Here is a 144,179-nt window from a genome sequence, read left to right as displayed (position 1 = left end):
ATCTTTATTCTTAGCTTATTAAGCATTGCGTGTAACCTTTATTGCTCAAATGTCAAATTATTGAAATTTTATAGAAAACAGTCTATTACCCGCGTTATCTATCTTATACTCGTATTTGACAATTCGGTACTCAATCGATAAAGGATAACTGCAAGTAATATTAATGATTATTTTTTTCTAAACAAAGTCGGTAAATATGGATATTAGTTTTAAATAAGTACACATATGGACCTATTCTAGTTCACTTTCTATGTTGCGCTCGACTTTAAATACTCAGCACGAGAGTTTTAAGATTGTAAAGGCTGTTTATGACTTTTGTAAACAATAAATGGCAGAATCACTTGGACAACAAAATAAGTATTGCATAGGTCAAATATTATATAGAGCAAAATCTGTAATCAAATCTCATTGTTTTGCCACAATCTTAGCTTGATTTATTACAAAATCCCTGTTTTCTAATAAATTGCACGACATCAACTTTAATTGTTTTTTTGGTATTTGCACAATGGCACGTCTCCATTCAGTATCTTTGTGGTTTTCGTGTTATTGCCTTTTTGCAAAGTTCGGGCCAACAGAAAGGGATTATATCCTTAAGACGATCTGCGATAGCGAAACATTCCTTTGCCGCATTTCTGTCACCTATCTTTGAATGTGCTATTGCTAGCAAATTGTACGAGCTTACTTTTTGATATGTACATACAAAATACCCATTTTCAATAGTCAGTTGTATATTTTGCAGGGACTTCCGACAATTTTCATTCTCACATAGTTTGTAAAAACACAAAAATTGAAGATAATGTGCATACACAACAGGTGGTAATAAGGAATTTGTTAAGATATGTTGGTTATTCAATTCGTCTATTACGTCAAATGGAAGGATATGATTTTCACTGAAGAAAACATATCTAACTACATGTCTTCTATAAATACTACTGATATCAAGACAGCCATATTTCAATGCTTGCTGCTCTGAGTAATCCAGTTGTTCATAATGTAGACTTTCCAAAGTGCAGTACACTTTGTCGGGAGTACATTTTGATAAGGCATAATCCACAATTCTCAGAGATACCGAGAAGTGATGAAGAGAAAAGAAGTATGTTGCAAGATATAGCCATCCAAATGCTGCATCTGTATTTAAACCAATTATTAAATATGGATAACGTTGTTTGTGGTTTTTGTAAATATCCTTGTTCGATGGTAAATTGATTGTTGGATGGTCGCGAGACATTCCTGCTTTCTGACAAGAATTGAAAATATAAACATTCAAATTCAATGGATTGCGCCTTTTGATTGACAGTTTTAAAAGCTTTTTGAACAAATCATTGCAATATTGTTGACAAAAAAAAACATACATTTTCATTTATGCTATTCCCTTTACTATCACGATGAAAAGTATTAAAGAGGTTTATCATACTAAACGCAGAACGATGATGCACTTCAAACGTTGCAAATGTTTTTGAAGGCGTTAAAAATTTTGGGCCTATTCTAAAAAAACTCGTTCAACATTTGTTTTAGCTCAATCACATTATTGCAATCTAATTTATCTTCTTATAAATTTATTTCTGGTAAAAAATAATGAGGAAGATATGAATTATCGACACAATATACAAGTCTCGCTAGGCACGCCATAAAACACGGGATAATCATATCAGGTCGCCATTTGTCTCCATTGAATTCTTCTGAAACCCAAAAGACAACAGTTTTTAAGAAATAAGAACATAAAATTCCCTTTGAATTACTATACGTTTCAATTATTTCTTTTAACATGATTTTTAATAAGGCATAACAGAGCATTTGCGTATGACTGAAAGAATATATAAGCAGCTTTTCAGCGATAGAAAAGGAAATCCGCCATTCCAAATCTTCTGTTGTAGATGTTTTGCAACCAATAGGAACAAACAATGTCCCACACCTTTCTATGTTTTCAACCACGATTGGACAGGGCCATAATCGACTTTTTCCTCTTAGTTTTCTGGCTTGTTTAATCCAAGTTGGACATCTTAAGCAAAATGCTAGATCACCTGAGATCGCCCCCAGTTTTCGATGGGGTTCTTATTACTTAGTTTGTAATTTTTTTATTTCGTGTACTATTGTTTGTCTTTTTCATTTTTATACATGGCATTGTCATTTTTTATCTATGAGTTTGATTGTCCCTCTGGTAACTTTCGTCAACCCCATCTACCCCCTTTTTTTAGATTTAAGTACGTTTTTTGTAGTCAGCATTTTGTTATTTATATAATATTTATTTTTTCAATTCGTAATACACATGCCTACAGAAAGAGATTTTCCCATGAATTACACATAAACCAAAGGGAACCAAAGAAAAAGCGTTAGCAATATTATTTACTGCTTTATTGCATCTATTAGAAAATATTAGTTGTGTAGAAAATCATAAAGATTTTTTACAAAACATTTACAGATTTTATTACAGAGAATTTTGTTTTTACATTTTGATTATATATTATTTGCGTGTTTTGTAAATGTTGTGCTTGCATTTATGCTTTGCAAATACTCCTATACAACCTTTATCATAAAAAAAATCCTCCTGCTTCGTCATTTTGTAGAGCGCACTCTAAGCTATTCCATAAATAGGTCTAAATGTGTACTTGTTTTGACTAATACATGTATAACCATTTAAAATCGTGTTTTAGTGAAATCATTGCTAACACTCCATGTAGTTGTTCTCAATCTGCCTTGATAGACTTGTCAAATCTAAAAGTACACGGGATAAAGACAGTAAATTTATATAAAGTTTCCTTATGTTTAGCATTTAAACAACTAAAGGGTACAAAATTCTGAAGACGATCTGCGACAGCTAAACATTTGTTTTGACGAAACTCTGGCACCTATCTTTAAATGTGCTATGGCTAGCAAATTGTACGACCTCACTTTTTGATATTCACATACAAAGTACTCCTTTTCAATTGTCAGCTGTACATCTTGTAGGGACTCTGGACAATTTGCAAGATCATTTAGTCTGTAAAAACACAAAAATCGTAAATAATGTGCGTACACAACAGGCAGAAATGCAGAATTTGTTAAGATATGTCTATTTTTCAAATAGAAGAGTCGAATTTAAATAAGTTAAACATGTCTTCTATAAATACTACTGATATCAAGACAGCTATATTTCAAAGATTGCTGCTCTATGGAATCCAGTTGTTCATTATGTGTGTAGTTCATAAGGCAGTACAGTTTGTCGGTAGAACATTTAGATTAGACATAAACCACAATTCTCAGAGATACCAAGAAGTGATGGAAAGAAAAGAAGTACGTTGCAAGACATAGCCATCCAGTGGCAGCATCTGTATTTAAGCCAAGTATTATAAATGAAAAACGTTGTTTGTGGGTTTTGTAAATATCCTTGTTCGATATTAAATTAATTCTTTGATGGTCGCGAGAAATTCCGGCTAAGACAGGGTTGAAATATAAAAATTCAAATTCAATGGATTTCGTCTTTGTCTTAAATTTTGAATCGATCAATTATCTTTCTCGACCCAGTTTTGGAACTGCTTTAATTCCCAAATCATGTGGAATATTTGTGAATGAACTTGTCACGTCTAAGGTAGTTAAAATGGTACCCGTGTGTACAGTCTGACTCCATAATGTAGTTTCACATTTACGATATCATTAAATTTGATACAATCAGTTCAGAATACCAGATTTAGATAGTGACAACGACATTTTATCAGATATTTAATTTGAAGAGTAGCATGTTTCTGAATCAGATGGCGTCCAATCGTCAAATTTCAATGTTTTCATTGATCAATCGGGGGAAAAGAAAGGAAGATGACGATGATGATAAAGGAAATACTAGACCAAATAAGTTAAATAAAATTAATAGTTATGTTAAAGTTGTGGAAATTGAACAAAAATCAACCAAACAACGGAAAAGACACGCAAGTGAAGACAAATATGAGCAAGACTTCAAATGACTTATAGTCACAGAGGAAGGATACTACTGTTCTGTGTGCCAAAAATACGGCACAAAAGCAAGAAACAGAACAGAAACCTGGATCGAAAGGCCTTAAATCCATGCTGATGCATAAAATTGTAAATGAAAGAAGAGATAAAAGAGATAAATTTTTGAAAAAATAAAATCAAAAAATATTTGACAATTAATATGACTACTTCTATTTATGTTTGTTCAACTCCATAAAATGTGAATATTATACTAATCTTTATTTCTGTGACCCCCACGTGCACCCACAGTAAATTAAAAAAAGGTTGGACATTTAAAAAAAAAAACCACCCGGTTGCAAGTAATTTTTTTAAAACACCCACCTTACCTTAGTGAAAAAAGGAAAACACTGTGATGTTTAAATTTCGGTAGATAATCGGTAAACTATCGTACCATAAACATACCTTAAGTACCTGGACAAATAAGCAATTAGTAACAATTGGGTACTTTGTGCTAGACAAACATCTTTTGTGAACTGATGTGTTTACTTTAATTGTATGTTCTTTTTCTTCACTCATAAAAAGCTATTTTATATTAAAAACATATTTCATAGACCTGATGATACATAAAGAGGTAACCTGATGTGGTTGAATCAGAGTGGTTTCCTATAGACTGAACATTTTGCTTCATCAAACCTACAGTCTTGGTATACCTGTCTCTTGTGGACCCTGCTTTAATTCTTTTTGAAGTTTCTTTTACTTCTTTTTTTAATACCTTTTTATTCAGTCCTTGAGGACAGTTCATCGAATTAAGCATTGTTCAACATTCTGTTGCATAATTACCATACATATAAGTAATTTATGGCAATTCAATAGCCTATCACATTGAACCCATACATTTGACAATTCGGTACAATGACACATGACTGACGCATGCAGTGCTGTCAATAGTTTGTCAGAAAAAAGATTTTAAATAAACATCTATTTCAAAACAAGTACAACTATGGATCTATTCAAGTCCATCGTCTATTATTTGGTGTTAAATGTAATAACGAAAATCTGTGTAATAAAAGTGTGTGAATGTTCTAAGTTTTAATCAATAAACACAATAGCTGTAAAAGATGTTTTCATTTGTATAAAATAAAACGTCTATTTTATTTAGGATCTTTTCTGTTGTGATATGATAGTATTTTGTAATCCACAAGTCTTAAAACAAGAATGTATATTCTCAAGAAGATTTGCGAAAGCCAAACAGTTGTTTGCTGCATTTCTGTCACCAATTTTTAAGTGTGCTATTGATAGCAATTTATATGAGTTCACTTTTTGATGATCACATAAAAAGTACTCATTTTCAATTGTTAGTTGTATATCTTGCAGGGACTCTCGGCAATTTGCACGGTCATTTAGTCTGTAGAAACACAAAAATCGTAGATAATGTGCATACACAACAGGTGGTAATGACGAATTTGTAAACATATGTCTGTTTTTCAATTCGTCTGTTATATCAAATGGGTGAATAAAACCTTCCTTGAAGCGAACAGATTTAACAACATGTCTTTTATAAATACTACTTATATCAAGATAGCCGTATTTCAAAGCTTGCTGCTCTGTTGAATCCAGTTGTTCATATTGTAGACTTTCCGATTTGCAATACACTTTGTCTGGAGTACACTTTGATAAAGCATAATTCACAATTCTCAGAGACACCGAAAAGTGATTGAGAGTAAAGAAGTACGTTGCAAGATAAAGCCATCCAGCAGCAGAATCTGCATTCAAGCCAAGTATTATATATGGCAAACGTTGTTTGTGGATTTTGTAAAAGTACTTGTTTGGTAATAATTTGAATCTGGTATGTCCACGCGAATTTCCAGCTAACTGACAGGTTCGAAAAATAAAAACGTTCAAATTCAATGGATTACACCTTTTGAATGAGAGTTCTGCAATCTTACTTTGCAAATAGTCACAACAGTTTTGACAACAAAATCCTATATTTGGTGCTCCACTAATACATAGTTTATCGTAACGGTATAACGCATTGAAGATGTTTATAATATATAGCGAAGAAAGATTAAGCACTGCACTTTTGGAAAGTGTTTTTGAATACTTTAGAAATTGTGGACCTTTTCGATAAAACTCGTTTAACAAGTGCCTTAGCTCAGTCGCATTATTTAAAACTAATTTATCTTCCAATAAATTTATCTCTGGTATAAAATAATGAGGGAGATATGAATGATCGACACAATATACAAGTCTAGCTAGGCATGCCATAAAACATTGGATAATCATTTCAGGTTGCCATTCGTCACTATGGTATTCTTCAGAAACCCAAAAGACAACAGTTTTTAAAAAATAGGAACATAAAATTCCCTTTGAGTTAGGATATTTGTCAATTATTTCCTTCAACATGATTTTTAACAACGCATAACAGAGTATTTGCGTATGACTGAACGTATATATGAGCAGCTTTTCAGCGATAGAAAATGAAATCCGCCATTCAAACTCTTCAGTTGCAGATGTTTTGCCACCAATAGGAACAAACAATATACCACATTTTTCTATATTTTCAATCACGCTAGGGCATGGCCAAAATCGACCTATTCCTCTAAGTTTTCGTGCTTGTCCAATCCAAGTTGGACATCTTACGCACATTGCTAAATCACTTGTGCATCCCTCATCAGAAATACATGGTCCATGTATAAAAGTATCATTACCCACACCCAATGACAGCCATTGCTTTGCTTTCCAATTCGACAATACAATGTCGTTCCCCCATATATCACAACAATTAACTATTTTACTACCATTAGGTATAAATGACGTTTTACTTAATTTTAACATCGTAAATCCTGGTTTTATATCTTCTGTGTACATTATAAAAACGTTAGGCTCATTCATTTTGCATTGAGCATCGTTTTCGTTTTCAAGAACTGTGATATTCCGCAGTAGTATCATTATATCTATATCACTTCCTTCAAGATCTAATCCCTCTGATTTACTACCACTATTAATAACAACTTGTTTTTTACTTTTTTGTAGAAAATCAAAAAGCAAATAAAATTTCTGGCGTAGTCGAACTAACTCTTTCGTGCCAATTTTTTCGCAAAGATAATTGTAAAACTGCAAACAGAGACTTTTTTCTTTGCTTTCATCCATGCCTACAAAAATGCAGAAAACAATAAGATTAAAACTCTATGATTATTAGATTGGGGTCCTCATGGTTGTATATTTCGATATACATTACCTTTCAATATAAATGATTTAATATCACTTAAGTTTTATATTTTGTGATCTTTAAGATCCTGAAAGCTATAGTTTAAGTGCTTTGTGAACTTTATCGTTGTATATCTATCTCGACATGAGTTTTTAATGTCCGCTTTGTCTTTTTATTTTTGAGTTGTTATTTATTTGTCTCGTTCTTCGATATTTTCATTCTTAATGCAGATGGGTTTGTATCATCTGTTATTGTGATTTCTTTCTTAAAGTTAAAAATCGATGAATATCAGTAATGTGATTGAAAAATTTCCACCGGTTTTAGGAATTTGTCGGTCTAAATTGCAGTTTTACTACAGATTCTATGCGAAGCAGACAAATGAACAGGAAAATTCAAAATGAAATCAGTTACCACAAGAATGCACGAATTGTTGTGTAAGTCATACCCCAAACTCTTCTTCACAAAGTATTGAAACCCAAAAACAAATTCAGTAGCGGATAAAGAATTAAAAAAAAAACAATGGAAGGGGACCAACAAGGCAACGTTAGAAGTGGAAATTCGCAATACCCATATATAGTAAGCTCAAGCATGAGGTCATTCCCACCCTAAATACAGAGTTACAATAATTTGAACAACCGGATGGTTTTGTTGGCACTTATTTTTAAAAATAGTGTTCCGTTGTCCTCACTCTAAAGAATTGACAAAGCATGTAACAAAGTTGATTTACGGGACAGGAAAGGCTTTTAAAAGAAAAATCTCCTCAAAAACATAACCTGTGATGAAATCATGGTAGAAACGTAAGTCAAATGTGAAAAGTCGTTATAAGCTTTTTTTTTTGAAGTAATGGTGAATTAAATGTATTTTCTAACCATGTCGGTTTTTCTTCTAAATCAAACTGTAAAAATATTAAATCTTGTGCATATGGTTGCTTTAAAGTTCGACAATAAGATAATTTACCAACAAAACTTTCACTAAGGGTATTATTTTTTCTAGATAAAATGTTATGAATTCATAATAAATGTCAAAACATGTACATATAAGACTAAGTTTAGTATCTTTTAAATAATAATTTCCTTTCCATTTTGATTTCCAGAAATTCGTTTCATATGATTAAACATATGTTTCATTTGAATGTACCATTCCTTTCTATTCTGACGGTCATGCTCTAGATATTCAAATGAAAACAGTTTTTCCTAAAGTTGCAAGAGGTTATTAACTTTTTAATTAATGGCATTGGAAGTGAAATCTCGATTGACGCAACTAAAAGAAAAATGTCCATGTAAGTTTTGCAACTATGCCAAGCCTATTATTAGACTGTAATAGATGTCTAAACATTTGTAGCAAAAAGAAGAAATTTAATTTATTAGGTAAGATGTATGGTACTAATTTTCCACTTGTTTCATAACACTGTGGTGTTTTTTTGTTTGTTTATTAATGTCACCACGGCCGACACTCGGCTAACCGAGAGATTGGTCGGTTAATCTATATTGAGTATGCGGCTATATGGGCGATTGGTCTGTTACTCGGGTTGGTTATACGTCTGTTAAGAGTAAAACGCTTAATTTAATGTTAAACTCTATTAAATATACAGATTTTTGACATGTTATAAGAACCAAATCAAAAAAAGAAAAGTGTCTGACAAAATAATATCTATCATAGAACATTTTGCACTTGTAAAAACATTTCTTAGTCTGCGCAGTTTTCAGTAAAACTAAAAGGCGTCGCGCAGGTATGCTTATACGCATAGCAATATTTTTGATAAAAAGCGAAACAAACAAATGTAGATATCATTTAAAGGACAAAAAATAGTACTGTGGTTCTAAAAAATAAATTGACATTAGTAAATATTTCATAATTGTAAAATAACGTGAATAATACCACGTTTTAGTGAAAATTATGGGAATAAAGTCTGTTAATGGGTTGGACAATTGAAATTGTGTCAGTTAAGAGTTATTTAGCCACGACAATAATTTTGCTACCTTTATATTTTCCCCTTGAAAAATTTAAGAATGAGATGTTCCTGAGTAAACAAAAATGACAATACGTTGCCACAGTATCCTAGAAAGAGCATTTTTATTTTGACTTTCTTTGCATTTTATTGAAGGGTGTGTCACTTCAATACAGCGTGATATGAATTGGCCTCTGGAATATGCATGGATTTTTTATTGACGTTTTCAATCAGCCTTAATTTTTGTCTGTTCGAAGTAGCACGTTCTCAATTCCGACTGAAAGTGTCTTTCTAATACAACACAGGGTACATATTACGTGTTCTCGTTCACATATGAACATGATATTTGTCACTGGACGTTAAATCCTAATTCGTCAGCATCATCCAATTGGTTTTTTTCTTCTAGTACTTAATCATATGTTGTTTACAAATCACTCTAAAGAAGTAAACGGAAAGGAGCGAATGCAGCTACATTTGGTTATTTTAAGTTTCAATTCATTTTTGTCGAGCCTTCGACTTTAGTCGGCGTCGGCGTCGGCGGCGTCCACAAATATTCACTCTGTGGTTAAAGTTTTTGAAATTTCAATAACTTTCTTAAACTATCCTTGAATTGTACGAAACTTGGACAGAAGCTTGTTTATGTTCATAAGATAGTATCCAGAAGTAAATTTTGTAAAAATAAAATTCCATTTTTTCCGTATTTTACTTATAAATGGACTTAGTTTTTTCTGCCAGGAAACATTACATTCACTCTGTGGTTAAAGTTTTTAAAATTTTAATATCTTTCTAAAACTATCCTGGAAATGTACAAAACTTGACCAGAAGCTTGTTTATGATCAGGAGATAGTATCTAGAAGTCAATTTTGTAAAAATAAAATTCCATTTTTTCCGTATTTTACTTATAAATGGACTTAGTTTTTTCTGCCAGGAAACATTACATTCACTCTGTGGTTAAAGTTTTTAAAATTTTAATAACTTTCTTAAACTATCCTGGAATTGTAAGAAACTTGGCCAGAAGCTTGTTTCTGATCAGAAGATAGTATCCAGAAGTAAATTTTGTAAAAATAAAATTCCATTTTCCCCGTATTTTACTTATAAATGGACTTAGTTTTTCTTCCAGTTAACATTACATACAGTCTGCAGTTAAAGTATTTAAAACATTTTTAAGATTCTTAAACTAGCCTGGATTTTTACCAAACTTGGACAGAAGCTTCTGACAATCAAAAGATAGTATCGAGAGGAATAATTTTATTGGTTTTTTTTCATCATTTTTGATGAGTGTGTGATTAACAGCAAAAGTAGGCGAGCCACTGGGTTCCGCGGAACCCTTACAAATTTTATTCCGTTTAGTTCCTTTCTACATAAGTGCAGAGGAGAACTTCAGTTGTCTATGGTGGCCGGTGGAGTCCATTTCGCGTTTTCGCGATTTCGCCTTTCATATTCTATAGGGCGAAAACGCGAAAACGCGAAGTCGAAAATGAGAAATCGGTTTCGCGTTTTCGACTTCGCAATTTTGCGTTTTTCGCCATATAGAATATGTAAGGCGAAAATGCTAAAGCGCTAAAAAGCAAAATGGCATTAACCTACCACCATAGTTGTCCGCATGTAAACTTCTAGAATTTGTCACCAATATAAGTACATCGCAATCCATTACTGTTTCAACAGCCATCGGTGTTTCATGAGTGTATTTTTAGACAAGTATTATTTTTCTCTCATTTTAAGCAATGTATCACTCTCTACTGTCCTTATATATTATTCTATATTCTGCGTTTCCATCCAGATTATCGTTTATATCATGAGGGTCCGGATTGGGGGTATTGTTTATTTCTGTATTCTTTAAATTGTTATGTCATTGTTTTCTACATTTTATATATCTTACTCATTATTCTTTCTTTATTTTTCATATTTTGTCATCCCAATATATTTTACTTACTGATGTTTAGTTACATTGCGACGTTTATCTCTTATTTATATACTGGTTACAAATGTAGATGACAAATTTGTGTCATTCATGACAATTAAACAGAATCAACATAATATATATTCGATCATTCTTGGATGAAATTAATATTACTTTAATATTACACTTTTTGAAACCAGTTTTATCAATTTTCAATTGCATGTGTTGTGTCCGTATATGTTATGTTTCTTTGCTCATGTGTTGCTTTTGTATATTTTAGCCGCTCGTCTTGAGCCTACTCATTTGATCCGATAACACCCCATATAGCAATAAAATTATACTTTTATTGCCATTCATAACTCTTAACAGACAATTTAACAGACGGGTTTTATACATCCGACCCATTAACAGACCAGGTTTTAAATAAAGATTGATTAATGTCACCAAAATACAGATTTTCGTGTAGATTTTTCATACAATGATATCAATATGGTTAACAAACATAATGCCTTTCTTTTATCGATGTTCAAAATACTGAATGCAAGTAAATTTAACCAATGTGTCATTTTGTGTACATTGTATGTGTGTAAAATGTGTATAAATTTATTGATGAGTAACCCGCCTTTTCATTTTATAGATCGTACATCGAAACTAGAAAAACAATAATTACACCACTGAATTCAGTGCATTGAATTGTTTTGTTAGACATGAATACTTTTAATGATGAAAATATATTTAGAAAGTTATACAATGAAACATGCTGAACTTTCAATGATTTTCTCGATAACACCTGATTAACAGACTTTAGCCAACCCGATTAACAGACCAACCGCCGATATAGCCGCATACTCAATATAGATTAACCGACCAATCTCTCGGTTAGCCGAGTGTCGGCCGTGGTCACGTTCGGAGGCAAAATATTCAATTAAGAAGTTTATTTTGTCAATTATATATCTTGGTATCGTAAGAAATGCAAAACAAATGTACAAAGAGGATTTGATTGGTATGTATACATGCATCCGTTCAATAATTTCCCTGCTATTATACTTTAAACAAAATGTTTCGTATGATTAAAATTATATTTCATTTGAATGTACCATTCTTTTCTACCATAATAGTAACACCCAAACTCTTTAAATGAAGACTGTTTTCAATAAATTTTTCAGTTTTGCTATTTAAATCTTCCGCATTAATTATTAAATGAGACCGTGTTTATTTACGCCAGACATCTGTCATTTGAAACTAAAAAATAGATTTCTTTATTCCCCATGTGTGACCAACATTAGATAATAAGAGGCAAAACAAAAAAAGAATAGAGAAGAATGATCTAAAAAAATTAGAGAATAAAGAAATGAGGGACTCAACACAGACTCACTTTGTAGTTATAATCCAAATTTTCAATGTAGTAATACATTATTCGATTAAGAATATTGTCTATGTTTCTTAAGATTTTCAGATAAAATTGTATAGCATAACTTATTTTACTTTTAATCAGTGCACTTCATTCCAGTTAATAATTCCTGACATTTTATCTAGTGATTATGCATAATTCTTGAAAATTTTAGTAATTATACATAATCATTAAGGGTACTATGTAACATATACATGCATCGGTTCAAATATTTCCTAACCATAAGTATTTCAAGAAATTCGTCTCCTATGACCTAAAAATATTTTGAATGTACCATTTCATTTTATTTTGACGGAATTACCCCCAACATTAAAATGAAGACAGATTATTCTAAAGTTGAAAGCAGTTAACTTTCTTTTTGTTTTATTTAATTAACTCTTTCTCTTTGTCTGTTTTATTTGTTATTTTAACATTCCGTTTTGATTGTTGGGTGAGTTATAAATCACATCAGCAAATAAAACAGGAATATGTTATTGTTGTAATTTTGTTTTCCCTAACCCTGTATAAAATCTATCAAATAGTCTAAATTTCTCCCAATTTGTGATTGAAAATAAACAAAAAAGATTTAAAAACCTGATCACCAAGAAAATAACTTGAATTTCATTTAATGATTTAAATACATAAAATTTTGTTAAAGTAAACATTATTGAATTAGTGTGTTGCTTTTTAGTGCAACAGTTACTCTTGACTAGTCTTACTTAAAAAGTGTAAACCATCTCAAAGAAGAATGACGGCTGAAAATATGCATTTTTACATTTCCTTTTTTAACTAGCGGGTCTGAGATATATATCCTGAATGACTTTTAAAAAATTTTGTGATTAATTTTCAGCTTTAACTTTCAGTGGTGAAGCTAAATTTCATTCATTTTTGCATCACCTAAAAATATTTTCAATTGCAGTTCGGAAGTCTTTGATTACGTACGTTTATTGTTGAAATCATGTGGAAAGCACTTTTCATCATTGTCGGGGCCTTAACGGTATGTTTTTTTTAACACCCGTACAGTTACCCAAAATTGCTTACACCACTTCATTTGAACTTTGATGGTAAGTTGTCTCATTGACAATCGTACAACATCTCCTTATTTTTATACTAAAAACACTCTCAAAAATAATGACTGCCTGTGACCAACACTTAAATGTTTGACAGTCGACTAGTTCTTTGGGGGATATTTTTAGTTCATTTTTGTCCTTGTTGGTTATGTTTCTGCTACTCCAATTGCAGTTGGTTTGGGGCAATTGTGAGGTTTTAGCTCTAAACCTTCGATAGGCTTTCACATGGGAACAAATTGTGCCCTCTTCTTTCAGACTAGTTCCTTTATTCTTATTCTGAATTCATACAGGAACTTCTTGGGAAGGGAGAAAAGAGGTAAGCAATATCCATTAATTTATCTTTATGGGGTGGTCCTTTACGGACCCATCTGATTGTAACGTAGTTGTAGGAATCAAAGGGGGATTGGAACGTGAAATTATCTACCAACTGCACGTGAATTATTCCTGTGACAGATTATGCTTGTTGAGATCACAGTGACATACAACAAATACGTGCCAAATCAAGTACTAAACCATATCTATTTATTGCCATAGTTCCTGGTGACTAATTTGATATTATGTTTAAATCAAAAGAACATTTTAATTTATTTAGACGGTTTTCATAGATTTTATTTTATTTTTCAAAATACGTTTGGTTTAAATCTTTGGTTCTCAAACATTTTTTATTGAGCGACAACATCAAACAAACAAAAATCCAATACATAAGACGATATTCAAGAATTCAAATCAAGCGCACTGATGTTGTTCATGTTTGCTTCAATTATAATTTTTAGTATCGTCTTCAATCATAAAACATATTATACATCATAACAAATTGATTTTAAAGCATGAAAAACTTACTTTGCAATATTCTTTAAACCACCAAACGTCTTAGCGAATGTTTCCGTTGGTTATTCGTTATATGATAAGTGCAAGAGAATTTTATACTTTTTAAACCTTTAATTTTCCAGGAAATATGAGATGAGGAAATATTTGACAGTTAACAAATTTTTTTATCTGACTGTGTGCTCAAATTTCTTCAATTATTCATTCAAGTTAATATTTTGTTATTTGATACACGTAAAATGATGACAACCCTTATATTCAAAAGAAGACAAAATTTCCCTTAAGTTGTTATCTTTTTTAGTTTTTGCATTTGCTATTTAAATCTTCCGCACTAACTGTTGAATGCATTAGAAAATCACATTAGAAAATAAAATGGGAATATATTATGAACCTTTCTCAGATCTTCCATATTTTATTTGTAATTTCCCCAGTTGTTTACAACTTTACATTTTGTAGAAGAAAAAAAGAAACATTTCATTTATAAAATATAATACAGTTATGAAAAGTTAGAAAAGAAGGGCATATGGTGTGTCCATCCATAATACAAAATACTATATGCACAGCAAATTAAAAAAAAAACACACAAAATACACAGCAACCACGCTTTTATGGCTGTTCTTTACAGTCACAGTGAGGCCTTAAACACTGAGTTTAAAAAAAAACTCACTTCACTGTTAGTTTAAGACGGCCCCAACCACCGGTTTGAGCGGAATATTTTGCAAATATAATTTGGATAGACTTTGTAAGATGCACTAATACCTAATATGACTGGTCAAAAAAGAAGATACTTGAAAGTAGTATATATTTAAACCAAAATAGTTTTAAATTTAAAACTATGTAGAATATATGTTTTAGTAAAAACGATATCAGATGAAACTTGAAGGACTGGTTATCCATGTAGATAACGTAATGACTGATACTTTTGAATGATAAAAAAATATATGAATGAATTCTTAAACTGAAGGCATATATTGCCTGTTTCTCAGATATGAAGTACATGGTTTGATGTATTCAACATTCTGGTAGCCAGTACGGTCTAATGTATTAATAACGGTACGTAGATCTCGCCGCCCAATTAAAATTTGGGAGTGAAATAGATATAAAGGAATATATGAAGGCCAAAAATAGGTGGTGAACTTGCAACAACTGGCCTAAAAATAAGAGAAATATTTAGCACCCATAAGAGAAGTCATCTCACGAACTGTAAAAAAAAGAAAACAAAAGTTGTATATATATATTAGCTGATCTGTAACAATAACATCTTCATGCCTTATAATGTACTGTAGTACGCCGCTAGATTAAAACTGACGAGGAAAGGTAACACATGGCCAGCGAAAGCTCTTTAATGAGAGCCCAGGTGGTCGTGTGGTCTAGCGGGACGGCTGCAGTGCAGGCGATTTGGTGTCACGATATCACAGTAGCATGGGTTCGAATCCCGGCGAGGGAAGAACCAAAAATTTGCAAAAGCAAATTTACAGATCTAACATTGTTGGGTTGATGTTTAGACGAGTTGTATATACATTATGTACACAGCCATGTATCACCATCATTTAATGGCGATCCAATGGATACATCTGTTGTAGAGTTGTCACTGACTCAGACGTACTTATAAATATAATTATTTTCTGTGACTGTATATTACATTAATTTGTAGGATCCTTTACTATAGATAATTTAGATGATCTGTATCAATAACATCTTCATGCCTTATATATCATGTACTGTAGTACGCCGCTAGATTAAAACTGACGAGGAAAGGTAACACATGGCCAGCGAAAGCTCTTTAATGAGAGCCCAGGTGGTCGTGTGGTCTAGCGGGACGGCTGCAGTGCAGGCGATTTGGTGTCACGATATCACAGTTGCATGGGTTCGAATCCCGGCGAGGGAAGAACCAAAAATTTGCAAAAGCAAATTTACAGATCTAACATTGTTGGGTTGATATTTAGACGAGTTGTATTTATATATATATGCGTTAAAGTAATACAAATCCTTATCTCATCAAAATCATCAGAGATATACTGCTGAATTGTTTTAATCCTGTACTCTAGTTGGCCGTTAGCTTTTCCGTATGCAGTTAATTTAACCTAGGCACTTTTGTTAATACTTCAGCAACAACATAATGTATTTAAGTGCGACGGAAACCCCGTGATAAAAGTAAAGGTAAAGAAACGTGGAAGATAATGATAATTGACTGTGAGAAATGTTAAATCATTTAACAACTGTTAAGACGAAGATTCTATGACAAATTAGACGACCTTAATTTAGAAATTATCAACTTCCCCCACCTAAGTAGCAATATAACAACTTCACCTGCATATAGAATATACATTTCCTAACTTATTCGGTATTCAAGAGCTTGCAGCTTCTACTCAGACTCTATAAAACGTAACTAGTGTCTGAGTAGAAAGTTGATGAACTAGGGGTATGTCAAAAAAAAGACTCGTCCTTTTTCTAAAATCATTCATCGGAAGATACCAAGTCCTTGTTGATAAATATTTGGTATCAACTTAACAAATGATACATGATGGTCTTGAAGAATTGATTCTCGGGACATTGTTTATCATCTTAATAACGTGTTACAGTATTCTTTCATTTTTCTTTGTGATTATTACTTTTACTGGTTATAGTCTATTTTTTGTAATATCCATTTCACGTGGCTCGGTACTTTTACATCCAATCATTGTGTTATTGAGAGCTATGGTATTTTTTTGTATTTCTTGTTTTTCATTTTTGCTAATGTGCTTTGTCTATATGCCTCTTTTGTGTTTCTTTGTTCACATATTTTTTTGTTTTTATAGTGCTTATGATAATAAGACAATGTTGACTGCTGTGCCCCTATTTTTGACATTTTTACCAATCATTTCTGTTTGTGTTGTCAATATAATGGAATTGTATGCGATTGTCATACGAGAGAGGAGAGGATTAGCTAGCTTTTACACCAGATTTACTTTACTATTTTCTACATAAGAAAATGCCTATGACCAAGTCAAATGTTATCCATTCGTTTGATGTGTTTGAACTTTTTAACTAGGAACTTTCCGTTTTGAATTTTCCTCTTAGTTCGGTATTATTATTATTTTAGTTTTAAATCGGAGTTCGGTATTATTATTATTTTACTTTTAAATTTACAAACAGATACGCATTCAAACACACACAAAAAACCGTTGATCTATTGTATATTCTGACTTATTTTCCACTTTCTCTAAGGTACTGTGTTGATTGTTTATCAAGGTCACACTCGGTAAACTTCGTCAATAAAACGCGGAAAATGATAAAAATACAAAGTTTTCACTGACTGAAATATATTTTTGTCGATTTAACGTTATGGATTGGTAATAAATGTAAAAACAAAAGTGTATAGTTAAACTCATCATAGATACTAGGATTAAATTTTGTATTTACGCCAGGCGCGTGTTTCGTCTACAAAAGACTTATCAGTGACGCTGATTTTAGGGAACTTTGTTTAGTATTATACACATACATCGGTTCAATAATTTCCAAGCAATAGTAATTTCAAGAAACTTGTCGCAACGATTTTAAAATATTTTCATTTGAATGTACTATTCCTATCTATTCTGACGGTGGTACCCCTATAATTCAAATGAAGACAGTTTTCTCTATAAAGTTGAAAGCGGTTACTTCTTTGGTTTATTAAATTTTCTATTTTTTGTTTGTCTGTTTTATTTGTTTAATATATAAATCTTCTGCAATTATGTTAAATGCATTATTAAATCACATCAGGTAACTAAACAGGAATATATTATTCATCTTTCTCAGATCTTTTTTTATTTGTGTTTTCCATAGGCCTGTTTAAAATCTATCAAAAAGTCGAAATACTTCCCCATGTGTAACCAACATTTTTTTTTGTTTGATTTAAAATTTGGGCATCTATAAATTCAACTAAAATTAATAATAGCAGTAGAATATAATTATAGTAGCTAGTATATAATATTCACTACTTTACATTTTGTAGAGGAAATAAAAACGTTTCACTGTATATGCAATATAGTCAAAGATTTTTTTATCAAAATTCTTAACTTTAATTATTATATTTATTAAATATAATCATTAAAGTTAATAATTTTCATAAAAAAAATCTTTGACTATGTTGCATATACAAGAAGTGGTATGAGTGTCAATGAGACAACTCTCCATCCATGTATGTATTATGTACATTGTATTTATAAAAATACAAATATACAAAAGATACTAAAAATTAATTACTTGCTCTAACATAACGCGCATTATGATACATTATTCATCAACTTGAGACAGATTTAAGACTTCGAGCAAAGTAAGCTAACAGACTTAGCGGAATCATATCATGTAACATCTGAACAATAGCTGATTTATCGAAAACAAGAATTCAAAAACCTGATCACAGCGAACAAAATCAATTTGATTTGCATTTAAGAATTTCAATAGTTTTGTAAAATTTAACATTATCAATTTATTATGTTGTTTCTTTTGAGTGCAACAGTTATTTATTTGTAAAAACGGGGCCTTTACGGTATGTTTTTCCCGTTTGGATGCCCAAAATTGCTTACATCTACTTCATTTAAACTATAGTGGATACTTGTTTCATTGGCATTAAACCTTTGTGGTGACATCAGCCTATTCATTTACCGTGGATTCTTTTTCTAGAATCAACGCTTCCTAAATCTGTCGCTGAAATGGACTTACCATTTTATATTCTTTTGTTTCCTTTGTGTGCCTAATTACATTAAGTTTGAATTGACTAAATTACTGATTTCTGTTCACTAATGGAATTGTTTTAAAAATTTTCCTGTATTTTTTGTAATTCATTATATGCCTTCTCTGGGAATCGAACCCGTCCATGAATTCTGTGTAATAAAAGCGAGTTTGGTCGTTTATTATCGAATTATTGTTGGCTATTGCACATGTTTGAAACAAAAATGACTACATTCTATATTTGTCCATTTTTGTTTGATAAATTAATATAATATGGATCATCTGTTTTGCTGCATAATTTTACAACTATTAATTCGCAAATTTCTATGCTAGAAAATCCTGATGTTCCTAAAATTAGGCTTTTTGTTAGAAATTTCGGATCATACTTATTATATGCACTATATATATGTTCTGTGTCGGATTGTTTTCCCTTTGACGATTTCGCCATTTCCATTTTCAATTTTAATAGAAATTATATATCTTATTTTGTAAAAACAGATAACATTCAGACGTCTTAGTATGAAGATCTTTAAGGGTAGACGAGATGTGTTATAATATATTTGTATTTTTTAATCATTTGATTGTGATATTTAATTTTTTTAATGGATCGTTTGACACGATTACGTGGTTATTTAAACTCACAATACCTTCTCATTAAGGGCATGCGATACAGTTTTGATCCTGTATTTACAGTTTGATGAAAATTTCCATATAGGCTAATTTTTGCCTGATTAAATCAAATATGTAATAAAAAATATACCTCCATGTGCTACTTTTTGAGTTAAATGAGGTCGAAATTTTGTATATTTGCTCAAAATTCGGATTTGTGGCCGTATTTTTCCTTTCGAAAGAAAGACATAACTTTTTGGTTTTAAAAGATAAACACAAATTGTTTTTTGTTAAATAATTTGTAATTTCTGTATTTTATAAGTATTCTAAAAATTTATGAATTTTTTATTCAGCAATAACTCATATTTATTAAATGGTCATGAATTGAAAAAAAAACGTCATTTTTTGCTGTACATTTTTAAAATTAAAAAAATTGCACTATTTACGTTTTCGTGAAAATTGGCACAGATAATCTTCTCGCGCAATCAAACCAAATGGCATTTTAAAAAAGAGGGGTCCATGAACACGTTTTCAAGTTAGATAAGTTTGAATGATAAAAAGCAGTTGAAAACTTAATCGTTTCCCGATAAATCGTAGTTTGACGTCGCGAAAATAACAATTTACGTTAGCAACGTCATTACCTCCCCTGTAACTGTATCGTATGCCCTTAAGAATAGGCGTTAATTTTTAAAAGGCATTAACACAATAGTTTAAGTTATAGATACAATGGATAAGCGATGATTCATAAAAAAAACAATGTTTGCAGTAGGTTCGGGCAATTATGAGGTTTAAACTATAAATAAAGGAAACAGTAGTATACCGCTGTTTAATAGTCATGAATCGATTAATGAAAACAAATCCGGGACACCACTTATGTATTGTTTTTGTTATGATAAATTCCGTTTAAGGTCAATTGTGAACTGTGTAACAAATTTGTCCTTTTTTTTTTACATCACTTTTTTATCTATTTATTTTCCATAGTCAGGTTCTAAAATATATCCAACATATCTCATGCTTTTATATATATATTTTTTGGATTTTTTTTTTATTAAGTCAAAGCAAGGAATTGCAATTCCTTGATAATTGGTATAAGGGATAAATCGAATTGACTTAATAAAAATATGCATTTAAAATTGCGGAAGGAATTAATACTGTTGTCATCGCAATTTTTGTTCTGTTCACAAGGAAAAGGTTGTTTAAATGCAATAGGTGTGCTAGAATGACCACAGTATAACTTCTACATGTGCGCCTGATAAATTCTTGTTTTAAACGAACCATTTGAGCACAACCAACCAAAGCAACAGCAAAGTATGAAGCTGATGTAATGTGTACAATAGATAAGTTCACAACTTAGCAAAATTGTTTGATATAAAAAGAAAAATATCTTCTATGTTTGTAAACGTTTGAGTCGGTTGTTATAGCAAAATACTCAAATTGAGACTGCTACGAGCATTAAATTAGGAGCCCATTGTAAAATGGATAATCAAATTAGTGATCGAATTGACCCAACCATCAGATCAATAGTAGGTAAACATAACTGATAAATAATAAATTTCGGCAAGATATTAACTTAACCATCACATCAACAGGCTTACTTAAGATAAATAAGATAGCAATGTGGATAAGATATGCACATGAACATGTATTTGATACACGAGGGTTAGAATGGGGCTTTCAGCTAGAATAGAAAATAAGATACTACAAATTTGAATAATGAGAAAAATGGACCAAAAACATAAAGAATAGAAAATAATGGGGTACTATGTTATAAAGAATAAAGAATATAGGGCAAATCAATTAAAGAACAGAGAAATGAATTATCCTCCATCCATACCCTCATACAAAATGGCGGAAAGTTGTCAGCGGTATAAAGACAAAGTAACGTTGATTACTGGAGGGTCGAGTGGGATCGGCAAAGGTTTATTAGAAGTATTCGGTAAGTCTACGTCGGGGGTAAACAAATCAATTATACATAGATCATGTGATACAGTAAAACAATAATTATACATGAATCATATGATATGTGTAAGATATAATTAGATGCACAAGTACCACATATATTTACTTACGTGTCAAACTTATCTTAAATACAATGTACATTTATTCAAAAAAATTCAAATTAATATTTTGTTTTTGGTAAACGAGAGATTTTCATTTAAATGCAGTCGATATTATACATTATACGTCTGATATATGTGAAGTATTATTTATGTAACAGTTATGTCGCTTTTCCTAGTGTATCTAACCAGTATAAAATTTCATATAATCTCATAGAATAAAATGTTGCACATTTACGAAATTCATTTGCGATAAATAAACTATAATAAAGCATAAAAACAGGAACATAAAATTCATTTTTCATTCAAAGTTAAGAACATTTAAAAAATGTAGTAAAACGCTTAAATAAGTTTTATGTTGTTTTAATCTTATTTATTTCGAATCTGATTCCTTGTCAGAATTTGGCTTTTCTTTATGTTCTCTTTAATTTGGTTTTGATTTTTAAATATCGCTTTATGTTTTGAGAAGAAAGACTTTTTGCACGTGCAATGTTTATAAGCATGTTCTTCATTTACACGTTATCGTCTAGAAGGCTTTTTTTTAGATTGGATGCCGCCAGTTACAACTACGACTAACGGAACTCATTACATGGTGGATCCAAAAGTCTATCTTAATTCGCTAAGGGTGGGGAGGTGGGGACTTTGATTGTTCCCTTGGCAAGCAAAGGTGCTCTTTATCCTACATTAAAAAATGAAACAAACGAATACTGTTCCTTGTCATGCAGTACAAGCTAATGTTGAATTTTTCACAAAATGTATTGATTTACGAGTTTGAGTTAATTTCATGTATCTAAGTGAACGAATATCGAAGGTACAATACAGAAATTGGACAAATATGCCATTGAAACATATTCCTGTGATAAAACAACACTAGCTTGTACATGTACTTCATTACATTTTAATCAAATTTAGTCGTCTCGTAGGCCTCCAGGTTTTTTGGAAAATTTAGTGTTCACCCCAAGAACCGGTTTGGCCACAACATAACACTTTCAAATGTATTTAAAATTTACACAGTGTGATTATGTTAAAATGAAGATAATTATGTTCATATAGTTTAGGACTTTATTCATTAGAGGTTGAAAAATACGCGCAAATTTTAGCTGTTTATGAAGTGTCCTTTATTTTAACTTTAGTGGAACCTTAATTAAGGATGATTAAGGATGATATGAATAATGTGCTGAAATTGGATGAAGGTGTAGTAAATATCAATGAGACTATAACAGGCATACCCAAGTCAAGTTCCCTGTAGTCCCAAACAATTTCCCTACTATAAACTCTAGATCCACTACTGATGCAATATCAGTTTTATTTTTCAATAATAATAGAAATAGAAATGTTATGTCTGCATGTATTTTTGTTATAAAGAACGAAAGTATTGAGAAATGTAAAATCATCCTATTAAATATTTAGCAGTTCAACCTTTAGAAGTAGTAAATAAGCAGCCTGGTGATTCTCATTCAAAGTTTGTGAAATGGATAAAACGGGAAAAAGCTGACAAAAAATCTTTGGACTCTTTTTTTAATTCAGTAACGAACATAGTTGATATACGTATTCAACATTTTAAAGAACATTTTACTATTAACAATAACCACAATAAACCTATTTCTCGTATCAAACATAATCTAAAAGAACTAGCCAAGGAATTTGTGTTTGTCCCGGCCGATAAAAGCTTCTAATAATATTATTATTGTTTGACGTAAATTTTACATTGAGGTTCTGAAAAAAAGAAAATACCAATTCACCAACATTTCAACTGACTCCATTTTCAGAAAAAGACATCTGTAACAAACATAAACTTTTAGCTACCGCTTTACAAGCAGAACCAAATACAATGAAAGTCCCAACTATGTATTGGCTTACGAAGCTACACAAAACACCTTACAAATATAGATTTATTTCGTCTTCAAGTCATTGTTCCACTTCTAAATTGTCTATTCTTCTTACTAGTACACTTGGTACAATCAAAAACCTGATAATAAATTGTTCAAATAAGGCCTTCGAAAATAGTGGAATTAATTACTTTTGGAGTGTCAAGAACTCGTTGGAAGTACTTGATAAATTGCATGCTTATATTGGTGATTTTGAATCTGTTCAAAGTTTTGATTTTTCTACCCTGTATACCACATTGCCTCACATTTTAATTAAGAAAAAATTCACACACCTAATTAAATGGGCATTTAAAAAGTCAGAATGTGAATATATATGTTCAAACTCTTTTAGGTCATTTTTTAGTAGCAATAAACAAAAAACTATGTCAATTGGACATGCTTTGATACTATATATGCCCTTGAATTTTTACTAGCTAACATTTGTGTTCGCTTTGGAGATTCCGTATATCGTCAGGTTATCGGAATTCCAATGGGGACTAACTGTGCACCACTTATTGCGGACCTGTTTTTGTATTGCTATGAGTTACAATTTATGACAAAAATCAGCAAAGACCCATCGAAACAACATCTGATAAACAAATTTAACAATACTTTTAGATATTTGGATGATATTTTGGCTCTCAATAATGACGACTTCAGTATGTATACTAAAGAAATTTATCCTGTTGAACTCACTTTAAATAAAGCTAATACTAACAATGACCACTGCCCTTTCCTCGATCTTGATATCTATATCACTAACGGAAAGCTTAATACTTATAGTCGCTTGAGCCGGGACGGCGAAAGCGAGAAAGGCAATCGAGTTGAGATGAACAATGATAATCTTTTTATCGCTATTTTACCTATGACGACGTTATCAATTTCATGTCAATTTCGCTAGCAACGCCACGTGCATGCTTAGTTTCTAGCGATAATTTTCCATCTCAAGCGAGTAGCATGATATGAAAATTATCACAAAAAAAGATCAAAGGAAAAATGCACAAAATAGCGATAATAAAATTTATGATAAAAGAGATGATTTTTCATTTCCTATCGTTAATTGTCCATTTTTAGATGGTGACGTTCCCTTGTCACCATCTTACGGTGTTTATATATCTCAACTTGTACGATTCGCTCGTGTATGTAACAACGTTTTAGATTTTAACGAGAGAAATTTATGTATTACTGAAAAATTATTACACCAGGGTCTTCGATATCACAAACTAGTCAAAACATTTACTAAATTTTATTATCGGTATATAAGGACATCATTCGTAAATATAGCTCAACATGCAGACTTCTTATACGTTCGATTATTTCACATCCAATTTTTTATGGAAATATTCTTTATGAAGCACAAAAATGTCAGCATTTACCTCAGAAACTAACAAAACCTTTAAATAGACTTATTAAGAAGGGATATAGTTACGATACTGTTGTCAGGTCATTAAAGTTTGCATATTTTGGCGTTAATATTGATTCACTTATAGGGTCTTTGCATCGGAACTAAACACATTTATTCAAAAACCAGTTGTTGGCATGACACGGGTTATGTTCTTCTCATATATGTTATGATGGTATGATACTAAACCCCTAACGGGAAGGATTGTGCCTGATATTCATATGATGAAATCATAATCTTTCAATCAGTTTAATTGAAGTCTGGAGCTGGCATGTCAGTTAACTGCTAGTAGTCTGTTGTTATTTATGTATTATTGTCATTTTATTTATTCTATTTGGTTTCATCTTCTGACATCAGACTCGGACTTCTCTTGAACTGAATTTTAAATGTGCGTATTGTTATGCGTTTACTTTTCAACATTGTCTAGAGGTATAGGGGGAGGGTTGAGATCTCATAAACATGATTAACCCCGCCGCATTTTCGCGCCTGTCCCAAGTCAGGAGCATCTGGCCTTTGTTAGTCTTGTATTATTTTAATTTTAGTTTCTTGTGTACAATTTGGAAATTAGTATGGCGTTCATTATCACTAAACTAGTCTATATTTGTTTAGGGGCCAGCTGAAGGACGTCTCCGGGTGCGGGAATTTCTCGCTACATTGAAGACCTGTTGGTGACTTCTGCTGTTGTTTTTTCTATGGTCGGGTTGTTGTCTCTTTGACACATTCCCCATTTCCATTCTCAATTTTATTTGAAATTTTTGTGCCTTGGTCAATGGGTCTTTAATTTATTTTCCTTCGTGCAGTTGGTGACTTGAAAAGGATAATTTTGAAAAATACCGCTGTATCTCCTAATGTCCAACGGGGGAAAATGACCACTCTAAGGTCATATTTAAGTTGAAGTAAATTTACATGTTTGTTATTGATGTGTCTTGTTGAATCTTTGTTTTAATTAGATATTTTGATATTTTTCTGAGATCTTGGATTTTATTGCTCTTATTGTGTTAGTGTCCATCCATAGCCTACTGCCTGTTGTTGGGTAGTTCTTGTTCCGATGAAGATCATGTGGATGTCTTTTTGTGCGTGGCGTGTTTGTGGTTAGGTTATATGCATTCGTGTCATTGTCCCATATCTGGGTTTTTTAAATATCCAGTTAATATGCATTTTTCTCATCATTACATCATAGATACCTCTTACGCTACATAGGGTCATTGGATATTATTTTTCACATGCAGTAAAGTATTTCTAAACAAATGATGAATTAAACCAAGAATGAATATGCAATCGGAGTTTCAAAGAGAGGTATACATGTAGTTATCATCAAATATAAATAGTCATTGATATCTGCAATAATGGTTAAATATTAAAATAACTGAAAATCAAAACATTATTTTTTTTATTCATATACCACAATAATTAGTATTGACTGCTTACTAGATTTTTTTTCTTTTACAGTTCGACATGGATCTAAAGTAGTATTTTGTTCTAATGACGGTAAGTCAAATAAATGTAAGCAATAGGTAACGAAAAATATTAATTCTGTTCATTTGTTGAAAACGTTTATCTAAATTCATTATGATATTTTGTTGTCGTAATATCATGTGTTTTGTATTTTCAAATATTGTCTAGTGCACATGCATTTATACATTTGTCGTCATTGACGTATAACACACATCCCCTTTTATTAAGATAAAAACTATACAATAATATATTGACGGTTTTACAAGTATATACTTTAAGCAGATAATATATATGTAGACTTCACATTGTTTCATTAAAATATAGTGTTTTATTGAGCCCATAATTTTATTAGAAAAACAAGGTAAAGCTGTTGAGAAGAAAATAAACGAGGCAGGTTATGGCGGCGAAGCAACATTTGTCTTTGCAGATGTTACTAAGGAATCAGACGTGAAGGTAGGTTCAACGGTTAATTTTATATTTTGAAATTGAATACACCAACGTCACTGGTTATTGTAAAAAGTAAAAAGACAAAAATAGAAAATGGAAAAATCAAAAGCTCAAACACATCTAACGAATGGAAAACAAAAGTCGTATTTCTTACTTGGTACGGGTATTTCCGTAACACTTTTTATCTGAGCAAAGTATTTAGACAGACGCAAAATTGATCACTGTTGAATTACACAATATACTTCAACTGTGCTCTTGTAAAATGTATTTATCCCATGATAATTTGTATTCTAAAGGCTTTGTTTATTTACTTTTTCAGCATTTGGTACAAGAAACAATAAACAAATATGGTTTACTGAACTGCGTCATCAACAATGCCGGATATCGTGAGTAACTTGTATATGCGTCTGTCTTAGTGGTTTTGTGGGGATTTCATGTTTTGTCTAGATGGGAGTGGTGTGTGGTTGATCTAGACCTTTCAAAATATTTGCTACCTTCATAAAAAAGTTTATTCGTCGTTAAATATAAGCTGAATTTCTATATTAAATGTGCGTACCGAGTCTTGGAAATTATCATCGATTGACAATTTGAAAGCGAAAATACAGGTTAAGTTCGATATAAAACCGGGTTTTTTTTATCATAAATATTTACATCTTTGTACTTGACAAGCATACGACATCTTATAATGATCTTATCAATTTAAAAACCCTTGTGCAAATATTGCTTTTTTTATATGTTAGTTTTATGATAAACACAAATAGAACAAATTGTGATACAAGTAAATAAATGTAGTATAGCATTGTTGTTAGTACTCTTGCTTTTCTTTCATTTTTTATGAAATATTTGCCACTGGACGTTAAGCAACCAACAATCAACATATTTCAGGTTGCTCCTTTAGAAATGAAATGAAAAAGTCTAATAATGTCACAGAATTCAAAATAAACAATTTCTACCTTTTTTTTAAAGACTGTGGTCAATCTGCAAAGAGCTTTGTCTTACGATACTTCATACACCAGAAATTAACCAAATTGCAAAAGAATTATTTTTTTATTCATCATCCATTAGATTAGAAAAAAAGATTTTGGGTAGAAATTTTGTCATTTATTCGTTTCGATGTATTAAAATATTATGTTCGCCAAACTTTCTCTACTTGTTTATTCGAAGAAGAATTCTATGGAAATATTATGTTCGCCTAACTTTCTCTTTTGGTTTATTCGAAGAAAAAGACGAATATGGATATGCTGCAATCAAAATTTGAGAATTCCGTTTTCGACTTAAGCATTTTAATTTTTTTTGTTGCAGATCCGCCATATCAAACAATAGATGATATAACCAAGGATGATTTTACCAAACTATTTGATTTAAATGTTGTTGGATATTTTCTGATCTCTAAGGTAAGTTTTGTGATTTTGCCTGCTTTATGATACAAACCAAAACAGATTGGGTTTTTTCCGGAGTAGCATTTTACTGCCGTCTTTTTCTAAATCTATACAATCTTACAACTAAAAACAAGCACAACCAGCTTGTTATCACAGTCTAAAGATGCTTCAACAATTAGTTTCTTATCAAATTAATATTTTTAATATAAATGAAGGATAACTTTAAGAGCATACAAACCAAACTCCATACAGCGTTATCGTTCGGGTTATACTTCTCTTTCTCTACAAAGAATCGTAGCCAGATATCACCAGTTTCGGAGTTTGTATACAAACATTACGACCTTAAAAGTCGCTCTTCACCAAAGGGCCCAGTGAGCTTTTCTCATCACTTTGCGTCCGTCGTCCGTTGTCCGTTGTCCGTCGTCGTCGTCGTCTGTTAACTTTTACAAAAATCTTCTTCTCTGAAACTACTGGCCAAATTTAACCAAATTTGGCCACAATCATCATTAGGGTATCTAGTTTAAAAATGTGTCCGGTGACCCGGCCAACCAACCAAGATGGCCGCCATGGCTTAAAATAGAACATAGGGGTAAAATGTAGATTTTGGATTATATCTCTGAAACCAAAGCATTTAGAGCAAATCTGACATGGGAGTAAAAATGTTTATCAGGTCAAGATCCTTTGAAACTATAAAGACAAATTTAACCAAACTTGTCCACAATCATCATTAGGGTATTTTGTTTTAAAAATGTGTCCGATGACCCTGCCCACAAACCAAGATGGCCGACATGGCTTAAAATAGTACATAGGGTAAAATGCAGTTTTTGGCTGATATTTCTGAAACCAAATCTTATAGGATAAAATTGTTTATTAGGTCAAGATCTATCTGCCGTGAAATTTTCAGACCAATCAGGCAACCCGTTGTTGGGTTGCTGCCCCTGAATTGGTAATTTAAAGAAAATTTGGCAGCTTTTGGTTATTATCTTGAATATTATTATAGATAGAGATAAACTGTAAACAGCAATAATGTACAGCAAAGTAAGACCTACAAATAAGTCAACATGGTCAAAATGGTCAATTGACCCATTAAGGAGTTATTGCCCTTTATAGTCAACATTTAACAATTTTCATAAATTTTACAAAATATTTTCCACTGTAACTACTGGGCCGAGTTCATTATAGATAGAGATAATTATGAGCAGCAAGAATGTTCAGTAAAATAAGATCTAAAAACACATCATCATCACCAAAACACAATTTAGTCATTAATCCATCTGTGTCCTTTGTTTAATATGCACAATGACCAAGGTGAGCGACACAGGCTCTTTAGAGCCTCCAGTTTCTTTATCTTTTGTTTTATGATAGGTTAACAGTCACGTGTACCCCTCTGTGTTATTATGCTAGTGACATAGTTAGCATCTAACAAACTTACATTGGATAATTTTAAGCTGTGTAACTCATTGTAGTATGCGTTACCACATCTACGTAAAACAGAAGGCAATATTATAAACATTGCAAGTATGGACGGTCATCATGCTGCTGGAGGATCAACTATTTATGTTGCCACGAAAGTGAGTAGATTTGAGGATTCTGGAGTAGTGACACGATAGAACATCTTAAAACTGAATACTTGTTGTTGTAATTTCATGGTGAGGTACAAGTGTTGACGGATTGCAGAGCAATCTCAGACTATAAGAAGACTTACTAAAGATTGCACAAAAGAAATTCCGTAATTCGAGTCATACAGGTTGAATTTGGAATCTTGCACGATATACACCGAAAGCTTTAGTTTCATAGATATTTATTTTTTTATTTTTCCTTTTCGAATTACTGTTAATCTTAAATTGTATCGTTTCCTATATATATATATATATATATCTTATAAGCCAAAATCATTCAATAAATAAATAATTTGAAAGATGCATTTGAATGGTTTTAAACTATTAATTTTTGAGGCCTTTTATAGATAGCATGCTGTTCGGTGTGAGCTTCGTGACTCCGTGTTTAAGATCGTATCTTTACCTATAATGGTTTACTTTTATAAATTTTGACTTGGATGGAGAGTTGTATCATTGGCACTTAAACCACTTCTTCCTTTATCTATATACGTATTTTTCTTATTCGTTTTTGTTTTGTTTATCTCTTGCTGTCGTGTTTTTGTGATGTCAATAGCATTTGCCATTGTGTTCCTGAAAGTGTATAAATAGTGGTATTGTATTTTCTTTGTGAAATATCGATAAAAGTGAATATTTGTTAACTCTTAAATCTTTTTTGTTGAAAGGGTGCTGTCCTAGCCATGACAAGAGCACTAGCCATTGACGAAGCGAAGTACAATGTAAGAGTAAACTCGTAAGTTATTATTTATGTCAGATAATTATTTGTTCGTTTTCTTGTACAAGTGTTCCCTTATCAAGACAACTTTCCCATTTATCAAGTTGGAAAAAAATGTACATATATCGGTATAGTATCTCTGCGTAACAGTATGATACAAAAACTCGAGTTTCTTTCTGTGCAATTTTCAAAATCAGCGATATTTAAGGTGTCATACCACCAATTAAAAGTCCCTATCTGTTCAACCAAATTTTGCAATTTTCACAGCTTTCTAAATATTTTACCTTAAGTTTAACTTCATAGAAACTAGGTATATCCTGAATTGTACAGGTGTCACCTTTCTGCATGCCAATTTTCAACATACATTCAAAATCATATAAGAAAGCAGAGAGCTTCAGAAAGGAGGTACCACTAAAAATAACCCCTGGTTTTCTGGAAATCTTAAATTAGTATACTATGGAGCGCATTAATCCTCAATTTTTCATGCAAACTCATAGACAGGTAAATTTTGGCTCAAAATGGTCTTAATATATTTCTCTTTCAACAAAACCTTCAATTCTGCAAATTTGTTAGTTAGTTTAGGTGAACAATGACATCAAATGCACTTTTTTTTGTCCGAGTAGGCCTACTTTCACATACGTTCTAAATTTGAGGGAGTAATTGGTGGTATGACACCTAAAGAGACAAAAAAGTTGATTAGAAATCTTTTATTTTGCTTTATTCTTAATCCTTAGTCAATTTGTAGTTAAAAACAGCCTATCTGAGCATTATGCGACTTATAATAAAAATTTCACAGCTCAATTTAAACTGACTGTAATGTATGACTTTGATAGAAAATACTTGAAAATTTCATTTTGGGCTACAGGAACATAAACTTTCAATATCAAGATCATTGTTTTACTGATTTTTTCTTGTTTGTTCTACTTCTCTAAAGACTTCCAACAATTTTTGCAATGAATTTAGTAAAAAATCCAAGGTATTGAAGTGTCAAGGAATATTGACCCCCCTTTTTTTCACTGGTGTCAGTAAAGTACTACAAATTGATCAACAGTGCAGTCATGGTCATTTAACTGTGTTTATTTACATCAGTTAATAAAATTTAAGATATAAACATTTCATTTGGAATAATAAATGGTGCTTTTGTGAGTTTCTGCAGTGCTTACATTAGGCTATGCTATCTGCCAAGTACATAGTATGACGCAATGCTATAAGGGGTAAAAATCAAATAATTTCATTAAATCTGCATGACAAAATTTTTTTGGGGGTAGTAAACAACTTATGTTTCAATGTTTAACACCGCAGAATAACTTTCTGTGCATTTATAATATTATTTAGGACATTTTTTATATAAAAGCATATTGTCAGGATGGGAAAAGCTAAAAATAGGACAAACTCAAGATTTAGGCTCTAAATTTGCAATATGTGACATTTTGCCCCCAAAAAGATTGAAATGTGGCTACTATTATCTCAAATGATCAGTTAAGACAAAAAAAAACAATTGTTTTCTGATTTTGATGTTTCACCGCATTTTGCTTAAAGGTGTCATACCACCAATTAAAAGTCCCTATCTGTTCAACCAAATTTTGCAATTTTCACAGCTTTCTAAATATTTTACCTTAAGTTTATTTTCATAGAAACTAGGTATATCCTGAATTGTACAGGTGTCACCTTTCTGCATGCCAATTTTCAACATACATTCAAAATCATATAAGAAAGCAGAGAGCTTCAGAAAGGAGGTACCACTAAAAATAACCCCTGGTTTTCTGGAAATCTTAAATTAGTATACTATGGAGCGCATTAATCCTCAATTTTTCATGCAAACTCATAGACAGGTAAATTTTGGCTCAAAATGGTCTTAATATATTTCTCTTTCAACAAAACCTTCAATTCTGCAAATTTGTTAGTTAGTTTAGGTGAACAATGACATCAAATGCACTTTTTTTTGTCCGAGTAGGCCTACTTTCACATACGTTCTAAATTTGAGGGAGTAATTGGTGGTATGACACCTAAAGAGACAAAAAAGTTGATTAGAAATCTTTTATTTTGCTTTATTCTTAATCCTTAGTCAATTTGTAGTTAAAAACAGCCTATCTGAGCATTATGCGACTTATAATAAAAATTTCACAGCTCAATTTAAACTGACTGTAATGTATGACTTTGATAGAAAATACTTGAAAATTTCATTTTGGGCTACAGGAACATAAACTTTCAATATCAAGATCATTGTTTTACTGATTTTTTCTTGTTTGTTCTACTTCTCTAAAGACTTCCAACAATTTTTGCAATGAATTTAGTAAAAAATCCAAGGTATTGAAGTGTCAAGGAATATTGACCCCCCTTTTTTTCACTGGTGTCAGTAAAGTACTACAAATTGATCAACAGTGCAGTCATGGTCATTTAACTGTGTTTATTTACATCAGTTAATAAAATTTAAGATATAAACATTTCATTTGGAATAATAAATGGTGCTTTTGTGAGTTTCTGCAGTGCTTACATTAGGCTATGCTATCTGCCAAGTACATAGTATGACGCAATGCTATAAGGGGTAAAAATCAAATAATTTCATTAAATCTGCATGACAAAATTTTTTTGGGGGTAGTAAACAACTTATGTTTCAATGTTTAACACCGCAGAATAACTTTCTGTGCATTTATAATATTATTTAGGACATTTTTTATATAAAAGCATATTGTCAGGATGGGAAAAGCTAAAAATAGGACAAACTCAAGATTTAGGCTCTAAATTTGCAATATGTGACATTTTGCCCCCAAAAAGATTGAAATGTGGCTACTATTATCTCAAATGATCAGTTAAGACAAAAAAAAACAATTGTTTTCTGATTTTGATGTTTCACCGCATTTTGCTTAAAGGTGTCATACCACCAATTAAAAGTCCCTATCTGTTCAACCAAATTTTGCAATTTTCACAGCTTTCTAAATATTTTACCTTAAGTTTATTTTCATAGAAACTAGGTATATCCTGAATTGTACAGGTGTCACCTTTCTGCATGCCAATTTTCAACATACATTCAAAATCATATAAGAAAGCAGAGAGCTTCCGAAAGGAGGTACCACTAAAAATAACCCCTGGTTTTCTGGAAATCTTAAATTAGTATACTATGGAGCGCATTAATCCTCAATTTTTCATGCAAACTCATAGACAGGTAAATTTTGGCTCAAAATGGTCTTAATATATTTCTCTTTCAACAAAACTTTCATTTCTGCAAATTTGTTAGTTAGTTTAGGTGAACAATGACATCAAATGCACTTTTTTTTGTCCGAGTAGGCCTACTTTCACATACGTTCTAAATTTGAGGGAGTAATTGGTGGTATGACACCTTAACATCGAAAAATTCATGCTGATTTGATAAACTAAACCTCCGTCAGTTTTTGAAGCAAACATCAATTAGAGGAATAGCAATGCCAAGAATATACACTCATTTTTTTCAAGTTTTTATTCAATGCAATTCTGATATCATGACTCAGTTCAAACTACTACATTTATGTTATTATTTCATAACTTATAAATTTCCATGGTTTCATTTTGTTTTTCAATGTTTGTTGTAGAATTTCACCAGGAGCAACAAGTTCTCCTCTCCTCTTAAAAATGGTCGATATATCTCCAGATCCTGAACAACAAATGCAGCGATACAAGGATGTTTCTGTATATATATTTTATACATTCTATATTTAATAAAATTGGAAAAGAAAATTTTAAATTCATGTAACACAAAAAGTGAAGTTCCAAAAGTTCACTTCGTCTTTCGGTTTTTTCTTATACATCAATTCAAAGCACAAATTGTATTTTCCTTGACTACATTGGATGACTTTTACAAATGAATCATCAATACCAAATTTTAAAATAATTTACTTGGAACAAGGTCAACTATACGATTTTGCATCAAATTATGAATCTGAAAACGGATAAGACGATAAATAAAGTTCATAAAAAATGAAAATAATGAACAACAAGAAAAAACATGAAAAAAATAATAAAAAGGTCATTGAAATGTTTTGGTAGATATAATAAAATTTGGTTCGTAAAATGTTTCCTCCTTCAAATTATTTTTCTTTATATGAAATAGGTCTTATGAAAACACCTCATATTTTTTGTCAGACTGTGTAGCCATTTATCTTGCAACTTGCAATGATATATTTTAAAGGTGCTTGGAAGGATTGGACAGCCTGAAGAGATGGGAATGACAGCTTTATATTTGTCTGCTGATGCCACTTTTTGTACTGGAATTGACATTCAAGTGTCCGGAGGAACACCATTGAACTATGCTGATAAAAATATGAGGAAGGATAAGACACTGTTTATTTAATTGTTTTGTTAGACAAACGATTAACGATTGATTGATAAGTCTAACGAGTTTTGCACTTTTAAGATAATGTAAAAGAAAAAAAAATATGAATGAATATATGATAAAATCATACGTTTTCTTCTACTTCATTTGAATTCGTACTATTTATAGTTGTATAATGTACTTGGTGTCAAGTATATAGTATAAGATTACAAATTCAATTTTTATCAAACGTGGACATATAACACTATAAGAAGTACAAAGGAATAAAAAGGAAAACAAATGTCTCTATTTATTTTATTTAAGGGACGACATCAAAAGTTCAATGAAGGATAAAAAAAACTTTTTTTATATAGTTTTTTTCACTGACCCCCTTACCCCCCTCTTAACTTAATTTGGGAAAAATTGATTGACCAATAAGGATATATATAAATTCGATGTCAATTAAACAAAACTTTCAGCAATTTTGACCCCCACCCCCAAACTATTTGAATTAAATTCTTTATCCTTCATTTATTTCAATTTTCTTGTTTTGTTTGTATTTTCTCATAATTCGTAGTAAACTATCTTGAATTTGAGTATTCAAAAATAAAAAAATCATCAGAAAAAACATACTTACATCAAATCAAAATGCTACTGCATTTTTTCTTTTCTTTCGGAAAACAATAATTATATAAAGTTTGAGTTATTTTGGGTTCGGGTTATACATACATAACTTTCCATTTGAGGACTTCTTTTAACCGTACTCTATTATTGTGTATCTGAAAGTTAACAAATCGAATTACTTCAAATAAAACTTTGTTTATGTTTAATAATATTCCTACACCTCTTTTCAAATGCATAATCAAACTTTCAAAAAATCAATTTGCTGTTTTGGGCAAAATGAATCTCTATGTATTATGATTTGATAAATTATTCTGATATACGCCAAATATATTGGTAAAGCGTTTTGATGTCGATATATTAATATATCGTGATGTGATGTGAATTTTAGCAAAGATTGATATGATGCACTTTTCGAAAATGTACCTACTGTGAAATAAATCAAGGGGAAATAACCCTACCTGTTTCTGCCATTTATTTATTTACTGATGCATTCTTTAAAGAAGTCATCATTTATTCTGTGTTTTCTCTAAAAACAACAACAGATGTATATGATGATCAATTCATTTCCGAGTCAATGAATATTCCCGCTTTTTTTCACATGTTAATATATGGAATCGCCTGTGGTCAAATTGTGTATTACTTCATTGATGAGATCAATCATGGTTTATTGACATATATTACACTGTTTATAGTCCTTTCAAAACATACATAACGAAATACTTGTGAAATGACAACGATTGTTGTTCTCAGGTGTCCACTCTGTGAAGAAAAAATAAAGGAAAATAAATGATGATAATGCTTAAAAGTAAATTTAATGTTGTTAATCACCTACTTAATCAATTTCTAATCGATCACTAATCGCTCGAATAAGGATCTGGTTTTACAGTGCACAGTTTGAGATAAATAAACATTATGAATTGCAACATAAATAAAAAATGAATAAGGTATCTAAAGTTGAATACAGTTCTTATAGATATAACCTATAATTTTCGTTTATTTTGTCAATAACATATGAATATATTTATAGCCTCTGTCACAAAACGATCTGTCTTATCAATAACTATTTAGAAAAATGTAAAAAATACAAATGATAGAGGATCGAAATGCCGTTTAATGATATAACATTTAGCATAGTATTTTCGTTTTCATGATGACTGTAGCATTCTCTTTAGAGAAGGGAGAAAAAGAGATAAAAATAAGGAATAAGGAATAGAGAAAATGTCCTTTAAATGTCAAGAATACATATTTAAGCCAGTGTAAAATGTTGTTTGGAAAATACTTCTTTAATGAAAGACGCCAGGGTAGATAACCGGGTAAAAGCCGGGTAAAACGAAGGTGGACGGTATACCAAATATTTTGATAAAAAAATATACATTTTATTTTCCACATACGTTACATTATTTAAAAAAAGATTTTTTTAAATAGAATTTCGTTTCACATTACTTAAAAGATTTTTTAATTGATACATTAATTGCCACACAGAATCAAAATACGCTGGATTCAATCAAGTTCAATGATAACCATCATGTTCTGATGAATAAATCTTGTAGGTGGTACTAAGAACATCGCAATTTCCCATAAAATCTGCGTCAAGAAGTCTAGTGACTAAACTGTCAAAATGATATCTATCCTGTTACTAACAAGGTAAACAAATGACAGTCATCATTCGGCCGTTATATAACGTGACACCTTCATTATATCAGCCAATCAAATGTCTTGTAATGAAATGACGCGTGCAAAATATAGTAAAAACGTAGTTTTAGCGTGCGTAATTGAGAAAAAAAATGTATATATAAAAAGGAAATTTCTTTGAGAATAAGACAACTGATAAAAGATTTTGGAACGATAACAGCAATGAAGACAAGAACTCTTTCATTCGTATTTGGAATTTTATTTCTATATTGCGCAAATGGTAAGTTAATATTTAAAGTTAATTCATATCACGTTAGTTATAAATTAATCATTAGAACTCTAAAAATAATTTTAATAAGTAATTTAAGGTACTAAAATAACATTAATTTTATGTATTTGTTGCGCTTTTCTGGATATGCCTTCAACAGGAACGTTCATGCCTTCAAAATAGACAAGCAAGTTCATTATGATATATATTCACTCTAAAATACAGATGCGCTGTCATGTTTTGTAATTGTGACCTCGTAGCTCTTAATTGGTACGATAAAAGTCAATTTTATAATACAACAAAATGCAACATCTTGAAAAGGGAACGTACTGCTGTACTTGTTAACTTGTTTTAATTTGTTGACCAATTTGACCCTTTAATGTTGATCTCCATATATCTCTCTTTATTCACATGAAATATAAAATTTTATATCAAAAACTTTTATTTCATTTATTTTTCATTTCAATTTTAGGTCATAGATATCACAGCTACCGCAGATATGGGAGGCACCACGTGAAACATCGACCTATTAAACCGGAAGGGTCGTTACTTCCGGTAAATCCTCCTGTAAATATATGTCCACCGCTTGTTTGTCCATTGATTGATATTCCAAATGAATGTCGAAAGGAAATATATACTAATGTGTATGGAGTACTTTGCAGAGGATGTGACAAAAATATATGCGTAAATAATAAAATAGTTCCAGACATTACAAAAATTCAACCGGACAATGGACCAAGTAGAGGTGACATTCCAAAAGTTCCAAAGTTTGTAAATCAAATGACTGGTACACTTACCGGAAATTGGCTCGATGCAAATCTTAATCCAAAGCCTGTTTATATACCAAATAATCAATTCCAAAACAATAACAACATTCCATTGCAAAACAATGTTCCAGTCTGGCAAAATAATTTGAACACGCAGTGGACAAATAATGGGCCCCTCAATCCACAATGGCAAAATAATGTTCCAACAAATATCCAATGGCAAGACAATGTACCAATCAACTCTCAATGGCAAAATTCTATACCAATGAACAACCAGTGGCAAAACAATGGCGCTGTTAATGGTTTATGGCAAAATAATGGAGCTGGCAACAACCTATTGCAAAATAATGGAGCTGGCAACAGTCTACTTCAAAATAATGCAGCTGACAACAGTCTATGGCAAAACACTGGAGCAGTAAATACACAATGGCAAAATACTCTGCCGATTGGTCAATTGCAGAACACACTGCCGATCAATCAAAACAACATGCAATTTCCTGTTAATAATCAATGGCAAAGTGCCCCTGTTTTTAGACAGCAACCTAACACACTTACTGTACTGGGAACTTTAGCACAAGGTGGGCCGTCTCAAAACACTCCATTTGTACGTGGATCTTTCCAATCACCAAATCAAGCTATCCCACAATTCAATCAGAACCCGTCAGGTAGTTCTTTGCCGGTTTTCAGAAACAATCAACAGATAGGGACACCGATATCTGGTCTACCTATTCAACTTACAGGAAAAGACGTGAAATCGGTCCCGATTCGAAAAGAAAGTGATCAAAATGGGAAAATAGTTGAATCAGCTCCTGTTCTCATAAAAACTAGCGAAAATCTTGGATTCACCAATCCACTATATAATGAATTACCGTTCGTTCAAACTATCGACAGTCTAAATAGTAAAGTATATGATGCGAATGCACCCGAAGCTTTAAACGCCAATGCTGTAAATTCAGTTCTCGGCGTGTAACCTATGAATCTTACCAAAAATGTTAAAGTAGTGCTTAGTTCTTACAGAAATCCAGAATTTTCAAAATATCGACAGTGAGCCATATTTAATGTAAATATTTTCTATTGTTTTATAATAAAATTAATTAAAATTTGAATGTCTATGTTTTCTTTTTGTTGTTGTTTCCAATATACATTTTTTGTGGGGGTGTGGTTCGTATTTAAAAAAAAGTTTACAGGAAAAGTCGCATTTCATTCTTTTGACACCTCCCCACCCTTTTTCCCCAAAGCAAAAAAAAAACCATTCGTACGGACCTGTGTAGGAAGATTTTAAAGGATTCAACCTTTCACAATTTGTTTTTACCAATGAATGTATGATAATGTATTAGTTAAAAATGAAGACTGGCGACAGATTTTCTCATTGACTAATGTCAACTTTTATAACTTGATATTTATGAAGCCGGTCAAGCACATGATTTATACTTTTCATGCATACTATATTAAGAACATTGAATATCATACATATATACACTGCTGTCACATTCCATGATATGCCACACACATTTCACTGAACAAAATATGTTTTTTCTAAAAAAACAATAACTTCAATTAGGCCCAATATGTATCTATTAACTTGTGGGGTCATGTGTTTTTATAAAGTGGAGCAGTCGTAGAGATTACTCTAAGAACATGCATTTTGAATACAAGAATATTTAAAAAACACAATTTCACTTTCGGTAAAATATGTCCTTGAATTTCAACCTTATAAAAAATTATTTAAATGTAAAACATTACATACAAAAACTATAGACCGTGCAACAAGACCACCCACCAAATTTTCGTGAGTCATATCATGTGCTCTGGAAGGGTAGGCATATCATGCTTCACACGAGCACCCGTCTAAATAAAAGACTAAGCAACGAAGAACCCCCACAAAAAATTCTTGAGTTATATCATGTGTTCTGGAAGGGTAGGCATATCATGCTTCACACGAGCACCCGTCTAAATAAAAGACTAAGCAACGAAGAACCCCCACAAAAAATTCTTGAGTTATATCATGTGTTCTGGAAGGGTAGGCATATCATGCTTCACACGAGCACCCGTCTAAATAAAAGACTAAGCAACGAAGAACCCCCACAAAAAATTCTTGAGTTATATCATGTGTTCTGGAAGGGTAAGCATATCCTGCTTCACACGAGCACCCGTCTAAATAAAAGACTAAGCAACAAGAAGCCCTACCAAATATTCGTTAGTTATATCAGGTGCTCTGGAAAGGTAAAAATATCCTGCTTCACACGTAGCACCCGTCGTGGTACGTGTGTTCAGTACAAACTCGTCGTCAAGTTTCATTCGGTGATGTCACTAATTATGTTATGTACTAGCATACAGAACAGTTTCAGCCGATTGCATTTAGTGTGTAGGCAAAGGTTATATCTTTGGTTAGCTTTCTTGCTAGCTAAACCGTGAAGTCATTATTATGTTAAGTAAACTACCCTCCTTTCGAAGTAGCCTAGTCCTACAGACAGATAGATAGGTTATCTGTCGGACTAGTCTACTCTTAAGGGAGGGTAGTTTACCTAACCTAATAATGACTTCACGTTTTAGCTAGAGCATGCAAGCTAAACAAAGATATAATAACCTTAACCTACACCCACAATGCAATCGGCTGTAATACTCTTAAACACATCTGACAAGGTCACATTTACTTTCAGTTGTTCTCAATGTTAATGTCTTGTTAATTTGGGACTATGCATACAACTATTATACAGTTTTTCTCTTCTTTTCGATACTTTATTGATGAATACCAATCATCCATTTATAAGTTATTATTTGTATGTTTTGCTTATTAGGCAAACGTAACACCTTGTCGTTACATACACAGGTCAATGTATTACATGTATGAATCACAATGAAGATTGAAAAGTAACATCGGCTTGTAGTTATCTGCAACAATACAATTAATTATTGATAAAAAAAACATATTATTGCAAAAGATAATCTTATCTGCATCAATGTTTTTTTAGTTTACATTTATTTATTTTTCTATTTCGCTGTAACCGTTGCATACATTTTTTTCTGTTTTTGTTAAAGGCGTTTTACAATTCTTGGAATTGCTAAACAACACATTACATGAATAAGCCCGGGTGCTGAAGTATAGCATGGACGAGAATGAGTGGTGACCCCATAAGGACGCATTTCAGGCGCAGACGGATTTCTCCAAAGGGCTGATCGTTTAAATACATAATTTGCCTTTGCTAGGATATAACTAAAGGAACCGATCGTTCAAATAAAGAGTGTGTCTATGCTATGATATAATATATGTCTCGTGCTTAATTACCAGCAGAATATTTATTTAATTGTCAGTGGTTGCTTCCTTATAGTATACCAGCAATGAGTTTGTCCCTTCTTTCAATCAAATACGAGACGCAAACAAAAGATTCATGCTTACTTTTGATTATGAAAAGTTCCTTATTGTATTTTATAAGATTCCTAGAATTGCATAGTGCTCATATGAAAACAGTTTAATCCCCAATATTTTGTTTGAATGTGAGTTAACTTGGTCTCCAATTTTAATTTTGATATTGCAAGGCAAGTGATACTTCTGTTACCTTCACCAGATACGCTCCGACATGAAATAACTTACATGTGCAAAAAGGAAGGGGGGGGGGGGGGTAAACAAACGTGACAAATAATAATAAAAAGGAAAGCCAAATTGTCTATGCTCATTGACGTTTGAGGAAATCCTGTCCATAGTTTTTATCGTTGATGGTCAGCGCACATATTATTCACTTAGTAAATTATACCCAATTAGTATTTTTAAAAACTATAAAGTATCGAACAATAAAAAAGACTAATAGATACTAATGGCTGAGTCAATCGTTCTGATCAAATTCAATATTTACTTATTCTTGTTATTCAAATTACTTTGGAGACATATGTTATACATAACACAAAATCAATTCATAAAGTGAAAAATTATTTATATTTTTCTGACGTGTTGCATTTCATACTTAACTTTAAAGTGGAAATAAATAAATGACATCCGATTGGCAATATTTATGCATTTCGTGTTCTCTTAGACCTTTAACATGCTAAACAGGTCAAGACTCCAACCTCTTGATAGTGGAAAGTACCTAATTTAAACGGAAGCCGCTTTATAGTTTCGTACTTATTATACAAACAAGGATTTTAGTAAACTAATTACACCAATTATGCTTCAATGATGTAAGGTGTATAAATCGTAAATGAAACAATGGAAATAAAAAGGAAAAAATAATCAAAAAAGGAGATGAAAAGTCTAGTGCTTGTTGTGAACCTTTTACTTTTGATATTTAAAAATGACGGTAAGAATTTTGTTTATTATCAAAATTTTAATATTTTTTGGGGTTTTGGTGTCTAGTTATAAATGCTTATTTATGTTATTACGGTCTAACAGAAATACGCTGATTAGGAACGTCTCTGGAACAAACAGTCATCAAGAACTATAATCTATTGTGTAATGTGACAAGACAAGACAATCTTTTATTCAAGTCTCAGTCACCTATTCTTTAATAAAACATACACATATTTGACAAAACAACATCATAAAACATACAAGAGCCACTTTAAAAAAGAGATAAAGAGACTATCTTATATGAACAGTTATTAGCTTGTTATATCAACCCTTGACATAAGTCAAGATTCCTAACAGAACCCATCTAATTTTAGAGGAATATTAATTGGTGATAATATTGGTAAATTTGAATAATAGGCTGTCAAAGATTATTGTAAAAGATATATAAAAAAAAAATGAGCAAACTGTGCACTTAGAAGGTTGTAGAAATTTTCACCAATGTTTGTGCTGAGGGCATTAATCAATGCAGAAGCATGTGTAAAACAGGTTTCAGTCATTAGGCCATTTGTTTTCTCGTTTGAACTATTTTACATTTGTCATTTCGAGGCCTTTTATAGCTTACTATGCAATGTGGTCTTTGCTCGTTGTTGAAGGCCGTACGGTGACCTATAGTTGTTTATTTCTCTGTCATTTGGTTTCTTGGGGAGAGTTGTCTCATTGGCAATCATACCACATCCTCTTTTTAATATTCAGCCACTTTATTGCTATTTTGCACATATAAAGCTAGCTTTTGACTCCATTGCATTAATACATTTATTTCACAAAGTGCGAATTTGAAATACATGTATAACAACTTTTACAGAAAGAGAAGTTCATTGAAAATCGTTCTCAGATATTATATGATGAGGCACAATAAGACAAGCAAACACACATATCTGGGGAAATTATAATGGAACCAGATGCACTCATCTTATTTTACATCGATGATGGTAATGATAATGATTATGGAACGTCCAGTGGCAAATATGACATGCATATAACAATGATAGCCCGATCATGTAATATTAATATGAACACATGTGCTCTGATAGCTACACACCGTACCCGTGCACTTGATTCTGGTGACTCCGAATCTAACAATCTTTACTCTTATATATAATGCTGTATAGTTAGAGGAGTAGGAGCAAATACATATTGTCAAGTGTTTGATTTGATTCGGCCGACAACAATCTCTATAATTATGAACCTTAACAGCCGATTGCATTGAGTGTATAGGTAAAGGTGATATCTTTGGTAAGCTTACTTACAAGCTTAACCATGAAGTCATTATTAGTTAAGGTAAATTACCCTCCTTTAAGATTATACTAGTTCGACAGATAACCAACCTTTGCCTACACACTCAATACAATCTGCTGTAAATAAAATAAAATGATCAAGTAACAATCTAAACTAGTTTGGTCAAATGTCCTCGATTTATAGACGTACAAATGTAATAAATAACATAAGAACGATCTATAAGTCTGTATTTTTTTTTGGTAAGAATTGAGACAAGCCAGCATTAAAAATAAAATGCGTTAGATCTACAAAAATATAGGACATTTGCCAAAATTGCTAAAAAAAAAAGTAAGACACTTATGTGTCTTTCTAATTTAAGCCAAGATTGATTTTTCTAATAAAAAGAAAAGACAGACGATAAGTGCATGTGACGCATGATATACAATGTATTATCATTCAGAAATCCATTTTATAATGCAAAAATATAATTTATGTCTGTCTGGGCATAGCATTCAAGGTTGTGTGTCTGAGTAGATATAAATATCTGGCAAAAATGCTGTCCTTAAAAGTTCAGAAATATGATGTCTCCAATTATGGCAATTTTCACGTGTTTTTTTTAATGTTGTTATCTTTTCGGCATTACCCAAACTTCAACTCAATTATGAATGAACTTGAAAACATTGGTTAAATGCTTAAAATAATTATTCGGTGAATTTTTTTATTAGATACATATCCGACCACTTTGGTTGGAAAACGTTTCATTCCTTAACTAATTCGCTTCACATTTGCAATCTATCTTTTCATAGCGGAAGGAGTGCTCTCTGAGTGCAATCAGGTCTAAAAATGCTTTTTCAAACCCAGAATAATTTAATTATCCTCCAAGACTTTTAAAATCACATGTTATGCAGAACATAAAATGCTTTAATGAATTTGGTACACACAAAAACCCACATTTTTACATATGACCCAAAGCCTGAACAATATATTTAGAAAATATTTAGATCAGAAATTTATAAAAAAAAAAATTAAGATGAAAAGAATGTGTTCGGTGAATGTTTTGCCTTTGTTATAGAAGTAATGATACGTTCCGTTTGCTCGCCCTTATTTAAGTAAGGTTCACAAACTAAGTAACATTTAATATGTATGTAACTCGATATACGATATATATGTTAAATGCATAGAACGGAATAGTTTGATCACGTTTGTTAGTACAGAAATATCAATGATGATGTCACTGTTGCAAACTGTGACACATTTTTTTTTAATATAGTTTACGTACATTAGTGTTGTATTTTCTTGATATGGAAAACTTACATAAAAGAGGGACGAAAGATACCAAAGGGACAGTCAAACTCATAAATCTAAAACAAACTGACAACGCCATGGCTAAAAATGAAAAAGACAAACAGAAAAACAACAGCACACATGACACAACATAGAAAACTAAAGAATAAACAACACGAACCCCACCAAAAACTAGGGGTGATCTCAGGTGCTCCGGAAGGGTAAGCAGATCCTGCTCCACATGTGGCACCCGTCGTGTTGCTTATGTGATTACAAATCTGGTAAATAGTCTAATTCGGTAGGTCACATTCATGAAAGGGAAGGGGATTGTAGTTACGACGTAAGGAACATATCCGATATCATTTGTGAAACGGTTATTCCATAACGGTCAACCAACTCGTGATGGCGTCCGTAAAATTTACGAAGGGATGATTTCAACTTCACCATTTGGAACTCTTGGTTTAATAGCTTCCTTGTGAGCAGTAACCCTCTATCAAGAAAATCATGATAGCAAATGCAAGCACGGGAATATCGTATCAATTGGGAGATATATACCCCGTATGCAGGTGCTGCTGGAATGTTGCTACTTAGAAATGGAAAGTTCACAATTGGAAAGCTGAAATCATCTCTTTTGTCGTAAAGTTTAGTTTTCAATCGACCCTCATTGTCAATTTCTAGATGTAAGTCAAGATATGAAGCCGACTTAACTGTATCTGTAGTATCCTTTATCTCCAATTCGATGGGATAGATGCGTTCCACATAGTCACCAAATTTTGAATTGTTTAGTGAAAGAACGTCATCTATATAGCGGAAAGTAGAGTTAAAGGATATTGCTTACTTCTTATCTTTCTTCCTAAGAAGTTCCTGCATGAAGTCAGCTTCATAATAATAAAGAAACAAGTCGGCAAGTAGAGGGGCACAGTTTGTTCCCATTGGGATGCCGACACTCTGTTGAAAAACACGTCCTCCGAACGTTACAAATATGTTGTCAATCAAGAAATCAAGCATCTTGATAATATCGGTTTCAGAGAATTTTTTGTTTGAATCAGAGTGATTCTTTACAAAGTATGATTTATCCCTCCCTAAGACAAGATACTTGTATCTACGTTGGCCATTCTTTTTTATGAAGCAAAGTAATACCAACTCTTTCAATTTGTCTTTTAGCTTGGAATGTGGAATACTTGTATAAAGAGTAGAAAAGTCAAATGTTTTAATACTGTTACAAGATGAAAGAGAGTTAGATTGTATGTACTCTAAAAGATCTTTGGAATTTTTAAGTATCCACATCTGATTCACGCCACCTCTAGAATAGGCAGTTTCACAATAACTTTGAAGCCCGTCTTTGATTGCTGATAAAATAGATGTTAATAATTTAGAAAGAGGTTTCGTGGAGCACTTGGAAGACCCAGCAATATACCGTTGTTTGTAAGGACACTTATGTAGTTTAGGTATCCAATACAGTGATGGAAGATCCAGTTCTTCATCTTTGGTTGAAATACCAAAGGAACAAAGAACAGACCTATGATTATCTAGGATTTCCTCTTTGGTAAGTGTCGTGAGGGTATATGTTGAGTTTCCAAGTGAATTGTCTATACCTAATTCGTTTATCAAGCAATTAATGTAGTGACTTTTACAGACAAAAACGATGTTATTTGGGGCTTTGTCTGCGGGGACAACAACATATTTATCATGGAGGTCGGATAAGTGTTTAGCAACATTTGGGTCTTTAAAGATTGACGTAGCATGGGCATTGATGGACCCATTCAGTTTCTTGATTCTGATTTGTATTAACGACCTCACTGCCTTAATCCATTCGGATAGAGTGTCTACGTCTTCCTTTTCACGTTTAGCCCATTGCCTGGCATAATCCTCGACTGAGTCCATCAAAATTTTAAAGTTGTATTTCCAATTGATGGATTTAGGCTCACGATATTTCGGACCTTTCAATAACATATTTCGTAGAGAAGTGTTATTAACAATGTTAAGGTCACCGGTAATAACGTGGCCAGCAGGATTATATATGAATTGGGAACTAGCACAAGTGCAATCAGGAGGTTTAGACTTGAAGTCGTCAATATCGAGATTCTGCAAAACGCGTTTGTAATTGAAAATTTTAGTTGCAATAGGTTTGGTATAGGTATAAGAAATTATTGGTACAGACTGGTCTTTGAAATAAGGAGGTATTTTCGATTGAACTAATTTATGATGAAGGATATTGCCTAGGTTGACGCCATCGAGACCTTTATTGGCAAAGGAAAGATTTAGAAAAGATCTTTTCTCTTTTTCATCTTTTCCAATGCGAACTGGCTTGAAAAGTCTGTGACTTGCAATATCCGAAATTATAGCTTGAAGTTTGTATTGGTTTGAATGAGGGTTTGTAACAGTGGATTCCAAACATAAATTGAACAGAGAATGAAGTTTTGAAAGGGGTAATGAATAAAGTTTCGTGCGAATGTGATGAATACCTAACGGCTTTTGTATGAATGACAACAAGTCATTAATAGAGACATCATGCAGAGAAGGTGATGTATAATGACGATGACCATGACTGCGTCTACGTCGAGGAGTCGAGTTGAAAATATTCATCACATTCACCGAGTTACACGAAGGACTAGATAGAATACCTATACCATCAATTATGTCATTGCAGCCATACGGTGTTGCAGTTCCCAATTGTCTAATCCAGTAGTCTTCTTTTTGTCTACGGAGAGTCGTTGAAAGATTAGGATTGTTAGAGCTATGGTATATCTTTTCGATAATGCGAACTGTCATAGAAACGATGGAATGATCGGGCTGATTGAAATGCTGGTATAGAATGTCGTTAGCATTGAGGTTAATGTCTGATCTATGACCGCACATACGTTTGTTTAGCCTTCCTTTCGTTTCACCGACGTATACCAATCCGCAAAGGTTGCACTCTAATCCGTAGACGACATTTATCGATTTACAATTCAGATCATCGTAACTTCTGGTAAAATATGACTTCTTGGTCAAATTGCTAGTGAATTCAGCATCTGTAATTAAAATAGCACATGTTTTGCAGCCTTTGGTCTCACATTTTGAAATGCGACAGTGTTGTACTGTGTCATCAAAAACCAAAATGTCTTTAAGGAGAACTGAACAAGGCTTTATATGTGTAATATTGCTATTGTCACTAGGACGATGATCTGAATGAGTCGTGTTTGAGATATTTGTCATGTCTGGTGATAAGGGGACACCTGCCATATCAGACGACACCGTGTCCATGGTGACGTCTGTTTCGGACCTTTTTATACTGGGCGACGTCCGAGCCAGTTTCCTATTTGATCTTCGTAAGTTCATGCAATTGTAGTTTTGCTACTGGGCGGATGATGTCCTCGGGGACAAAATGTCCACCAGCAGAGACATCAACCCAGTGGTAATAAAAGATGGACGAAAGATACCAAAGGGACAGTCAAACTCATAAATCTAAAACAAACTGACAACGCCATGGCTAAAAATGAAAAAGACAAACAGAAAAACAACAGCACACATGACACAACATAGAAAACTAAAGAATAAACAACACGAACCCCACCAAAAACTAGGGGTGATCTCAGGTGCTCCGGAAGGGTAAGCATATCCTGCTCCACATGTGGCACCCGTCGTGTTGCTTATGTGATTACAAATCTGGTAAATAGTCTAATTCGGTAGGTCACATTCATGAAAGGGAAGGGGATTGTAGTTACGACGTAAGGAACATATCCGATATCATTTGTGAAACGGTTATTCCATAACGGTCAACCAACTCGTGATGGCGTCCGTAAAATTTACGAAGGGATGATTTCAACTTCACCATTTGGAACTCTTGGTTTAATAGCTTCCTTGTGAGCAGTAACCCTCTATCAAGAAAATCATGATAGGAAATGCAAGCACGGGAATATCGTATCAATTGGGAGATATATACCCCGTATGCAGGTGCTGCTGGAATGTTGCTACTTAGAAATGGAAAGTTCACAATTGGAAAGCTGAAATCATCTTTACATAAATTGGGCCGTTAGTTTTCTCGTTTAAATTGTTTTACAATTGTCATTTCGGAGCCTTTTATAGCTGACTATGCGGTATGGACTTTGTTCATTGTTGAAGGCCGTAGGGGGACCTATAGTTGTTAATTTCTGTCATTTTGGTCTCTTGTGGAAAGTTGTCTCATTGATTGGTAATCATACCAAATCTTCTTTTTTCTAAATTTGATGCCAAAAATGAAATTTGGCCCACCATCGTCGTTGTTAAAGCAACTTACTATTGTATTCAAGGTGGAATATCTCCAAGCACCAAAAAGATCTCAATTTACAAATTTAAAGTCCGTTTTGATATCCGAATTCAAGAGATCAAAACGTTGGCTCTATCGAGGCTTTTCAATTAAACTGCACAGCACGTAATACATGCTTTTCAAATAAGCTTTAAACACCAAAACATTAGAGCTCTTGAATTAAGCATTTTCAACCGTGTCTGTAATTTTGTCTCTACATTAGTCTTCCATTGAAAGCTTTAACTTCGGTATGGGCTTTGCTTACTCTTGACGGTTGTGTTGTGGCATTTAGTTTTAATTGTTTGCCTCCTCGTTATTTATTCTATGGCGAATAATTGCCTGGGTTATTTATTCTATGGCGAATAATGGATAATTGCCTGGGTTATTTATTCTATGGCGAATAATTGATAATTGCCTAGGTTATTTATTCTATGGAGAATAAATTAATGCCTGGATTATTTATTCTATGGCAAATAATTGCCTTATTTCCTTATTTCTATATCATCTACTCATCTACAGTTACTCATCATGAACGTTAACTGAGCAACAATCGATCAATCAGTCTACGTATAACAATACAAAATCTCGGGACTAAGTTATGTTATAGACTTTTTTTTAACGTTCAATAAATAATGACGGGGGATATAAAAGTACCGAAAAAGGAGACATCAACATTTCTGTTTGTGTTGGGGTGGGGGGTACGGGGTGGATGACTATATTATTGATTTGAAATACACGTACCACTAACAAAACCAGTTCTCCTAGCCATTCTCAATTTAATAAGAAACATGAAAAATAAACAGAACTATGATATTATGTTTTCTTTATTGATCATACTTAAATTTCAAACAGTGATTCATATATACTGAGCCAAAAAAGTTTAGCAACAAAAATGTGAAATTTTATTTTATCACAAAATCATAACAACATATAATTTTAATAATAACAAAATAGAATTACATGTATGACATGTCAGAAGCAACATAAATGTTTATCACTCACATTCATAAGGATTTTCTTTGTATGGAGCGCGGGAAGGTCAATCTGCGGGAAAAAGTATAGTGTTATTTAAGAATTGAATGCTCTTTTTTGTAAATTTATTGGGGTGTAAAAGCGTTAACCGAAGTACATTTTGTATGAAGCGCGGAAGCGCTTCATACTTAAAATGTGCGCACGGTCAACGCTTTTACAACCCTATAAAGTTACAAAAAAAAAGCATTCAATACTTATAATTACATTTTTACCTATAGGATCATGAAAACACGCCTTTTATCAAGTTTTTATTTCATTTACCTGTGCACTTTATTGTCATCATGAATGAGAAGTTTTAATGAGTGATACAACTGCTTAAGGAATGTAATTATTCAAAATTAAATTTTTCAGCCATGTCCTAATTGCATAAATGAAGGATTGGCAGGCACACCAGCAGCTGCCCATAGTCATGCACTACTTTTGTGGCCGGAAAAAACTTGTCACGTGTTGACTTAAAACGAAGGTAGCGCTCCTCCCCTGACGATAGTTTTTTTTTTTGGTCTACGAGATATCGACCTATCCTGTGCAGTTGCAATTTGTCGATATCTGTTTGTTAGTCTCTAAACTGTTGCCTTATGCACAATAAATCGAGCCACGATGTCATCAACACTCATTCCGGCATCAACCATTTCAAGAGATGTCTGACGGTCATTTTCAGGGAGGCCTGGTTGACGCCACATGCAATTTTTTCAAAAGTGTATGTGTTTTTCCTACCAATAGTGTGTTTCTGAACGTTAGTGAAAAAGAAATTTTTACTATCGTTTTAAAAGTACAGGTACAGAAGGTAAAACATCAATTACACGTGCAATGCTGAAATGGCGCGAAATCAATCACCAGGGAAAAAGTGCGATTGTTTTAGATTACAGGTAAAACTAAGGACTGTATCAACGATGTCTTATATTTTTTTTCCAGAAACACCAAAACATTTTTGGCTCAGTATATATACACATGTATTGTCTTTATATGATTTACTAGGGATATGGAGAAACTGCAGTCATGGATGCCATTGTAATTATACATATATATCCCAACGCAACATCTTTACATAAATATCAAAAATGCTTATAAAACATTTTACTAAATCAGTTAGGGGAAATAATATGAATATATATCTTATAACGAATATATTTATGTCTTTACTTAGAAAAAAAGATAGGACTAAATCTCTATACATTCAAGAACTTCGTCGTGTTTATAACTGTGACTATTATGTTACTACATGATACTGAAGCCATTTGTGGGCTAGTGACCTAAATACGGTATATATGGGATGAGAGCGAAGCACGAATTCCCATATGGAATTTACTGACCCCATATATACCGTATTACGTCACTAACACACTATGTAACGAATGTGTCTTTAATACCGACTATCTTAACGTGTGAAGTAAATTTAGACTAGTGACTTATCAAAATGAGCAAGTCTTCAATACTGGTAGCATTAAGAAACTTCTTCCATTGATCCTACATAAACAGATGCCAACAATAACAATTTGTTAGGTTTAAATGTGTTTTGTGAATTTATTTCAATCTTAATCATCAATTTCTTCGTCTGATTTTTTCTCAGTACCGTTTTATTTGTATAAAGGGAAGTAACACCACTACTTACCGTGTATAAAATAAGCCCCACCTCTCTTCTAACCTAATATGGAATGTAAAGGGACGTAACACCACTACTAACCATGTATGAAATCAGCCCCGCCTCCCTTCTAACCTAATATGAAATATACACAGTCTCCACGCCGACTCATTTAACCAATCGTATTCCTAAAAATGTATAGGAGGGAAGATAAAAGAGTTTAGGGAGCTACCATTTGATTTTTATGGGAGGCTAGGATGAAAAATTTTGTCCTGCTTTTTTTTTTAGTTGTAATCTCTGTCCTGACTTTTTATGTTTTACTCTATTCGGTCCTGCCTTTTTTTTTACTAGTTATCCTGACTTTTTTTACACAAATTGTCATCCTGCCTTTTTTTTTACCAAGTTGCTCATCCTGCCTTTTTTTTTTACTCAAAACTCCTGTCCTGCCTATTTTTTTTCAAATTTCATCCTAGCCTCCCCCCCCCCCCCCCCCCCGCCCCCCATAAAAATCAAATAGCAGCTCCCTTATCGCACCGCCCAGTGATTGTTTCTCGAATTATATGCACCACTTTTAAAAATTCGGGAACATTAATTGTTTTATTATACATAATCTTCATCTAGCATCACAATTGAAACATGGAAGTACAATTTGGTATCTTTCGAAGCAAAGTTGGCGGCCCGCCAAACATTTACCTCAAAATTATGCGTTCAACGATTGTCGTGTGTACGAGCTTCGATCCATGTTTCTGAGTTTGTGTTGTGAGTGTGATTATGTTTATATCTTAGTGCATATTGTTTTTTTAGTGTAATCCATCTCTTTTCATAAATGTTATTGATATGCAGACGCCTGTCATATTTCGTGGCAATTGATTAAAAAAAAAGACCTAATAAATGAGATAATGTCTAACTTAATTCTTCACGTAGACATAATAATTGATTTTAATGTACTTTAACCGACATGTGTATCATTGTTTTAAGAACACATTGCATGTATGGTTATATGAAAGCTAGCTTGGTATTAATCTCCAAGTTTTACATTTTTATGTGGAGATTGTTTTTACTTAATGTTGTGCTGTTTGGAAATCTGTATTAGTGAAATTATATTTATTATTCAAAATTTATCTTTAAAATACTTCAATCATTTAATACGTAAAAGGCATAGAAATTGCAGAAATGTTCTGATTCGATGACAACTTTCTAAAACATCGTGTGGGCTTTTGTTTGTCGTCGTTTGATTTGTTAAGTTTCTCATTGTTTTTTTTTGTTGTTGGTGGAGAATGTTTGTGTTGGGGTTTTGTGTGTGTGTATGTGTGTGTGCGTGGTTGGTAAAATCTTAATTGAATCTTAATTGGTTTATGTTAGTAGATAGCTTTAAGAAGTTGTTGTATGAGTGTCAATGAGACAACTCTCTCATCCAAGTCAAAATTTGTAAAAGCAAACCATTAAAGGTCAAGGTACGGCCTTCAACACGGAGCCTTGGCTCACACCGAGCAACAAGCTATAAAAGTCCGCAAAATAACTAGTGAAAAACCATTCAAACAGAAAAAAACACCGGCCTAATCTGTATCAAAAACGAAAAACGAGACACACTTTTGAACCACAACAACAAACGACAACTACTGAACATCAAGTTTTGACATATGTTGTGTACACATCTTTTTGTAGTTTTTTTGTTGTAATATCATCATTTGGTTTTTGATGGTTGTTGTTGGTGAGAAATGAGTTTGTCGAGTTTTTGTTTTTGGTAAATGTTTTGTTGGGTTTTATTGTTAATAACATTGTGAATGGAAATGGTGAATGTGTCAAATATCATTGACATTTGTTGGTTGTTGTTGGTGGAATAAGGTTTTTTGGGTTTCTTTTATTGAAGGTAAATGCTTCATAATTGTTAAATGTTTTTATTGGTTTTTATATATTGTAACTGTTCTCGAAATGTTGTGCATGTAATTAGTTTTATGTAGTTGTAGGTAAATGTGTGTATTGGGTTTTGTTGCTGATAAGTGTAATATTTGTTATGCCCCACCTACGATAGTAGAGGGGCATTATGTTTTCTGGCCTATGGGCCCTTTCGTTCATCCGCCCGTTCGTCCGTCCGTTCGTCCCGCTTCAGGTTAAAAAAATTTGTCAAGGTAGTTTTCAATCAACTTGAAACTTATTGCACATGTTCCATATGATATGATCTTTCTAATTTAAATGCCAAATTAGAGTTTTTATCCCAATTTCACGGTCCACTGAACAAAAAAAATGATAGTGCGAGTGGGACATCCGTGTACTTGGGACACATTCTTGTTTTTAACTTGTGTGGTTTTGTTTTGTTGTTGTTGTTGCAGGTATGATGCTTTCATTGGTTTTGGTTGTTGTTAAATAATATTATTTGTTTTTGCCTTACCTCTGAACATATTTATAGCGATATTTGAAAACGTCAGATTTTTAATTGATGGATGATCCTGTTTGTTTCTTAACATGAAATTGCAATTGCTGTTTTCATTCATATTATGTCGCTTACTATATTATATATGTTGTTGATGCTATAGCATTATGTTATATGCTGATTTGCAATAAACTTATTACAAATTAATTTATCAAGATAAAGCTACATGCTATAAAAACAGCACAAATTAATCATTTTTTTTTAAATGCTTACAAGTACCAAGTCGGTAGTTTAACAGCAACTGTTGGGTTTTTTTTCGTTGTTAGGGCATTTGATTTTATCTGGTTTTATTAACTTTCCCCTTTCGTCCTGCAGTTCGGTATATGTGTTCAGGTATCATTTTCAAATGCGTAGTAACCCTGCAATGTAGTTTATAGTGAAAATGTACAAGTTGTGTCGATATTACAATAAAAACATTCTGTTCAAAAGTCGTCAGATCAGTCTCAATTTAAAGCATTCTATTAGTGGAGATATAATAAAAATGATAAAAGAGATTCGAAAGATACCATATGGACATTCCAACTCATAAGTCGAAAATAAACTGACATCGCCATGGATAAAAAAAAGAAAAAGACAAACAGACAAACATAGGTACATAAAACAAAACACAAAAAAATAAAGACTAAGCTACACGAACCCCACCAAAATCTGGGGTGATTTTAGATGCTCCGGGTGGGTAAACAGATCCCGCTTCACATGCGTCAACCTTCGTGTTACTCATGTTAGTACAAACCTTGTGATAAGTCTAATTTGGTAGGTCACATTCACGAAAAGGGGACGGGAGTGCAGTTACGACATTAGAATTCACAAATCACACAAGCATTGATTAAATAGCAATTGTACTCATGTTGTAATTTTCTTTAACAGATGGTGTTGAGATGATTATGGGCAAACATAACATTTATCAAGTACGACGTTTTGCATGTTGTGCAAACTAGTAAAAGTCAGTCAAAAATAAATGCATGTCCTAAAAACAGTCTACGCACCAATAAGCTTCTGTAAAAGAAGATTTTAATCTTTACATATGATTCTTTTAGTTTAGTTTCTTAGCAACGGTAGATCGTAAATACTTTACATATTTATGAAATGTGAACTACGTTCATTCAAACTTCCGATCATGCAGTTTGAAATGTGTAAGAAAATGGTTTGAAATGTGTAAGAAAATAGTTTGAAATGTGTAAGAAAATAGTTTGAAATGTGTAAGAAAATAGCACAATGAAAACGATCTATCGAACAATAATCGGTCAGAATAAATCTGTACTGCATGGATGCGCTAGCAGTAATCACACATAGTTAGAGTTTCTAATTATGTTAATGATATAAGAATAATAATACATACATATACACTCTCATTTTATCCTCTGCACATAAGAGAATTTATTTGCCAAAATAGGAAGGGGGGGGGGGGGGTTCTGGAAGATAATGGCAAATGTTCTTTTGATAAAAATCCATCATTTGATTACTAAGTAGTTCATTCACATGTACCTGTTGTCCTTTTATATAGTATACATTGTATATTAAGAGGGTGAAGAAATTAAGGTACACAACATCATCGCCAAAAGTAAAAGCGACAAAAAGACAAACAGTAAAACCTGTGGTGAATGCATTTGCTCCGGAAGGGAATGCAGTTATTGATCCAAATCTGGCATAAGTTAATATAATTTTCAAAATTGTAAGTGTTTTACATATAAAAAAAAAAACCACACACAGTCTAATTTATGTTATACACATAAATATACTACTCTTTGTGAGGATATCTATAAATATACTGTTCTTTGCGGTCGGCCCATTGCATCAACCTGGTTGATAAATAACAGTTCGGTCAGAATCAAAATCTTGAACTACTGGCCTCAACTACGCTTTATCTAATAAGCTCAATTATCTTTTTCCAGAACTTTTCATCGTTGGAGAAGTTTTTTCTGAGCAGGGCCTATTGGTATCCAATTCGTCATCTGTCGACATAAATTTACCATCAGAAAAGGAAATTTCAGGGACAACATTACAATCAAGACAGCTATTTTCAACATTTGCAAGCTCAGAAAACTTTGTTTCAATATCAGTGGACGGCAGTTATGGGTCCCATTCTTTGGCTATTGAGAAGACCACTGAAATCAAACACACAGATATATTATTATCATCTATTACTGACAGCGTGGTTACAGTAGAAAATAATAGCCTAGTTCTTAAAAGTGGAAATTCTACACAGTCACCAGGTACATTTTTTTCTAGATTTAAGAGCTAAATTTCCTAATGCATGCAGGATTACAACTTTGGTTGACTTGCTTAATTTGTTTGTATTTGTCGTTACAAAAGCTTTGAATTTTTTTTATTAAGATTGACATTCGCAAACAATATATATATATTCGGCTGTTGTCTGTTCCATGGTCGGGTTGTTGTGATCTTTGACACATTGCCCATTTCAATTCTCAATTTTATAGTTGAACCTGTATTAATTATATTTAAATTTTATTGGACATTATCCTAATTACAATTGTACCATATAAAACAAAGCAAATAATTTACCCAAAGTTTTGCTCTACATACATTAGGAAATTGGCTCTAAGTGCTCGAGACTAAATGGTAGAACTAAACACAAAAAAAACACTTTTACAGCTTATAAAGATAAGAAAACATTATGCAAATTATATTGATACAAACAACCCAAGGTTGTACAACCTTTGAAGACCTTGACATCTGTTGCCTATAAGTATATAAAAAATAGTTGCTTTATCCCATATATTTTTTTTCTTCACTTAAACAGTAGTGTTATCATTACAATACAAAATATGTAGGATTTGGTAAGGCAGCAACCATTTGATTTTCTGGGGGGGGGGGGGGGGGGGGCTATGGTTTTTTTTGGAAAAAAAGTTTGTTTCTAGTTTTTGCAGAAAAAATTATTTTGTTTTTGATTCTGAGAAAAAAAAATTGTTTGTTTCACCCTCAGCTGCCACTATATGTAATGCTAAAATTGAAAGAAAAAAATTGTTTTCGACTTGTCGCGAAAAAAATAGATTGTTTTTCGCCGCAGTCGAAAAAAATAATTTGTTCAGAAAAAAAAAACCATAGCCCCCCCAGAAAATCAAATGGTTGCTGCCTAAAGGAACCAGATACACCAAAGTTCATAACAGTCAACAATGATATGTTTCTGTTGTAGTGACAGCATAAACGCTATCATAATATAGCTAAAACTTCCTGTTGTCTAAATATAGTTTCGTCTAATGTCGATCTTCGCTTCACAATCAGAGTTTCCTTTGAGGATGGACAATTGGTTTATTTTTGATATTTTTATAAAAATTGTAGCATCTATAGGTGTAGCCATTTTAAATGGGCGTACGAAGCCAATATAAGATCAATGTCAGAAAAAATAGACTTTTTTGTATTCGACACGAAACTGTTCAAGTGATCGGAAACCCGTCACCTCCTTAAATTTCTTAGCTTCTTACAAAAAGTATTTTCTGACATTGACCTAATGTTGTTTATAAGTACATCTTTCAATAATATATACATATGTAAAAATCAATACAGAAAAAAAACTTCTGATAACAATGCGTTGTTGTGTAGCTTTTATTGTCTCCTTGAATAACTTTTCTGTTAATTTTAACAAAATGAACTGTTAGAAACTATCTGATTATTGTGTTTAATGCTCAAGTGTGTCATCTCTTTAATCTAGAAATAGAAGAAGGATAATGTTGATTAGTTTAACAAATCGTTACTACTATTTCGATTTTGAAAGGAAATCTGTAGTCGAAGTCCTTGTCAATTGATACATCATACAATGATACGTCATTGCAGAGACTCATTTTTTAACCATTCGGCACACCTCGCTAAATTAAAAATCTAGGGTAGCGGAATCTGCTGAAGTGTGCCGATTCCACTTAAACCCCTTTAATAGAAGAAGAAAAATGAGAAACGAAAATGAATAACAAATAAATCAGTCAATCAATTTATCAATCAAAACAACAGAATAAGGAATGATGACAAATGCATTGCTGACAATGAATTTATTTTCGTCGGGACCATTTTTTCGGAAAGTAAGGAAAAGTAACATGTTTGTGGATATTTGATTTTGTAGTTTTGTCAAGCCTAAAGAAAATTTGTTATTCGTTGAAAATTTCATTTCGTGGAATCCACAAAAATTGATATCCAACAAATAATAACGAATCAACAGTACTTCATATTTAATAGCATGTTAAACTATTCACTTGAACTCTTTTTTTAGTCCATACATATTTCAAAATACTGGGTTTGTTTTACATTTTTCGCACAAATTATTTGAATAGTTCATATCCATCCATCAGCAATCACAGACATGATTATCCAGCATATTTTTGTGTTTGTTATTCAATGTTGCACTTTGTATAAAATACATCTGTTTCTCAAACACGCCTATTTGCGGGAGATATATAATATTCATACACTGCTACTTTTGAATAGATACTATTTCTGTACTTAAAATCTATAGTACTTGAAATTTACTTTTAATATATAGTACAATTTTCTTTACTTTAAAATTATTGTAATATTTAGGTACCTGTATTTTACAGTACTTGATTTGTACTTTAAAATATTGGTACAGAAATAATGCCACCAATGATCACAGTATTCCGTGTTTGAACATCATAACTTTAAGAGATTTGAAATAGACGAACTTGTAACGGTGTAACCAAAAATCTGTAGTACTTAAATTTCAAGTACAAATCAAGTACTGTAGCTGTGTAGATATGTTAATTTGTTAACGTACTGGCTCCCAGATATGATCTCTATGTTTCATCTCATACAGACATAACTTGGGACTGTAACACACCCCCCTCCTAAAACATACTATTGCGGTGAAAATTTAATTCTTAATTAGGCAAAAAGTAAAAGTAGGGGTAGAACATAATTCTAGTATATAATATAAAAAAGAAGATGTGATATGATTGCCAATGAGACAACTGTCCACAAGAGATCAAAATGACACACACATTAACAACTATAGGTCACCGTACGGCCTTCAACAATGAGCAAAGCCCATACCGCATAGTCAGTTATAAAAGGCCCCGATAAGAGAATGTAAAACAATTCAAACGTGAAAACTAACGGCCTTATTTATATAAAAAATGAACGAAAAACAAATATGTATCACATAAACAAACGACAACCACTGAATTACAGGCTCCTGACTTGGGACAGGCACATACATAAGTAATGTGGCGGGTTTCAACTTGTTAGCGGGATCCCAACCCTCCCCCTAACCTGGGACAGCGGTATAACAGAACAACATAAGAACGAACTATAAAAATCAGTTGAAAAAGGCTTAACTCATCAGATGGACAAAAATACAAGTGGACGTTGCCGGGAACTTATACATCCCGACACAAAAAGACACAATGAACAGATCTGAGAGTACTGCAGTTATCTAACAGCTAGTTCAAAGCCACTAACAACTAATAAAAAAATCATGCATCTAAGACTAAACTATCAATCCGTACACATCCAACATCCAATGGATTTAGTGTAAAGACGTCATAAACAGCCAGAGAAAAACATGACCTTGTGCAATGCCAAGTTACAGGTATCGACAGATTGTAGATCCATGAATATGTATATGTATATAACATACTAGTAATATTTAGTTAGCATGGGGAACTGCATTGTCTATGTTTACAGAATTGTAACCTCAAACACTTGTTTATAAGAAAGGATGGATTCTGTCTATATTTTACAATTATGATGTATTATGCGTTCTCAGTAAAAGATAGATAAAGTATAACTGTTTTCAATTCATGGAACGAATAAGTTCAACGTATAAAAATCTAGATGAACTATTTCATTTAGTATTTAATTTTATCATCGAAATTGAATAAAGAACTGCGGACATGTATTAATTGTCGTTTTATCGCAGTAGCTAGACCTTGAAATTTGATAATATAGAATTTTGAAAGAAAGAATAAAGAATTCTCAGTAATTAAAAATTATTTTCTAATTTGTTACTTGTTTTAATTACAACTGAGTTTTTACACAAACATTTAAATAACTACTTAATAAAACGATTGCTTTCGAATCAGACACTTCAAGCAGAAGTTTATCATACGAAAGTAGTTGAAAAGCTGAGTATATATATGCAACTACTGGTGCACCACCTTAAGTAATCTGACTCATTGTATAAACAAATGATTATATGAACAATATAATGACATTATACCTTAATATATCAGTAAAAAGATAATTATATTACCCTTTTATTGCTATATATCAATGAAAAATGTCACATCTCTTACGTATTTTGTTATAATTATATATCGAAATATCGTTATATCTATACATCATAATAAATTATTGACTGTCAATTAATGATCATACATTTGTTACACGATAACATTAGGAACACCCACAGTGAACAGCTGGGTAAATTTGTTAAATGGGGGAAATTAAATTTTCCTTTATTTTCAAACGATAGTTTTTCGCTTGGCTGACATAATTTGATTCTTATATAAAATCAATAAAGGCGTATATTTATTAAATACATTTATCGTTTATGGTAATATGATCAGGTTTAACATATGTATTGCATCGATTAAAATATTGAGCATTGTAACCAAACAAGTTTCAACTAAAGGTGTGTAAATCGATATTTGTCTAAATCAACTTAATGCTGACAAAGCATTAAGAGATATAAGAAGCTGTGGTATGAGTGCCAATGAGACAACACTCCAACCAAGTCACAATTTGTATAAGTAAACCATTATGGGTCAAAGTATGGTCTTCAACACGGAGCGTTGGCTCATACCAAACAGCAAGCTATAAAAGTCTCCCAAAATTATTTAGTGTAAAACCATACAAACAGGAAAGCCAAAGGTCTAATCTAAATAAAAAAACGAGAAACGGGAAACACTAATGAACTACATCAATAAAAGACAACCACTGAACATCAGATTCTGAACTTAGGACAGGTGCAAACAATTGCAGCGGGATTAAACATTTTAATGACACTAAACCTTCACCCTTATATGAAACAATAGTGTAACATCACAACATAGAAAGACAAACTATAAAATATCTGTTGTAATGGCGTAACTCAATAAAAAGACATAATAACACAAGTAAACATTCAGTGAACGAATAAATTTTATCTATGACACAATGTAAATACAAAATCAATAAAATAAAATAAGGGGTTAGATGTTAAACAATTTCATACCCTAGTTCAGTATGCGTGACTTTGCCAATGGACGTTAAGGCACTACAAATAAATCAAACAACCGTCGTTCCACTGCTAATTCAAATCTTCAAAATTGTATCATTGTTCATATTCCTAGTCCCCGTTTTACAAGTGTTTAGCGTCCCTAACATAATAAGTAATGTAGGGCAATCCAGATTTTTAGAATTTAGATTATATGGTACTCCGTCTAACGATAAGAACGATTTTGTATAACGCCATTTTCAAACAAACACATCAGTTTAATTAAGAACTGTCTCTTTGACAAGTGCACATTCATTTCTCTTTTTATTAGAACGGTTTGGAGCAACCGAAATCACCCTAGTTGTAGGTGGGGTTCGTGTTGCTTAATCTTTGGTGTTCTATGTTGTGATTTGTGTACTTTTGTTTGTCTTTTGGACTTTTTTTTTTAGCTATGACGTTGTCTGTTTATTTTTGACATATGAATTTGAATGTCCCTCTGGATTCATTTGCCTCTCTTTGGAAATATTTTGGGTTGGTTTTAAGTTTTAGCTGTGAAACAGGACATAGCTTCTTATAAAAAAAAAACACCAAAAAATGATAAGTTATATTGAAATGTTAATAGATATCAGTTTTTGTCATGATTTTCTTCAAAACGAGTATATGGGTTGTAATTACAAGATGAACATCAGTTATCATATAAAACAGTCGATTTATTTACTGATTTGTTTATTTCAGTGGCAGCATCAACATCAGAACTTGACGGAAAGAATGAGAGCATATCTGCATCAAGACCAATGTCTCTACAACAGGAACAACAGGAACAACATACATCAGCATCACAAGAAAGATATTCCTCATCTTTTTCTGCATCACAGTCAGATACAAATACACATTCACTACTTTCCACACCCAGTTCAATTCATTTGCTACCTTCCCCTACAGTAAACTCAATTTTCACTTACAATAGCTTAATGCTTTACTCTCATTCATTCAATACGATATCAGAAAATAAGACATCTACATTTAGAAAAACACCGTTTACAATTAATAATACCTTAAGTAAAATATTAACATCCTCGATTACAACTATAAATCATTCATCTTTACCCAATGAAGCATTTCCATCATTACATACATCGCAATTACATAACACGGATACATCGCCAACTATAACAACAGATAAGTCACATTTTGTAAAATCAGTTTCTATTGACACATTCTTACCGACACCACTCATTACTGACACATTAACATCAACACTTGTTTTAATTGACACACCAATTCTAGATGACACATTGCGATTCACCTCATTACAAACTGTTATACAAATATCGCAACAAGTATCTAAATCCACATTAACATCTACCTCATTATCTAATGACAATTTATCATCCATCTCATTGCTGAATATCACAATTACATCACAACATGTCATACCATTAAACACATTAACCTCAATGCCGTCCATCACTTCTATATCTACACTGATATCAGAAAATACATTTTTATCATCACAAGACATGCATATGGATTTTACCCCAGCACTTACAACTGGTACTGCAATGGTCGTAAATGCCACAAAAGAGGCTTCATCCGCCATGCATGTCCCTAATATCATTCCATCAGTGTTACTTTCAACGAACAAAACTTCAACTGACATTAATAACCAGATAGAGAATTCAATGATAACTTCCACAGCGATGAGTACCCTAATAGAGTCTCCACTACCATTGAATGAAACAATAAATTCTTTACCAATGCTGAGTTCAAACATAGAGTCTTCACAAGAAATGAATGATATAATACCGACTTCATCAGAGATGAGTTCAACGATTGAGTATCCATTAGTTATGAATGATGAAATACAGAGTTCAACAGTGACGAGTTCTATGAAAGAGTCACCATCAATGAAAAATGAATCGAGACATACTTTACCAGTGATGAGTTCCATGATTAAGTCATTATTATTGAACAGTAACACAATACAGGTTTTACCAGTGTTGAATCCAACAATAGGGTCGTTTTCAATGATGAATGTCACAATACAGACTTCACCAGGCATGAGTACCACGATAGAGTCTTTTCCATTGATGCAGGATACAATACAGACTTCACCAGTGATGAATTCCGTCATAAAGTCTTCATCATTGACAAATGCTACAATACAGACTTTACCAGTGATGAGTTCAACGATACTGTCATCATTATTATTGAGTTCCATGATACAGTCATCCCAAGTGCTGAGTTCCGCAATAGAGTATTCGCAATTAATACACGATACAAAACAGATTTCACAAGTGATGAGTTCCAATATACAGTCTTCATCTGAGATGACTAATACAGTACAGACTTCACCATTGATGGGTTCAACAAATCAATCATCCTCAGTACCAAATACTACAATACAGATTTTACCAGGAATGGGTTCCGAGATAGAGTCGTCATCAGTGATGAATGATAAAATACAGACTTCATCAGTGCTGGGTTCCACGAAAGAGTCATCATCAGTGATGAATGATTCAATACAAACTTCAACAGTGATGAGTTCAACGATAGAGTCATCATCAGTAATAAGTGATACAATACAGACTTCATCAGGAATGAGTTCAACGATAGGGTCATCATCAATCATAAATGATACAATGCAGACTTCGCCAGTGATGGGTTCTACGACAGACTCTTCAGCGATGAATGATTCAATACAGACTTCACCAGTGATGAGTTCAACGATAGAGTCATCATCAGTAATAAGTGATACAATACAGACTTCAACAGGAATGAGTTCAACGATAGAGTCATCATCAATCATAAATGATACAATACAGACTTCGCCAGTGATAAGCTTTGCAATAGAGTCTTCGCAACAGATGAACGATACAAAACAGATTTCACTAGTGAAGAGTTCATCAGGGATGAGTTCAAAGATAAAGTCATTAACAGTGATGAGTGATACAATAAAAACTTCACCAGTAATGGATTCATCAAAAAAGTCATCATCAGTTATGAGTGATACAATATTGACTTCAATAGCAACGATAGATACATCATCAGTTATCAGTGATACAATATATACTTCAACAGTGATGAGTTCAACGATAGAGTCATCATCAGTGATGAGTGAAACACTACAGTCTTCACCAGTGATGGATTCAACAATTGAGTCATTATTAGTTATGAGTGATATAATACAGACCTCATTAGCGCTGGGGTCCACGATAGGGTCATCATCAAAGATGAGGGATACAATACAGACCTTACCAAAGCTTGGGTCCACTATAGAGTCATCATCAGTAATGAGTGATACACTACAAACTTCTCCAGTGCTGGAATCCACGATAGAGTCATCATCAAAGATGAGTGATACAATAAAAACTTCACTAGTAATGGATTCATCTATAAAGTCATCATCAGTTATAAGTTATACAATACAGTCTTCCCCAGTGATTGGTTCAACATTAGAGTCATCATCGGTTATGATTGATACAATACAAACTTCACCAGAGATTGGTTCGACGATAGAGTCATTATCGTCGATGAGTGATACAATACAGACTCCAACAGAAATGAGTTCCTCGATAGAGTCATCATCAATAATGAGTTATACAATACAAGTTTCAATAGCAATGGATTCATCGCTAGTGTCATCATCAGTGATGAATGATACAATACAAACTTCACCATTGATGAGTTCAAAAATAAATTCATCATCAGTTTTGAGTGATACAATTCAGACTCGAACAGCAATGAGTTCCTCGACAGAGTCATCATCAGTAATGAGTGATACAATACAAACTTCAATAGCAACGGATTCATCGCTAATGTCATTATCAGTGATGAGTAATACAATACAGACTTTACCATTAATGAGTTCAACAATAGAATCATCATCAGTTATGAGTGATACAATACAGTCTTCCCCAGTGATGGGTTCAACGAAGGAGTCATCATCAGTTATGAGTGATAAAATGCAGATTCCAACAGCAATGAGTTCCTCGATAGAGTCATCATCAGTAATGAGTGATCCAATACTAACTTCAATAGCAATGGACTCATCGCTAACGTCATCATCAGTGATGAGTGATACAATACAAACTTCACCATTGGTGAGTTCAACAAAAGAGTCATCATCAGTTATGAGTGATACAATACAATCTTTATCACTGATAGATTTCTCTATCAAGTCATCATCAGTGATAAGTGATACAATACAGGCATCAACAGCAATAAGTTCCACGATACATTCATCATCAGTAATTAGTGATATATCACAAACTTCAATAGCAATGGATTCATCACTAACGTCATTATCACTGATGAAAGATACAATTCAGTCTTCAACAACAATTAGTTCCACGATTGAATCGGCATCAGTGATGAGTGATTCAATACAGTCTCCACTAGTGAGTGGTTCACCAAGAGAGTCATCATCAGTTATAAGTGATACACTTTTAACTGCAACAGCGTTGGGCTCCATGATAGATTCATCATCAGTTATGAGTGATACAAAACAATCTTTATCAATGATGGATTTCTCTATCAAGTCATCATCAGTGATAAGTGATACAATACAGGCATCAACGGCAATAAGTTCTACGATAGATTCATCATCAGTAATGAGTGTTACATCACAAACTTCAATAACAATGGATTCATCACTAACGTCATTATCAGTCATGAGTGATATAATACAGACTTTACCATTAATGAGTTCACCGTTAGAGCCATCATCAGTTATGAGTGATACAATACAAACTTTACCATCGATGAGTTCAACAATAGAGTCATCATCAGTTATGAGTGATACGATACAGACTTCACCAGAGATTGGTTCGACGATAGAGTCATCATCGTTGATGACTGATACAATACAGACTCCCACAGCAATGAGTTCCTCTATAGAGTCATCATCAGTAATGCGTGATACAATAAATACTTCAATAGCAATTGATTCATCGCTAACGTCATCATCAGTGATCAGTGATTCAATACAGACTTCAACAGCGATGAGTTCCAGGATAGAGTCATTATCAGTTATGAGTGATTCAATACAAACTTCACCATTGATGAGTTCAAAAATAGAGTCATCATCAGTTATGAGTGAAACAATACAAACTGCAATAGCAATGGATTCATCTATACAGTCACCATCAGTGATGAGTGATACAATACAAACTTCACCATTGATGAGTTCAAAAATAGAGTCATCATCAGTTATGAGTGAAACAATACAAACTTCAATAGCAATGGATTCATCTATACAGTCATCATCAGTTATGAGTGATACAATAAAGTCTTCACCAGTGATGGGTTCAACGATGGAGTCATCATCATTGATGAGTGAAACAATACAAACATTAATAGAAATGACTTCAAAGATGGAGTCATCATCAGTTATGAGTAATACAATACTACAGACTTCAACAGCAATGAGTTCCATAATAGAGACATCAGTTATGAGTGATACAATACAGACTCCAACAGCAATGAGTTCCATGATGGAGTCATCGGTTATGAGTGATACAACAAAGTCTTCATCAGTAATGGGTTCAACGATCATGTCATCATTAGTGATGAATGATACAATACAGTCTTCACCACTGATGGGTTCAATGATGGAGTTATCATCAGTGATGAGTGATACAATAAAGACTTCAACAGAAATGACTTCAACAATGGAGTCATCATCAGCTATGAATGATTCTATACAGTCTTCAACAACAATGAGTTCCACGATAAAGTCGTCATCAGTGATGAGTGATACAATAAAGTCTTCACCAGTGATCGGTTCAACGATGGAGTCATCATCAGCTTTGAGTAATACAATACAGACTTCAACAGCAATGAGGTCCACGTTGAAGTCATCATCAGTGATGAGTGATACAATACAGTCTTCATCACTGATGGGTTCAACGAAGGAGTCATCATCAGCTATGAATGATTCAATACAGTCTTCAACAACAATGAGTTCTACTGTTAAGTCGTCATCAGTGATGAATGATACAATAAAGTCTTCACCAGTGATTGGTTCAACAATCGAGTCATTATCAGTTATGAGTGATACAATACAGACTTCACCAGAGATGGGTTCGACGATAGTGTCATCATCATCGATGAGTGATACAATACAGGCTTCAACAGCAATGAGTATCCCTATAGAGTCATCATCAGTAATGAGTGAAACAATACAAACTTCAATAGCAATGGATTCATCTATACAGTCACCTTTAGTGATGAGTTCAACAATACAAACTTCACCATCGATGAGTTCAACAAAAGGGGCATCATCAGTTATGAATGATACAATAAAATCTTCACCAGTGATGGGTCCAACGATGGAGTCATCATCAGCTTTGAGTGATACAACAAAGTCTTCATCAGTAATGGGTTCAACGATCAAGTCATCATCAGTGATGAATGGTACAATACAGTCTTCACCACTGATGGGTTCAATGATGGAGTCATTATCAGTCATGAGTGATACAATAAAGACTTCAACAGAAATGACTTCAACAATGGAGTCATCATCAGCTATGAATGATTCAATACAGTCTTCAACAACAATAAGTTCCACGGTAAAGTCGTCATCAGTGATGAATGATACAATAAAGTCTTCACCAGTGATGGGTTCAACGATGGAGTCATCATCAATAATGAGTGATACAATAAAGACTTCAACAACAACGAGTTCAACGATCGAGTCATTATCAGTTATGAGTGATACAATACAGACTTCACCCGACATTGGTTCGACGATAGTGTCATCATCATTGATGAGTGATACAATACAGGTTCCAACAGCAATGAATATCTCTATAGAGTCATCTTCAGTAATGAGTGAAACAATACAAACTTCAATAGCAATTGATTCATCTATACAGTCACCATCAGTGATGAGTTCAACAATACAAACTTCACCATCGATGAGTTCAACAATAGGGTCATCATCAGTTATGAATGATACAATACAGACGTCATCAGTGATGGGTTCCACGACAGAGTCTTCAGCGATGAATAATTCAATACAGACTTCATCAGTGATGAGTTCAACGATAGAGTCTTCATCAGTAATAAGTGATACAGTACAAACTTCAACAGGAATGAGTTCAACGATAGAGTCATCATCAATCATAAATGATACAATGCAGACTTCGCCAGTGATAAGCTTGGCAATAGAGTCTTCGCAACAGATGAACAATACAAAACAGATTTCACTAGTGAAGAGTTCATCAGGGATTAGTTCAAAGATAAAGTCATTAACAGTGATGAGTGATACAATAAAAACTTCACCAGTAATGGATTCATCTATAAAGTCATCATCAGTTATAAGTTATACAATACAGTCTTCCCTAGTAATTGGTTCAACATTAGAGTCATCATCAGTTATGAGTGATACAATACAAACTTCACCAGAGATTGGTTCGACGATAGAGTCATTATCGTCGATGAGTGATACAATACAGACTCCAACTGAAATGAGTTCCTCGATAGAGTCATCATCAATAATGAGTTATACGATACAAGTTTCAATAGCAATGGATTCATCGCTAGTGTCATCATCAGTGATGAATGATACAATACAAACTTCACCATTGATGAGTTCAAAAATAAATTCATCATCAGTTTTGAGTGATACAATTCAGACTCAAACAGCAATGAGTTCCTCGATAGAGTCATTATCAGTAATGAGTGATACAGTACAAACTTCAATAGCAACGGATTCATCGCTAATGTCGTTTTCAGTGATTAGTAATACAATACAGACTTTACCATTAATGAGTTCACCGATAGAATCATCATCAGTTATGAGTGATACAATACAGTCTTCCCCAGTGATAGGTTCAACGAAGGAGTCATCATCAGTTATGAGTGATAAAATGCAGACTCCAACAGCAATGAGTTCCTCGATAGAATCGTCATCAGTAATGAGTGATCCAATGCTAACTTCAAGAGCAATGGATTCATCGCTAACGTCATCATCAGTGATGAGTGATACAATACAAACTTCACCATTGGTGAGTTCAACAAGAGAGTCATCATCAGTTATGAGTGATACAATACAAACTCCAACAGCAATGAGTTCCTCTATAGAGTCATCATCAGTAATGCGTGATACAATAAATACTTCAATAGCAATGGATTCATCGCTAACGTCATCATCAGTGATGAGTGATTCAATACAGACTTCAACAGCGATGAGTTCCACGATAGAGTCATTATCAGTTATGACTGATAAATTACTAACTTCACCATTGATGAGTTCAACAATAGAGTCATCATCAGTTATGAGTGATACGATACAGACTTCACCAGAGATTGGTTCGACGATTGGGTCATCATCATTGATAAGTGATACAATACAGACTCCCACAGCAATGAGTTCCTCTATAGAGTCATCATCAGTAATGAGTGAAACAATACAAACTTCAATAGCAATGGATTCATCTGTACAGTCACCATCAGTGATAAGTGATACAATACAAACTTCACCATTGATGAGTTCAACAATAGAGTCATCATCAGTTATGAGTGATACAATAAAGTCTTCACCAGTGATGGGTTCAACGATGGAGTCATCATCATTGATGAGTGAAACAATACAGACATTGACAGAAATGACTTCAAAGATGGAGTCATCATCAGTTATGAGTGATACAATACAGGGTTCACCAGTGATGGGTTCAACGATAGATTCACCATCAGTTATGAGTGTTACAATACGAACTTCAACAGCAATTGCTTCAACGATGGAGGCATCATCAGTTAAGAGTGATACAATACTACAGACTTCAACAGTAATAAGTTCAACAATAGAGTCGTCATCAGTGACTAGTGATAGGAGAAAGACTTCAGCAGTGCTGGGTTCCGCGATAGAGTCATCATCAGTTATGAGTGATACAAAACAAACTTCACCAGTAATGGATTCATCAATAATGGCATCAGTTATGAGTGATACAATACAAACTTTAATTGCAATGAGTTCCATGATAGAGTCATCAGTTATGAGTGATACAACAAGGTCTTCACCAGTGATGGGTTCAACGATGAAGTCATCATCAGTGATGAATAATACAATACCGTCTTCACCACTGATGGGTTCAATGATGGAGTCATCATCAGTGATGAGTGATACAATAAAGACTTCAACAGAATTGACTTCAACAATGGATTCATCATCAGCTATTAATGATTCTATACAGTCTTCAACAACAATGAGTTCCACGATAAAGTCGTCATCAGTGATAAGTGATACAATAAAGTCTTCACCAGTGATCGGTTCAACGATGGAGTCAACATCAGTGATGAGTGATACAATACGGACTTCAACAGCAACGAGTTCAACGATCGAGTCATTATCAGTTATGAGTGATACAATACAGACTTTACCAGAGATTGGTTCGACGATAGTGTCATCATCATTGATGAGTGATACAATACAGGTTCCAACAGCAATGAGTATCTCTATAGAGTCATCTTCTGTAATGAGTGAAACAATACAAACTTCAATAGCAATGGATTCATCTATACAGTCACCATCAGTGATGAGTTCAACAATACAAACTTCACCATCGATGAGTTCAACAATAGAGTCATCATCAGTTATGAGTAATACAATAAAGTCTTCACCAGTGATGGGTTCTACAATGGAGTCATCATCAGCTTTGAATGATTCAATACAGTCTTCAACAACAATGAGTTCCACAATAAAGTCATCATCAGTGATAAGTGATACCATAAAGTCGTCATCAGTGATAAGTGATACCATAAAGTCGTCACCAGTGATGGGTTCAACGATGGAATCATCATCAGTGATGAGTGATACAATACAGACTTCAAAGGCAATGAGATCAACGATCGAGTCATCATCAGTGATGAGTGAAACAATACAGACTTTAACAGAAATGACTTCAAATATGGAGTCATCATCAGTTATGAGTGATACAATACAGACTTCAACAGCAATGAGTTCGACAATAGAGTCGTCATCAGTGATGAGTAATACAATAACGTCGTCATCAGTGATGGGTTCAACGATAAAGTCGTCATCAGTAATGAGTGATACAATACAGACTTCATCAGTGATGAGTTCAACGATGGAGTCATTATCAGTGATGAGTGATACAATACAGACTTCAATAGCAATGAGTTCAACGATCGAGTCATTATCAGTTATGAGTGATACAATACAGACTTCAACAGCAATGGCTTCAACGATGGATTTATCATCAGTTATGAGTGATACAACACAGACTTCAACAGCAATGGGTTCCATGATAGAGTCATCAGTTTTGAGTGATACAATACAAACTTCACCAGTAATGGTTTCATCGATAACGTCATCAACAGCGACGAATAATGCAATACAGACTTTACCAGTGATGGGTTCAACGATAGAGTCATCATCAGTAATGAGTGATGCAGTTCAGACTTCACCAGTGATGGGTTCAACATTTAAGTCATCATCAATGACGGATTATACAATGCACACTTCACCAGTTATAAGTTCTAAGATACAATCCTTATCTGTAACGAATAATACAATACAGACGAAACCAGTGGTCAATGAAACAAAAGAGACTTCATCTGTGATGAATAACACAATGCAGACTAAACAAGTGACGAACGATACAATCCATACGACACATGTGATGAATGATACGATACAGACTACAACAGTGGTGAATGATACAATTTATACTACAGCTGCGATGAAAGATATCATACAGACCACGCCTGTAAAGAATAATACAATGCAGACTTCACCTGTAAGGAATGATACAATACAGACTTCACCTGTCATGCATGATACCATAAAAAGTTCAATTATGATGAATGATACAATTAAAGATTTAATTTCTTCTACAGATGTTGGATCATCTAAAATGAATTTATTTTCCTCTGTTTTACCTTCAACTTCCATGACACAACCAACTTCAAGTGTTGTGGTTCAAGACAATCAACTTTCAGTAGTACTGAACGTGAAAGAAAGTGTGGATATCAATAGTCAGGAATTCAAAGACAAGATAGAGAAAGGTATGGGCTATATCCAATAGATTTAAGTATTAACCAACAATGATAAAATATAAAGATTATTTTTGGAAATAATTACAATACAATTTCATTTTTACATAGTTGCATGTACAGTTAAAAAAAAACAATTGTAGTTCATCTATTGAAGTTGTGCTTTAAAGATAAAACTATCATTTTGAAATTTGATTTAATGATGAAAGGGTATATACGGATATATCACAGAAATAAGCAACCAAACAACAGTTACATGTATATTTAGATATGCAAAAAAGTGTAACATTTGTATTTTTTCTATTGCTCTAGATCTAGGCAAGTAAATGAAATCAACAGGTACGACGATGATCCGAAAACCCTTTCCAAATGTTTACTACTTGTTGTTTTAGTATGTACACAAGAGACATGCGTATTCTGAAGACGATACTAAATGAGAACGGTGGAAGATATCAAAGGGATAGTCAAACTCATCAGTCGAAAAAGAACTGACAATGCCATGGCAATATAAAAAAAAAACCGAAAAACGAAGAAAACGTAAAGTCTACAAAACACAACATAGAAAAACTAAACCACACCAAAGTTCAGATGTATCTCCGGTGCTTCGGACATGTAAGGAGATCATGTTACACATATGGCACCCGTGTATGTACTGAATACTAGTATTACAAATTATTTCTCAATTTTGTAGACTCGCATAGTTTTTTCATGGTTTTAAATACGTATTGTAAATTTATATTTAGGCCTTGAGGAGAGTTTTCTTGCAGCGACCGGTTCACGGCGGAAACGGTCGATCAGAGATAAAAGACAAGCAAACCAAGGCGTTGATGTCAAGGTATGTTTAACATAATAAAGCATTGACATATATTATGTGAGCTGTGTTTAAAATGAAGTCGTAGGCTAATGTATATAAATCAAGAGTTTGTTCCTAGTACACGGATGCCCCATCTGCACTATCGTTTCTATGTTCAGTGGACCGTGAATATATGGTAAAAACTCTCATTTGACATTACAATTAGAAAGATCATATCATAGGGATCATGTGTGCTAAGTTTCAAGTTGATTGGACTTAAACTTCATCAAAAACTACCTAGACCAAAATATTTAACCTGAAGCGGGACAGACGGAGGAACAGATAAACGGATGGACGAGCGAACGGACGCACAAGCCAGAAAATATAATGCCCATACATTGAATATAAAAAGTGTATGTGGGGTGATCGAAAATAATACAACAATTTAACAAAACATTGTCATATGTTAATCTCTTAATCGCATCGAGTGTCGATAAAACAATGCCGAGACAACCAAGTAGCTGTCGTCGACACGAAATTCCTTTATAAACAAAAAAAGAAAATTACTGTAAATAGCATTGCACTAACTCTGTTTGAAATTAATGTCATGTTTATAAGTCCCATCCAAATCACTGTAAGTTGCATTTTCGTATTCAGGTAACAGACACTCAAAGAACTAATGGTTCAGCAGTTGATGTAAAATTTGAGGTTCACCAAGATGGTGCCGTTGTTCCAGCAACAGAAGCCGTAAATACATTCAAGAAATTGTCTGATGTTGAATTGAGCGCTACAATTGGATATCCTGTACGTTTATCATTCAAATCTCTTTTTATTATATTTTTCTCTGTTATTTTTCTCTTTTTCAAGTTCATACAGATATTTAAATAATGTTATTCAAATCATATATTTGTTTCAAATGGTAAATCGAAATTTATTATAAGTAGTGTGTCAATTCGACGCACCTTTTCTCATCCGGTTTAAAACATAAACTATCCGCCTCTGTTTGTCTAGATCTGTTTTATATCTATATCTTTATGACACGTTCACTAAAGATAGGTATACAATCTATATAAATGAATTGTAAACAGTTCAGTTGCAAAACGTATGCAAATTTAAATAAGTTTATTTTGATATTTTACAGGTAGCACAACCAATCGTTGCTTTGACATCAGACAAAACAATACAGAGTACACCAGTGATGAATAATACAATACAGACTATATCAGTGATGAGTTCCACGACACAGTCTTTATCAGTAATAAATGATACAATACAGACTACACTATTGATGAATTATGCAAATCAGACTTCACCTGTAATGAATGATACAATACAGAGTACACCAGTGATGAATGATACAATACAGACTACATCAGGACTACATACTACACCAGTAACGAATGATAAAGTACAGACTTCATTAGTAATTAACGATACAATACACACTACACCAGTGATGAATGACACAATACAGACGACACCAGTGATGAATAATACAATACAGATTACACCAGTAATGTATGATATAATACAGACATCACCAGTGATGAATGACACAATACAGACGACAACAGTAATGAATGATACAATACAGACTACACCTGTGATGAACGATACAATGGTGTCTTCACTAATTACGAATGATACAATACTGACTACACCGGTGATGAACGATACAATGGTGTCTTCACTAATTACGAATGATACAATACAAACTACACCAGTGATGAACGATACAATGGTGTCTTCACTAATTACGAATGATACAATACTGACTACACCGGTGATGAACGATACAATGGTGTCTTCACTAGTTACGAATGATACAATACAGACTACTCGAATGATGAACGATTCAATGATGTCTTCACTAGTAACGAATGATACAATACAGACTACACCAGTGATGAACGATTCAATTATGTCTTCACTAGTTACGAATGATACAATACTGACTACACCGGTGATGAACGATACAATGATGTCTTCACTAATTTCGAATGATACAATACAGACAACACCAGTGATGAACGATTCAATGATGTCTTCACTAGTTACGAATGATTCAATACAGACGACACCAGTGATGAACGATACAATGATGTCTTCACTAGTTACGAATGATACAATACGGACTACACCAGCGATAAACGATACAATGATGTCTTCACTAGTTATGAATGATACAATAGAGACTACACCTGTGATGAACGATACAATGATGTCTTCACTAGTACCGAATGATACAATACAGACTACACCGGTGATGAACGATTCAATGATGTCTTCACTAGTTACGGATGATACAATACAGACTACACCAGTGATAAACGATACAATGATGTCTTCACTAGCACCGAATGATACAATACAGACTACACCAGTGATGAACGATTCAATACAGACTACACCTGTAATGAATGATACAATACAGACAACACCTGTAATGAATAATACAATACTGACTACAACGGTGATGAACGATACAATGATGTCTTCACTAGTTACGAATGATACAATACAGACTACACCAGTGATGAACGATACAATGATGTCTTCACTAGTTACTAATGATACAATACAGACTACACCTGTGATGAACGATACAATGATGTCTTCACTAGTTACGAATGATACAATACAGACCACACCTGTGATGAACGATTCAATGACGTCTTCACTAGTTACGAATGATACAATACTGATTACACCACTAATGAACGATACAATGGGGTCTTCACTAGTTACGAATGATACAATACTGACTACACCAGTGATGAACGATACAGTGATGTCTTCACTAATTACGAATGATACAATACAGACTACACCTGTGATGAACGATTCAATGATGTCTTCACTAGTTACGAATGATACAATACAGACTACACCAGTTATGAACGATACAATGATGTCTTCACTAATTACGAATGATACAATACACACTACACCAGTGATAAACGATACAATAATGTCTTCACTAGTTACGAATGATACAATACAGTCTACACCAGTGATGAACGATACAATGATGTCTTCACTAGTTACGAATGATACAATACAGACTAAACCAGTGATAAACGATACAATGGTGTCTTCACTAGTTACGAAAGATACAATACTGACTACACCGGTGATGAACGATACAATGATGTCTTCACTAATTTCGAATGATACAATACAGACAACACCAGTGATGAACGATTCAATGATGTCTTCACTAGTTACGAATGATTCAATACAGACGACACCAGTGATGAACGATACAATGATGTCTTCACTAGTTACGAATGATACAATACAGACTACACCAGCGATAAACGATACAATGATGTCTTCACTAGTTATGAATGATACAATAGAGACTACACCTGTGATGAACGATACAATGATGTCTTCACTAATACCGAATGATACAATACAGACTAAACCGGTGATGAACGATTCAATGATGTCTTCACTAGTTACGAATGATACAATACAGACTACACCAGTGATAAACGATACAATGATGTCTTCACTAGCACCGAATGATACTATACAGACTACACCAGTGATGAACGATTCAATACAGACTACACCTGTAATGAATGATACAATACAGACAACACCTGTAATGAATAATACAATACTGACTACAACGGTGATGAACGATACAATGATGTCTTCACTAGTTACGAATGATACAATACAGACTACACCAGTGATACACGATACAATGATGTCTTCACTAGTTACTAATGATACAATACAGACTACACCTGTGATGAACGATACAATGATGTCTTCACTAGTTACGAATGATACAATACAGACCACACCTGTGATGAACGATTCAATGACGTCTTCACTAGTTACGAATGATACAATACTGATTACATCACCAAGGAACAATACAATGGTGTCTTTACTAGTTACGAATGATACAATACTGACTACACCAGTGATGAACGATACAGTGATGTCTTCACTAATTACGAATGATACAATACAGACTACACCTGTGATGAACGATTCAATGATGTCTTCACTAGTTACGAATGATACAATACAGACTACACCAGTTATGAACGATACAATGATGTCTTCACTTATTATGAATGATACAATACAGACTACACCAGTGATAAACGATACAATAATGTCTTCACTAGTTACGAATGATACAATACAGACTAAACCAGTGATAAACGATACAATGGTGTCTTCACTAGTTACGAATGATACAATACTGACTACACCGGTGATGAACGATACAATGATGTCTTCACCAGTTACGAATGATACAATACAGACTACACCAGTTATAAACGATACAATGCTGTCTTTACTAGTGATGAATGATACAATACAGACTACACCTGTGATGAACGATACAATGATGTCTTCACTAATTTCGAATGATAGAATACAGACTAAACCAGTAATAAACGATACAATGGTGTCTTCACTAGTTACGAATGATACAATACAAACTATACCATTGATGAACGATTCAATGATGTCTTCACTAGTTACGAATGATACAATACTGACTACACCGGTGATGAACGATACAATGATGTTTTCACCAGTTACGAATGATACAATACAGACTACACCAGTTATAAACGATACAATGCTGTCTTTACTAGTGATGAATGATACAATACAGACTACACCTGTGATGAACGATACAATGATGTCTTCACTAGTACCGAATGATACAATACAGACTACACCAGTGATGAACGATTCAATGATGTCTTCACTAGTACCGAATGACACAATACAGACTACACCAGTGATGAACCATTCAATGATGTCTTCACTAGTTATGAAGGATACAATACAGACTACAGCAGTGATGAACGATACAACGATGTCTTCACTAGTTACGAATGATACAATACAGACTACACCTGTGATGAACGATACAATGATGTCTTCACTAGTTACGAATGATACAATACAGACTACACCAGTGATAAACGATACAATGATGTCGTCACTAGTAACGAATGATACAATACAGACCACACCTGTGATGAACGATTCAATGATGTCTTCACTAGTTACGAATGATACAATACTGATTACACCACTAATGAACAATACAATGGTGTCTTCACTAGTTACGAATGATACAATACTGACTACACCAGTGATGAACGATACACCAGTGATGAACGAAACAATGATATCTTCACTAGTTACGAATGATACAATACAGACTACACCAGTGATGAACGATACAATGATGTCTTCACTAATGATGAATGATACAATACTGACTACATCGGTGATGAACGATACAATGGTGTCTTCACTAGTTACGAATGATACAATACAGACTACACCAGTTATGAACGATACAATGTCTTCACTAGTTACGAATGATACAATACAGACTACACCAGTGATGAACGATACATGGATGTCTTCACTAATGATGAATGATACAATACTGACTACACCGGTGATGAACGATACAATGATGTCTTCACTAATGATGAATGATACAATACTGACTACACCGGTGATGAACGATACAATGATGTCTTCCCTTATGATGAATGATACAATACAGACTACACCAATGATGAATGATACAATGATGTCTTCACTAGTTACCAGTGATACAATACTAACTACACCAGTGATGAACGTTACAATAATGTCTTCGATAGTTACGAATGAAACAATACAGACTTCACCAGTGATAAATGATACAATGCAGTCTTCACTTATGATGAATGATACAATACAGACTATACAAGTGATGAATGATGCCATGATGTCTTCACTAGTTATAAATGATACAATACTGACTACACCAGTGATGAATGATACAATACAAACTACACCAGTGATGAATGATACAATAAAGACTACAACAATGATGAACGATTCAATGATGTCTTTACTAGTTACGAATGATTCAATACTGATTACATCAATGATGAACTATACAATGATGTCATCACTAGTTACGAATGATACAATACTGACTACACCAGTGATGAACGATACAATACAAACTACACAAGTGATGAATGATACAATACAAACTACACCAGTGATGAACGAAACAATGATGTCTTCACTAGTTACGAATGATACAATACTGACTACACCAGTGATGAACGATACCATGATGTCTTCACTAGTGATGAATGATACAATACTGACTACACCGGTGATGAACAATACAATGGTGTCTTCACTAGTTACGAATGATGCACTACAGACTACACCAGTTATGAACGATACAATACTGACTACACCGGTGATGAATGATACAATGATGTCTTCACTAATGATGAATGATACAATACTGACTACACCGGTGATGAACGATACAATGATGTCTTCCCTTATGATGAATGATACAATACAGACTACACCAGTGATGAATGATACAATGATGTCTTCACTAGTTACCAATGATACAATACTGACTACACCAGTGATGAACGTTACAATGATGTCTTCGATAGTTACGAATGAAACAATACAGACTTCACCAGTGATGAATGATACAATGCAGTCTTCACTTATGACGAATGATACAATACAGACTATACAAGTGATGAATGATACCATGATGTCTTCACTAGTTATAAATGATACAATACTGACTACACCAGTGATGAATGATACAATAAAAACTACACCAGTGATAAATGATACAATAAAGACTACAACAGTGATGAACGATTCAATGATGTCTTTACTAGTTACGAATGATTCAATACTGATTACATCAATGATGAACTATACAATGATGTCATCACTAGTTACGAATGATACAATACTGACTACACCAGTGATGAACGATACAATACAAACTACACAAGTGATGAATGACACAATACAAACTACACCAGTGATGAACGAAACAATGATGTCTTCACTAGTTACGAATGATACAATTTTGACTACACCAGTGATGAACGATACCATGATGTCTTCACTAATGAAGAATGATACAAAACTGACTACACCGGTGATAAACTATACAATGTTGTCATCACTTGTTACGAATGATACAGTACTGACTACACCAGTGATGAACGATACCATGATGTCTTCACTAATGATGACTGATACAATACTGACTACACCGGTGATGAACGATACAATGGTGTCTTCACTAGTTACGAGTGATACAATACAGACTACACCAATGATGAACTATACAATAATGTCTTCAGTAATGATGAATGATACAATACAGACTACCACGGTGATGAACGATACAATGATGTCTTCACTAATGATGAATGATACAATACTGACTACACCGGTGATGAACGATACAATGATGTCTTCACTTATGATGAATGATACAATACTGACTACACCGGTGATGAACGATACAATGATGTCTTCCCTTATGATGAATGATACAATACAGACTACACCAGTGATGAATTATACAATGATGTCTTCACTAGTTACCAATAATACAATACTAACTACACCAATGATGAACTATACAATGATGTCATCACTAATTACGAATGATACAATACTGACTACACCAGTGATGAACGATACCATGATGTCTTCACTAATGATGACTGATACAATACAGACTACACCTGTGATGAACTATACAATGATGTCATCACTAGTTACGAATGATACAATACTGACTACACCAGTGATGACCGATACAATACAAACTACACAAGTAATGAATGAAACAATACAAACTACACCAGTGATGAACGAAACAATGATGGCTTCACTAGTTACGAATGATACAATACTGACTACACCAGTGATGAACGATACCATGATGTCTTCATTAGTTACGAATGATACAACGCAGACTGCACCAGTGTTGAACGATACAATGATGTCTTCACCAGTTACGAATGATACAATACAGACTACACCTGTGACGAACGATACCATGATGTCTTCACTAGTTACGAATGATACAATACAGACTACACCAATGATGAACGATACAATGATGTCTTCACCAGTGATGAACGATATTATGATATCTTCACTAATTTCGAATGATACAATACTGACTACACCAGTGATGAACGTTACTATGATGTCTTCGATAGTTACGAATGAAACAATACAGACTTCACCAGTGATGAATGATACAATGCAGTCTTCACTTATGATGAATGATACAATACAGACTATACAAGTGATGAATGATACCATGATGTCTTCACTAGTTATAAATGATACAATACTGACTACACCAGTGATGAATGATACAATACAGACTACACCAGTGATGAGTGATAAAATACAAACTACACCAATGATCAACGATACAATACACACTACATCAGTGATGAATGATACAATACAGTCCTCACTAATGATGAATGATACAATACAGACAACACCAGTAATGAATGATACAATGCAGACTTCAGGAGTGATGAACGATACAAAACAGACTACAACTGTGATGAATGATACAATGCTGTCTTCAATAGTGATGAACGAACCAATACAGACTACATCAGTAATGAATGATACAATACAGACTTCACCTGTAATGAATGATCCAATACAGAGCACACCAGTGATGAATGATACAATACAAAATACACCAGTGATGAATGATACAATACAGACTACATCTGTAATGAATGATACAGTACAGACTACACCAGTGATGAATGATACAATTCAGACTTCAGGAATGATGAACGAAACAAAGCAGACAACATCAGTGATGAATGATACAATACAGACGACATCAGTGATGAACGAAACAATACAGACGACACCAGTGATGAATGATACAATGCAGACGACATCGGTGATGAACGATACAATACAGACGACATCAGTGATGAACGAAACAATACAGACAACGTCAGTGATGAATGATATAAAACAGACAAAAGCTGTTTCATCAGTCAAAGAGATATTATCTTCATCAGTTAAAGAGATAGTATCTTCTCCAGTTGTTGTTTCTTCTATATTTTCCTCTGTTTTGCCTTCAACTTTAAGTGTGGTGGTTCCGGACAATCATCTTTCAGTAACATTGAACGTGGAAGAAAGTGTTGATATTAATAGTCAGGAATTCAAAGACAAGATCAAGAAAGGTATATCCAATAACTATAAGTATGAACTAACAATGAAAAAATATGAAGAATTGATTTTCTGTTTTAGAAATAAGTGCAATTAAGTTTTATTTTTACACAATTGCATGTACCGTAAAAAACGAATTGTATGTCATCTATTGAAGTTGTGCTCGAAAGAAAAAACTATCATTTTGAAAGTTAATTGAATGATGAAAGGGTATGTAAGGAAATATCACAGAAAAAAGCAACCTAAAAACGGTTAACTATTGAGTTATGTATAGATAAGAAAAAGTGTAACATTTGTATTTTTCTATTGCTACAGATATAGCCATTTAAATGAATTCATCAGATACGACGATGATTCAAAACCCTTTCCAAATGTTGACCACTTGTTGTTTTAGTATATGCATAAGAGACAAGCATATTCAGAGGAGGACTCGACTGAATAAGTACGATGGAAATATCAAAGGAATAGTCAAATTCATCAGTCGGAAAAGAACTGACAATACCATGGCAACAAAAAACCACCAAAAAAAACACAAGAGAACAATCTACAAAGCACAAAATCAAAAACCTAAACCTCATCAATATTCTGACTTATTTGCGGTGCTTTGGACCTGTGAGAAGATCATGTTACACATTTGGCACACATGTATGTACTGAATACTAGGATAACAAATTATTTCTCAATTTGCATCGACTTTTTGTAGATTCACATAGTTTTTTCATGTTTTTTCATACGTATTTCAAATTCGTGTTTAGGTCTTGAGGAGAGTTTTATTGCAGCCAGCGGTTCACGGCGAAAAAGGTCGATCAGAGATAAAAGACAAGCAAACCAAGGCGTTGATGTTAAGGTATGTTTTAAGCCCTGATCACAACGAACCCACGACACATCTATGCAGCGCCCCGACATGAAATTTGGTAAAATCACGGGTCATCTGTGATCGTCGTACGACAATCGCACGACAGTTGCACGATATTTTGAACATCGTTGCGCTGTCGTGTGTCGTGGGACGAAAATTGGACATGCACCTTTTTTACTCTACGATTTTTTGTCGTGTCACTGTTTTGTTGCTGTCGTGAGAGTCTCTCACCACAGTCGTGCGACTGTTGCGCGATAAACACCTTGTCGTGGGTACCAACATAAATCATTTTATTTAAACAATCGTCGCAGGACTGTCATACGACAATCTCACGACTGTCGCAAGACACTCGTTATACAGTCGCACGATTGTCTGACGAATACCAAATTTCGTACGATGCTCGCACAACATTGATTGTGTGTCGTGCGCATATTTTCGTGTTATTTAGAAGAATACAATTCGGTGGGAACGAATGTTTGGAAAAACATACCGTCTGCCGTTTAAAGAGGATGGTTATTCCACCAAAACGATTATGCTTGGCCCTGCTGAATAGTCACCTTGCCGTACTCCAACAAGAGCAAAATATGGTCCTGTTAACGTTGATTCGAGCACGTGAACAATATAGGATCGCTCGATGTTGGTTTGGTTAGGCAATGATCGAACGGCGCCTGATGTGTTGGCAGTGGAATACACTGATGCAAGAGTTGGGACGTAAACCTGCCGGTGATTTCGTTGGATTAATGCGGATAGAGCCTGGCGAATGTTTTAAGAACTTTTCCGGAGACTTGCCCTTCTCATAACAGTGACACGACAGTTCCACGACAGTCACACGCGCATCCCAATACATGAAAACCTGAAAAATAACCAAAAATTACTCAGGATTGCCGTGCGATTTTCGCACAACTGGCGCACGACTGTCGGACGACCAACTTGCGACAAGCACAATTACAGTTCAATTAGTTTTCTTTTTTAATGTCTTCTACCCGTCGTGAAACCATCGTGGGCATGGCATAAATGATGTGACTACTCGAAATATTTTTTTGTCATTTTGCACGACAGTGCCACGACAACTATTTTATAGATCTTCCACGACAAAAAATCGTACGATATGTTGTGACCGGGGCTTAATATAATGAAACACTGAAATATACTATGTGAACTGAGTTTGAAATGAAGTTGTAGGCTAATGTATATGAATAAAAGGGTATGAGGGGTGAACGAAAATAACACAAAAATTCAATAAAACTTAATTGACTTCAACAGTTCAGCACTGGGTAATATAAAATAAAAATGTCATATTTTATCTGTTAATCGCATAAAGTGTCGATAAAAAATGCAGAGACAACCAAGTATATTTCGTCGACACGACATTCCTTTGTGAACAAAACAAAGAAAATTCCTTTAGATATCATTGCATTAACTTCGTTAGAAATTAATGTCATGTTTAGTAGTCCAATCCAAATCACTGTAAGTTGCATTTTTGTATTCAGGTAACAGAAACTCAAAGAGTTAATGGTACAGCAGTTGATGTTACATTTGAGGTTTACAAAGATGGTGCCGTTGTTCCAGCCACAGAAGCCGCAAAAACATTCAAGAAATTGTCTGATGTTGAATTGAGTGCTACAATTGGATATCCTGTACGTTAAGCATTCGACAAAATCTCTTTTTATCATATTTTTCTCTTTTATTTTTTTTTTTTAAGTTTATACATATATTTATATAAAAAAAATCAGAATGGAAATGGGGAATGTTTCAAAATGACAGCAATCCGACCAAAGAGCAGAAAACCGCCAAAGGCCACCTTGAGTCTTCAATGCAGCGAGAATCTCCAGCACACGGTGTCGTGCTTCAGCTGCCCTTTAAACAAAAATGTATACTAGTTCAGTGTTAATAGACGTCCGAAATATACACAAATGACTAACAATAAAAATCATACAAGACCAATAATGTATTTTCAAATAATATTACTGTTTCAAATGGTAAATCCAAATTTAATAAAAGTAATGTATCATGTCGACGCACCTTTTCTCAACCAGTTTAAAATATTAACTATTCGCTTCTGTTATATATCTATTTCTTTATGGTATATATTCTGAAGACAGGTATACAATCTGTATACATGAATTGTAAACAGTTAATCACGGCTGGTAATCTACACAAGCAGAACATTTGGTTCTGCAATGAAACCGTGAGAGGATCTTCCGGTTGTGCTTGAGTGGAGTAATTATCACCGCTTCAAAACGTATGTACATTTCTAAATCGTAATTTTCTTATTCAACTGATCGAAATATTAAAAATCGGAGAGTGCTATGCTGTGGTGAATACTTTAACGAAGAGATGCGTGTATCGTTTACTGTTGCACGTGGAGTTGAACTCCTACAAAATTAGTTGCCCCACGAGAAATTGCATAAAAAAGTGACATTTGAATTTTGAAATGGTTATATTAACAGACCTACAAGTTCAAATTTTTTTTTTTTAAATTGATATGAATGTCGTTTTTGGCGGCGTGTACGCTGTCCGGTGTTGGTAGACGTCTTTATAAATCTAAAAACTACATTTTTTCATTATTTTATGCGTGTCTTTATATCCAAGCTATGAGTTGTTGAAACTTGCCTTTTGTTCATGAAAAAACATATTTGTGTGCAACAAAAATAATGGAATAGAATTTTAAAATAAATTGTTGGAAGATAGGTTTCATAATATGTGTTACGAAGAATAAAAAGAAGAAAGATTGTGTCAACGATTTTGTTTTCTTGCTACAAGTAAAAATTTAAATTTTCCCTATCAGCCCAATATATAGTTTTTACGAATATAGTTATTTCCCCTTGAATTACTTATTTAAAATAAAAAAAATGATTAAGAAAACCCAAATTTTGATATTTGGTTAATAAATTTGGATTGAAACAATTAACCACCAAGTTTTCTTTATATACATTAAACAGTCTAAATTCAAAATTCTATCTCATATTTTATTTTGCACTCAAATGTGTTTTTTTGTCACACGAAGATAAATGATCGATACCTTGCGTAAATTGTGATTTTTCGCAAATTTTGAGACAGATTTCCAACTCATTGGCTAGACTGTTAATTATTATAAGAAACATTCGTGGAATGTTGGGCGTATGACGATAGTGCATTTTTTTTTTAATTTTCATTTTTCAATTGCGTCGATCTTTTCTTTATATACATAACGAGTCTAACCAATAAATTGTAAATCTGTCTCAACATTTGCAGATTTGGGCAAATAACTAAACCGATCAAGTTATTTGCCCAAATCTGCCCCCAAAAAGACTTGGTGGTTTATTTTATAAATCAAAATATTAAACAAACATCAAAATTTGTGTTTTCACAATAATTTTTTTTTCTTCAAATAAACAATAAAGGAGAGAAAACTATGATAGGGAAAATTAAAATTTTCACTTAAATCAAGAAAAGAAAAACGTTTACACATTATTTTTTTTTTTCTTCGTTAAAGATATTATAAAACCTATCTTTCCACAATTTATTTCAAAATTCTATCTCATATTTTATTTATGCACTCAAATGTGTTTTTTCATGAACAGTCTAAACAAATTTTGGCAACTTTTAACAACTCATAGCTTGGATATAAAGATATGATTCCACATCCCCTCATGCATTCACGATGTCCTCAATTGTCCTCAATCAGAACCGATCTCCTCACGCATTTAATAATGAAACAATGTAGTTATTAGATTTATTAAGGCGTCTATCAACACTGGACAGTGTACACGCCGTCAAAACGACATTTATACCCATTGACCGAAAGTTGTAGGTCTGTTAATATAACCATTTCAAAATTCAAATGTCACTTTTTTATGCAATTTCTCGTGGGGCAACTAATTTTGTAAGGGTTCAACTCCACGTACAACAATAAATTAAAGTATTCACCACAGCATAGCATTCTTCGATTTTCAATATTTCGATCAGTTCAATAAGAAAACTACGATTTAGAAAATGTACATACCTTTTGAAGCGGTGATAATTACTCCACTCAATCACAACCGGAAGATCCTCTCACGGTTTTCATTGCAGAACCAAATGTTCGGCGTGTGTAGATTACCAGCCGTGTAATTCGCAAACCGTATGTCAATTTAATTAAGTTTAATTTGATATTTTACAGGTAACACAACCAATCGTTGCGTTGTCATCAGTTAATACAATACAGACTACACCAGTAATGAGTTCTATGAAAGAATCTTTATCAGTAAAAAATGATACAATACAAACTATAACTACGATGAATGTTACAATACAGATATCACCAGTAATGACTAATGCAATGCAGACTACACCAGTGATGAATAATACAATGCAGACTAATGAAACAATGCAGTCTTCACTTATGATGAATGATACAATACAAACTACACCGGTAATAAATGATACAATACAGACTACACCTGTGATAAATGATACAATACAGACTACACCAGTGGTGAATGAAACAATGCAGTCTTCAATTATGATGAATGATACAATACAAAGTACACCAGTGATGAACGATACAATGCAGTCTTCACTTATGATGAATGACACAATACAGACTACACCTGTGATGAACGATACAATGATGTCTTCACTTATGATGAATGACACAATACAGACTACACCTGTGATGAACGATACAATACAGACTACACCAGTGATGAATGATACAATACAGACTACACCTGTGATGAATGATACAATACAGACTACACCAGTGATGAATGATACAATACAGACTACACCAGTGATGAACGATACAATGCAGCCTTCACTTATGATGAATGACACAATACAGACTACACCTGTGATGAACGATACAATACAGACTACAGCAGTGATGAATGATACAATACAGACTACAGCAGTGGTGAATGAAACAATGCAGTCTTCAATTATGATGAATGATACAATACAAACTACACCAGTGATGAACGATACAATGCAGTCTTCACTTATGATGAATGACACAATACAGACTACACCAGTGATGAACGATACAATACAGACTATACCCGTGGTAAATAAAAAAATGCAGTCTTCAATTATAATATATGATACAATACAGACTACATCTGTAATGAACGATACAATACAGACTACACCAGTGATAAACAATATAATGCAGTCTTCATTAATGATCAATAATACAATACAAACTACACCAGTGATGAGTGACACAATACAGACTACAACAGTGATGAATGATACAATGCAGACTTCACTTATGATGAACTATACAATACAAACTACACCAGTGGTGAATGAAACAATGCAGTATTCAATTATGATGAATGATACAATACAAACTACAACAGTTATAAATGATACAATGCAGACTTCACTTATGATGAACTATACAATACAAACTACACCAGTGGTGAATGACACAATACAAACTACACCTGTGATAAATGATATAATCCTGACTACAACTGTAATGAATGATACAATACAGACTATACCAGTGATGAATAATGTAATACCGACTACACCAGTGATGAATGATACAATACAGACTACACTTGTAATGAATGATACAATACAGACAACACCTGTAATGAATGATACAATACAGACTACACCAGTGATGAATGAAACAATACAGACTACACCTGTAATGAATGATACAATACAGACAACACCTGTGATGAATGATACAATACAAACTACACCTGTAATGAATGATACAATACAGACTACACCAGTGATGAACGATGCAATGCAGTCGTCTTCACTTATGATGAATGACACAATACAGACTACACCTGTGATGAACGATACAATACAGACTACACCAGTGATGAATGATACAATACAGACTACACCAGTGATGAACGATGCAATGCAGTCTACACTTATGATGAATGACACAATACAGACTACACCTGTGATGAACGATACAATACAGACTACAGCAGTGATGAATGATACAATACAGACTACAGCAGTGGTGAATGAAACAATGCAGTCTTCAATTATGATGAATGATACAATACAAACTACACCAGTGATGAACGATACAATGCAGTCTTCACTTATGATGAATGACACAATACAGACTACACCTGTGATGAATGATACAATACAGACTACACCTGTGATGAATGATACAATACAGACTATACCTGTGGTAAATAAAACAATGCAGTCTTCAATTATGATGAATGATACAATACAAACTACACCAGTGATGAACGATACAATACAGACTACACCAGTGATAAACAATATAATGCAGTCTTCATTAATGATCAATAATACAATACAAACTACACCAGTGATGAGTGACACAATACAGACTACACCTGTGATGAACGATACAATACAGACTACAGCTGTGATGAACGATACAATACAGACAACAGCAGTGGTGAATGAAACAATGCAGTCTTCAATTACGATGAATGATACAATACAAAGTACACCAGTAATTAATGATACAATACAGACTACACCAGTGATGAACGATACAATACAGACTATACCCGTGGTAAATAAAACAATGCAGTCTTCAATTATGATGAATGATACAATACAAACTACACCAGTGATGAGTGACACAATACAGATTACACCAGTGATGAATGATACAATGCAGACTTCACTTATGATGAACTATACAATACAGACTACACCAGTGGTGAATGAAACAATGCAGTATTCAATTATGATGAATGATACAATACAGACTACACCAGGGATAAACGATATAATGCAGTCTTCACTAATGATCAATAATACAATACAAACTACACCAGTGATGAGTGACACAAAACAGATTACACCAGTGATGAATGATACAATGCAGACTTCACTTATGATGAACTATACAATACAGACTACACCAGTGGTGAATGAAACAATGCAGTATTCAATTATGATGAATGATACAATACAGACTACACCTGTGATGAACGATACAATACAGACTACACCAGTGGTGAATGAAACAATGCAGTATTCAATTATGATGAATGATACAATACAGACTACACCTGTGATGAACGATACAATACAGACTACACCAGTGGTGAATGAAACAATGCAGTTTTCAATAAAGATGAATGATTCAATACAAACTACACCAGTAATAAATGATACAATACAGACTACACCAGTGATGAACGATACAATACAGACTACAGCAGTGGTGAATGAAACAATGCAGTCTTCACTTATAATGAATGACACAATACAGACTACAACTGTGATATATGATACAATACAAACTACATCTCTAATGAATGATAAAATTCAGACTACACCAGTGATGAACGATACAATACAGACTACACCTATGGTAAATGAAACAATGCAGTCTACAATTATTATGATAAATGATACAATACAAACTACACCAGTAATAAATTATACAATACAGACTACACCTGTGATGAATGATACAATACAGACTACACCAGTTATGAACGATGCAATGCAGTCTTCACTTATGATGAATGACACAATACAGACTACACCTGTGATGAATGATACAATACAGACTACACCAGTGATAAATGATACAAAACAGACTAAACCATTGGTGAATGATACAATACAGACTACACCAGTGATGAATGATACAATACAGACTACACCATTGGTGAATGATACAATACAGACTACACCAGTGATGAATGATACAATACAGACTACATTAGTGGTGAATGAAACAATGCAGTCTTCAATTATAATGAATGATACAATACAAACTACACCGGTAATAAATGATACAATACAGACTACACCTGGGATGAATGATACAATTCAGACTACACCTGTGATGAACGATACAATACAGACTACACCAGTAGTGAATGAAACAATGAAGTCTTCAATTATGATAAATGATACAATACAAACTACACCAGTAATAAATGATACAATACAGACTACACCTGGGATGAATGATACAATTCAGACTACACCAGTGATGAATGATACAATAGAGACTACACCTGTGATAAATGATACAATACAGACTACACCAGTGATGAATGATACAATACAGACTACATTAGTGGTGAATGAAACAATTCAGTCTTCAATTATAATGAATGATACAATACAAACTACACAGGTAATGAATGATACAATACAGACTACAGCTGTGATGAACGATACAATACAGATAACAGCAGTGGTGAATGAAACAATGCAGTCTTCAATTACGATGAATGATACAATACAAAGTACACCAGTAATTAATGATACAATACAGACTACACCAGTGATGAACGATACAATACAGACTATACCCGTGGTAAATAAAACAATGCAGTCTTCAATTATGATGAATGATACAATACAGACTACACCTGTAATGAACGATACAATACAGACTACACCAGGGATAAACGATATAATGCAGTCTTCACTAATGATCAATAATACAATACAAACTACACCAGTGATGAGTGACACAATACAGATTACACCAGTGATGAATGATACAATGCAGACTTCACTTATGATGAACTATACAATACAGACTACACCAGTGGTGAATGAAACAATGCAGTATTCAATTATGATGAATGATACAATACAGACTACACCTGTGATGAACGATACAATACAGACTACACCAGTGGTGAATGAAACAATGCAGTATTCAATTATGATGAATGATACAATACAGACTACACCTGTGATGAACGATACAATACAGACTACACCAGTGGTGAATGAAACAATGCAGTTTTCAATAACGATGAATGATTCAATACAAACTACACCAGTAATAAATGATACAATACAGACTACACCAGTGATGAACGATACAATACAGACTACAGCAGTGGTGAATGAAACAATGCAGTCTTCACTTATAATGAATGACACAATACAGACTACAACTGTGATATATGATACAATACAAACTACATCTCTAATGAATGATACAATTCAGACTACACCAGTGATGAACGATACAATACAGACTACACCTATGGTAAATGAAACAATGCAGTCTACAATTATTATGATAAATGATACAATACAAACTACACCAGTAATAAATTATACAATACAGACTACACCTGTGATGAATGATACAATACAGACTACACCAGTTATAAACGATGCAATGCAGTCTTCACTTATGATGAATGACACAATACAGACTACACCTGTGATGAATGATACAATACAGACTACACCAGTGATAAATGATACAAAACAGACTAAACCATTGGTGAATGATACAATACAGACTACACCAGTGATGAATGATACAATACAGACTACACCATTGGTGAATGATACAATACAGACTACACCAGTGATGAATGATACAATACAGACTACATTAGTGGTGAATGAAACAATGCAGTCTTCAATTATAATGAATGATACAATACAAACTACACCGGTAATAAATGATACAATACAGACTACACCTGGGATGAATGATACAATTCAGACTACACCAGTGATGAACGATACAATACAGACTACACCAGTAGTGAATGAAACAATGAAGTCTTCAATTATGATAAATGATACAATACAAACTACACCAGTAATAAATGATACAATACAGACTACACCTGGGATGAATGATACAATTCAGACTACACCAGTGATGAATGATACAATAGAGACTACACCTGTGATAAATGATACAATACAGACTACACCAGTGATGAATGATACAATACAGACTACATTAGTGGTGAATGAAACAATTCAGTCTTCAATTATAATGAATGATACAATACAAACTACACAGGTAATGAATGATACAATACAGACTACACCAGTAATGAACGATACAATACAGACTACACCTGTGATGAATGATACAATACAGACTACACCTGTGATAAATGATACAATACAGACTACACCAGTGATGAATGATACAATACAGACTACATTAGTGGTGAATGAAACAATGCAGTCTTCAATTATAATGAATGATACAATACAAACTACACCAGTAATAAATGATACAATACAGACTACACCAGTGATGAACGATACAATACAGACTACAGCAGTGGTGAATGAAACAATGCAGTCTTCAATTACGATGAATGATACAATACAAAGTACACCAGTAATTAATGATACAATACAGACTACACTTGTGATGAATGATACAATAAGGACTACACCAGTGATGAATGATACAATTCAGAATAAACCTGTGATGAACGATACAATTCAGACTACACCAGTAGTAAATGAAACAATACAGTCTTCAATTATGATAAATGATACAATACAAACTACACCAGTACCAAATGATACAATACAGACTACACCTGTGATGAATGATACAATACAGACTGCACCAGTTATGAACGATACAATGCAGTCTTCACTTATGATGAATGACACAATACAGACTATACCTGTGATGAATGCTACAATAAAGACTACACAAGTGATGAATGCTACAATACAGACTACACAAGTGATGAATGATAATAAACAGACTACACCAGTGGTGAATGATTCAATACAGACTACACCAGTGATGAATGATACAATACAGACTACATTAGTGGTGAATGAAACAATGCATTCTTCAATTATAATGAATGATACAATACAAAGTACACCAGTTATTAATGATACAATACAGACTTCACCTCGGATGAACGATACAATACAGACTACACCAGTGGTGAATGAAACAATGCAGTCTTCAATTATGATGAATGATACAATACAAACTACACAGGTAATGAATGATACAATACAGACTACACCAGTAATAAATGATACAATACAGACTACACCTGTGATGAATGATACAATAAAGATTACACCAGTGATGAATGATATAATACAGACTACACCAGTAATGAACGATACAATACAGACTACACCAGTGGTGAATGAAACAATGCAGTTTTCAATTATGATCAATAATACAATACAGACTACACCTGTGATAAATGATACAATACAGACTACACCTGTGATGAATGATACGATACAGACTACACCACTTATGAACGATACGATTCAGTCTTCACTTATGATGAATGACACAATACAAACTACACCTGTGATGAATGATACAATACAGACTACAACAGTTTTGAATGATACCATACATTCTACACCAGTGGTGAATGAAACAATGCAGTCTTCAATTATGATAAATGATACAATACAAACTACACCAGTGATGAACGATACAATGCAGTCTTCACTTATGATGAATGACACAATACAGACTACACAAGTGATGAATGATACAATACAAACTACATCAGTGGTGAATGAAACAATACAGTCTTCAATTATGATGAATGATACAAGACAGACTACACCAGTGACGACCGATACAATACATACTACACCTGTGATGAAAGATACAATACAAACTACACCAGTGATGAACGATACAATACACACTACACCAGTGATGAACGATACAATACAAACTACATCAGTGGTGAATGAAACAATCCAGTCTTCAATTATGATGAATGATACAATACAGACTACACCAGTGATGACCGATACAATACAGACTACACCAGTGTTGAACGATACAATACAGACTACACCAGTGATGAACGATACAATACAAACTACATCAGTGGTGAATGAAACAATACAGTCTTCAATTATGATGAATGATACAAGACAGACTACACCAGTGACGACCGATACAATACATACTACACCTGTGATGAAAGATACAATACAAACTACACCAGTGATGAACGATTCAATACAAACTCCACCAGTGATGAATGATACAATACAAACTTCATCAGTGGTGAATGAAACAATGCAGTCTTCAATTATGATAAATGATACAATACAGACTACACCAGTGATGACCGATACAATACAGACTACACCAGTGATGAACGATACAATACAGACTACACCAGTGATGAACGATTCAATACAAACTACACAAGCGATGAATGATATAATACAGACTACACCAGTAATGAATAATACAATACAGACTACATTAGTGATGAAAGGTACAATACAAACTACATCAGTGATGGATTATACAATACAGACGACACCAGTGATGAATGATACATTACAGACTTCACAAGTAATGAATAATACAATACAGACTACACCAGTGATGAACGATACAATACAGACTACACCAGTGGTGAATGAAACAACGCAGTCTTTAATTATGATGAATGATACAATACAAACTACACCAGTGAGGAATGATCCAATACCGACTACACCAGTGATGAACGATACAATACAGTCTTCACTTATGATGAATGACACAATACAGACTATACCTGTGATGAATGCTACAATAAAGACTACACAAGTGATGAATGCTACAATACAGACTACACAAGTGATGAATGATAATAAACAGACTACACCAGTGGTGAATGATTCAATACAGACTACACCAGTGATGAATGATACAATACAGACTACATTAGTGGTGAATGAAACAATGCATTCTTCAATTATAATGAATGATACAATACAAAGTACACCAGTTATTAATGATACAATACAGACTTCACCTCGGATGAACGATACAATACAGACTACACCAGTGGTGAATGAAACAATGCAGTCTTCAATTATGATGAATGATACAATACAAACTACACAGGTAATGAATGATACAATACAGACTACACCAGTAATAAATGATACAATACAGACTACACCTGTGATGAATGATACAATAAAGATTACACCAGTGATGAATGATATAATACAGACTACACCAGTAATGAACGATACAATACAGACTACACCAGTGGTGAATGAAACAATGCAGTTTTCAATTATGATCAATAATACAATACAGACTACACCTGTGATAAATGATACAATACAGACTACACCTGTGATGAATGATACGATACAGACTACACCACTTATGAACGATACGATTCAGTCTTCACTTATGATGAATGACACAATACAAACTACACCTGTGATGAATGATACAATACAGACTACAACAGTTTTGAATGATACCATACATTCTACACCAGTGGTGAATGAAACAATGCAGTCTTCAATTATGATAAATGATACAATACAAACTACACCAGTGATGAACGATACAATGCAGTCTTCACTTATGATGAATGACACAATACAGACTACACAAGTGATGAATGATACAATACAAACTACATCAGTGGTGAATGAAACAATACAGTCTTCAATTATGATAAATGATACAAGACAGACTACACCAGTGACGACCGATACAATACATACTACACCTGTGATGAAAGATACAATACAAACTACACCAGTGATGAACGATACAATACACACTACACCAGTGATGAACGATACAATACAAACTACATCAGTGGTGAATGAAACAATCCAGTCTTCAATTATGATGAATGATACAATACAGACTACACCAGTGATGACCGATACAATACAGACTACACCAGTGTTGAACGATACAATACAGACTACACCAGTGATGAACGATACAATACAAACTACATCAGTGGTGAATGAAACAATACAGTCTTCAATTATGATGAATGATACAAGACAGACTACACCAGTGACGACCGATACAATACATACTACACCTGTGATGAAAGATACAATACAAACTACACCAGTGATGAACGATTCAATACAAACTCCACCAGTGATGAATGATACAATACAAACTTCATCAGTGGTGAATGAAACAATGCAGTCTTCAATTATGATAAATGATACAATACAGACTACACCAGTGATGACCGATACAATACAGACTACACCAGTGATGAACGATACAATACAGACTACACCAGTGATGAACGATTCAATACAAACTACACAAGCGATGAATGATATAATACAGACTACACCAGTAATGAATAATACAATACAGACTACATTAGTGATGAAAGGTACAATACAAACTACATCAGTGATGGATTATACAATACAGACGACACCAGTGATGAATGATACATTACAGACTTCACAAGTAATGAATAATACAATACAGACTACACCAGTGATGAACGATACAATACAGACTACACCAGGGGTGAATGAAACAACGCAGTCTTTAATTATGATGAATGATACAATACAAACTACACCAGTGAGGAATGATCCAATACCGACTACACCAGTGATGAACGATACAATACAGTCTTCACCTATGATGAATGATACAATACAAACTACACCAGTGATGAGCGATACAATACAGACTACACCAGTGATGAGCGATACAATACAGACTACACCAGCGATGAGCGATACAATACAGACTACACCAGTGATGAATGACACAATACACACTTTGACAATGATAAATGATACAATGCAGACTACACCTGTGATGTTTACGGGATCGGTAACCATATCACATATAGACGCGCTATCGCTTGCATCAATAGGGAAAGTTTCATCTATGACATCGGTAGATGAAACAGGATCACTATCAGCAATTGTGTCGTCTTCACCTTTATCAGAAACAGAATCAACGTTAGAAGTTGAATTGGCTTCATCTATTGCAGAATTTTCTTCGTCCGAAATTTCATTAACTATGCCAGAAGTGATCAATTCTTCTTTACCCGAAGCTGGTTCGTCTACATTAGAAGTCGAAACACCATTACCTTCAGAAGTTGAATCGCCTACATCTTTTATCGGAATTACATCGTCTGCGGTTGCATTTAATTTATCTGCACAAAGCATTGCATCAATATCCGGGGTTGGTTCGATTACTTCTGTAGTGGTGACTTCATCACAAAATGTTATATCGTCTGCACCAGTAACGAACACTGAAATAACAAAGGTACTTACATCTACATTGAAGATGGATACTACATCATTGTTAAATGTTTCATCGTCTATTTTTGTGATGGAATCATCTATTGCATCAGTTAAAGAGATATCATCTTCACCAGATGTTGTATCATCTACAACGAATTCATATTCGTCTGTTTCGCCTTCAACTTTCATGACGCAACCCACTGTAAGTGGAGTGGTTGTATCATCTACAACAAATTCATATTCCTCTGTTTTGCCATCAACTTCCATGACGCAACCCACTTCAAGTGTAATGGTTGTATCATCTACAACAAATTCATATTCCTCTGTTTTGCCTTCAACTTCTATGACGCAACCAACTTCAAGCGTAGTGGCTCCAGACAATCGACTTGCAGTAACACTGAACGTGAAAGAAAGTGTAGATATCAAAAGTCAGGAATTCAAAGACAAGATCGAGAAAGGTATGGGTTATCCAATAGCTATAAGTATGAACCAATAATGAAAAAATATGAAGAACTTTTATATTTTTTTCTTGGAGATAAGTACAATAAAATTATTTTTTTACATAGTTGCAAGTACAGTGAAAAAAAGATTTGTATTTCACATCTATGGAAGTTGTACTCGAAAGATAAAATCATCATTTTAAAACTTAATTAATGATTAATGGTACATGGGGGGAAATCACAGAGAGAAGCCAACTAACAACGGTTCACCACAAAGTTATATCTAGATGAGCAAACAAGTGTGACATTCATATTTTTTAATTACTCTAATTAATCTAGGTAAGTTGTTAATGAATTCAGCAGAAGACCAGACAACCCTTTCGAAACGTGTACGATTTGTGGTTTTAGCATATGCTAAAGAGACATGTATATTCAGACGACGTGACTGGATAAGAAAGGTGAAAGATATCAAAGGGATAGTCAAACTCATCAGTCGAAAAAGAATTGATAATGCCATGGCAAAAAACGAAAAACGACCAAAAGACAAACCATAATCTACAAAACACAACATAAAACCAGTTGTATCTTACGTGCTTCTGACGTGTAAGGTGATCAGTTTGCCTGTTCCTCTGATATATTTCGTCCCTCTTTAACACATATGGCACTTGTGTATGTACTGCATATGAACTGCATATAACAAATCATTTTTTATTTTCATTTTTTTATCATACGTATTGTAAATTTATGTTTAGGTCTTGAGGAGAGTTTTATTGCAGCGAGTGGTTCACGGCGGAAAAGGTCGATCAGAGATAAAAGACAAGCAAACCAAGGCGTGGATGTGAAGGTATGTTTTACATTATATCCAAATAAAACAATGTAATAAACTTATGTAAATATAAAAAAAGATGTGGTATGATTGCCAATGAGACAACTCTCCACAAGAGACCAAAATCTCACAGAAATTAACAACTATAGGTCACCGTACGGCCTTCAACAATGAGCAAAGTCCATACCGCATAGTCAGCTATAAAAGGCCCCAAAATGACAATTTAAAACAATTCAAACGAGAAAACTAACGGCCTTATTTATATTAAAAAAAGAAAAAGAACGACAAACAAATATGTAACACATAAACAAACGACAACCACTGAATTACAGGCTCCTGACTTGGGACAGGCACATCCATACATAATGTGGCGGGGTTAAACATGTAAGCCATGATTGAAATTAAGTCGTATGCTAAGTTTATAAATAAAAGAGGACGCGGGGTGAACGCAAATAACACAAAAATACAACAAAACTTAACTGATTTCAGCAGTCAGTCTGTACCTAGAAAAAAAGTCATGTTTTAATCTCTTAATCCCCTCGAGTGTGAATAAGCAATGCACCGATATCTTCCATCAACACGACATTCTTATGAACAAAACAAAGAAAACACCATTGTTTTGCATTACTTAGTACTTTGAAATTAATTTCATAATGATCAGTCCCATACAATTGTGTTGTTGAACTTAATCACTATAACTTGCTTTTTCGCAGGTAACAGACACTCAAAGAACTAGCGGTTCGGCAGTTGATGTCCAATTTGAAGTTTACAAAGATGGCGGTATAGTTCCAGCAACAGAAGCCGAAAATACATACAAGACACTGTCGGATGTTGAATTGAGCGCTACAATAGGTTATCCTGTACGTGAAGCCTTCTGTAAACCATATTTGTATTATATATTTCTCTGTAATTTCTATCTTTATCATATATATTCTAATTATACAATTGTTTTCAAATGTTGAATCGAAATTACAATGTAAGTATAAGTAGTGTGTTTTCCGCAATCATTACTACAGTGAGATTATGAGAACTGCAATTATCACTTCACAAGTTCAATGGTTGCCATCATTGATTGGTTTGACTTTCTAAGTTCACAAGTGACATGACAATTCTGTTTTCTATCCTATGTCCGTTTTGTCATGTTACTTGCTTTCATTGTTTAGTTTATTTATTGTTTTACACTAACTCCAGAATTTGACGCGTTATACAAACTTAGCATATTCATTCTGTACATGTATTGTAAGCAGTAGGTTTGTAAAACTTTTGTAAATTTAACTAAGCTTTTTTTTTATATATTACAGGTAGCACAACCAATTGTTGCTTTGTCATCAGCTAAAACACCTGATAACGGTGTGAATTGGAGTGATTTTAATGGACCATTGATAATCATTCTTATAGTAGTCCCATCTGCCTTAGTGATCATAGTCACAATTGGATTTATCTACGTACATTGTTACGTTCGATCATATAGTGTTGATGGAGTAAGTTGTTTTACTTCAGTTTTTTGCTCCAAAAATCTCAATGTTTTAAAGAACACAGACTAATTTTTTTCCTGAGCTGTTTATAGAATTATGGATTCCTTTTGAAACTTATATATTAAAATGTTATATGTCTCTAATTGACCGGTCTCTAACTGTTCAATAGCTGAAAGGAAAAGGTATGACAAGAGCCATCGTTTTGACCCCTGAAATTGTAAACAAGTAAAATTAGTCCATTATCATTAAATTTGATTGATAAATGAACAGGTTGGCTTTCTAACTTTTTTCATCAGAGCATGACTGGTTGGTCTTGTGTTGACGAAACGCGCGTCTGGCGTATTAAACTTTAAAGCTGGCACCTTTTGTTAGCTATTATTCGTGTGTTTCTCTGTCCTATATGTTCTCCCATTTATTTGTATTGTAGTCCTATCGTGTAATGATGTCATTTTAATGCTATATTTTACATTACCATAAAAGCGGGAGGTTTGGCATGCCACAAAACCAGGTTCCAATTGGCCAATGTTATATTATAGTTCGTGTCTGTGTGTGTTACATTTTAATGTTGTGTTTCTGTTGTGTCGTAGTTCTCCTCTTATATTTGATGTGTTTCCCTCAGTTTTAGTTTGTAACGCGGATTTGTTTTTTTCTCAATCGATTTAAGAATTTTGAACAGCGGTATACTACTATTGCCTTTATTTATTGATATAGCGCAGAAAGTCATTTGTGATGTCACTAATACGTCAAATTCAAGTTGAAAACGATCTTTTTGAAGAAAAAAAAATACCTTTTTTATTCATAGTTTTGTACAATCTTCGTGAGTGTCAAACACCTTGCCAACAAAAGTATTTTACAATCATTAACATCTTAATCTTTTTCTAAATTTCTAAATTTTGCATATTTTATTTAGATTCCAGACAGACGTCGATTGGATTTAGAGAGCGGAGAGAGCCTAAGTGGCTCGACCTCAGTCTCGTCAACCTTCAAACGTCGTACTGGGTCATTCAATGAAGGAGACACTAATCCTTCGGAAAAAGAAAATGCTTCCTTTATAGATGCATTCGATATTCATGAGACAAAAGTACAACCAATACCTAGACCTCAGTTATACCAACCTCCAACAAGACGGCAAAGTCTTTATTCTGATAGTTATGATGTTAATGCACAATTACCATTGACACAGCAAGAAAGACAATCAAGTTTTGGAAACAGGCAGACGAAAAGTTTTGAATTACCTGACACTTTTGTTAGTCAAGCCCATTATGAAAGAGAAGATGAAGCATCTAACAGAAAAGATGTTGATAAAATGAAAAAGAATGAACAAGGACGTCGATATAAAGCTAATGAAAAAGCTAAAAAGAAATCTAAACCATTTGCACGCCGAGATTCTGATTTTCCAGTTTCCGGTTTTCAGTATACCCCGATTGAGGATCAACAACTAGATTCTGATTATGTCCATGGTGATTCATTAAATGCAATATCGAAAGAAACCCAGAACTATGACTTAGAAAATGAAAGACGTTTTGATGGATATATACCATATCACACCCCAAGTTTCAAAAACGAGACACCACAGACTAATCAAAAACAAAATAATCTAAACAGAGAAGAAGCATATCGAGTAAGACCAACAGCACCACAATATGAGCCGTGTCCACCAGACTTCAATATACAAGAATACCTAGGGGATAAAAATCATCCAGGAAAGTTGGTATTTAGTTCAGACTATATTTTTGCAAATGAAATTGCTAATCCGGTTTTCAATCCACGAGAAACAACACTGCGATTTGTGGAAGATGAACAACACTTACCGATGTCTTCAGATCATTTTATCCCCAATGAAAGACTCAATACTGATGATGCCGTCTACTATACACAAAATTATCATACATCTGTAGGCCGTGATCCCAGACATGTTAACCAACGTCAACCTTCAGCTAACAATAGAATGAGGTATGTTACGATTTATATTTAACGGTGTAAGAGAGATAACTCAAACATATTTTAAGTCATTTGATAAACTGATATAGTGTAGAGATATATATGTGAACACAACAGGTGTCCAATTAAGTCACTTTCGTCTTGACTGAGAATTTTCTCTATTTTCTTATATAACTTTTATCATTGTTCTCTTTTCTTGTGATAGATTTGATCTTCTTTCACTAATTTTCACTTCTTTTTCTGTCAATTAAAGAAATGTGCATACGAAGAGAGACGAGGATTTGTAAAGATGGCCAATTTTTTTTGTAAGTCACTTTCTCTATCTGTTATAGGTTGAAGGATAAACTTTTTAATGGGTCATATATGTATATATATAATACTGCTTTGTTGTATGATTCAAATAAAGTTTCAATCCAATCATGCATATACCCTTTTCCTTGGTGTTTTCTTTTTTTGCATACTATTTACCTCACTTCAGATATGTATGTATTTGTATATTTATATATTTATTAATTGATTGTAATGAATAAATCCTCGAATTTACGTTACTAGTATGTCTTCTGTGGGCAGTTGGAAATTATTGAATTGAATTCTCGCCCTTGTAAGAAAAATGCATTATAAAACCGAGTTTAGTAAGTCTAATTGGAATATATTTAAATTCGAAATTCAATATGACCGTTATTGTGAACTTGTTTTAACTTAGAACTCCATAGGAAATCGAGGGATTTCAGTGATTAAAATCACATTGTATTCTCTAGTCACGATTGGTTTTAAAGCAGTATGAATAATTAGCAATACAACATAAACAATAATAAATGTGTGTCCACAGGAAACCTTCCTCTGCTCACACCATCCCAAGTCCATTTTCATTGAGCTGTCCTGTGAAAAACACAAACTTTGAGAGAAATTTATGTATTACTGAAAAATTATTACACCAGGGTTTTTGGTATCACAAACTAGTCAAAACATTTACTAAATTTTATCATCGGTATAAGGACATTATTCGTAAATATAGCTCAAGATGCAGACTTCTTGTACGTTCAGGTATTTCACATCCAATATTTTATGGAAATATTCTTTATAAAGCACAAAAATGTCAGTATTCACCTCAGAAGCTAACAAAACCTTTAAATAGACTTATTAAGAAGGGATATAGTTGCGATACTGTTGTCAGGTCATTAAAGATTGCATATTTTGGCGTTAATATTGATTCACTTATAGGGTCTTTGCATCGGAACTAAACACATTTATTCTTAATAAAAACCAATGGTTGGCATGACACGGGTTATGTTCTTCTCATATATGTTATGATGGTATGATACTAAACCCCTCATGGGGAGGATTGTGCCTGATATTCATATGATGAAGACATCATTTTTCAATCAGTTTAATTGAAGTCCGGAGCTGGCATATCAGTTAACTGCTAGTAGTCTGATTTTATTTATGTATTATTGTCATTTTGTTTATTTACTTTGGTTACATCTTCTGACATCAGACTCGGACTTCTCTTGAACTAAATTTTAAGTTGCGTATTGTTATGCGTTTACTTTTCTGCATTGGCTAGAGGTATAGGGGGAGGGTTGAGATCTCACAAACATGTTTAACCCCGCCGCATTTTTGCGCCTGTCCCAAATCAGGAGCCTCTGGCCTTTGTTAGTCTTGTATTATTTTAGCTTTTAGTATCTTGTGTACAATTTGGAGTTTAGTATGGTGTTCATTATCACTGAACCAGTATATATTTGTTTAGTCGCCAGCTGAAGGACGCCTCCGGGTGCGAGAATTTCTCGTTGCATTGAAGACCTGTTGGCGACCTTCTGCTGTTGTCTGCTCTATGGTCGAGATGTTGTCTCTTTGGCACATTCCCAATTTCCATTCTCAATTTTATTTGGCATATATTTCGAATATATTTTACAAGAATTCATATAACTTCTTCATCGAGATTTGCATTGATTTTCGACAGCTCGACAGGAATAATCCTGTTCATAGGCGGATCCAGGTTGAGGGGCTGGCCCCTCCTTTTCGTGGAAAAAAATGGTTGATTACATAAGGAATCACTGAAGCATGACTGGAGTGGGTCTCCCCTTAGGTCAGTCAGCGCCCTCCCCCTTTATGAAAATTTCTGGATCCGCCACTACTGTTTTATAAGGATCCATCCACAGAAAATGGGATTCTTGTGGCGCTGTGTTACAATGAATGAACATGACCGTCATTGCTAGTATCAAGAAAATACTATAACAAACAATTGATTTTCTAAATTTTACAGTTCGTTATTGTGTAGTTTTTATTTTTTTACTCATCAAGATTAAAAGATAGAGCATTGAATGCCAGAACCCGGCAATATGCACATATGCCGAATAATGCTATCCCACCATCACTGTAATAGTTATCCTTTATGTGTGTCTTTTACTAGATATGTGTTATGATGGAGATCTTAAATAATTTATGGTGAATTTATTTGTTGTTGAAGTTCGTACAGTTAGATACTTCTGGTAAAACTGGACCTTCTACGTCAGTTGGTCTCGAGAAGATAGTTCATTTGTATCATTTGCAGTCCTAACCTCAATTTCTTATTTTGATATCATTTTAAAGTTTACAACTTTTTCTAACTTCGGAACAATTCAGAACTTGACAATTTGGATACATATATCAGAGGTTTATCTATTGCATGTTCAAAATGGGTTTCTTTCTTGGTAGAATGGAGCGTAAGTTAAACTCTTTTCGGGGGGAATAATTTGTAAATTCGTGCTATCTTGATATGTCGGAGTTATCAATGTCGGAGTCATCAAGTGTCAATCAACAATGATCAACTCAATTTCTATTATATATATTTATGTTTGAACGGAAATTCATCAGCTTTGGTAGACTGCCTATCTTTATGTAAGCTTCCAGGGGTGTAGATTTACCCTTATTTCTAGTGAGTAAAACATTTTGAAGCTGGGGATCCAAAGACCCGCAATGTAACTTTAGAGTGGATTGGTCTACTACAAAACCGCAGTATTGCAAAACAAAACTATCATTCGATTACCAGATGAAAACAGTCAAACTGCATTATGTCAGATTGATTGGTTGTTGTTTGCTCTTTGACAAAGATAACATGCATTTTCAGGACGCGAACAAATAAAAAAAACTCTTGTCAATAATTTGATTCTGTCAGCACGAAAATTAGTTGGTACATTTGTTGCTATCGATTGAGTCTGTAACTTGATAGGCCGTGGTAGCATTAAACAGAGAATGGCATTTGTTCTTGTAATAGACCGCCTAAAGATTTTTGTGCTTTATTTAGAAATAGACTGACAAAGCGCGGACTTAAATGAAGTATTCATGATGAACTAATAAATTAAGTCCATTATTTATGTTACCGTTATCATGGCTGCAGAATGTGTAGCACGATATTGGCGGATACCCGTTTTTTTTCTATGAAAATCTTGTATTTGTGATCTATTTAAAAAAAAAGCAAAATAAAGTTATATACGACGGATCCAGCCATTTTAAAAAAGGGGGGGGGTCCCAACCCAGGGTAAAAGGAGGATCCAACTATATGATCCTATATGCTTCCATTCAAATGCATTGGTCGTCCAAAAAAAGGAGTTCCAACCCGGAACCCCCCTCTCCCCCATTGGATCCGCCACTGAACACCTGCTAATACACAATGCCTGAGATTACAATAACAGAAGAGAATATGTCATTATAGTAATCTCCATTTATAACTTTTTTTAATCAATAAGATTATCATAACCAAAAATTCGATTTTAAAATACCAAAATAACAAATGAATTCCAACAGGTATGTCATGATTATTAGCATATTTAGACAAATAAGTATAAATTAATCTACCAAGATACACAAGAATACATAAAACATCTTGAGGGCACCTTGTATTTAAAATTGGCGCGTAATAAAGGTCTTCCGAGTGTAAAACCACTCGGAAGACGTTTGCTATGCGAATGGCTTCGTGACAACCAAACAACCTGGTTTTTACTGGAAATATATAATTATTCCTTGGCTTAATTCCAAGAATAAAAGCCGGTCACAAAAGTTAAGAGTGAATTATTTTCTTCTATCGGTAGGGTAAGTTTGAAAAATGTACGTCAAGGCAGAATAGTGTTTCTAATGTTACAAACGACAAGCATGACAGGAGCCAGACGAGTTTGTCATAGAAAGTAAACAACGGGGGTTTTATATCTTGGTTCCTTCATAATTTTGATTATGAGGACCCGTCACCTCTTTTCCTTTTAATCTAATGACTCCCATTATTACATAAAACAGGAATAATAAATTTTAATCTTTTGTGAGTTCTGTTTGTTGCCGACCTCATTCAATATTTATTGTCAATATGATCCATAATGGGCATGTTCCTTGGTAGTGGATTTTAATCTGGCAGAACATGACATGTACACAGTCACTTTGAATAAACAATGAAATAAGGCACTACACTTTGGGTTCTACAACAAGTGATTCTAACACCAGTTCTATCTGATCAGTTCTGGAAATCTCTGAATTCGGTAATGTAACGAATTCAGTAACATTTACCAAATTTGGTACCGTATTCGTTAATGTTACCCAATTCTGAGATTTCCAGGACTCATCTAAATTAAGTTACATAGAGAGACCTTATGTCATGAACATGATGAAGACAATCAGATTTTAGAGCACCTGTTTCATACATGTAGATAACTGTCAAATTATGCACTTTCCCATATCTATGTCACATTGCTTGTGTTTTAATTATGTCACATTAAGAACTGAATAATAATCAATGAAGTCATTCACAAGGATTGACCTCAGGTGGAACGATGTAACTCATTCATAAAAGACAACTCAATATTCAGGTTCAAGGAATTTCACTTTGATCTACATTGTACATAATCTAGTTGCCCTCGCTAAAACAAAATACCAATCAAACTGCTAGGACAGTCCTGATACATGCCATCTCTCATTTACCTAAATCCTCAAAATCACCGGTACATGTTCTTAAATAATCATGCTTCGTTCCACAGAGGATGCTCGGATAACAACTTTTGAGTCATTGAAAGCAGCTGTCTTAACTTACACTGTCAGCAATGTCAGGCTTCATGTATTATAAGTTATTAAGTAAACTTATCATGCTTATCAAATATTCAATATGTCAATACTATTACCTTAATCTATCATAATCATGTGTAAATATAAAACAAAATAAAAAAGTTAACTAGTAACTATATGTATTTAATATAAAAAAATGTTACATGTACCGGTAATTGATTTTGTAAATGCTTCCAAATTTTAATGTAAATACTGTTCCATTTTTCAATGCCAGGCAGTGATGAATCCAGGGAGGGTTCCAGGGATTGGAATTTAACCCCTCTTTTTTTTGTTTTACAAACAATGCTTTTGATTTTGGTCTCTGCTTGGAACCCCTCCGGCTCCCTCCCCCTTGTGTTGGAAACCCCTTTCATAAAAAGCTGGATTTCACAGCACAAATGTCAAACATAAACAACATATATACATGTACCACACACTTCAGTGTATTGAGAACACTAACTAAAAAATAGATAAAGTATTGTAATGATGTAAGTTTCAATAATTCCTGCATATATAAGTCCCTATGAATTACGTTTGTCTGTTTGATCAAAGATTGAGTGAAGGTCTTACATGATTGGAGTGGTTTTCAAACTTTTTTTATTTTTGTCCTTTTTACTCCTTTTTTTTTTTTTTTATATCAGCACACCATTATTATGCATTCTTTGTCTATTTGTCTCTATTTTTTCTTTTTTGGCAAATAATTCTATTTTATGTAAACCCAGTGAGTACTTTTATATAATGTGACTTGGATGGAGAGTTGTCTCATTGGCACTCATACCACATCTTCCAAAATATCTTTCTTGTTGAAGTTGAGGAACAATTTTCTCCTTTTTGTTATTGATTATACATGGACTACATTTTACATTGTATATTTGACATTGCTCTGGGCCTGCAAAATAAACCATTCAATACATGCAATAGGTTGGGATCAAACCTTCAAACTCAAAAGTAGGTATTTTCTAATTATCATTCATAATAAAACATTGATCGCTATATTAAAAACTTGCAGTTAAATTTAACAATTTTTGCTTAGTTTAAAAAAGTGGTAAATCATCCATAGAAATAACTCTTGGAGGGATACACGCTGATTTGAAAATGTGGCACTTGTAAAAATAATGACTTGCCAAGTTCAATGTACAAATGTAATCACTCATAATTGAGTACAATTGTATATAATCTACAAATATATCCGACAGTCCAACCAATAATATGTACATGTACATGTACAATATGTAAATGTACATTTACAATGTATATATATAATTAAGTGCCTATATATAAGCTAAGTTAGAAATATCTTATTTCTGTAGTAAATTAACAAGTAAGTGATATAATGAATTGTGTTAATCATATGTTCATTATTTATTGAAACTAAACAAATTTATACATTAAAATTCCTATTTCAAGCCATCACTGAGTTGGACATAGATTGTTATAATTAAAGAGTGATGAAGACATATAAACAATCATTGATTTAGTGATCATAATAAACTGATCATTTATGGCACTGATAGTTTTATTGTCTTGGGAATTTTTTATGTAGCAACCTGTAATTATCTCATTGTTATCATCTCAGATGCAATTGATTACTGAATACATTGCTTACTCACTTGAAGCTTAATGAATTCAGCAAGATTACACATTAGGATAGGAAATTTGTTCAAAAATAGAATTTAAATAGTGAGAGACTTGTTTAAAAAAAAAATCTGACTTAGAACACATATATGCATGGGGAAAAATGTGATTACATGAAAAATTAATATTTTGTGCACATAAATGTACATGTACATGTATGGTATTGATTTCATCTTCAACAAATTTGAAATTTGTTATGATTAGTACTTGAACCCATCATGTAATAATTTATTGCGAGTGGCATCTGTACATGTTTGTTCCATCATGTAATAATTTATTGTGAGTGGCATCTGTACATGTTTGTTAAACAGTTTTTAATAGATAAAATAATATAAAGTATACATGTGAAGTACTTTATAAGTTTTATGATCATACTACATTTTTAATTTATTGTTTATTACATGTGTAATATAGTACTTTGGTACTTGTATTTTATAACCTAACTTATAGTTAAATAATTTTGATACAGCTGGTGCTTTGTGTTGTTAAAAAAACAAAAGATGCACATCTAGAATCGAATCTTCAACAACAGACAGGTGCTTCAACACCAAGTCGAAAAGTGTATTAAAAATTAATAAGTTTAAAACAGACTTTTTAAGGATGTACTTAGGTGAGGTTTTGGAATAAGTATCAAATGTTCGGAATCCTTGGTGTTTTTCCATACCATGCAATGTCAAATATTTTGCCCCATAACACCTATTTATTATTTAACATAAGACTTAATAGCTCATAATTAAAAGGTCATTTGACAAAATTTAAGCAGATTTTTAATTTTATTATTTTTGATTTGAGACCCAAATATACTAAATATAATGCAAATATAAGGTAAAAGTCTTAGTCAGCCTTTTCTCGCCATATTTTATAAATCAAATATCTCGAAAAGGAGCTCCATGACTTATCATTATTTTTAGCTTATTTTTATTCTTAACTTATACTTTTCCAGCTTAAAGTATTAATTACATCCTTAAACATGTTTAAATGGCTGTAATCAACACAGCCAAATTGCCAAAATGTCAAAACAATATAAGTAAACAACAAAAGACCACTGACATCATTGACATGGTTTCTGACTTGTGACAACCACATGAACATTTGTCATGCTTTGAACTCTCAATCCTCCCCTCCCTCTTTTATCCAAATCTTTACATTATGCTTTACATATTACCCATTCCAGATAAGATAAAAAATATATATATATACCGGTAAGCAATTTTCAACAGCATACAAGTTCTCTAGTGAATCTTCTGTCAATCTCTGTAATGTTGGCTACTGGACATTTTACAACTACATTGTATAACAATCAATTATGTATATTTATCATATTTTTAATACAATATGATTTTAACTATCGAAATTTTTTAACATGCTTTGATTTTTCTTATAACTTTATATAATTCCAAATCAGTTCCTGACTAAATCACACTTTCTAACAAAATATTGATGTAATAATAAGCTTCCAGGACAAAGGATTTAAATAGATAAAATACTCATAGGGACTACCCATGAGAAGATTCACTTAATTGATTGTGTTTACCAATAGTTAAAGTTCCCAACTGGTTTGTACATAAACTTCTATACAGATAGTTATCAATTTTTAAGGTCAATATTTAAATGTATTTTTAATTTATCTATGACTATACCTGTACATGTATGGATCAGTATATGTATATATTGAACTTATTCTATTATGTTGAAGTTTGCAAGTCAAAAAGAATATGTAAAAAAGCTTGATTCATAAATTTAAAATAAGGTATTCAAGTTGTATAACATGTATAAAGGGCCAATGAATGTTTTTAAATAGTTGCAAACCATTTGAAGCACAAGTCAAGGTCAGGTAAATCATACCTTATGTAGATTTTTTTCATTTTTAGCTCACCTGGCCTAAAAGGCCATGTGAGCTTTTCTCATCACTTGGCGTCCGTCGTCGTCGTCGTTAACAATTTTTCAAACATCTTCTCCTCTGAAACTACTGATTGGATTTGAATGAAACTTAAGATGATTGTTCCTTAGTATATCCTGCACAAAATGTGCGCTTTGATTTTTGATCCGTCAAAAAACATGGCCGCCGTTACTTAAAATAGAACATAGGGGTCAAATCCAGTTTTTGGCTTATATCTCAAAAACGAAAGCATTTAGAGCAAATCTGACATGGGGTAAAAATGTTCATTAGGTCAAGATCTATCAGCCCTGAAATTTTCAGATGAATCAAACAAACCATTGTTGGGTTGCTGCCACTTAATTTGTAATTTTAAGGAAATTTTGCAGTTTTTGGTCATTATCTTGAATATTATTATAGATAAAGATAAACTGTAAACAGCAAAAAAGATCAGCAAAGTAAGATCTACAAATAAGTTAATATGACCAAAATTGTCAATTGACCCCTTAAGGGGTTATTGTCCTTTAATGACAATTTTTCACAATTTGTTCATCATATTTGCTAACTTTAAAAAATCTTCTCCTCTGAAACTACTGAATGGATTTGGTTAAAACTTAGCATGGTTCTTTCTTAGATTATCCTGCACAAAGTGTGTGCTTTGATTTTTGATCCGTCAAAAAACATGGCCACCGTTACTTAAAATAGAACATAGGGGTCAAATGCAGTTTTTGGCTTATATCTCAAAAACGAAAGCATTAAGAGCAAATCTGACATGGAGTAAAAATGTTCATTAGGTCAATATCTATCAGCCCTGAAAATTTCAGATGAATCAAACATCCAATTGTTGGGTTGCTGCCACTTAATTGGTAATTTTAAGGAAATTTTGCAGTTTTTGGTCATTATCTTGAATATTATTATAGATAAAGATAAACTGTAAACAGCAAAAAAGATCAGCAAAGTAAGATCTACAAATAAGTTAATATGACCAAAATTGTCAATTGACCCCTTAAGGGGTTATTGTCCTTTAATGACAATTTTTCACAATTTGTTCATCATATTTGCTAACTTTAAAAAATCTTCTCCTCTGAAACTACTGAATGGATTTGGTTAAAACTTAGCATGGTTGTTCCTTAGATTATCCTGCACAAAGTGTGTGCTTTGATTTTTGATCCGTCAAAAAACATGGCCGCCGTTACTTAAAATAGAACATAGGGGTCAAATGCAGTTTTTGGCTTATATCTCAAAAACGAAAGCATTAAGAGCAAATCTGACATGGAGTAAAAATGTTCATTAGGTCAATATCTATCAGCCCTGAAATTTTCAGATGAATCAAACATCCAATTGTTGGGTTGCTGCCACTTAATTGGTAATTTTAAGGAAATTTTGCAGTTTTTGGTCATTATCTTGAATATTATTATAGATAAAGATAAACTGTAAACAGCAAATATGATCAGCAAAGTAAGATCTACAAATAAGTCAATTTGACCAAAATTGTCAATTGACCTCTTTAGGAGTTATTGCCCTTTAAAGACTTTTTTCACAATTTGTTCATCATGTTGACTTACTTTAAAAAATCTTCTCTTATGAAACTGCTGTATCAATTTCAGCCAAACTTAGGCTAAATGAGTTTCAGAGTTTCAGAGTTTCAGAGTATCTAGTATAAATTTTATATTTCATTTCCTTGTATGTCAAGAAACATAGCTCCTATGGCTAAAATAGAACATAGGAGAAAATGATTTTTTTTTGCTTTTGAAGAAAATAGGATGATTCAAAGAACATTTAAATAAATTGAAAAGCTCAAATAATCATTGATGAGAGATTAAACCAAAAAAATTCAGGTGAGCGATTCAGGCTCTTGAGAGCCTCTTGTTTGAATACATAAAGATCGTTTTATTTATGAATATTTCAAATAACCTACAATAAAGAGTTCAGAGCGAGACAATTGTTGATTTTGTTCTTCCAATAAGTAAGTGTATTTGGTTGATATACAATATATATAGTTAAGCATGTTAAGTGTAACAGGGGCCAGCTGAAGCCCTCCTCCATGTGCAAAATTTTCTCATAATGCCTGAAGACCCAATGATACAGGGAAAACATAGAGTTAACCTTGTGAACTTAAGAGTGAAAACGTAAGTTAACAGAAATTTGGATTACACGTTTTAAGAAATTTATTTTTTAGAGAAAATGAGAGTTGGGCTGGTTATTTTCTGTCTATTTCTTGCTTATTATGTACATGTACATGTAGTAGGCTTTTAGATTTTAAGTAACAGATCTAGATGGATCCATGACAACTGAATGCAATATTCTTTTTTTCTCGCAGTTGGAACATAATTATGTTATCACAATACATTGTACTGTAATTGTAAATAATCATCTAGTCTAATGGCATCATACAATTGAAAAATCAATATTTATAATTAATTCATACATGGTATAATGATACTGTGAAATATGTGTTACCCTGTAATGAAAGTTTCATGTATTATACATTGTACATGGATGTGGAATGACTTTTTGAGGAGACTTATTGTTATTAAAGTAATTGCATAAATGATTAAGAAATTCATGTAAACAAAGTAAGTACATAAAATTGAAAATGGAAATGGGGAATGTGTCAAAGAGACGCCAACCCGACCATAGATGAACAGACAACAGCAGAAGGTCACCAACAGGTCTTCAATGCACACAAAAAAACGATGCAGTGAAAAATTCCCGCACCCGAAAAAAAAAATTGAGGGCACAGGTATCCTAATTCAACTGTGTTTTTTTTTCAGACTAGGGCAGCTTAAGAACATTAATTATTAATTTTGAACCTTCAAAAAGGTATATAAAATAAAGTACAAGTTATATACATGTATACAGAAGAAAAGAAAACACCTTTTTGTTTTCCACAGGTTTTTTTAGGTTCTTTCATGAGTTTACAATGTATGTTTTATTTCGTGATTAAGTTTGATAAAAAACAATGTTTTTCAGTGTCTGACTAAGATTTGATTTTTTACAGATTAGAAGGAGTTATTGAAGATGTTAGCAGTACAGAAGATTTCATTTACATAACTGATCCATATTACCATCCCTATCATCACATTGAAGATCATAACTCAACAATGGAACCACCAATATTGGTATATATTTGAATTAATTTTTTATCATGTTTTTTTTGTAACCTTTACTGACCTAAGACCATTATTTTCCCTAAACCAAAGGCTATTTATTGTCATGTTCTTTTCTATTGAGTGGTCATCACACACAGTACAAAATAGTGTAAACCCACTGATATGGTTATACAACAAATGGAACAACTAATTCCTGTGGCAGTTCCAGGATAAGAAAATAAAAGGGAAAAAATAGAAAATTCATGAATTTTTTGTGTTTTTGGTGAAAAGGACCTTTCTTATTTAATTTCATTTGAGAGCTATTTGAGCTGTATTTGATATCTATATTTCTGTTGTCTGTTCATTTTTACATGTTGATTTGTTCATAAATAATAATTGAACACATGCATATAGAAAGTTTTTGATCATTTTTCTGCCATCTTTTCTGAAATTACATGTACCCCGGTACCAGTACAAGACTAAATCTTTGCAAACTAATTAAAGTCACTGAGGGTATTTCTCAAAGTAATCGTTTCTTAACATTATATATATAAAAAAAAATGTAAAATGATACTTATTAAAATACTTTCCTGTTCTCTACACATTTTTCTTCATTTATCGACAGATGACAGCTGGCCATGTGGAACAGCTGGCAAAGATGAGTAGGTTGCCCAAGCCTTCGCCTGACCAACAAACCAGATTTTTTCCAGCAGTCAAATTACGAAATGTTACATATCATCCGCCAGAACCAACTAAAGATACCACAACCAAGCAAAGACCTGAGATATCTAGCGATACTAATACTGATATTGATACACCAAGACTGCCGACACGGGCAGATTCTAATAAACAGTTATTTCAAAAGGTATGTAACTGTAGTAGATTGGGCAGGCTATCATGTAAACGGTTTAGTTGTAGATCTGGCCTTGCAGTCATAAAAGTTATGAGCATGATTAACCTACTAAGACTCGAGAATATGATAATTGGACTCAGAAATCAACCAATCAAAATGCTGAATTTGTTTTTTGAGCACAAATTAAAATTTTATGAACTTATAAAAATTGAGAATTGAAATAGGGAATGTGTCAAAAGAGACAACAACCTGACCAATGTGCAGAAAACAGCCCAAGACCACCAATTGGGTCCTCAACACAGCAAGATAATCCTACATCCAAGCACAGTCTTCAGCTCCTTTCTGTCATTAAACTTTACTCAGTACTTGTACTGGAAACACTAAATCCAGTATTTTAATTCAATGGTTGATTTCTGAGTCCAATTATCATATTCAAAATGTTTACGACTGTGAGGCCTGGTATATAGGTTAGAATTGTAACATAGATACAGTATTAATATCATGCTTAACTTATATTATATCTTAATTATGCATGTAGTTTCTTTTATGTAATGCATGGAATAAAATAATATTTCAATAAATAGTACCATGATTCCAACAACAATTAATTACAAATCAAATGCATACTTTTTTCACTGCTCCCACAGTGCACTGTGTGCTCTACTACAACTACAACATTATATAAAGATTTTAATCTGTTTACCGTATTTGGGCATGTATAGTCCGCACTTTTTTTCCTGAAATATGTAGTTTGTACAAGGGGTATTTTTGAAATAGAAAAAAATACATAAAAAAATGTCTAATAAAACCATTGCTTGGATCAAGGTATACTAAAAGCAACATTAAGTTCCGGTTCTGAATTCATTATGATAACTCATTTATCAAATATCACTAGCTAGTTAGAAACTTTATAAGCATTCATTTTGTAACTATTAGTATATAATATTTCTCCTAATACATTTCCTGCTTTCTGCATGACTATTAGTTCAAAATTAAACATCTGACTTCACTATGCTGGATAGTTATAAATATTAGTATATGCACACTCTTTATGCTCGGCCAGCATATTTCATCTTCTTTTGCTATGATGACATTTTCTTTTCAGACCTCTATCCTTGACAATGAAGATGGAGCTAGTGTCGATAACAAGTCAGAGATAGAACGTTTACGTAATAAACTACGACAAAGAGAACGAGAACACCAAAAGCACCTCGGACATGAGGTGGTTTTATTTAATCTAATAAATATTTCTTTAAGATTTATTATTGTCAAGCCTGCAATATTTTGTTTCAGAAGCTTGAAATAGCAATCCTACATTCTTAAGTCTGTGGCAGTGTCATCAACATTTAGTTTCAGTCTGTGGTTAAGTTTTTCGTCAACATCAAAATAATTGTCAAATCTTCATAGATTTATATGAAACATGGAAGGAAGCTGTTTTATGACTAAAAGAAAGTATCCACAGCTTAATTTTGAAAACAAAAATGATTTTTCTGTATTTTACTGATAAATGGCCTTCATTTTTCTTTGCAATCCCCTTTGCATTTTGTTTAGAATAAACATTTTTTACACATCTATAAATTTGTTAAACTTTCATGGAATTTAAGTATTTTATTGAAAACAGAATTTATATTCTGACATTTGGATTATGACAAAAGCATAATTTCCTGATGGTTTTACTTTACATTAATTTTATTGTCAAATTTGTTCATTTGAAAGGTTAAAAGGGTGCACAATACAATAAACATTCCTAGTTTTATTTTTTTGAAACAGGAATTGAAGTAAAATAAAAACTGTAAATATTTAGAAAAATTTTATCTTTTCTATTAGTCTTTAATTCAGTGGGCAGTGTTTAAATGTCAATTTTGTTGACATCAAGTTTCTCATAGTGTTTACAGTCACAGCAGGCTTAGAGATATTTATTTTCACAGTTTTTCAATATTGTGTGGTATTTTCCACGAAAGAGCATATACTCAAAAGTACTGATATAGTTGTTTTAAAAAATAAACAAAATTAAGACATATACAGTGTCCATTTCCAAGGTTTTTAGGATAGTTGATATAGTGGTTTCATGGTTTGGTCATTCTGATTAAGGTAATCAAAAATATATATTCCTTTGTGTACCGATATAATGCTTATACAAATAAATTCTTTTAAATGATGGATGATGAAATATTGTGTTCTGCTTAATTATTTGAGAATGGATAAGTAAAGGTTATTTAGTTTTCTACACATTGATATCTTATAATACCAGCCATGAGCCTCAATGTTTGTTGACTGCATGTAGAAATCTGATAATTGTTGTGTATTGTTCTATTACTGGTATTTTCCCTCTGTTAAGCAGTTTTACTTATGACTTAAGCAAGTTCGATAATGTCTCCTCACACATTGTGACATCCTTGATAATGTCTGCTCATGTCTTAAAGCCGTGATATGAGAACTGATGAAACAATAGAGTAGGGTGATATAGACAGGGAAGGATGATAATACTTTTCAATGTGCCAATTATGATCTCAAAGGTCACTTTCTACTATTTTTCTGCCGTAAGAGATTTTTTTTCTTCAAAAATACACAAAACACTCACATTTTTCATCTGAAAATCTTCTTTTTGTCAATAGTGATTCTATTATGAAGGCTTATTTAAGCATTGAAATGTTAAATGCTAAACACTATATCCTTGAAAGGGACCTATGACAAAAGACTGTAAGACAAGAAAAATGTTTCACAAAAAACAGATTTTAAAAGAAAGTTCATTTAATTCTCTTTATTTATTCAATATTGATAATAAACGCCAAAAAGACTTATTTATATTGATATAGGAAAAACTAGCTGATATATAGCAATAACCTATTCTCACTCATAAAACCTTTGATTAAAACTTTATTTTGATCTTAAATATATCATCATTTTTTTGTTTTTTTATTCAAATACTTATATATATATAATTAATATCTTTCCATGTTTTAATAAGGACATGCTTCATATTTCCCAAAATGAGTATATTTTACATGTTTTTGCAGTTTTATTAACTGCTGGTTAGAGATATTTATAGATGAAAAAATATTTTAAAAGTAATTTGAAATGATCATTCATCTGAACTGGTACAAAATTGTTGATTGAAATCTATATTTGGTGTTTTGATGTTTGAAATATTTGACAAATACAACAAAAGTTGATGAGAAGATAAATATCAGAGACTATTTTACACAAATCACTTCTGTCATTCTGAGGAAAAGCGATGACAATTTTTCATTTATGCAATAAGATGTTTCGACATTAATAATTTAACTCTCTTCATTGCTTCATAATTGCATTTGATTGCTTTTTGTGTGGTCCTTGTTATATATTATATTGATGTTTTGCCGACTTGAAAACCATAACTAATGGTTTATAAATAACATCATAAATGAATTGTCTATTACAGTACTTCGACCCAACAAAAGAAAACAGAAAAAGGAGAATATATACAAAGAGAGAGAGAGACAGAATGAGAAGAACAGGAAACCAGTCCTACGATAGTCATGATGAAGTCATGTCAGAAATGGATTTCAGGTAAATTAAAATATGTTTTATGACTTTGAAAATAAGGATATTTATGGAAGAGGGTTTAAGGTATAATGCTAGCTTGTAATTTTGTTTGTCCTATAAATCCATTCATCTAATGTTACATAAACAATTATACTGAGGTTGTTTAAGATAAAATGAACAAAACTTAAGTAAATAATTTTGAAAGTCATTGAAGCTATGTAATTTTTACTGTGAAAGGAACATAGTAAAACTATCTTTATTAACAGTGTTATTTTCAACGACAACTGGTATAAACAATTTCTCAAGGAGGAAAATATGAAATTAAATGTTTGACCTAATTCTAATTAACAAACTCCTTTTACACATACAAGCAAATACCAAATTTGACCATGGTGTAGAAAATAATAAACATCAGGACCAATCTCAAGAGGTTTTTGGTCTCACTTTGAAGGAGTAAAAAAGCATGACATTTGATTGCTGTTTCAAGGGTTTGTGGCAGTAATGGCTATATCGTCAGTTTGTGATTAAGCCAACTTTTGAAGAACTACTAGTGGTAGATCAATGATACTTGGTATGCAGTTGTATTAACAGTGGCACATCTCATTCCCATGAAGATTATTAGGCACCACCCTTCAGTTATGTTCTATTAACCTCAAAACTATTGCTTTGTTTACATTTATTAGTTTGTGATTAGGTCAGTTATGGGGAACCACTAGTGGTAGGTCAGTGATATATAGTATGCAGTTCTATTCGCATTGGCATATCAGATTTCCAGGGAGATTATTCGGATATGTACCTGTAGTCATTGACTTTGAATTTGAATATTTTGCATAACTTACAAGTATTGATATTTTAATTTCAACATTTGCATTTTACTATCAAAATACAAAAAGGCATATCTCTGTTTTAACAGTTTATTATGAATGAGTTACACCAGTTGACATGGACAATTTTCGGGAAAGTACAAATTTACAAGTCGTCTAAAAATGTTGTATATGCGTCACGGTGAGAGGCATAAGTAATATATGGTATAATTGTTTGGGAGTATATGTGTCACAACGAAAGATATATATCCCTTGTAATGAGAAACTTAGGAAAAATAACTATTCTCACATGTCAATAACCAATCAAATATTTGCTTTGGATTACATGGTACTGAAACAAAATTGCTGTTTATGGTATATTTACTTTAATTAGCTGTGATTGGCAGATAGAAAGATATATTGGTAAGCTGTTGAAAATTCTCTCTGAAGCAAATATTAGACAAGTTTTCAAATAGTCAACTTTATTGTGAAAATATAGTAAACTGATTAATGTTTGAAATGTCAATTCAAATCATGGTTTAGGTTTGTTTTATATATAAGCTTCCATTTTGCTTTTTATAACAATCGAAAGTATGCAGTAATAAAATCTTATCTTTTTTACTATATTGTAGACAAATGAGAGGGTACAATTCAGGAAGAAGTGGTTGTTCTACACCAGGTGGCAGTGTGGTATGTACAATTTTATATAATGTTTTTTTAAATGGTTCTTAGCTGATTAATTTGAATAGTGTTCACCTTTTATTGGGGGCACTATATTCATTAGATGGTTTGCATCATATCTAGGCTTTGAACATTTCCACAAGTTACCATTTCTTTTATGAAAATTTCTTTATCACATTTTCCCAAAATGTTAGTGTTAGTCATCACTAAAGGTATGATAAGAGGGCAAATCATATGCCATAATACAGATATTCTTTCTATATATTTGTTATTTGGTTTTTTCTAAAGTTCACAGAAAAATCAGATGTTAATTGAAGCTGTTTATTTTACATCCTGGTCTTTTAGCATTTGGTTGAGGTACTGAGATTCTTTTTTGAACACAAATAAACCATATAATTTATAGTAAATATTATTCAAAAGTTGTTAATTTTTAAAGGTCAGCATACTTTTGAAACATAATTTAAATATGTGTTAGACAACCACAATATCTGGATCTGCTTTTGTAAATAAAAAATAATTGAATAAGCATTGTCACAAACAGATTCACTCCTTGTTGTTCACGGTCTTGCAAATTTTGCTGATGTAATAGTCTTCAAAGTGCTTTTACCCTTTAAAAACTTAACAGGCTTTAAATTCTTAATATTAACTTAATGAATAAATGGTTTTGTTGATTTTAGTAAAAAAAAAATCTAATTGAATTTTTCATTTTAACTAATGTCACATTATCTCAGATTATTTTTTTGTGGGAACACTCCCTAAGTATTTAATTTGGAGATGAGTTATTATTAAAATTAACTTTGGAATTCTGTTTCACGGCTTTCAGTGGTTTCCTTATAGCATTATCTTCAGCGAGAGAAAACTTTTGTGACGTAACTGTTAAATGGTTTGTAGTTTTATAGGGAATCTGTTTTTCCAAATTTAAAAGCATTTGATGAAATTGGATGGATTTTCATCAGATAAGGCCAAAAGATGTCTCGATACGTAAAGTAATTGAAATTGAGATAGCACTTTTAGGAGAAAGTACTTTTAAGAATATTTGTTTTATGTTGAAGGGTTTCTATCGAATTTCAAAATAATATTAAAGTACCTCTCTGTTATGGCTACACATGCTACAGAAGAAATCTTTTTTGACTTGTTCACAATTGTTCTGAATTATTTATGTTTCATTTCAGTCTGTTTAATACTCTTTTATTTGGTCAACCTTTTAGCACCATTTTTACGTAACAATAGACCTGCAACATCAGTATTTGCGGACATCTCTTTATATAAAAAAGAAGATGTGGTATGATTGCCAATGAGACAACTATCCACAAAAGAACAAAATGACACAGACATTAACAACTATAGGTCACAGTACGGCCTTCGTATAGCATAGAATCCAATTAAAGACTTAAGCCTATGAAACATTTAAGACTTTCTTTGGGTTATAAAGGCATTACTTGCCTTTATAATCATCACAATCATTTCAACATCTTTGAATTGTATAGGTTGAATACTTTTAACATAAAAACCACCTCAAAATATTGATAATGGACCTTAAGGGGCCTTATTTAGTTGGTATTTTCACTAAAGCATTTGTTATATTGATTCACATATTGACTTTACCTCACTACATCATTTCCAAATATCCTGAATTTATCTGAATATAGAATTGAAAATAAATAAATTCTAAGACTTCATCAATGCGATCTTCAAATTCATATCAATTACATGAAATAACGAGTTTCTGTAAATAAAATAACATTTTCTCATTTACTCAAATTACATCATGGTAAATTAGTGTTTCTGTAGCAAGTTTCACCAATAATTAGTTTTCTCCTATAACTGCCTTAACTACATGTTAAATTTATTTTCACACAAAATAGTAAAAAAATTTGCTTTTATTTTTCAACTTTGACTTTACTTCATAAATCTTTTCAAATAGGATTGGTGCCTTTACAACTGTGCAGTAATTTCCCTAGATGTCTTAAGACTTGATCTACAATGTCATTCCAAAAATGTATTTCCTTTCCCTAAAATAGTTAAATAATTATTTCATGTTTATGGAAATTACTTAAAAGAGTTCAGTTTCAAAATTTTGTTCTATTTCTTCCTTTCATACAGATTGAAAAACATCTAAATTAAGGATGTTTTTTTAAGTCAGACCAGTGATCTTATTCAACATGTGTTTTGGAACATTTTTTCAATATTTTTGAATGTTTACACTTTATTTGATTTTTTATATTAACTATAAACTAGATATATAGATGTTGAGGGGGGAAATATGAGGAAATCATGCAATATATGTCTTTTTTGTTCAGCATTTTGTCTCTAGATCTAGAACAAGTTGTTTCCACATGATTTTTCCACATTTTTATATACATGTATTTTATTAGATTTATTTGCACCTTCAAATCTTCACTCCTACAATGTAGGCCAAGATAGTTTTTGGGATATGATTGCTTTCAAGCAATCTGTAGACTTTTAACATTGACTCAGGGCCTTGCCCTCACATCAAACGTTTTATTCTAAGCATAAGGAACATCTCAGATTCTTAAGATTTTCTTGCGTTAAATGGTAAAAACAAACAAAAGGATTGAATTTAAACAGCTGTCCTATAATGTTCTTCTCATAATCTTCATTTTTCTATATTTCCCTTGACTTGTATGCATGTTTTTAACAACACTGAAAGGTGTAACTAGAACACCCCTTCAGCCGAAATGGAGTCTTCCATATTATTGCTTCGAGTTGTTTCCTTTATATTTTTTGTAAATTTTGAATAAAAAATAAGACGATATGTGGAGAAAAATTAACGCGTTTTGTTGATAGACGTCGTATTATATTAAAAGCGATCGCAATTTAAACAGAGGAATGTGTACGGAAAGGAGTCATGCCCACTGACCCAAAGGAAATTAAATATTTAAAGAGTTATGGGGTTCCACCTAGAATTCAGATAGGAAAATAGGTGATAAGGTACGAAATTAGATACCTTCTCTCACTCTCAGTGACTGCTATGGAAAGTAAACTTGGAATTGATAGTACAAAAATAAAACACAACAAGTACATTGTTCGTACACTTGTATTGAGGATTGGCTATTTTTAGAAGTTGAATAACTATTCAGATTACGTAAATTGCATTTTACCGAGCATTTTACACGTGCAGTTGAATTATTTTTGAAAATAATACTAATACATGTATCAATGAAAACAATGGCAATCGTATCCCTCAGAGTAGTCTGCCCTTTGATTGTTTTGTTTGGTTGGTCGAAACATTTAACTTGTCTTGATTAACAGCTAAGATAAAGTTCACCATAAAACAAAAATGATTGGAGTAGGTGTCTAACAAGTATTGAAACTTCACTTCATCAAGTTTAAATGCAGTGGTTGAGTTTATATGAGCTTTTTTTTACTATAATGCAATTTATCAATTAGGTATTCATTGCATATTCTAAAGGAGAAATATCCATTAGTCAAACAAATAAAACAAAGATATATAAAAAGCAGTAAATTGTGTTTATGGACGACAACATAGGGGAAAAAATACCCATATTGAGACAGAATGAGCTTGGAACTGTAATTAAACTGATGGAAACAATCTTATTTTTGCAATAACCTGTCACTAGCATATTTTATTACACCATTCACTTCACAGGAGAAAACCATCTTTATTTACCACTTAGCTATAAGAATGCCTGAAGATAATATTTTCTAATAAAGCTTGTTATGGTACAGTATGGTATATTGATACTACATCAACCAGTAGTTACAATGATTTCAGATCCTGAAGACCTGAACCTGACTTTCACAAGCACAACCTCCTATGGAAAATTAGAATTTTTTTAAATTGAATAAATGATATAATATTAAAGTTGGAAAAATTTACCACATTCATACAAGTTATATATGTGTGTCAGAGTTTATTTTGTGTAAATTCAAATGTTTGTACACACATTTATTGCGATTTTTAAAGAAATAACAAAAATATGAGATTAATTAATTAACTTACACATTTTGCTTTATATGTGAAATAATTAAAAATTTTGACTTTATATATCCTATAGTTCCTGATGAGTGTTTAAGGCTCCTTGAAGTCTCAAGTTCGAAGTTGTTCTTTACCTCCAAACACAGATTTTTATAAGAATAATGAGCTTATCTTGTTCTTTTTTCTTCATAAGACATCACTAATGTCTCAAATGACCTTCACCTCAGGTTCTTATGTTACGTGTTCCTTTTAACTTTGTACATCACCACAACTGTCTCAAGTTTGGTAATTATCACATGAGTTTGGTAAATGTTATTGGCCTAAAAGAATTTGTTGATGAAGTTCTCTTTAGGGACAACATCAAAAGATCGATGTAGGATAAAAAACTTAAATCAAATAGTTTGGGGGTGGGGTGGGGTGGGGGGGGGGGGGGTTAAAATTATGCAAGTTTTGTATATCTAAAATCGATTTTTACATATATCCCTATTGGTAAATCAATTTTTCCCAAATTAAGTTAAGAGGGGGGTGGAAGGGTCAGTGAAAAAGCTATGTGAATTAAGTTTTTTATCCTACATTGAACTTTTGATGTCATCCCTTAATATTTAATGGTATTTTTAACAAGTCGCTTCCTACTTTTTTTTTTCTTTTTTTTATATAGATTTGGCTTTCCACTTAATAGTTTAATTAAGTGCTGCTCCCTTCTTATTTTTGTATAAATTTGACCTCAACTTGTTAATTAAAGGGGTATTGATAGTTTTCAGTGGAAATAACAAGCATTTGACACACTACATTACAAGTGTAAAAAAATTATAAATTTTTCTCAGAAATTTCTGCTAAAAATATTTCCAATAAAACCAAAAAATTCTTTTAAACTATAGTTAACAGGCTATTATTTGAACTTGGAATTATTTTTAATTATGGAATTTGCATAATTTCTTGTGTTTAAATTTTTTTTATAAATTCCATGTTTATTTTGTATTATGATCTTTTGAGCGGTTAATAACACTTTCCATACAACGTATTTTGGTTAGATAGTGTTGTGCGCGGCACAGTACATTCTATTGAAAATATATTATTTTCTTTGTAATAGAAAGTGTTGTGCGCAGCACAGAACATTTCAGTACAGAATAATCATGGAATTTATTAAAAATTTCAATAACAAGAAATCAAGCAAATTCCATAGTTAAAAATAATTCCAAGTTCAAATAATAGACTGTTAGTTCTTATTTTTTGATACTAAACATGTCACAGAACAGTGTAATCCCTACATTTTTTCTTGGAAGTTCTATTAAAGTCATTATCCGAAACAATGATTAAGTAAATGGTTAACGTCACATTCCAATCCTTCTCTTAATGTAAACAAAGATTTATAGAGAAATACGGACAACATGGTTTATTGAAATTAAATGGATTGTACTTTACCATGCAGAAGATTTCCGTTTTACGTAACTTTCTAAATTAACAGCTAAAAATATTTCAAATTGATTAAAGAACTATGGCTTTTTCAAACTAAAGTTCAAGCGGAAGATTTACTAAGTCCTGACAAGAGAATTATATTGATATGAAAATGTTTTCATGTGGTATATCAGGTTATATCGGTGAGTTGAGTTGTTGAGACTTTAAAACTTTTATACAGCACAGAAGTGTTGCTATGACTCTTCATTATACTTCAGCATAATAATTGTTCTACTCTTACTTCATTTCAAACTACTGACGTCAGATTTTTTTCTTTCTCAGTAAAATAAGTTGGAGTTGGATGTTATTGTTATGATTGATGATTAATTGAAAGGTCTGAAGTTTGTAAAATTGCTTGAAAGATAAAGATTGTTTTTGCTCAAATTTATTGATTTTCGGGTGTTAAATGTAAGATAACAAAAATTATTATTCAAGATGTTGTACATATATATAATACTTATCCTTCTTGAGAACCAATGCAGTTTTTAATATATTTGACGGCGTCAAAAACGGACATAATATGCTGTTTGTGCTTAGGTCTACTTAATGGTGAATCAAAAGAGGTAGGTCAATCAAATTTGGTATGCAATAAATCTAAGCATTGGCACATCTCATTTCCATATGTATTTGGCCCGGCCCCCTCAGTCATGGTCTATTGACTTTGAAACTTTTGCTTAGTTTTCATGTATTAGTTTGTGATTAGGACAGTTTATGAGGAACCACTAGTGGTAGGTCAATGATATTTGATATGCAGTTGTAAAGCATTGGGATATCTCATTTCCATGGAGATTATTTTAGTTCAACCCCTCAGTCATGGTCTATCAACTTTTAAATTTTTGGTAAGTTAACATGTATTAGTTTGTGTTTATATCGATTTAAGGTGAACTACTAATGTTAAGTCAATGCTCTTTGGTATTCAAATTTGGCATTTCTAGTATTGTTTCCATGGAGATTATATAGCACCACCCATTCTTCATGGTTTATTGACTTTTGAATTTTTGTCTATTTTATATCTGCTGTTTTAATTTGAACATTTGCATAATCAAAATTACAAAAAAGCAAAACATATCTCTGTGATAACAGTTTATTTTTTATTTATAATGAAAAAGAAACAGTTGATTACCATAGATTGAACACTGACTGTGTCACTAAAGGGATTTGTGCAATTTGTATTGGATTGTTTAGTAGTATTTTTAGATGGAACCTGTGGTATATGTGCCAACTAAAGCAAGCAACTACTAGGGATTCATATATTTTCAAGGGAACCAATTTTTCATGAATTGGGAAATTTTTTTGCTTGGCATGTACATCCTATTAATTTAACTTCTTTGAAATATTTATTTGTGGTTTACCATAATACCAACGGAATCAAAACAAATTGTTCTCCAGCAAAAATACAGAATTCACAGTACATCTTAATTAAGTAATTAACCTTTTACTACTAGCCATAAATGAGTTTAATTAGGGTGATAGCACATTTGGGAAAGGGTAGAAAATTACTTTCAACAAAAACATTGTTTCCTCTAGGGGTTGTCAGAATATAAAATATGAGCAATCCATCGCTTGACATTTACCACAAAGCTGTTAATCTATAACCAGACAATGACTTGACTTGTAATTGTAGCAAAAATTCCTGTTGCAGAAATAACCAATAACCAAAGATATTAATTTGTTATAAACTCGTCTCAAACACTCAGACATTGTTGTATATGAACTCCGCAGGGGGGATTATTTTGTCAGAGTTTTTAATCGGACATGAATAGGACAGTGACAGAAACACCTTATATGTATCACAGTTCGGTCTTTTGGCAGTTTAACATTGATTTCTATAATACATATAAAAAAAAAAAAAATACTTTCCATATAAATTGACGATGGATAAATCTAATGATAAATTTCGTTGATTACTTTCAGCGGGTGTTAGTACATAAAACTTTTTAAGTCCCTAATCAATGTACTTTTACTGAACAAAAACTCCTATAGGAGATATCTGACAGACGAAAAGTGATATTTGTATGGATGTATTTTTTACTATCGGATTTTCTATGATGCACTTAATAGTCAAACTAATGGTTCTCCTAGAATTTCTTACTAAAGTTATTTCTTTTCAAATAAATCAGCACATACCAATTACAAGATATGATTCTCCGCCTCCAATACTGAATGAAAAATCAATGGTATATTTGATCCTACTTTTGACAAACTCTGTGTCGGAGAACTAATCAATCATTCCGCTTGGCTGCACGTAAACCATTTCAAGAAAATGGAAAATATTAAATTCTCTCCAGAAGTTTTTCTCTGATGGTTTGATATATTTAATGTGCTTTTTATGCAAATTGTAATTTCTGAGAAGTAAATCTACTGACTCTGGATAAAATATTTGATATTTACCCACAGCAGAACTAGTAAGTATTGCTTTCAATTTATTTTTCACACAAACTTATATATTTGTAAAAATATAATCAAAGTTTTTAATTGGATTTTTTATTTCCACTAAAGAAAATAAAACTGTTGTTTATTAAAAAGGAATAAGTTACATTTATAAAAGGGGAGTAACTGGTATCATATTTGGTTTAATTCAGCCAGTTTTTTTTTTTGTTATAGTTATACATCTTTTTTTTTAATGAATATTTATACCTTCTTCTTTTATTTCTAGTCTAAAAAGTAGAAGTTTGTTTACTTCATCTGTTTAAAATTGTATATAAGAACCGACTACATCCCTATGTATGTATATTCTTGTATTAGATATAATTCCCTGGATAAAATTGTTTATTTTACATTATTAATTTTAGATAAAAAAAACAAATTTATTTGACTTGAAACTGAGTTTGAAAATAAAAAACATTAATCATATCAAGTTCCACACTATTCATCTGGCTTGGACCATTATCTACTTTTTTTGTGACATAATTTCAAAAACCAAAAATTTATTTTGAAGGCATTTGCATTTTGATTTGTTAAAACCAGGTATTGAAAATAAAACGTGGGATTAAGGGATTACAATCAGTAGCAAAGGAAGATAATAATGGATCTTGATTTTAATGTGTCGATGTCCAAACATTGCTGAAGCATCACAAAATTCCTGGAAAAATCACTTACATCATCAAATCAGTAACTTGGTAACTACAAATTTATTTTTTTTTAAATCCATTAGAGATCTTTTCTGTATCATTTGCCCTTAAATAATCTGTCATCAGGATTTAGGCACTTAAACTCCTGGAAAAAGAACTTCACACTTTCCTTGCTGATAATGCACTTAGATATAAACTAAATTTGATCAATACTAAATCCAAAAAAAGGGTTGGCATATAAAAGATGTAGTGGAAGTTCTCATTTTTTATCTGAATTGTTGTCCTTTATTTACACAATTTCATGAAAAAAATGAAGCTGCAGAATGAGGTATAGAAGCTCTGCGAGTTGACTTTGTATATTGTCTGTGTTTTACATAAGATCTTTTATTTTAAAAATCTTTTTAAAAAAAAGGAAGAGATAGCAAATGTCAGTAATGATTGTAAAGCATTTTAACCTGATAGTACTAGTTTCTTTCCGATTGATTTTGTTAACAATTCCTTCCAAATTGAACTTTCTTAATCAAGTTATGGAAATAGACTGAAAACAAAACAGTTTTGTTTTGTTAAATTTCTTTCTCAACTAATTAATTTAATGTTTTCAAGTAGATTAGTTGTTCTCCAAATTAATTTCTTTACAATTGTATTTATAATTGCACAAAATTTTTAGAATATCTGACGATTTGCTTAAACAGTACTTTTACGGCTAGTTTCTCTGATCCATTATGGCAGATATCTGATATGAATAACATAGCATTTGTTTGCACCAGTTCTATATAGAATTGCATAACCATGGGTTTATCTGTTTGAATGGTTTTACACTAGTCATTTTTAGGGCCCTTTATAGCTTGCTGTTTGGTGTGAGCCAAGGCTCTGTGTTTAAGACTGTACTTCGACGTATAAATAAATGGTTTACTTGGATAGATTCTGTCATTACATTTGTAGGGCCCTTTATAGATTGCTGTTTGGTGTGAGCCAAGGCTCTGTGTTTAAGACTGTACTTCGACCTATAAATAAATGGTTTACTTGGATAGATTCTGTCATAACATTTGTAGGGCCCTTTATAGCTTGCTGTTTGGTGTGAGCCAAGGCTCTATGTTTAAGACTGTACTTCGACGTATAAATAAATGGTTTACTTGGATAGATTCTGTCATTACATTTGTAGATTTTTGGGATAAAGCAAAAGAAGAAGAACTCTCCTACAGTTTTAAGTTTTAACCATCAAAATTTATATCAGCTGAAAGACAAAGATGTGCCTGTTTAAACTGGAATTTCTAACAAACATGATGATTTCAACTTTCCAATTGTCAACTTCCCTTCTCTCAGCAGTATAATATACCCTTGACCCAATCATATGGTGTTTATATATTTCATTGATAAGTTACCCTATGGTTTTGCTCGTTTTAGAGTCCATGAAAATTCCTCAGTTTTTGTTTGTAACCTTGATTTTTCTCCATGTCTTAATTTATGAGATCTGAATATCTGTAAAATACTGTTGCCTTCAGTTAACCTATTCTTTAGGTTCTCTTTGCTCCATAGTATTTATGCATCTTAGTTTTCTGAATGTTTGACTATATACACTCCTGAGATGGCTTATCCAAAAAATGCTCTCAAGATGTAACAATTTCCATATTATTTGTAACATATGATATAATAGTTTAACAATGTATATTACATATGTCCGACCATGAACACATTTAGTCAGAGGTTACATTTGTCCATAAACGTATTTGGTCAGATGAAGTTGAGATATTGATTACCATTTAAGACCTCTGTCAATTACAATCTTATATGAATAAAAATGTATCAATGGAAAATGGCCAAAATAAATTGCTTCAGAACTTTTCTAATCTTCCAATTTCTACATGAGATTTTGATAATAGAATTAGACTTGGAAATGAACGATTTCAGTTGTGAGTAAGCCGTTGTTTTGCTTATTTTTTATTCAGTGACCAAAGAGTAGATTCTGTCGTTTATTATCGAAGTAATTAAGGGACTCATATCTCAATTTGATGTATTCTGATATACAGTGCATTAATAAGTTACGATAAAAAAAATTCTTGATGTCAATAATTGGTTTTTATTAATGGAGTTCTTATATTGCTTTGAATAAAACATTTATCATTATGATAGTAACTATATATGATCAAATGTAAGTATATAAGATTAATGCCAGTTCAAATATTTTTGTAATGGAAAAGCATAAAAATTGTATGAATGGATACCAAAACAAGCATTAAAATAATTAAGTTACTTTGGAAATTGGAATATAGTTCTAAATTTAGTCAAAGGGGTTTTGGAAATATATGTCATATGATGGAGATGTCTGGTAAACAATTATGAGTTTTTATTTGCACATCAAAAAATAATAAATTAGGTCTCTATTTAGTATATACCCTAGACTAGAAGTTTGAAAAGTTAAATGAAATATTACGTAACATTAAGAAAAAGCATAATTACTGACAAAATGAATTGCTATTTAAAAAGTGAGACCACATATATGGTTTCATTACAAATTGAAGAGATTTTTAGCAACAAGGGAAGTAATTACCTTAGTCTGAATTACGTACTTGAAGATATAACCATCTTTAAAGAAACTGATATTCTGATATTTGATAAGAATATGTGTATTTTGTTCAAAGAATCAATTTAAAATATGTCTGTGCTATACAGAAGTCTTAATAAGGATTCACAAGATTTAATAAGAAGAATTCAAAGTATACGCTGTATTGGACAGGAATTTTGAAACTGATGGTAACATGTTTTGATCACTTCTACCTCCTTTCACTCTACCTCAGGCCTCCTCTCCCCCTCCCAAAAAAAAGAAAAGAAATGTGAATAAATGCTCACACTAAATAAAGATTTTTTACTTTATCAGTCGAGTCAAAAATCTTTATGTATAGTAAATTATAAATGAATATTTTGAATTTAACTTTCTCTTTCTTTCCAGGATGAAATGAAGTTAGGACGTAACATGAGAGCAGCTCCACGTAGGATTGATTCTAAAGATGGAGTTAGAATGTCACAACGTAATACTACTAATAAGGTTTGTATTCATCACCAGTTCATGCAATTATAGGTTTAACCTATTTCTTTGCAATTACTATAATCATTATCTTCTCATATATGAATACAAACGAGTTTTAAAGTAAACACTAGCACTTCTGCAACAGTGATGTCTCTCTCTGAAGAGCTGTGTTTTACGTAAGGACTTAGTGAAATCTTCATTGAGTTGGTCGACAGTTCATTCAGTTTGAATACTTCAATTACTCTTTCCTGCAACATGTAACTGAGAGCAATCAAAAGTTTTTACTTTCTAAGAAACAATTATTATGGCACCCTAAAAATATGGCACCCCAGTCAAGATGGTTCAATTGAACAACATTCATCACCAAGAATACATTTCATTTTACATAATATTCAACTTCATCTTTTTAAATCTAAACAATTTTTCATTCCAAGAGAAATAGAAATCCTTTACATTGTTTGATGAATGAGTGTGCATTTATATGCATTCAATGATTGACTTGAGAACAAGTAGTCAATTATGGATTTATTTTAAGTTTTATATTTTATAAGAACATTACAAGTGTTAATATTTGTATTCCGTCATTTCATCCTTTATGCTTTGCTGTTAATTGTTTCTCTAAGTGACAATGTTTTAGCTGATGTAGATACAAGATAACTAGACAGCTGTAATTACCATTTATTGCACATCTCATGTTAAAGTTTCCAATATCAACTTGTACGCCAAAACTGACAGTCTAATATTGCATGTGAAAGAACTCTCAGACATTTCATAGCTGAAACAAAAGTAATTTCAAGATATTTTCGCTGTTGGGATAAAGCTAAAATAAGTCGTTTTTTCTGATAAAAACAATTGATTATTGTATTTCAAAGTAAAATCGTGTAAACAAAATATATCTGATGAATTCTTAAGGGAAAACAAATAAGAAATAAATGGACAATGCCATTAGTTTTACTCTTAAGTAACATTGGAAACAGTTTTTAAAATCTCTAAAGGGAATGATTAATTACAGGGAGATGGAACATTTGTTTTTTTTAGAATCTAAATAGTGTAGATGCATTATCAATCGTGTGATAGCAATTTTTTATTTTTTTTCAAAGTATAAGTCAACTTCATCAAAAGTTAAATGTAACAAAAGGCTTGTAGGTAGACTTTTACAAACTACAATGTACGAAAACATAATTTTTCTTCAATCCAAGAGAATTAATATCATCAAATATAAAAGAATCTACAGTGTATGTAGTATTTGACACTTTTCCAAAAAAAGGCTGAAATGATACTGTAAACCAGCTACTTTTTGCTGTTAATATATATTTGATTAGCCCTTTCTAGTACACTTCACAGCCATTGAATTTCGTGATTTTAAAATATATTTTATGTAGTCATAAAGGAAATATCAAAGTTTTCGTATTCCTTGTAATTTCTATTTATGTTATTTTTCTTCTAGCAAAAGTCGCAAAATAAATTGCTCCCGAAATATTAATTGTTTACAGTATGATAACACATGTGACTATCTGAGGAATAGTATAGATTATCAAATGAGATTGTTACACATGTGACTATCTGAGGAATAGTATAGATTATCAAATGAGATTGTAACACATATGACTGAGGAATAGTATAGATTATCAAATGAGTTTGTAATGTATTTTCACACTAATGCAGCATGATGATACAAGTGCACAGCCTTTATTAGAAGTAGATTATAATCGTCCACAAGATGTAGTCACAGAATACTTCACCAATACTCATTTACCACAAAAGCCTAGTGACCTTGAACCAAAGTTAGAGGTCAGACCTCTGTCAGGGTCATCTATTGCTCCACAACACCCTACTCAGGTACCAGTATGTGCATGTTCGATACAAATGCATGTGCTGGAATTAGATGGGTTTTGAATTCTTTTGCATGATAATTTGGAAGTTATGATACTTACGTCATTTTAGCATGATAGTGTTAAACATTATGCTGTTGGTTCAGAACAGTATTTTATTAGAAAGGAGGGACGTCAATTCGGTTATTTGGTAGATATTAGTAAAAGTCTTCAGTAAATATATCTAAAAAATTGATTCTTTGTTGACATATATAAATGCTGATAGAGTGTGATGATAAATTTTTCCTGGAATGGCATACTTTATTTAAATTTGTATCCCGCCTGGCCATTATATACTGCATGTTTGTTTATTTTAGATGTTTGCTACTTCTCAGAAGGTAAAAAGTGCATTTATAGTGTAAAGATTGCATTAAAATAGATAAATTATATTGGATATTAATTTAGAATAGATATATATATCTGTTTGATTTAAATAGATTTTTTTGTGCTAGTATGAGTTTAGTTCATATGGTCCATAAGATCAGTGTGACTGTTTTCTAGGCAACATCAATCCATTTAACAAAAAACTCTTCAATCACCAGATAGCTTGTAGCCAAACAAAGCAATACTTATCCTCAGGCTATTAGTTTCAGACTTGTGTGGTTAATTGTAAATCAACCAAAACTGCTGCCATTATTGTAAGAAGATCATTACAGTATTACAGGCAATATGCATATGTTTAACTCCATCACAAATTTTTAATTATCAAAACAGCTTTCAGAAAATGTGAATATTAGCCCGATTTCTTTAAGCAAAATTTGGCAATTATACCGTATGGGTGGATAGTTGTCTCACTGGCATTCATGCCTCATCTCATAATTATTATATTATAATTTTAAGAACCTTTTTTCGCAAAATTAACATTGAGCTCAAGTGTTATCCAAAATGTTTGTTTCGGCCATTGAATAGCAAAAAACAAACATGACAGAGTACTGCTTTTATTGACAAGTCAAATAGTTAAGATTTTGCATAGTTTATTCTCTATTTGGTTTGAAAATCAGAGATACATATTGATTCTAGGTCAATTTTTTGTTTCAAAGTATACTTTCTCAATTGACTCTCAAATTTTGTTATTTTTCTGCTAAAAAAAAATTGAAAATTTTGAAACAGTTAAGGAATTGATTTAGGAAAAACCTTTTTTCAAACTCAAACTTGTTTTTGTTGAATTAGAAGAGATGGTTAATTAAATACAAGTTCTACAGACAATTGCTTTATATATATACAAAATTGTGTGGTCAACTTGTTTAAAACCTATTACTCATTACAATTTGTAATGACTTTCAATATTATTATATGTCACTATCTGAAAAGAAAAATTAATGCTCCAATGCGAATATTTGCTAGCATTTGTAAGTTAGTTGACCCCTTCATGCTTTTTGTCAAAATTGATGTAAGATGAATCGATCTTTTTCTTGATATCATCATTTTTGTTTAATTAAATAACTTTATGAATGAACTTGCACTTTCATATCTAAAATAAGAGATTTTGTTCTCTGATGTGAATTCCATTTATTCTATCAAAAATTTCTTCGCATTGATTTTGGACAACATTAATTTAAAAGCGTATTTCTGTGTTATACCTTGCATACATATATATACTGAGTTTCGATTTTTAACACAATCCCTACATGGTTTTTCTAATTAGTCAAACTGACAGATTTTTTTTGGAAATTGATCGATCATTCTAAGGATTTGAAAACATGCATACAGAATATTTCCAGCAATTTTCAGAACTTATAGATTTTAGATTTAAATGTTAAAAAATGTGTACACATATTTTACGAACATTTTCAAATTAACACTTTGGATATTAAACTTCGAATTAATGAACCCCCCTTTGACAAGATTATCAAAATCTAATGCAGATTAACAATTAACCTTTGTATTATGTCCAGTGTTGTCACATTTGGATGAAAAATTTGGGAGATTTGATTTTGGACCAGACTGTTAAAATATTGACTGTTAAAGTATTAACACATATCCAAATGTTTGAGGAATATATTGAAAGAAAATTTTAGTTGTTTCATTAAAAAAGGGATAAAGGGGGGCTAAAAATAAGATGTGCTTTATTTCTATAGGCACTCAATATATAACCATAGCATTAGTTTACCCAGAAAAAATGTTCTGTCATATGTGGAACAATATATATTGCTTTTTTTGTTCTGCTATTTTTTTTAATATATATTAAAAGGCATAAACTATTGAAATCCTACAACACCAATTATAAACAGTATAATTGCTTTCATCTACTTCATTTAGAATCTGATGGAGAGTCGCTCTTTTGGCAATCATACCACATCTCAAGATTTTTATAAACATCTTTGACATTTATTTCAGGATTTGATAGAGATTCTTAATAGACGACAGCAGCTACTTCAACAGCAGCGAGAGGATCGGAGACGGTATCTCCAAGATCAGGAAGCCAAGGAAAAAGCGAGAGAAATTGTCAACCTAGCATACTTAAATGCTGATAGCACTAGAAAAAGAAAAGAAGGAGAAAAACTCTTAGATGATGCATTTTCTTTAGCCAAAAATTCTCAAAAATTTAATGATGGATACAAAATGGAGTCTAGAGAGCATAGTGATGCACGAGATGGAGGGTCTTCACCAAGAGGATTTACATCACAACAATCACCAGCCGATCAGTTGTGGTCTGATGGACATATACAGGAAGAAAAACATAATAGTGTCACATCGGAAAATAAAAAAGATGATGACTTTTTTGATGAGAGTCCAAAACAAGGACCTAGTATGGGAAGTGAAGATCACATGGTGAAATATGTCAGGGATGAACTTCAACGATTAGAAACATAAGGCAACAATATTGTTCAACACTATTTAGATTATATACATGTATTGATATTTAAAGCATTTGAGAAATAAATACCAGCAAAAATCTAAAACGAGAAAAAACAATGGAACAATTTTTGTTTTAAAGTTAGATATACAAGGTTTGAAATTGATTTGTGAATAAACTAACAAATGAAATAAAGTTAGATTCATGGTGAAGTTATAAATGTTGAAAAATTTGGCTTGGGTGTACTCATTTAGTTCAGAACAATTTAGTTTTAAGTACGGCACATGATACACTTACTTAGTGATGTTTGACTTTATATTTTACTTATATATATCCAATGCATTTACTTCATTGATACATAGAAATATTTAGAAAACCAATCTGAGTTAATCAGTTGGTATGACTACAGATTGTAAAAGGAAAAAGGGTGCATAACATTAGGTTATATGTCATAAAATATAGGAGGATCTGGAAAGGGTATACAAAGGGAAAATGATGTGCCAAAAATAGTTATGACAAAAGAAAATGGGTAAAAAAAATAGAATAGAGAATAATGGGCGCTTAAAATAAAAAATAGAGATAAATGGACCAATTAGAATACTGAAATGCAGTCCCCCCCCCCCCCCCCCCAAAAAAAAAAATCCAGACCCTCCTATATATTTGTCTATGTTGATTTATAAGGTGATAATCAAATATATTATTTTCAATCATAGAACTTGTAGTTTATTGCTTCAGTCCCATACAGTTTGCTGTGTACTAAATCATAACATTACTTTACGCTCATAACATTACTCTACGCTCATAAATTATTTTTCTGGATGTTTTGCTCATGTTTAATTGTGTAACTAATTGTGTGACTTGGTGCAATTACATTTCATTAGATGCTATTCTTTTCTTCATGTTATGTCTGAAAAATGTTCTCGTATATCATAAACTTGATGTTTTTTGGCATCATTGTATTACTTAAGAGAATGAATCACTTTCTGTGGATTCAATATTATTTGTTGGGTACAAACTTACATGGATGTTGTGAGCATTGGCAAACCATGAATTCAAGCATTTAACAAAGTACAAATAGTCTATAAGCTTGTATGCAAAGAAATTATGGCCCACAAATATATAATCTTTTCCTCCCATCTATAAAATAGTTACCCATGAAAATAATCGAATCCACAGTATCATATTGATACAGAAATATTCCATATTTCTATAAATTCTTAATATTTTGGTTTTGGTATTTGTAACAGTATTCTTAAGATATACATTTTCCATTATAATGATCATTAAAACATTTTTTTTCTATATTTACTTAATTTATAAAATTGCACACTTATAAATATTTGTCTTTAAGTTTTCTAAAACAAAGGTACTGGCTTCTGTTGTTTTGAACAACTGTTCGTAGTTTATCTGTTGGACGTAGATTTATTTAGCTAGGTTTGAAAACTGTAGACGTATGATGCTTGCTTAAATTTTTTTCACATAATGTGTATTGCTATCTGTGCTATGTTTTAATATATATAATTCATTGTAATTATTAATTTATTTTTATAATTTTCTATGTGTTTATTGTTACAAAGTATCTGTGATAATGATTAGCAATTTTAATAGTTTTTCTGTTAGGTTCATTTTAAAATAAATACTTTGTTTATTTATATATTATCTGTCTCAGTGGGTTTTGTAATCAATGTAATTAGTAAGAATTGTGATAAAGTTGAAAGGTGTCATTTCATCTCCATCAAAAGCAAACTAGTGAAATATAAAATCAAATCTTATCTATAAAGATAAGTACATTTTTCTGCTCATTGGTCAGGTTGTTGTCTACATATGTCTATTTGACACATTCCCCATTTCCATTCTCTTTTTAATTTAAAAATTTCATGGTATTTGATACTTTTAAAGTTTAAATTTCACAAAAATTAATCCCAATGATTAATAAAAGAATAAATCTAATTCTGTCTGATAAGATGATGATTAAATAAAAATATCATGCAAGATACAACTTAGCTAGAGTCTCTTGCAGTTACCTTATTACATGGAAATTCAAAGGAGGTACTCCACTGATTAGGCATCAAGTTTATTGTAATGTTATTTTCAAAACAGTGGCGCTGACTGACCTAAGGGTGGCTTCAGTCATACTTCAGTGATTCCCTATGTTTGGCTCTCAAAATACATCTGGATTTTTCCAAGTATTGTATTGATGCTCTCATATAACATTTAGTATTTTAAATCCAATTAGATTTTTTTCTATGGAGTCATTACCAAATAAGAAATACAATCAATTCCAAATATTGCTACCAAAACATGTCCATATTACAACTAAACTATCTTAAAATTCCTGAGTACTTATTTGATGAGTTCCATGTTAAGAGACAAGATTTCAGAGTTCTGTAAGCAGATGATATTTCCTTTTTTATCCTCTTTTGCAATTTGAGAGAAGTAGGTACAATAAGATGGTTGATGAATTGGAATCATACAAATTACTAGCACCTGGGGATTATTTTAGCACTACATTCGATCACTGTTAAACTGTGTCTAGCTAAATAGTGGAGTGCCCTCTGTATGACCTCTGTGTACTGACCATTGTGAGATTAAGTATCCAGATGATATTATTTTGGACAAGAATAATGTCTATCTAGGACATTTCAATGTTGAATTATATTTAGTACATATATATTACACACTTTAGAGTTTGAGACTTATTCTTTTAAGTGTGTAGAAATCATATTTATAAAACAAATGAAATTTCACTCTCAAAATTTATAAAATTTGTTTATTTTTCCCATATAGAACTTCTCCTTTAAACATGTTAGATGCATTTCATATTTTAAAATTTATTAGCAAATGGATCAGTGATGTGAAAAATATAACAAGTTATTTTCTGCTTTTATCCAAATCCAAAATTTAATCCAAATATTTCTATATCCCATAGCCATAGCCCAAAAGTTTCCATATTTTCTCAAAAAAAATGTTGTATGTTTAATATTAATAGGCCTGAAATATATGTGAAAAAAAGTCAATGAATCATTTTAGTTGACAGACTAAGCTCAATAACAGTATAAATGTATTATAATCAGAATTAATTTAGAAGTTAGATATTCTGTGCTGACTTCCACAGAATGTTAGCATTTTGATTTTTTTTTACATTACATTGGTTAGTGATGAATGAACAGTTAAATGTTCAAATGATATTTTTAGAGTTTGAAAATAAATCTGATCTGAAAGTACACTTATTTGTTTATGTTGTTGAACCAAATTCATAAAAAAAAATACAAGGATTTTTCAAAAGATACTGAAGTGGGGATGGAAATGAGCAAGTACTCACAAGACAATGTTTTGAAAAATACTCTATTAATTGCAAACACGACAACTCTCTTATCATGAAATATGAATGGCAATGAGACATATATCCACCAAAACCAGAGGACAGTCAAGCCAACAGTATAAAGTTATCAAAGGTACCAGGATTATAATTTAGTACGCCAGACTAAATATATTAATGTCAGAAAATTAAAAAAAAAATGTTGGGCTTGGAATCTATGGGAGGGTAAGGTTCACTTGATCCATTCAAATGTTTAAGTGCCGATGGGTGGATGGTTGTTTGGTGGATGGTAGTATGACATTGTTTATAACAAAGTTTTCAGTGGAACTTCTCTTAGGCGGACACATATATGTTGACAGTTTAACATGAAGTGGCAAATTCAATGCATATTCAGGTAGAGAAAATGTGAATGCCATATAGATATGAACCATACTTTGTACTAGACCAACATCTTGAGCCTGTAACTGTTATAAACATGCTAAGGCTTGTGTTCACTTCAGTGCCGAATAAAAAATCATGATAGTTTCAGATATTGATCTAATACTGTTTTTTATACTGGAGTTATAAAGACTTAAGATAAAGTCCATTGTATTGTTTACACAAAAATAAACTTAATGATCATTTTCTGTCCCTCAACGAGTTGCTGAGTGCCAAAAAAGTGATAAATTCAACTGAGATTTCCAAACGTATAATTTTTCCTAAATTTAGGAAACAAAAAGTAAAGCTACAGTAAAAAGAAATCGGTATAACCATACATTTTTTGCCAAATCAATTTCGCAGCAAAGTTTGCCTAGCATTTCTAAACTTGTGTTTGCCAAGTACAAATAAGTAGTGTATTTCGAAGACAATGCACTGCTGTTTCCCTTTCTACTGTAAAGCTATATAAAAACAAATGGTAAAAACTCAGAAATAAATTTATGACATGAAGATAATGTGGTAAAATCCCCTAACATTTGTTTCTTGCTAACATCTAAAATAAAATTATAAGCAAACATTATTGATGTCACAAACACAACTTCATATGGTGAGTAACTGTATTTGATAACTGTTAACACTCAATACAATTTCCCTGTGCAAGCAGAATGGTTGTGGAATAAAGTGAAACATCTATGCATTCACACAATCTGATTAAAATACAGATCTTGTGTCCACACCAAGCTTACAAGGATCTGACATCATTGTTCTGGTTATTATAAATCCTCAGCAAAAGAAATTTTGGAATGTGTGAATCATTGCGACAAAACGAAATGATCCTGAAAGGTCTCTAAAACAGAATAGAACAGAGCATGGTCAGATCTTTGTAAATAAACTCATCATAAATATCGGGACTAAATTTTGTATATACGCCAGACGCGCGTTTCGTCTACAAAAGACTCATCAGTGACGCTCGGATCCAAAAAAGTTTAAAAGGCCAGATAAAGTACGAAGTTGAAGAGCATAGAGGACCAAAATTCCTAAAAGTGTTGCCAAATACAGCTAAGGTAATCTATGCCTGAGGTAGAAAAGCCTTAGTATTTCAAAAAATTCAAAATTTTGTAAACAGTAAATTTATAGATATAACCATATCAATCACAATTCATGTCAGCACAAAAACAGTAGTGCTGACTACTGGGCTTGTGATACCCTCGGGGAAATAAATCTCCACCAGAAGTGGCATCGACCCAGTAGTTGTAAATAAACTCATCATAGATACCAGGACTAAACTTTGTATATACGCCAGACGTATAAGCGAGGCTTGCACACACTGATATATATTTAAATCAGATTGGCATTCACAGGTCGTTGATAAGTCATCAAAAATTAGTACAGATCCCTTCTGTATGATGAGCTGTTTCTTCTGTACTTGTCACAACAATTGAAATTTAGTTCCAGTACCAGAAACTTAAAATCATTAACATAAATATCTAAAGGTTATCATGCAATTGCCTAAAACGTAAAACCCGACAAGATGTTGACGAGTTTGGCCCATTTTACTTTAGGGGTCCCAACACATTTAGAGCTATAAGAAACTAACCCTAATACCAGCCTATTCCTAAAATCTAATCCCAACCTCGAACAAAGTCTAAACATAACCACAAATGAACCCTTGTTTTCTAGTTTACCCCTTAAATAAAAGTACTTGTCATGATATCAACAGCAACTGAATTTGTAAAAATGGAGATACCATGGGGCACTCATAACATACCGGTAAACAAAAAGAAGACAGAAAAAAGAATACCATAAGAATTAAAAGACAACAGTTTAAGAAATATACACAGAAAACGGAGTTGAAAAACATGAAACCCTTCCCAAAAATTAAAAATATATTCTGCTGAAATTACAAAAAAAACCAATTGGAGACAATAAGTATGTCAATACTGTGACTGTTTATTTACTTTAACTATTACAGTTTTGCTTCCCAAAAATGGAAACAGAGCTTTGATCTTATAAAAGTGTACTCAAATCAACCATATTCATTTCATAAACACTTGAAAATAAAGTACATTTATAAATGAATCAGTTAATGCCAGCACTCACTAGAAGAAAGCTGAGAGAACTTTTCTCTTGGCCGTCTGAAGATAGTCTGTCCCTCTAGTATCTTTCGTCCCTCTTTTAGTGCTAAACCACTCGGATTTCAAAAACAACTTTTGAACTTATTTGGATGAGTCTTTTGTAGACGAAACGCGCGTCTGGCGTAAATACAAAGTTTAATCCTGGTTTCTGTGATGAAGTTATTTGGCAGTGCAAGAAAATTATGATCGTATACTATGTACACGTCAAGTTTGTGTCCCTCATACAACTATAGATTGATTGCTTGTTGGTTACTTTACGTCCTGTGGCTTATATTTCATGCATGTTCAAGACGATACAAATATATAATAAAGCAATATGTGTATAGGGCCCTTTTATTTTTATCCCACAGTGATTTTTTTTATTTTGGAAAATTTTTATGCAATTTTTTTTCACCTAGTGAATTCTAGTATGTTATAAAACAACATTTCAACTGAAGATTCTGCTTCTAATATTATCCTGGACCAGTCCCACAAAGTGGTGAACATCGTAAACTTTGCTTCGTGTTAGACCAGTATGAAGAGAATTTCAGAACAGTTGTCCGAAGACAGATTTGTCTGCCCACCTCAACGGAAAAGTATTCTTGGGAACTCTGAACATGCAAACACTGTACTTTAGATCTGGTTTAAAACCAATTATTTTTGCATACTTCTTGCATACTTAATACAATTTTCCTATTAAAAAAAACCAACAGACTTGTCTTTACATGTGAAAAAAATATCTATCTAGTTTAAATCTTTGTTCATGTGGGAATAGGAAATCCAATCTATAATGTCAAGCATTAATGACAAATTCCGGATAACAGACTTTCTTATCAACTTCTTAAAATTTCAAACATGATAACTGTATAAAAAAATCATTATCTTTTGTTTGTCTGGCAAATGAAACAAAGCTTATCATGATAGTAACTTTTAAACCGTACTTTGTAGTAAAATTTATCGTAAGACCACCTTCATCAATTTGTTCGACCGTCCGCCCACATTTTGCCTCCGTATGTCTTTCTAAATTCACGCATTGGAAAAATTCCAGGGAAGCTATTGATATTGTGTACCTCATGTTTTACAACTTTCTTTTTACCCAAGTGATACTCAATTTCATATAGATGAAAATATTACCTTAGCCGTATTTGGTACAACTTTAGGGAATTTTAGGTCCTCAATGCTCTTCAACATTGTACTTGTTTGGCTTTATAACTATTTTGATCTGAGCGTCACTGATGAGTCTTATGTAGACGAAACGTGCGTCTGGCTTAATAAATTATAATCCTGTTACCTTTGATCATGTTGATAACTATGCATGGCTCTCTCATAAATATATAAAAAGTTATAGCAAGCACAATATCAGATTCGGTCCCATACAGTTTGCTGTGCACTAAATCCTAACATAACTCTACGCTCATAACACATCTTTCAAAAAGTTTTGCTCGTGTCTAAAGGTGTCAATGAAAATATAAATGTTTTATAATCAGAATTTATTTAGAGTTAGATATTGTGTGAGAAATTCCATAGAATGTCAGGTATTCTGTGAGAACTTCCACAGAATGTTATCATTTAGATTTTTTTATATTGCATTTGTTAGTAATGGATGAACAGTTAAATGTTCAATTGTTATTTTTAGAGAAAATAAATCTGATCTGTAAGAACATTTATTTGTATGTCTTTTATATGTCTTCAAACAACATCCTGAAAAAGATTACAAGGATTATTCAAAAGATACTTGATATGGGGATTGGAAAACGCAGGTGCTCTCAGGACAATGTTTTGAAAAATATTCACTTATTTGCAAACACGACAACCATTATCATGATATATGAATGGCAATGAGACATAAATTCACTAAAACCGATGGATGATAATACTTACAGTATAATGGTAATGTCAGAAAAAGATAAAGTTTTTGTCGGGCTCAAAGAAAGGGATTACTTGGTCCATTCAAAAGTTAGTGTTGATGGATGGATGGCTGATTAACAGTGGCAAATTAAATGCATATTCAGGAAGAGAACATGTAAATGCCATCATGAATATGAACCATGCTTTGTACTAGACCAAAATACCATCCTGTTTAAAACATGCTAGTATTT

General features: G+C 32.6%; 5 protein-coding genes across 9 annotated transcripts; all 5 read left to right on the top strand.

Annotated features, from left to right (window-relative positions):
- The first annotated feature begins 21,282 nt into the window (after nt 1–21,282).
- Nucleotides 21,283–35,182, top strand: LOC139481529 (L-fucose dehydrogenase-like). Its single transcript, XM_071264922.1, has 9 exons — nt 21,283–21,481; nt 26,322–26,360; nt 26,680–26,780; nt 27,094–27,160; nt 28,077–28,168; nt 29,620–29,724; nt 30,435–30,502; nt 34,051–34,147; nt 34,647–35,182. The coding sequence occupies exons 1-9, from the start codon at nt 21,298–21,300 to the stop codon at nt 34,806–34,808; spliced, it is 915 nt and encodes a 304-aa protein (XP_071121023.1). The 5' UTR covers nt 21,283–21,297; the 3' UTR covers nt 34,809–35,182.
- Nucleotides 35,183–37,187: 2,005 nt separating this feature from the next.
- LOC139481528 (homeobox protein 4-like) lies at nt 37,188–39,166 on the top strand. The gene is made up of 2 exons (XM_071264921.1): nt 37,188–37,305; nt 37,766–39,166. The coding sequence occupies exons 1-2, from the start codon at nt 37,248–37,250 to the stop codon at nt 39,028–39,030; spliced, it is 1,323 nt and encodes a 440-aa protein (XP_071121022.1). The 5' UTR covers nt 37,188–37,247; the 3' UTR covers nt 39,031–39,166.
- Nucleotides 39,167–62,110: 22,944 nt separating this feature from the next.
- Nucleotides 62,111–94,682, top strand: LOC139483138 (mucin-3B-like). The gene is made up of 8 exons (XM_071267173.1): nt 62,111–72,403; nt 73,135–73,226; nt 73,842–73,988; nt 74,326–82,261; nt 83,003–83,094; nt 84,594–84,740; nt 87,245–94,645; nt 94,677–94,682. Exons 1-8 carry the CDS (start codon nt 62,167–62,169, stop codon nt 94,680–94,682), a joined length of 26,058 nt encoding a protein of 8,685 aa, XP_071123274.1. The 5' UTR covers nt 62,111–62,166.
- A 26-nt stretch (nt 94,683–94,708) lies between these two features.
- On the top strand, nt 94,709–95,699 carry LOC139483137 (uncharacterized). Its single transcript, XM_071267172.1, has 2 exons — nt 94,709–95,655; nt 95,696–95,699. The coding sequence occupies exons 1-2, from the start codon at nt 94,709–94,711 to the stop codon at nt 95,697–95,699; spliced, it is 951 nt and encodes a 316-aa protein (XP_071123273.1).
- Nucleotides 95,682–139,456, top strand: LOC139481527 (uncharacterized). Of its 5 annotated transcripts, none has more exons than XM_071264918.1 (13): nt 95,682–98,300; nt 99,035–99,126; nt 99,822–99,968; nt 100,410–100,589; nt 101,494–102,536; nt 114,098–114,218; nt 114,814–115,053; nt 116,147–116,263; nt 118,463–118,590; nt 120,002–120,059; nt 131,485–131,580; nt 133,751–133,771; nt 135,771–139,456. In XM_071264918.1, exons 1-13 carry the CDS (start codon nt 95,699–95,701, stop codon nt 136,245–136,247), a joined length of 5,322 nt encoding a protein of 1,773 aa, XP_071121019.1. In that variant the 5' UTR covers nt 95,682–95,698; the 3' UTR covers nt 136,248–139,456. The 5 variants fall into 5 exon arrangements, with proteins under 5 accessions (XP_071121019.1, XP_071121016.1, XP_071121018.1 ...); XM_071264915.1 differs by lacking the exon at nt 133,751–133,771 and adding an exon at nt 133,228–133,401; XM_071264917.1 differs by lacking the exons at nt 116,147–116,263; nt 133,751–133,771 and adding an exon at nt 133,228–133,401.
- The last annotated feature ends 4,723 nt before the right edge of the window (nt 139,457–144,179 follow it).

This window comes from Mytilus edulis, chromosome 7 (assembly GCF_963676685.1).
Source record: "Mytilus edulis chromosome 7, xbMytEdul2.2, whole genome shotgun sequence".
Classification (NCBI taxonomy): Eukaryota; Metazoa; Mollusca; class Bivalvia; order Mytilida; family Mytilidae; genus Mytilus; species Mytilus edulis.
This window is presented reverse-complemented; position numbering and strand designations above follow the sequence as displayed.

Coding starts and splice junctions, on each gene's coding strand:
- LOC139481529 (XM_071264922.1), top strand. CDS start 21,298: ATGGGGTACTATGTTATAAAGAATAAAGAATATAGGGCAAATCAATTA. Junction 26,361..26,679: donor AGTATTTTGTTCTAATGACG/GTAAGTCAAATA, acceptor TAATTTTATTAG/AAAAACAAGGTAAAGCTGTT. Junction 34,148..34,646: donor AGCGATACAAGGATGTTTCT/GTATATATATTT, acceptor TATATTTTAAAG/GTGCTTGGAAGGATTGGACA.
- LOC139481528 (XM_071264921.1), top strand. CDS start 37,248: ATGAAGACAAGAACTCTTTCATTCGTATTTGGAATTTTATTTCTATAT. Junction 37,306..37,765: donor ATTTCTATATTGCGCAAATG/GTAAGTTAATAT, acceptor TTTCAATTTTAG/GTCATAGATATCACAGCTAC.
- LOC139483138 (XM_071267173.1), top strand. CDS start 62,167: ATGTCTCTACAACAGGAACAACAGGAACAACATACATCAGCATCACAA. Junction 72,404..73,134: donor CAAAGACAAGATAGAGAAAG/GTATGGGCTATA, acceptor ATTTATATTTAG/GCCTTGAGGAGAGTTTTCTT. Junction 83,095..84,593: donor ACCAAGGCGTTGATGTTAAG/GTATGTTTTAAG, acceptor TTTTGTATTCAG/GTAACAGAAACTCAAAGAGT.
- LOC139483137 (XM_071267172.1), top strand. CDS start 94,709: ATGAATGATACAAGACAGACTACACCAGTGACGACCGATACAATACAT.
- LOC139481527 (XM_071264915.1), top strand. CDS start 95,699: ATGAATGATACAATACAGACTACACCAGTAATAAATGATACAATACAG. Junction 99,969..100,409: donor GCGCTACAATAGGTTATCCT/GTACGTGAAGCC, acceptor TATATATTACAG/GTAGCACAACCAATTGTTGC. Junction 120,060..131,484: donor CTACACCAGGTGGCAGTGTG/GTATGTACAATT, acceptor CTTTCTTTCCAG/GATGAAATGAAGTTAGGACG.